General features: G+C 42.9%; 2 protein-coding genes across 6 annotated transcripts; one reads left to right on the top strand and one right to left on the bottom strand.

The window, feature by feature from the left end:
- Positions 1 to 63,072: 63,072 nt before the first annotated feature.
- Positions 63,073 to 121,649, bottom strand: SLC38A6 (solute carrier family 38 member 6). Of its 4 annotated transcripts, XM_075926358.1 has the most exons (16): positions 121,439 to 121,645; positions 119,764 to 119,894; positions 116,962 to 117,035; positions 109,774 to 109,826; positions 104,712 to 104,751; positions 85,907 to 85,985; positions 80,673 to 80,755; positions 80,143 to 80,201; positions 76,746 to 76,811; positions 76,458 to 76,511; positions 75,441 to 75,520; positions 74,374 to 74,474; positions 67,810 to 67,934; positions 66,808 to 66,952; positions 66,583 to 66,677; positions 63,073 to 63,384 (listed from the first exon to the last, which is right to left on the bottom strand). In XM_075926358.1, the coding sequence occupies exons 1-16, from the start codon at positions 121,556 to 121,558 to the stop codon at positions 63,298 to 63,300; spliced, it is 1,392 nt and encodes a 463-aa protein (XP_075782473.1). In that variant the 5' UTR covers positions 121,559 to 121,645; the 3' UTR covers positions 63,073 to 63,297. The 4 variants fall into 4 exon arrangements, with proteins under 4 accessions (XP_075782473.1, XP_075782476.1, XP_075782474.1 ...); XM_075926361.1 differs by lacking the exon at positions 66,808 to 66,952 and having other exon boundaries at positions 121,439 to 121,649; XM_075926359.1 differs by lacking the exon at positions 76,746 to 76,811 and having other exon boundaries at positions 121,439 to 121,648.
- Positions 121,650 to 121,714: 65 nt separating this feature from the next.
- On the top strand, positions 121,715 to 138,327 carry TRMT5 (tRNA methyltransferase 5). Of its 2 annotated transcripts, none has more exons than XM_075926357.1 (5): positions 121,715 to 121,792; positions 128,735 to 129,390; positions 130,508 to 130,632; positions 133,662 to 134,316; positions 134,857 to 138,327. In XM_075926357.1, exons 1-5 carry the CDS (start codon positions 121,788 to 121,790, stop codon positions 134,943 to 134,945), a joined length of 1,530 nt encoding a protein of 509 aa, XP_075782472.1. In that variant the 5' UTR covers positions 121,715 to 121,787; the 3' UTR covers positions 134,946 to 138,327. The 2 variants fall into 2 exon arrangements, with proteins under 2 accessions (XP_075782472.1, XP_006110831.2); XM_006110769.4 differs by lacking the exon at positions 121,715 to 121,792 and adding an exon at positions 121,799 to 122,566.
- The last annotated feature ends 5,852 nt before the right edge of the window (positions 138,328 to 144,179 follow it).

The raw sequence follows: 144,179 nt of genomic DNA, 5'->3' as shown, positions 1-144,179 counted from the left end.
GGGTGATTTTGGGAAAATTACGCCCCTTCTCCGTGCCTCAGTTTCCCCATGTGCAAAATCGAAATAATGATACTACCCTCCCTTTGTAAAATGCTTTGAGATTTACTAATGAAAAGGACTATAGAAGTGTTACGTATTTTTAGAACTCCTGATTGACTTCAGTGCAATTGAGAAGAGAATCAGGCACTTATATTTTTACCTAAAACCAGTTTTCTCTCAGTGCCAGAAGAAATACTCTTGTACTTGCCAATAAGTCTATCCTATTGCACAGTAATGTAATACGCTCCATTACACCCTCCGGTTACGGAGGGAAATACAGCTGAAAAAGCAATGGAAAATCTAACTGCTGAGGGAGCTTTTTTATTCCTGATATCTATGAAGTTCCCCAAGTTTGGCAAGCTTGCGAGCCCAGTAAACTTAATGGAGAGGGAAAATCTCTCATGTACAATTGCTAATTTGGAGCTCACAAAACCCAGATAAATCAAAAGAGGATGCATCGAAGACTGGGACATTTGTTTTGTGAATGTTTTATTATTTACTTAAATGGTAATAGAGAGGTAGCCGTGTTAGTCTGATCTTGCTAAAACAAAAGGAAAAACTATGTAGCACTTTAAAGACTAAAGACTATTAAACTATCTTGTTAGTCTTTAAAGTGCTACATAGTTTTTCCTTTTATTTACTTACAGTTCCTCTTGCTTCCAATTTTGATTACTAGGACTTTAGTACATTATGTATAGAAGAAAGAATAAACACTTTAATCACATGAGTTATTTTGGATGCATTCCATATTCCTCTTCTATTCCTGTGTGATAGCACTTTCTTCTTCAGTTTTTTTACACATTTCCCTTACATTATCTGTTTATGGGTTTTATACTGATATGCATCTCTGTGTGCTTTCCAAGTAAACTTGCTAGATGCCATTAATGATTTGCTTCTTGGAGCAGCTAGTTCTGGAAGCCACAAGTCCTGGAAATGCAATTCTTGATTTAGTCCTAAGTGGTGCACAGGATCTGATCCAAGATCATATCCTGAACATAGCTGAACCACTAGGTAATCGTGACCATAATGGAATTACATTTAATGTTTGCATAGGGAGGAAACCAGAGAAACCCATCTCAGTAGCATCTAACTTCAAAAAGAGGAACTATAGAAGAATGAAGAAGCAACCTAAGTGGGGGGGAGGGGAAATCACAAGAGAGGAATGCCTGAAAGCTGCATGGAAACTTTTTAAAAACACCATAGAGGCTCAAACTCAATCCAAAGCCAAAATGTCACCATAGCTAAACAACTTTGTAAAAGGCTACGACTAGACTGCAGACTTCTTGCACAAGAAGCTTTTTGCAGAAGAGATCTTCTGCAAAAACTTCTTGTGCAAGAGCGCATCCACACTGTAAAAGTGCATCGGAAAAGTGATGCACTTTTGCACAAGAGAGCGTCCAGACTGCATGTACACTCTCTCGCAAGAAAGATCTGATTGATATTAACAGAATGATCACCAGGGCACCCGTGCTTCTTTCGATAGGCTGTTTTTGCACAAACCTCCCCCTCCATTTCCCATCCACACACACCATTTTGCGCAAGAGTTCTTGCACAAAAAGGCTTATTCCTCATTGAAAGAGGAATACCTATACCGCAAAAACCCCTCTCTTCTTCTGATTTACTGTAAATTTACTTGTGCAAAAACGCACTTGCAGTATGACGCTCCATGAATTTTTGCACAAAAGTGGCTGTTTTTGTGCAAAAACTCTGCCAGTCTAGACATAGCTAAACAGACATTAAAGATAAAAAAGACATTCTTTAAAAATTGGAATTCAAATCCTACTAAGAACAACTAAGGAACAGGAACTCTGACAAGTCAGGTATAAAAGTATATTTAGGCAGGACAAACTTTTTTTTTTAATTTTAAGAGCAGCTAGCAAAGGACATAAAACGGGGGGGGGGGGGGGGGGCGGGGGGGAGGAGACACATCAGAAGCAGGAAGCCTCACAAACTACCACTGAGGCCACTGAATGATGGAGGTGCTAAAGAAGCACTCAAGAAAGACAAGGCCATTGCAGAGAAGCTAAATTAATTCTTTGCATCTGTCTTCACTGCTGAGGATGAGAAAGATTCCCACAGCTGAGCTATTCTTTGTAGGTGACAAATCTGAAGAAAGGCCCCAGACAGAATGAGGTGTTAACAGATTTGGCCTTGGAACGAACTGATTAACGAACAGTAATAAATCACCAAAGGCTCTGAGGTAAAATAAGCTTATTAAAGGAAAAGAGGAAAAGTCCCCTTATGGATCAATAACTGGTTAAAAGCCAGTCATTCATCTGAAGTGGGTTGCACCCACAAAAGTTCACGATACCATCTACATGTTTTGTTAGTCTCTAGGGGTGTGTCTACACAGCAAAGTTATTTGGGAATAACTATGTGAGCATCTACAGAGCAATTCCGTTATTTTGAAATAATTTGGAAATAACAGACAACTTATTCCGACTTCTGTAAACCTCATTCTACTAAGAACAACACCTATTCCGAAATAGCTATTTCGGAATAAGGCATGTGAAGATGCTCCACTTCTGCTATTTTGAAATAGAATGGTGCTAAGTATTCCTCCTGGATCAAGATAGCATGTCTAGATCAGGGAAGCCTGCCTCGGATTAATTTTGAGGCTTCCCTGCAGTGTAGACGTGCTGTTTTGAAATAAGCTATTTCTGAATAACTATTCTGGAATGGCTTATTCTAAAATAACTGTGCAGTGCAGACGTACCCTAAGGTGCTGCAAGACTATTTGTTGTTTTTTAAGTATTTCCAGTTACAGACTAACACAGCTATCCCTATGAAACTGCTTAAAAGACAGAAAACAAAGGGTAGGAATAAAGAATCCATTTTCACGGTAGAGAGAGGTAAATAGTGGAATCCACCAAGGATCTGTATTGGGACCAGTGCTGTTCAACACACTCTTGAATGATCTGAAAAAAGGAATGAAAACTGTGGTGGCAAAATTTGCAGACAGTATAAAATTACTCACAATAGAGAAGTCCAGCACTGACTAGGAAGAAGTACAGAAGAATCTCATGGGGCAAGGTGACTGGACAACAAAATGCCAGATCAAATTCAGTGCTGATAAATGGAAAGTAAGACACATTGAGAAATGTAATTACAATTGTACATACAAAATAATGGTGTCTAAATTAGCTGTTACCAATTTAGGGTTGCCAGGTGTCCAGTACTGTACCGGACAGTCCGGTATTTGCGCGCTCTGTCCCATAAAAAAAAATCAGAAAATACCGGGCATGTGCAATGTCTGGTGTTTTCTGATTTTTCTGGCTGTGCACCGGACGGAAGCCTGGCGTGGGTGGGGGACTGGCTGGGAGTCCCAGCTAGGAAGTGGGGCCACGATTGCCGCCAGGAGCCCTCAGTCGGTTGAGCGTGAGGAGGAGGTGAAGCCTCCTCCTCGCTCATGCATCGCCGGGAGCCTGCGCGGGACAGGGAGCAAGTGCCTGGGTCAGTCCCGCTCCCCGCTGGCCAAGTTGCTCAACTCCCCCCTCTCCCGACCAGCTGGTTCTCCCTCACTTCCCCTCCTGATCTTCCCGGGCCAGACCCCCTGCACCCTTCCCAGCTTTGCTTCCCGCCAGCCCATTCCTCTTCCTGATCTCCCCCAGCCAGCGCCGCAGCACCTCTCCCTGCCCCAGCCAGCTCTGCTTCCCGGCCCCCCCTTCCTCCCGGCCAACCCTGCAGCCCCCGACCTCCCCCCCAGCTCTGCTTCCTGCTGGCCTGTTCCTCTTCCTGATCTCCCCAGCCAGCTCTGCTTCCCTCCCCCTCTTCTTCCCGGCCACCCTCATGGCCCCCGATCACCCCCAGCTGTGCTTTCCACCGCCCCTTACTCCCAGCCAGCCCCGCCCCCTCCCGGCCGGTCCCCCTCTCCCAATATCCCGCGGCCAGCCCTGTTCTGCCCAACCCTCCCCCTCCACGACTAGCCCTGCTTCCCGTTGGCCCCCCCTTCTCCTCCCCCTCTCCCTCCCCCCGGTTAGCTGTTTCCAGGTCCCCCGCTTCCCAGCCAGCACTGCTCCCTTCCTGGCCTTCCCCCCCCCCTCCATGAAGCGTGTCCGGGGTTTGTTTGTTTTTTAAAACTGAGTACCTGGTAACCCCTAGCAGTGAACCAGGTCTTTGGTGTGGTTTTTTTTTTTTTTTTTGGGTCAACAACTTTGGTCCACCCCCCCCCCCCCCCCGCTTTTTTTTCCCCCTTAAACAAAATTTTTTCCTGGTTTTTTTTGGGGGGGGGGAGAGGGATGGGAGGCTCAGTATTTTTGTTTCGGCCATCTGGCAACCCTAGTTACCATTCCTGGAGTCATTCTGTGAAATCAATTGCTCAATGAGCAGCAGTAGCCAAAAAAAGCTAACAAACTTAGGAACTATCTTCTTCTCTGTCCTTTTTCTAAAATATGCCACTATATAAGCCATGGTACACACACACTTGAATATCGTGGTGAGTGCTGGTTGCCTCATCTAAAAAAAAAATTAGAATTTTTAGTAGTAGAAAGGGACAAAAAAAATGATGAGAGGTATGGAACAGCTTCCATATGAGGAGCCACGCAGCTGCGTCCGTGTGCTGGGACTAGACGCAGGGCCCCGGTGCTATTTTTAGTACAGGCAGTCCCCGACTTACGCGGATCCGACTTATGTCGGATCCGCACTTACGAACGGGGCTTTTCTTGCCCCGGAGCTCACGGGCGGCGGGTCGCCACCTGTGTCCTCCAGGGCGAGAAAAGCTTCTCCTGGTCCCCCTGGTCTGCTGGGGGGGGGGGGGTCCAGCAAAGCCTCTGGACCCCCTCAGCAGACCAGGGACACCCGAGCAAAGCCGCCGCCTGGGTGGCTTTGCTCGTTTGCCCGGGAGCAAAGCCGCCCAGGCAGCGGGACCCCCGCCGCATGGGCGGCTTTGCTCCTGTCCCTCTGGTCTGCTGGGGGGGGTCCAGAAAAGCTGCTGGACCCCACCAGCAGACCAGGGGGACCTGAGCAAAGCCGCTGCCTGGGCGGCTTTGCTCCCGGGCAAACGAGCAAAGCAGCCCAGGTGGCGGCTTTGCTCGGGTGTCCCTGGTCTACTGGGGGGGTCCAGCGGCTTTGCTGGACCCCCCCAGCAGACCAGGGGGACAGGAGCAAAGCCGCCTAGGTGGCGGGGGTCCCGCCGCCTGGGCTGCTTTGCTCTGGTCTCCCTGGTCTGCTGGGTGGGGAGGGGGCGCAGCTAGTGTGCCCCCCCACCCCAGCAGATCAGGCTTTTGTTGCAGGACGCCTCGGGTAGAGCAGCTGGGGTGCTGCCGGGTTGGTCCTGTGGGAACCTACCGGGCAGCGCCCCAGCTGTTCTGACCCAGGCTCCAGATTCAGCAGCTGTTGAAACTGATCAGGCTGATTCCAGGAAGCTGGGGGCAGAGCAACTCTGCCTCCGGCTTCCTGTAGTCAGCCCCTGGTCAGTTTCAGTGGCAGCAGCTGAATCTGGAGCCAGTTCCGACTTACATACAGATTCAACTTAAGAACAAACCTATAGTCCCTATCTTGTACGTAACCCGGGGACTGCCTGTACTGTGGCCCCAGCCCCAGAAGCTGCCATGGAGCCTCAGCGCCAGCTCTTCGCAAGGAGGGACTGCGTGGTAGGCGGCTGCCCTGCATGCCAGGATTGGAGCTGGGTCATAGTGCAGCTGCTCTTGGGCCGGGCCAGGATACTAAAAATAGTAATGTGGCCCTGGCTCCAGTCCTGGCAGGCAGGGCAGCCACCCAACATGCGGCCCAGCCCTGGGAGCAGCTGGGGTTGTGTGGTGGCTTCTGGGGCCAGGACTGTGGTCCCAACTCTGGCCCCAGCACATGGAGCAACTGCCCACCATGCTGCCCTGCCCTGGCACCAGGGGCCTAATGGAGGTTGAGGGTGCAGGTGTTAGGATGGCAGAAGGTGAGGGAAGGGGTAGGGGGAGAGCTAAGGTCAATGTGGGGGTGAGGAGAGGAGGAGGCCAGGGCAGGAGAAGAAAGAGGGAAGGTACCAAGGGGCAGGGTGGAGAAGAGACAAATACCAGAGGGCCAAGAGAAGACAATGAGGGGAAAGGGTTGGGGGGGAGGGAAGGTGTCAGTGGGGGTGACAGAAAAGGGAGAGGACAGGAGGTGAGAGAGGAAAGGGGAGGACTAGAGGGGGCAAGAGAAAGGGAGAGAGGAGGATGGGGAGGAGTGGGTGCTGGGAGAAGAGGTGTCGAAAGGGGGGTGGCTGTGAGGAAGGCAGGGGATGGAGCAAGTCATGTGTGAGGGTGCAGAGGGGTGTGAGGAGAACTGGGCAGAGGGTGGTGAGGGGATGGGCACCAGGGAGGAAGAGGGCAAGGGGGGCAGGTGTTGGGAGGGCGGGGCAGTGAGGGAAGGGTAGGCACCAGGAGAATGTAAGGGGTAACGGAAGGTGCAGGTGCCAGGGAGATTGTGGGGGTGAAGCAGAAGGGCAGACACATGAAAGGTAGTGGAGGAGAGGGACAGGCACCAGAGGGCAGAGGCAGGGCAGGTGGGTAGAGGGAGGTGGTAGGAGAGGGGATGGGGAGGGGTAGCTACAGATGATCAGAGTGGGGCTAGAGGAGGGGTGGGCACAGGGGGAAGGGAAGGGTGGGTGCAGGGATCAGAGAGAACAGGAAAGGGAGCAGGTCCCAGGAGGGCTGAGGAGAGTAAGAAAGGGCAGGCGCCAGGACAGCAGACGAGGGTGAGGGATGGAGGGGCAGCAGCAGGCACCAGGGAAGCAGATGGGGAGAGGGGAAGATGGGAGACATGGCAGCAGAGAGGTTTATATTATAAGATATTTGCTAATAACTTGGGTGCCCTGGTGGCACACATCCGAAGAAGCTCACATGACCTCAGTATTGGTGCACAAGTCAAAACTCACTCTGCTCAGGGATGGAATATCTTAGAGGGCACACGGTCTGCTGCTCAGACTTCCAGTCCTTTTTCCACTTCTGGTCCCAGCCAGAAACCCATCTGCTCAAGCCCTGCAGGTCTCCTTTTAACTGAGCCCCTTCACTCTGATTGGCAGCTTCTCTGTAGCCCCTCTAGGCAGGCCTGGAGGCCCTACCTTCACTACCCCTTTTCTGGGAAAGAGTGGGGCAGAACCACAAGGCCTCCAGCAGGGGGCTTCTCAAAAGGCACAAGACAAAGTCAACCTGTGGGTCTCTGTTGCCTTTGGATATTATGAAGACCAACAATATAATGGAGTTTAAAAAAAGACAAGGTCATGGAGCGGTGTAGCCAGACAGGAACCCCCTTGTAACATCCATTTTTGCTTGCCTGGAGCATGCAGGGCACACAGAACAGAAGGCCCAGGCTGCTGTGACCATGAATGGCTGTAAACAGAGATACGCCAATTGCTGACCAAGAGGCTGCCAAGGAGTGTCCTTGACTTAACCCATATTGATACGAACACACATCCATCCGCGGGGGGAGGAATCTCTCGCCCAGTAAAAAAATGTCTAGTACTCACAATTTAGTTCTCTCTTGCAAGTGTAAATTAACTTGAAACTTGCTTGTAAGAACTGGCGCCACAAAACGGACCAGTACAATTTGGCCTCTTAGATAAGAAAGAGGATACAGGCCCCCAGGGGTATATAGATGGGTCCAGCAGCACATTTTCTCTGAGTGTCAATCTACCATCTATCTGCTGGTCGGGTTAGGTGTTTGATCTCCCGAGGTTCCAAGGGGACGCCCACCTCGTATTTGTCTTTCCTAGGAATTGAGAGACCGGCCCTGGCCTGACACGCTGGAGTCGAGAGGCACAGAAAGGGGTAAAAATTGTACCTGGATGTGGTCCTTTGTTTAAATATATATATACATAGTGTTAGAGCTCTTTAAAGATTAAGCTGTCACTTGGTACCATTATTTCTATTTTCTATCTTTACCTTTTTCCTGTGATCATTTTTAAGACCTATATATATATATTTGCTAGCATTTAAGAAATAGAGCAATAGCCACTGTAACCATATGCTTTTATAAGTCTTTAATAAACCTGTAACTGTTTAAGCTTTAACCTGACTCTTTCAGTTGCTGTAATAGAACCAAGCACAATTTAAAAGAACTTCAGCCGGTCATAAAAGGACAGACATAGGGAGAGCTTGGGCGTTTGGATCTGTGTCACTCCCAGGAGACAAGATCCGTTGGGGCACCTTTTCAGCCTTTCCTAGGCTGCCCGCTGCGAAGGAACCCCTGTGTTCTAGCAGCTAAAATCTAAGGTGTATTTTAAGCTCTTCCTATATAACGGGGCGTCTGTTGGCCTGCTGGCCACCCTCTGCGATGGGACCCCGGTCCTAGCAGTAAAGACACAGATGTTAAACCTTTTCTCGGAAACATACACACACACACTGCCCTGACCGTCGGCTGACAAGCGGTTAGCCAAGATGGTCAAGGATGTAATCTCATTTCTACAGCTCCCTGTATCTGGCTGCCTGAAGCTATGTCTGGACAACAGTGGATGGATCACTTGATAATTGTCCTATTCATTCCCTCTAAAGCATCTGACACCAGCCACCACTGGAAGAGAGGAAATTGAGGTAGATGGACCATTGGCCATACTGGGTTAGACTATTCTTATGTAATGATCTTATGGTTTTTGTAAAACTAATAGCAATAATGAAATCCCTATTATCATTAGTCCACCCAGTAACATCACTTCATCTTCACATGCTCGGCAGAAGACTTTCAGATCACACTGAAAATGAATATGCTCCATATAGCCACAAATAGCTCTGGATCCAAACTAGAAGGGAATTCAGCTCAAATCTAAATTCCTTAGTTCAACATATTATAGCTAAGGGCAGCCATGGATTTCACATATGAGTCCAAACTTAGAGACGGGATTTCTGATCTGAATACAAAGTTCTGGGATGTTCACGTGGTAGATTATAAGCCTTCAGAAAAATCTTTGCAAATGTGTTCCAAAGCACAATGCTCCTCCAGCAAATCTAATCTTACTGCACTGATGCACGACTGGTCTATTTCAAACCTAACCTTTTACCTCTGTACATTAGGATGATACCCCCCTGTGACAAAGTGATTGATAGTTTCATTCCTCATCTAGTGAGATGTTTGTCCTCTGATGAATGGGAGGGGGACTTTCCTTTTCTGGACATCCCAGCCATTCAGTTAATTTACTTGCCTGTAAGGATTAAAACCATAGCCAGTTGCTCCTATAGATTCTCAAGGAATGCAAGGGAAGCAGGAAGTGAATTTGCAGGAAGCCAGAAGAGCCAATGGAAACAGGGTGTGGGTTTTTGAATGGGAAGCAATGACCTTCCTGTTCCAGTCTTTCATGTGACCAGAGCAGAGATGGGAGACATGAATTGAGCCAGGAAGCAGGGTATGGAGTATCCAGCAACATCCATGCCTTGGGAGGGACTAAATCTTGGAACAACAGATATGAGAGTAGAACAGGGTATGTTGAGTCAGGTTATTTTTTTTATTTTTGGGTTTGTTGGACTTCTCTATGCAGAGCATATGTAACTGCTCTCTTACCCTGTAACTCTCCAAACTGAATTACCAGGTAAACAATTCTCTGTGTTTTAACCTTTCTTTTTTCAGTTCCTCCGTAATACCCAGCAACCAACTAATGTTCACTAAGTGTGTGTTCTTTGTTTTGTAAATAAAAATCACCTTTTTAAGACTATTATTTGATTTCTGTTTCCTAGAAGGCAGGAGGTTCTATGTGCACATGCTTAAGATTGCCAAACCAGCTATTAAGAAAAATTAAAGTGTTTTTTTGTCAAGTTCTCTCCAGAGAGATGGTTAAAGAGCTTGATGGAACCCACAGGAAGAAATTCCCAAATGCCCCTTCCTGGGTTCAAAAAGGGGGGGGGGTTGCATTTGGGTGGTGGCATGGATATCAGTCCAAGGCCAGGGTATCTGTGACCTTGTGGAGATTTTAAACAAAAGCCTTTAGTGGCACGGTATTTTAAAGTCTCTTGTAGGCCTCCACCTTCAGCATACGAAGTACCAGCATGGGAAACAGCCTTGACAGTCCACATCCCATATTCATCATTTTACTACCACTTAGACTCGATTTGCATCTCCACTCAAGAGAGGACCTGCTTGGAACAGCAGAGTGTGTTACAGGCAGATGAAGTGAGCCCAGCACTGGAATACCGATGGTTTTGCAGATGGATTAACGTTCACTGGCAAGATCGGGGAGGACAGTAGCACCTCGCACAGCAAGGAGCCATTCTGAGGAGAGTTTGCAAAGTGATGAGTATACATACATAGTGAGAGCTTACAATCTACTCAAAGACAGGGTCAGATAGGAAGGAGCAGTAAATCACTGGCCAAAAGTCACACTGCAGCTCACTGCAGGAGTTCACTGGACCACCTTGCCTCACCTGTGGCAGCTGGAAATCTAGACTGATGTCACTGGCAGAGGTGCATAGGGATGCCTGAATCTAATAGGAGCCAGGACATGACCTCGTCTCTTCAAACTAATGACTTGGGGGAGTTGTGTTTAATTCTAGCTAGATGTGTACCCTTCCTTTGAAATTTTCTCACAAGGCAAAACAACATTATGATCAAATCTCTTGGGAGTCTCCAAGTCTGCTGTGGGGATCTCTCTCTTTCTGGTAAAGTAGCACAAGTAAAATTCAGACAGCAGCTCATTCCTTCCTCTGAAATCTGCTATTGACCAATACATGAGTGTAAACTCATAATGATGGCCATTTCTCACTTTTTATTTGGGCCCAGGCTGTGCCGTCAAAAATGATTAAGTAAAAGCAAGTCTGTCAATCAGAATGAATTTAGAGGAGTAAAAAGCATCTGAAAAAGTCAGTCCTATACTGCACCTACCATTGTCAAATCCTCACTCTATTACTGGTTCTTATCTGCCATCGCACCTTCAAATGTAAAAGGTGTGTCTAATATTAGCCAGGAAATGTCTTGGTAAAGACCTGGACTTTTTCAGCTAATCAGCATTAATAACTTTGTATGTCTGAAGACAGCCCATAGGAAATGCAGGCTGACTCATCTACCAAGTAATTAGACAAGCTCCTTGAGAAAGTGCAGGTGGCTGTACCACAAGGCACATTAGCCAAGGTGTAGAATATGCTTCTGACCAGAGGGCAGATAATAGCAGCAATAATTTCCTCTGGTGATATAATAAGAAAGAGCAGTATTCAACAGACATGGCATCTGGGTGGGACTGGAAACTCAAGCAGCATTTTTGGACTCACTTTAAAGAGCTCTATAATTCACAGAAATCATTGGTTTATTTTACACCCTCACAAATTACTGAAATCACACTCAAAATTCCAAAAGAAACAGCAGATATTGAAGGATATTTGGTCTTTACGACACACGTCATCCCACGGGCTGTATCCCATGGGATTTTTTCCTGCAAAGGCTAGCTGTATATCATTTTTATGTATCCGAAGAACTGTTGTAACGCAATGTGAACCTATGAACGGGATAAAGTTACATATTCTCCATTGATTTTCCATTGTATCCATTATCTTTAATGCTAGAATGTAGGTTAGTGCTAGTGGCCGGAAGCGTCTTCACCTCTGCGCTGACATGTGCTTTTGGAAACCAATACCCTGGTGGCATATAAAATCAGTTGTTCGTTGTCAGGAGATGGATTTTTCCAGCGTGCCAGCTCAATGGGGGAAGTGGGTGGTGCAGCACCCACCCTCAAGAGCATATTTTTGTGCAGGAATATTTTGGCCTTCGAAAGGGTTCAAAAAAGGGCAACTAAAATGATGAGGGGTTTGGAATGGGTCCCATATAAGGAGAGGTTAAAGCGACTGGGACTTTTCAGTTTAGAAAAGAGGAGACTGAGGGGGGATATGATAGAGGTCTATAAAATCATGCGTGGTGCGGAGAGGGCCAATAAAGAAAAGTTATTTATTAGTTCCCTAAATAGAAGAACTAGAGGACACCAAATGAAATTAATGGGTAGCAGGTTTAAAACGAATAAAAGAAAGTTCTTCTTCACACAGCGTGTAGTCAACCTGTGGAACTCCTTGCCAGAGGAGGCTGTGAAGGCTAGGACTATAATAGAGTTTAAAGAGAAGCTAGATAATTTCAGGGAGGTTAGGTCCATAAAAGGCTATTAGCCAGGGGATAAAATGGTGTCCTTGGCCTCTGTTTGTCAGAGGCTGGAGAGGGATGGCAGGAGACAAATCGCTTGATCATTGTCTTCGGTCCACCCTCTCTGGGGCACCTGGTGCTGGCCACTGTCGGCAGACAGGATACTGGGCTAGAAGGACCTTTGGTCTGACCCAGTACGGCTGTTCTTATCTTCTTATGTAGGAAAGACAGAGAAGCCAAACGAGTAAACCAAGGGAAAGTAGTAAAAGGACGGAGAAGAGATGGAATAGGAAGTAAAGAAAAAGAGAAGAAGGGAGCTGGAAGTAAGTGACGGTGCACAGAATGAGTGGAGGAAGAGGAATTCTATAAGATCGGGGTTCTCAAACTTCACCGAACCACAATCCTCCTCTGACAACAAAATTTACTTCACAACCCCAGGAAGGGCGGGGGAGGAGTCAGGTTTGTCCCTAGAAAGGTGTGGGGCCTGGGGCAATCTCCCCTCAGTGCCCCAGGTTCCCTGGAGCCAGGGTGCTCACCCCCACGGAGAAGCAGAGTGCAGCAGGCCAGAAGGGCAGCACAGCGGGGCAGAATGGAGCAGTCTGCCAGGCCACTCCAGATCCTGCTGCTGTGGGGAGTGTGTGGGGGAGGAGATGACCCCTGCAGGGTCCCCCCACGCCAGGCCCTCCAGCTCCAGGTAATCCCCAGTCTATCGAATAGTCTATCGAACGGTTGAGGCAGCTACTGCAGGGCTCCCAAAAGCACAGGGCTTGGGGTGGCCACCCCAAACATCTTATAGGAGGTGGGGACCAAAGTCTGATCCTGCCTCGGGTCCCACCGCTTTGGGTGGGTGGACTAAAGCACAGGCCTCTCTTCTATGCTCTGGCCAGGAGGGTCAAAAGCTGACGCTCAAGGGCTTCAGCTCCAGGCAAGGGGCCTGCAACTTCAGTTCTGCTGCCCAGGGCTGAGGCCCCCTTGGCTTTTGGTTGTGCCCTGGGCAGTGGTCCCAGCAAGTCTAAGCCAGGCCTGCTGACCCCAATTCAAAGAGGGTTACGACCCACACTGAGAACCACCGATATAAGGGACGCAAAGGGGGAAGTGCAGGAATGTGGGGCGTGCTGTGGCACTCGCAGGTTTTGAGACCACCATTCCAGACACTTGCCCCATGCCCCTGCCAACCAGGGTCCCGGCTGCCAGCTCACCACAAGCCCAGGGGTCCCTCCCAGCCACGGGCCCCAGTTCTAGGGTGCATGGAGGGGGAAACTTAGCACCCCCGTTCCAGAAACTGTTTCAGTGCCACAAAGGTAATGAAGAGAAGTAGGCAGTGCAGGAGAGTGAGGGGGGATTTGATAGCAGCCTTCAACTTCCTGAAGGGAGGTTCCAAAGAGGATGGAGAGAGGCTGTTCTCAGTAGTGAAAAGATGACAGAACAAGAAGCAATGGTCTCAAGTTACAGTGGGGGGGAGGCCTAGGTTGGATTTTAGGAAAAACTATTTCACTAGGAGGGTGGTGAAGCACTGGAATGGGTTCCCTAGAGAGGTCGTGGAATCTCCATCCTTAGAGGTTTTTAAGTCTCGGCTTGACAAACCCCTGGCTGGGTTGATTTAATTGGGGTTGGTCCTGCTTTGGGCAGGGGGCTGGACTTGATGACCTCCTGAGGTCTCTTCCAGCTCTATGATTCTAGGAGGACACAGAGAGAAGGAAGAGAAGAGACTTATGGCCTGGGGCTGAAACTGATATAAAGCAACCAAGTTTAATGCTCTTCCATCTACACTGGTTTTTAATGCAGTTGTCCCAGCTAGCCTAGATGGGCCCAAACATGTTAGAACAAGGTTTAAACAGATTCCTACCTGGCTTTGCAAATCACATTTTAAAGCCATCCCCCCCAAACGTATTAAAATAGAATAAATATTGAAGATCACTGGGTTTCAGCACTACATAAGATCCAATGTTGCCCACAACTAGTCCTGTGCATTTCAGGCACTGGCCCTAAAATATTGACAGGAGTTCTTTATACTGCTTTCTAACTCCTGAACTACTGCAAGAAATTACTTGTAATCTCACCCCCATATTAAATCTGTGTCCTAGGACTGAGTGATGAAGTTTTTATTAGGACAAGTTTTTTATTTATCCATAAGAAAGAGCCAGAGCATTTACTCGGGCAAATGGTTCTGTGGAAGCCAATAGGATTAAGTAGCCATTCATCCATGTGAGTAAGAGGGTCACGGTCTGGTTAAAAGAGAAAAAAAATCCCCACATTAACTGCAAAAATTGACTGTAATCTTAACTAGGGAGTCACCAATATCTGTCTCCACAATTTATTTTTATGTAAAAAATTCTTTTGAAGGACAGGTGACCCGTTCATCTTTTCTGACCTCTACTGCTTTCAATATGGGTTGTTGACATCTATGGCTAATTCATGATCTCTGAGTCTGAGCTGTGACCAACGCAAAACAGATTACACAGCCCTGATGAGCTCTATTAATACACTGCACTGACCTCACCAGCTATGTGCAGTTATTCCAAAACAGCAAATCCAGAATAATTCTGTCTGAATAATTCCTTGTAGGAATACCCTTCTGTGTGCCCTAGTCTGCACTTTGACATATTCTAGTTTAGTTTAATCAATTTCAATTCAACTGGAACAATGCACGGATAGTCCAGAATAAGGGTCATGTAGCGGGCCCCTCCCGCCTACTCTCTCAAGTCCAAGGCCCTCCAGCCTGAGTCCAAAACACTGTCTGGGGTTGTAGCAGGGACGCGCCCCAGGTAGGGGGACCTGGGCCCACCCTACTCCACCGAGTCCCGGCCCAGGGCCCTGTGAGCGACCGGGGAGCGGGTCACTCCCTTGGCGGGGCAATCTGGCCGAAAAGTGCCAAGGTTCTCTGGGCGGGAGAGGAGGCTCCCGCTCCTGCCTTGGGCCACTTCCTACCCGGTCCCCTGGGGTTCCTTCCCCTGTACTCGCCCAACTTGCTGTGACCTCCGGGCCGGCGTCTCCTCAGCAGGCAGTCCCTGGGTCGCACCCGCTCACCTCCGCGCCCCCTCCGGCCTCTCCTGGAGTCTCGGGCAACTGCTGGGCAGGAGCTCCCTTCGCAGGTCCTTCTCCTCCGGCTGACCTCCCAGACTGAGTCCTTCCCCAGGCTTTTATAGTGGAGCTACAGCCTGGGCATGCTCGGTAGGGCTGTGGGGGAGGGGCCTCTGCAGCCAGGTAACCCTGGCTGGGCCCTCTGGGTTCAGTGCAGGGCAGCCTCACCCCGTCACAGGTCCACACATGGAGTTATTCAGGAATTGCTCCTGAGCTTTACACTCACATCCTACATTTATCCAAATTAATTTTTGAGCCTAGTTAAACCCCAGGGTCTCTACTATCACCAAGCATGTGTGTAGCGATAACTGCAGCTAAAAGATAAAGGATAGATTTTTCTTCAATTGATTGACTAGGTAAAGAATAAAAATGTCAGAAGGTATTGAATAAGACTTGGGACTATAAAGTTTTGCAACTAGTGCAAGAAAAGCTGCTGTCCTAATCCCAGTATTAACATTTTGATATTTTTGCATATGCTGAAAACCTCAGTGCCACATCCAAAGCTGCTCTTGTTAGTCTTTAAAGTGCTGCATAGTCCTGTCTTTTTTTTTTAGCAAGACCAGACTAACATGGCTACATCTCTATTACTCTCTCTCTCAGTCTGGCCCACGAAAGCTCATCATCTAATAAACCATCTTGTTAGTCTTTAAAGTGCTACATAGTCCTGCATTTTTCTCAGAGTCTGTGTTTGCTTCACAGCGGGAATCCTTTTCTCATTTAAACAGTCAATTAAAACCTACTCTGGCACTTAGCACATGACATCAAGTTGCAGTACTGAGCTGCCTTCCACAGTGTGAATTTAATTTGACAAAAGGGCAACTAATAAAGATCTTGGAAGGCTGGTTAAAGTTAATTAAAGCTTTTTCTTACTCTTGGTTTAAAGGTACACTTCCCCGTGGCGTGCGAGCTCACTGCTATTTTTTTTAAAGCTACATGGTGTCCTTCGATCAGAAAATTGTGCATCACATTCTGGCAAGCTAGATTTGAAGTCTCATGGTCAAGGGTCATGACAGGCTTTGATGCTTTTCCTAGAAGTGGCTGGAAAGAGAAACTTTTCACCCCGGTCACATAAAAAAGAGTACAAGGGAACTAGTTTCATTCAGCCAGACTTCCCCTTCTCCTGGGGAAGAGAACAGAATTCTGAAAGGTGGACTACGCTTCTGTCACACTGAACAACCGATTGCTTTAACGAAATAGGACCAATGTGTAGTTCCAGATGGGTTTTTATAAGCAGAAGAGGAGGTTCTTCTCTCTTCCAGGCTTCATTAAGCCAATGCTGACTCATGTAGTAAGTATTTAAGCATGCTGAAGGAAAGTCATGTTAAACACTTCTACCGCTCACAGTGCTGTTCCCTGCACAGCCATACTGCTTTGCCACCAGCAAACCTCCACCTCTTTACCACTACATTGTCAAGCATCTTCCGTCTTTTTCACAAATGCATTAAAAAAGAAAGTGCAAATTACAAGGGTTACCATGCACAAGATTAATAAATATAATACTAATGGTCACCCTTGGAAATACCCCTCAAGCCTTCTACATGAACCACACACACAAAATCTACTTCTCTAGTTGTACAGTTCTTTTAGGGCTCGCTCAAAGGTTAAATATCTCCTGTTGTAGGTGTCCCTGTATAAATCAGTTAAAATATATGACCACACATGAGCATACATTAGAAATGACATGCTTTATGCTTTCTCCAGTTCTATACAGACAAAAGCAGACCGACGCACCTTAAAGCCATTGTCTCTTCATATGTCTGATGGAGATGCCATAGCTATGAAACAGTCCTCCTGCCATCCTGAGATGCATTCTCCCACTGCTAGGAAGAGGATAGCCACAGAGAACTTCTTGTGCCTTCCCCTGGTCCATAGCTCACTGAAATCTATCAATGGGAAGGTCTCCACTGGCTTCACTGGGACTTGGATTAAGCCTTGTGAGTTTCAACCGGTATAAAACTAATCGCCCGAGTCAATCCCCACCCCCTCCACTGCATCTACAGAGGGTGTTTCCAGAGGGTACTGACCAAGAGGAGGAGGCATGGAGGGACTCCACCAAAGGTGACTGGACTCTCAGCTTTGCTGTTCCACCTGCTCAAGTCCACAGGGAGGCTGGGGTAGGGCAAGCTTGGAGGATTGCACAGCCACTAGCATGGATAAATCCCTCGGGGCAGGGAAGTACATGGGCTGTGGGAGCTACTGCAGAACCAAATGTTGCAGTGTTGGCTAAAGAACGGCTTGCTGTGCACAACCTGGTCCATGGGGTTATGTGCCATGCCCAGGAATTGACCCCACTTTTTGGGAGAGGAGTGTGTATGTGAGAGAACCTAGATTCCCCTAGGTATTGCCTTGTGTGGACAGGAATACAGAATTTAGAGGCCCGAGCTGAGCCACATGGAGGGTAACCAGATGTCCTGTTTTTAAAGGGACAGTGCCATATTTAAGGCCTCCTGCATGTGTCTCGACATTTTCTTAAAGCTGGGCAAATTGTCCCTTATTTTCTGCCTCCTCCCTCATCAGCATTGGCAGGCGGATATCAAAGTATCTTTCTGTCTGTGAGCATTTGTTTGACTGTGCGTTTTGCAGTTTGAAAAGAGCAGCAGTTTGACAGTGTGAATTGGGAGTGCTTTGTTCCAGGTGGTCCTTCGGGGGCTGATTGGATTAGAGGCAAGGCTTTGAGACAGGTCTAACCAGCAGCCTTATAAAAAGGTAGCCAGAGCAAATGCAGTGAACAGCCAACAGGGGAGTTTGCCTGGGAGTTCACCTTGCGGGGAGGGTCTTTTCCTTGCATTTTGTTTCTCTTCTGTCCTTCAAAGGAGCTTTAAAAACATCTGAGAAATTTCTCAGAAGGAAGACAGGTATGGATAGTAACAGATCTGCTTATGCCGTGTTTGTCTTCCTCCTGGAAGATAGTGCAGATGAAATCCCTTCTAAGTGCAAACTGGTCACCCTTTGGAAGAAAAAATTAGAGGACTTCAGACCCAAGTATAAAACCTCCGTTCCATCAGAGAAGATGAAAATTTCCTCAATAGGAGGCAGCATTTAATACTGCAGGCACAGCAGGCTGAAGAACCAGCGAGGGCAGTACAGAACAAGGAAGGGAACTGGCAGCATGTAACCACCAGGAGAAAACTGCCAACTCAGGTATCCCCCATTCCTGTAGAGATAAGTAACCACTTTTAGGCTCTCTCCATAGGCACTATTGTGGAGAATGCTTTGGCAGGGACCTTTCAGGGAAGAGATCAGAAGGAGACCCCATCTACCGGAAGGCATGGGATGCATAGTCCCAGGGATGGCGGTTCCATGACCACCACCCCTAAAAGAAGAAGACGGGTGGTGGTGGTCAGGGACTCCTTCCTAAGATGAATGGAGTGATCCATCTGCTGTCCAGACCTGGAATCTTGAAAAGCATGCTGCTTACCAGGAGCTAGAATTCAGGATGTGACAGAGTGTCTTCCAAAACTGATCAAACCTTTGGATTGCTGCCCCTTCCTACTTCTCCAGGTAGGAACTAACGATACGGCCAAGAATGACCTTCAGTGGGTTACAGCAAATTATGTAGCACTGGGTAGAAGGATGAAGGAATTTGAAGTGCAAGTAGTGTTCTCGTCCATCCTCCCTGTTGAAGGAAAAGGTCCAAGTAGGAATTGTGGAATCACGGAAGTAAATACATGGTTGTGCAGGTGTTGTCAGAGAGAGGGCATTGGTTTCTTCGACCATGGGACTCTGTTTCGGGCACAAGGATTGCTAGGAAGAGATGGGATCCACCTAACCAAGAGAGGAAAGAGCATCTTCATGGGCAAGCTTGCAAACCTAATGAGGAGGGCTTTAAACTAGGTTCATTGGGGGATGGTGACCTAAGCCCCGAGGTAAGTGGGGAAGTAGGATACCAAGAAGAAACACAAGGAGGAAGGAGCAACAAAGGAGGACCCCTGATTCGAATGGAGAAGGTAGGGCAATCAACTAGTTATCTAAGCTGTTTGTACACAGATGCAAGAAGCCTGGGAAACAAACCGGAAGAATTAGAAGCCCTGGCCCAGTCAAAGAACTACAATTTGATTGGAATAACAGAGACTTGGTGGGATGACTCACATGACTGGAGCACTGTCATGGAAGGGTATAAACTGTTCCAGAAAAACAGGCGGGGGAGAAAAGGAGTAGTTGCACTGTATATAAGAGAGCAGTATGACTGCACAGAGCTCCAGTATATAGAGGGAGAAAAGCCTATCGAGAGTCTTTGGATTAAGTTTAGAGGTAGGAGCAACAGGAGTGATGTTGTGGTTTGTGTCTGCTATAGACCACCAGATCAGGTGGATGAGGTAGACAAAGCTTTCTTCAGACAACTAAGAGAAACTTCCAGATCATAGGCCCTGATTCTCACAGGGGACTTTAATCACCCTGACATCTGTTGGGAAACCAATACAGCAGTGCACGGACAATCCAGGAAGTTTTTGGAGAACGTTGGGGATAACTTCATGGTACAAGTGCTGAATGAACCGACATGGGGCCCTCCACAGCTGTAGCTCACAAACAGGGAGGAACAAGTAGGGGAAGTAGATATGGATGGCAACTTGGGCAGCAGTGATCACGAGATGGTAAATTTCAGGATCCTGACAGAAGGAAGACTAGCACAGCAAAATACACACCTTGGACTTCAGAAAAGCAGACTTTGATTCCCTCAGAGAACTGATGGGAAGGATTCCCTGGGAAACTTACATGAAGGGGAAAGGCATCCAGGAGAGCTGGTAGTATTGTAAAGAAACCTTATTGAAGGCACAGGAAAAAAACATCCTAATTCACAGTAAGAAAAGCAAATATGGTAGGGAACCAGCTTGGCTTACCAGGGAAATTCTTGGTGAGTTTAAATACAAAAAGGAAGCTTATAAGAAGTGGAAACTTGGACAGATGACTAGGGAGCAGTATAAATATATTGCTCAAGAATGCAGGGGAGTAATCAGGAAGGTGACAGCACAACTGGAATTGCAGCTAACAAGGGATGTGAAGGGTAACAAGAAAGGATTCCCCTTGGTGGGGAAAGAACAAGTTAGGAACTATTTAGAAAACCTAAATATAAACAAATCCATGGGCCTGGATTAAATGCATCCGAGGGTACTGAGGAAGTTGGCAAATGTCATTGCCAACTGGTTGTTCTCAGTAGTGGCGGATAGCAGAACAAGGAGCAATGGTCTCAAGTTACAGTGGGAGAGGTCTAGGTTGGATATTAAGAAAAATTATTTCACTAGGAGGGTGGTGAAGCACTGGAATGGGTTACCTAGGGAGATGGTGGAATCTCCATTCCTCGAGCTTTTTAAATCTCGGCTTGACAAAGCCCTGGCTGGGTTGATTTAGTTGGGATTGGTCCTGCTTTGGGCAGGGGGCTAGACTTGATGACCTCCTGAGGTCTCTTCTAGTTCTATGATTCTACAGGCATGTTAGCAATAAGAGGGTGATCAGAGAGAGTGTGGGGCCCTTACTGGATGAGGGGAGGTAACTTAGTGACAGATGATGTGGGAAAAGCTAAAGTACTCAATGCTTTCTTTGCCTCTGTCTTCACAGACAAGGTCAGCTCCCAGACTACTGCACTAGGCAACACAGTATGGGAGGAGGTGGACAGCCCTTGGTGGAGAAAGAACAGGTTAAGAAATATTTAGAAAAGCCAGACATACACAATCCATGAGTCCGGATTTAATGCATCCAAGGGTACTGAGGAAGTTGGCAAATATCATTGCAGAGCCTTTGGCCATTTTCTTTGAAAACTCGTGGCGATCAGGAAAGGACCTGAATGATTGGAACAAGGCAAATGTAGTGCCCATCTTTAAAAAAGGGAAGAACAATAACCCAAGGAACTACAGACCGATCAGTCTTACCTCAGTCCCCGGAAAAACCATGGAGGGGATCTTCAAGGAATCCATTTTGAAACATTTGGAAGAGGGGAAAGTGATCAGGAATAGTCAACATGGATTCACCAAGGGCAAGTCATGTCTGACCAATCTGATTAGCTTCTATGATGAGGTAAGTAGCTCTGTCGACATGGGAAAGTTAGTGGATGTGATATAGCTTGACTTTAGCAGAGCTTTTGATACAGTCTCCCACAATATTCTTGCCAGTAAATTAAGAAAGTATGGATTGGATAAATGGACTGTAAGGTATATAGAAAGCTGTCTAGATTATTGGGCCCAATGTGAAACGAGGCATAAAGGAGTGGTCGACAAAGGCTTCCCTTGTCGACCGATCCGCATCTTGACTCACACGCTGTGCCGATGATCAGCTGAGCCATCAGTGTGGCAGCCATTTTTATTTTAATGAAGCGGGGGATATTTAAATCCCAGCTTCACTGACTATGTCAGGTAGTCTAATTTACATGCCTCTGATGACAGAGGCATGTAGTCTAGAAATACCCAAAGTGATCCGGGCCTTTGTCATTCTTTGAGAGGGCCTGCTTTTAGGTTGCCACCTGCTAGCAACAGTATTTATTGTTTTATTTAACATCTCTGTGTGTATGTGGTGAACATAATGTGAAGAGTTGGGTGCTGCTTTATCAATACTTCAATCATAATAAACAATGTGTTATTTCCTTAAATATTTCCCCTCTGCCGTACTTTAAGTCACATGGCTTTCAGGTCTGCACACCCCATAACTCCAAGTCACTGCATCATGGGAAGTCTAGTCTTTACAACAATGGGTCCCGTCGGGAAATCTTTATTCATGCAAGTAGTTTAACTCACAGGAATATGCCTATTTATTTCAGATTTGCATAATCAGGCCCTTTAATTGATGGCACGTTAACATCTTGTTGCGTCTGAAAAGAGGGTGCTTGACAAAGATGTCATAGCTTTTCAGGAGTGCATAGGACAGCATCAGAGCAATGGAGAGATCTCAATTTTCTTGTTTATGAGTTCAGGCTACGGAGCTAACAGACACCAAAAGAAAAAGCTTAACACTTATAAATCTTACGGCATAAACTAAATTGATTCATGGCTCAAGTGAAACGTCCAAGTTCTTGACATTCAGGAGAGCAAATTTTTAAAATATGGTTAGTTGCTCTGGCTGGAAACAGTAACCCACTGGCTACACACTCAGAAGGTTTAAGCAGCAAGTGGCAGGAGAAGATTTACGTGTTCTTGTGAGCAAACTAAGTAAGGGTAGGAAAACTTGACCTGACAGTTTTGAGACATGCCTGACATAAATAACCAATTGATCTGGATGGCTAACAAAGCCATTAGCAGGCGTGGAGTGCCTGCTGTGATTCAGGCACCACATAAAATACTGGAGGTGCCAGCAAAATGGATGTGGCTGGCAACTGACTAGCACGATCATCTCCCCAAAGAAATGCTCAGGAGGGATATAGAAAAATGCTGTCTCTTTCATCTCAGTCATCTCATATTGCAGCCAGGGTTGAGGATTATGCAGGACTGTTCTGTCACAGACAAAACCAAAATAAAACGACTACCTTGCTCCTGGGCAGTAAATCAATTGGAGGAGTGAAAGTATTTCAAAATTAAATAGAAGACCCTGTCTTGACACTTGCAGACAATGAGACCTGTGTGCTGTAAATCACCAGAGCTATGCAACCGAGAGCGGTAGTCTTCATCCAGAAAGGGCTCTCGCACTCTCTATTTTGCTTTGTTTCCTGAAGAAGAATGGCAGTTATCATGTGGGGATCTGACATCTCTTATCACAGGTTGTCAGGTAAAGGGGATCAAAGTTACATTTAATTATCAGATTATGGGTCATTTTAACCCCTCCCCCTCTTCCTTTAATTAAAAAAGAAAGATTGCAATGGATGTAATTTGAGTCCTTCATTGTCACTGATGCATCCCTGCAGCCTTCCCCAAATTCACAGGCATTTTTCTTGGGTTAAATTTGGTTACCCTACTTATTCCTTTTAGATGGACTTTCCCATCTTCATGGAGAGGGACACAGAAGCATGAGTAAGAATCCACTGAAGCTGCATACTGAACCTGGGAAATAGGTTTATCTATTTATGGAGAAAGATAGTCACTGTCTTAAGTAGAAAAACTCCAGTGACAGAAAACAGCAGGCCAACCACCCCATTGCCCTGCACCTTGTGTATTAATTTGTATCAGGTTTCTAAAACAGAACATGGTGAGCACCATTAGAAGGCTCACAAACTTCTTAAAGGGTTTACCATCCTGTTCCTATACAGAACAAGAATACACATTATGTATGTGACTATGTCCAGGTTTCATTGTTTTAGTCTAGGGGTGGGGAACCACTGGATTGGCAGCTGGACGCAGTTCAGAATTAGCCTCTGATGCGCCATCCGATGGTTTGTTTACCGGAGCGTCTTCAGGCACAGCCACTCACAGCTGCCAGTGGCTATGGTTCACCATTCCCAGCCAATGGAAGCTGCAGGAAGTGGTGACCCAGGCCCCCACCACTTCCTGCTGCTCCCATTGGCTGGGAATGGCAAACCATAGCCACTGGCAGCTGTGAATGGGCATGCCTGTGGAAGCTCAGGTAAGCAAAACGACTTATGGCCCACCAGTGGCTAACTCCGACAAACCACTTATAGCCCGCAGCCATCTCCACCTCGTAATCCATAGGATGTTCTGCTGTTCCAGCAACTTCCTCTGTGCAGCCTAAAATTAGGGATGTAAGTGACTAATCAACTAGTCAACTATCCGATAAGCAAAAGATTAAAGAAAAGATTTGGAATGATTAAAGAAGAAACTGGGATATTTTAGCTAGGGATGTTAAAATTAGATTAACCAACTAATTGAATAGTCAATGGAATTTGTATCGACTATTCGATTAGTTGATGAGGGTGCATCTGCTTTGAAATGTAGCAACAGGCAGGCAGAAATTCCACTGACTATTCAATAATTTTAACATCCCTACCTAAAACATACCATCATCTAATAAACCATCTTGTTAGTCTTTAAAGTGCTACATAGTCCTGCATTTTACTAAAACATACCAGTTTCTCCTTTAATCAATCCAAATCTTTTCTTACTAACTACAAGATATGTTTCTGAAAAGGATACCACTTTGAATAGCATTTGCTCTATGTTTGTAGGACACGTAGCCCAGTGGAGTGAGTGTTCACAATGATTAGCAGTGTTTGGAGTGAAGACACTATAAAAAACTAGGAGTCAATATTGCTGATGCTTGAGTGCCTCTTGATAAACTAATTCACAACGCTAAAGGCCCATGTAACAGGGCATGGTGGGTGGATCATGTATGCACATCCCAGTGTTTCAGCCAATGGCCTCTTTTTAATTGGGAGTTGTAATAGCAGAACACATCATTAAGTGCAATCATATGACCTATAGGAAACCATGTACATGACTTCCTGCCACTGGGGCAGCAGCAGAGAGAAGAGACGCAGGGTCAGTATGGATTTTTTCACAGTAGCCAGGGAAGTGTGTCCGCTGGGAAAGCCACAGTGGTTTAATATTTATCACTTTGAATTTATTGGCTCGTCTTGTTGAAACCTCATTTGAAAATTAAGTCAGCCCTGAGAAAAGGCTTCTGGACCAGAGGGTGTTGGGAGCTTTATTTGATATTCCTTATCTAGTGAGTCCATGCACTGAATTACAGCCCAATTCTTATTTGCACTAAAATGCCTTTATACCAGTCTGGCTGCGACAAGGAACTCTCATCTAACAAAGGATCAGGCCCTATAATGCTGGGAAAAAATTGTCCACCCTGAAAAAAGAAAGGCAAAGTCACTTCTGAACTGGAACCAGCAACACCGGCATATTTTTAATTTTTTTTTTTTAAAGAAATGCACCTTTGTCTTTTGTATAAGCATTTTGTTACTCTAAAAAAAAAAAGTACCCCCCAAAAAGCCCTGGTTTTTGTGAAAAAAGATCATTTTAATACTCATGGACATTCCATACATTTTTATAAATACCCATGGGCATATGGAGACACAGCATGTTGAAATGCATTTAAAATAAATACTGAGGTTATCACGTATTACATGATGAACATTAAAATAACCAGCTATATATAACCCCACAAGAAAGCCAGATCCAACCTTCAGAATATATTTATTTTGAAGGTCAACTGGAATGGGTTTGCATATGTGAAAAAAACTCCACTGTCCACAGTCCCAAAGCAAGAATAGAGTTCATATATGGCTTTAAAAATCACAACTAAATGCATTTTAAATTAAACAAATGAAACTATTTTACATACCTGTCAAGATTTTAATTAGGATTTCCGTGTTGCTCCTACAGCAGCTGATGGAAACTCCACCACTCAGTGCACTGAGGTATCTGGCTGCTTGGGAACCATCTGCTCTTGATCCATGATAGGCTTTTCAGCTCACCTTTAATCACTGCATACCCAACAAGCAGAAGAGTGGAAAGGTCAAGGAGTTAAGTGTTTAAGATTTGGATTACATTTAGGATGGGAAACCAGAGTTGAGGTTTGAGGCCAAGCCAAGATTAGGGTTTAGATTGAAATTCAATCGGGACATCACTGTGGTGAAAATCATGCGAGATTAGCAGTTCTGTGATTTCCCTTGAATCTTGGCAGTACTAGTGAGATTTCTAATCCTTGGTCCCACCTGTATCAGTTCTGGGAAAATTAACACCTGGTAGTTTTGAATAGAACCAGGAACAAAATAGCAGCTTTGGAACAAGGGTCTTGAACATGGAGTCCTCCTCCTAGCCCTTACATTTGCTAGGGAGTTCAGATGTGCAAATCCAGTTCATCCTATCTCTAAGACTAACAAACAAGTAAAACAAAGAATTCACAGATTTCAAAGCCAGAAGGGACCATTATGATCATCTGAGCAGCAGAAAACAGGCTCTAGATAGAAAGCAACAGCAAAGGCAGACCAACAGAGAAAGAGAGGTACAAACAAGTCCAGTTGCACCTTAAATATTCACCATTTTATTTTGGCAGAAAGCTTTCAAGTTTTGCAGAACCAGACTAGCACTGCTACCTCTGAAACAAAGGGAGCTGTCAATGGGGAAGCGGCAGGATTTGTTCTCTTTTAGCTGATTTGGGAAGTTATTGTACACAACTCTCCAAACCAACAGTGATACACTCACACGAATAACCCCTTCTATGTCACTTATCAAACTGGGCTCCTGTTACAAAGTGTTTATTCCAATTTGGAATTGTATTTAGCACAGGTTACAAAGTAAAACTCTCTCCCCACAAAATCTCTATAGTGTGGCTTCACCTTTCACTTTTATCTCCAGTGCAGCCCAGCTAGGTGGGTTTTCTGCTCCTTGTAGGATGCTCTTCGTGCATCTGTTTAATATGTGGAGTTGCATCAAGTGTCAGAAGGATGCTTGTGAAATCACTAGATTCAATGGCAAAGCTCTAACTTTAGGGTGTCCTTCAGCCATGGGAAGGAATGGGCCCTTAAACAATGCAGCAAAGAAAGCTGCTTGGTGTAACTTTACAGCACGTGAAGACTTCAAGCACAATCAGAAGGCATCAGGAAACTACTTTTAATTAGCCCTGCTTTGTTTTAATTCTGCTGATGAAAAATAAATTTAAAAAATTCATTCTGTCAACAGCTCTATCTATAGCATAATCCTTACATGAACTAATCTGTCAGACTTGACTCCTCTAGCAAAACATGTTATAAACCTGATTCTCAGCTGTGTGAATCAATCATCCATTTCCAGAACACATTGGTCAACATCCCTGGAACCTAATATATTTTTATTACACCAGGAAAGCAGGCAGCAGAGCACCAGGTTATGAAGCATTTGTCTATTAACTGTGCAGTTTCATGGGGACTGTTCCCTGCTCCCAAGGCTACATTCCTGACCTGGAAAAAAGCAATCAATCAAATCTCAATCTTCCTAATAGGGAGATTATATGCAGCGTGTGTTGATATTTAAGGAATTAGGTAAGCAAAAGGGATCCACAGCATGAAGCTGGATTTTGAATAGATAGTCTTAGCAGCTGTGGTTGGGAGAAAACTAAAGTAAAGGAAGACAGTGATATAAATGAACAGGCATACACAAAAGTTACTTGCAGAAACACACATGCATAGCCATACAAGATGCATCCTCACAAGTAGTATTTATCTGATATTTTTAAAGGCATTTGCTGTCTGCTAAGATCCCTATCAGCAGCATGTTGGGCATTGGAAGATTGCAGCAAATGTTAAATTCCTACCCTTCCAAAAACCAGTGGTAATAGCTAGCATCTACATAGTGTACTTCTGTAGCCCCATTACTCAAGTTTGAGAACCTCACAATCTTTAATAGACTAATCCTCACAAGTATCTTGTGAGGTAGAGAAGAGCTATTATCCATATTTTATAGACGGGGCACAAAGTGCCAGGAGTTTAAATGAAATGCCCAAGGTTACACAGGAAATTTGAGACAGAACAAGGAACTGCACATCCGATTCCTGAGCAACAGAGCAGACCCAATCTCCACTCTTCCATCCTTCCCTCCTATAGTATCACTGCAGACACACATCTGAGAGAAAGTAGAACCTGAAAGAAGAATGTGCAGAAGTTGTTTGAAAACTGAGAATTAAACATTATCAATAAAAGGTCCCAATACAATTTATCAGAAGACAGGAAACCACACTTATAAGAAGCTACTAAAAATGCACCATTGATTGCAGACACATACATTTTGATACATGCATCTGCAGTTGGGTTCTCAAACTGGGTGATCATTCATGGAAAACTGTGGTTAGAGGTGCAGTTTATGCATTTTGCATGTGCAGAATTCTGACTGTTCATATGGGACCTCTGCCAATGTTGTAGGCACAATTAAGGAGTTCCACTGACAATTAAAACCAACATCTGTTTTTCCCAATGAGTCCTTAGGTTAGCAAACTGGCATCATACAAAAGAAGAGAACCAAGTGCTGGGCTAAGGAAGATAGTAGCTAGCCAACTGAACAGGAGTTCCTACTACATGGATGTAGCTAAAAGGGCTATAGCAATCCTTGAAGGTAGGAAGGCAGGAATATCAAATAGCATTGAGCCCTCAGCATACAGGCACATTGGGACCATAACTGTGTGCAGGGCTGGTGTCCACACTTCAAAAAGGGTGCTCAAAAGTGGAGTAAAGGGCTCAGAAAAGAATTACAACAATGCTTTGAGATCTAGAAAACATTCCTTATAGCTAACGGCTTCAGAAGCTCATTCTATGTAGTTTAAAGGTGACTTGATTGGAGTCTATAATATTTACATGGAGAACAGATTTCTGATAGGCAGATTTTTATCTAGCAGAAAAAAATGCATAATAAGATCCAATGATTGGAAGGTAGACAAATTCAGAAAAAATGAGGGGCGAAGGGGCCATTTTTTTAAAACACTGAGGTAATTAACCATTGAAACAGCTTACCTAGGGCTGTGGTGGATTCTCCATCTCTTTAGGTCTCTAAGTCCAGGCTCTATGCCTTTTAGAAAGTTATGCTATCGCTCAAACAGAAGATCTGGGCTTGATGCAGGAATCTCTGATTGAAGTTCTGTGGCCTGTTATGCAGGTCAGACTACATGATGACAATGGCTTACAGCCCAAAAACAGGCTGAGGTGCATCTGAGGAACAAATGTATATTCAGTTACAGGTCATTTAAAAATGAAAGACGTCAGATAAAGCTAGTCAAGAACAACAGGTGCACTTGGGTAGATTAGCTACTGAGCCAAAAGGGCCAGGGGGGGCCTGGTCAATTGAGGGGCCTTGGCCAAATCCATACCCGAACCCACTCTGCCCATCTGCCACTCCTGTTGGGAAGCAGGGAAAGCCCCAGCCCCAACCTTGCTCCCAGGCAGGAGCCCTAAGGTAGGGGGCAGAGTGTGTCTGCAGTCAGAAGGGATGGGGAGTGGCTTCTACATACTCTGGCCCACAAAAGCTTAATCCACCGCTGCAGGTGCAAACAAATCTAAGCCACACAGAAAGAGAACAATTATAACGGGCAGGGACTAAACTTTGTTTTTGATGTTGCCTGACAGAGAAAACAAGGTAGATAAATAGGGAATTCTATGCATAATAATTGCTTCAAGGCCAAATGATCTTATCTCCCTGTTTTGTTTCCTGGCTCACGCTAATGAGCTTCAAAAAGTTGTTTAGGGCTATTGTAATATAAAGCTCCAGAATTGTATGTTCGTGACAACTCAAAATACCTCAGAACAAGACTGCTACGTCAGCTGTAAGATGGCCATATTCACACTTTAGGAAAATTAATTTGAAACCTGTAGGGAAGTACCATTGCTTTGTGTTTTGAAGGACTCTCTTCAGATAAAAATCACCCATAAAAATGAGCATCAGTAACAGCACTTTTCACTACCTTCTTCTATTCTAGCAAGAGCTAGAATGGCAGTTAGAGCTAAGGATGCCCAAAGGAATTCCATTATCCTCCCTTGATTTCAATAATTCCTAACTATTTAGAAAGTCTTGCCTTAGAGCTGAACTGTTTCAATCCTGGTCTTTTTGTGAGGGTGAACATTTCTGTAAAGGTTGGGTAAAAACAATTCTACCAGTTTTGAGGGGGGGGGGAGAGAGAGAGATAGACAAAGAGAAGTATTTCCCTCCCCCATCATAAAGACTTTTTTCTGACCTTTTTATTGCTATGTCTAAAGTGTCTAGGACTGGAAAGCTGGAACTAGATAAGGAGACAGACCCTGCTGAGATGCACAGCTTTGAGAATTTTCTGGTTGAGTTATGAAGCTTTGAAAAAAAAAAGTGGATTTTGCATACTTTTTTTATAACATCAGGATTTTTTTTTACCATCAGTCTTCAAGTATTCAGAAGGAAAGCAAGCAGCCTGGATTGGCATTCATTGTAATTTGACATGATAGGTGATATGACACATCAATCACCTCTTCTAAATGCCTATACAACTCCTTAGTTGACTCGTTGAGCAAGGCATGCAATGGCGGAGAAAGAGCTGTACAGGAGAATTAGAGCCTAATCCAAAACTTTTTGAAGTTCACAGAGATTCTGAATGCACATGTTGCTTGAGACAAAAAATACCCCAGCCTTGCAGGGTCAGATCAATGGTTCCTCTACCCCTGTATTGTGTCTTCTAACAACGACCAGTGCGAGATGTTTCAGCAGCAATGAACACAATGGGCAATTTCTAGTGATCTTTCCCCTGTCGTCCAGTCTCAGTTTCTTGCAGTTCTAGGACAGCTGGAGTATAGAGTTGCATCCTTGATCATCTTGACTAATAACCAATGATGGACCTTTGCTCCATGAATTTGGACATGACATTAAAGTTTCCAAATTATGGAGTTTCTTGTTTCTTTTGAAAATACCTAGAAAATTCCAAAAAAAACCCAACCCAAACCAGACACTACACCAGGAACATTTAAGTTGTCTTTGATGCATTCAGACGTGAAGATTTATTGGTGTTAAAACAAAATCACATGTGCAACCAGACTTGTGTGGGATTTCTACATTTAGTAGATCTTATAATTCAATGTGAGAATCAAGAAGGGACCATCTGTATTGAAAATGAAAAAAGATTCCAACTAAGAAGCAAAGCAAGATTCTCCTGGATGGTTAGTCAGAGGGCAATCTTTTGTCATACTGTCGCATCCCCACATTACAGACTCTGGAATGTTTGTGACACCAAACCCCCTGCAAGGAATGAAAAGCTGCCAACGGGGTTCACTATCACACAAAGAAAACAAGGCACATGTTACTAGAGAGTTAGATAATTTTGGAGCACTGAATAAAGTCCAGGGTGAAGAATGGAAATCCATTTCCAATATCTGAAGCTAGCTGCTGCTGAAGGATTGCTCAGGCATATGTACTATGAAATCAGCCTTTAGAAAGTCATCTACTGGTCATCTTTGATACATTTAAAAAGTACTGCCCCGAGCCACTGAGCATCACATAGAGAAGGAACTTACATATTGTTCCTCAGTCAGAAGAAATGCATATGCACTACCAAGTTAAAAATAAAGGAGAGAGGCTTTGCATTTAGTCTATTCATATGCTCATTATCTTATTTATTCAAGGACCAGTTGTCATTTTCCAGACTGTATGCATCACGTCACATGCATGCACAAGCTGAGAACATCTACAACTTTTATTTTGGCATGTGCCACAATGAAAACTGAAATATAAATTAACAGTATTGCCAAACCCGTGAACTCAAAAATACGGACTAAGGACTCCAAAAAGAATGGAATTTGTTTTAGAACACTGAGGATTTACAAAATAATGTATCTCGAGTTAGATTGCCTTTTTGCTTTTGCCTCGTTCATACTCATTCACATTTAAAAGCATTACTATACAACCATAACGACCTAGAAACTTACCATTTAGTAAGTTTATTTTTAATGAAACCTGAGATTTTGGTGTGTTTACATGTACTCAGACCCTCTAAGAATAAAACCCACCAAATATTGCCAGACTCATAATAAAGAAGTCACCAGATCTGGGATCTCTGGAATGTGGTGCAATGTTGCACTGTAGAGCCAGATTTCAATTTTGGATGTAGAGAGGTTTTGTGGGGGTGATTTCTGTAGTTCACTTTCTGAAAACTAAAATAATTTATGCACATTATCCAGCGGTCAGATTTCTTTCAGTATTGGACTATCATGATGTACCAGTATAGAATGGTTTATAAGACTTTTAATATTAGAGGATTAAAAATACTAGTAATAAGAGAAATCAGATGCAAGTAGCACTTCTAACAGTGAATGCTCACATCCATGTGGGGGACACATCTTTTACTGGAACCTCTCCTATATCTTGTCACTTAGACTACACCACATCAGCTGCCAAGTGGTGGTAACAAGGGTGAAAGGCCAGTGGTTATAATGGCAGTAAAGCCTTTCCCATCATACCTTTGCTAGCAGTTGTGGAAAAAGCAAAAGTGGTGCAGTGGAGGGAGAGTTCTTGAAAAAACTATTAAACAAGGTTCTAGTGATGTTGAATGCCAAGAGTCTAAGGCAAGGAGTGAGAAAAGAGAAAAGAGAAAAGAATTGAAGGAAAAGTAGCAGAGGAAAGAATGCAATTACAGCAAGCTATACTTTTTTTAAAAATGTTGCCTACATATTTTAAGGCCACCTGAAAACACAAATCTAGTAGGCTTCTACAGATAATGACGTAATTTCAAGGAAGTTAACACACACATTCAGAATAATTATAGTAATTGGGCCTATAGCTATTGGAAGGCAAAACCAAAACCAAACAAATGAATGAGCACGTTAACTTGGGTTTTTGATCTCATGAGAACACCATAGAACAAATGCAGAGATAAGTAATTAGTTTAGGATTACATAAGCCCCATTCATTTACCAGGAAAGGGCAAAGGGATCATTTACTATGCAATTACAACGCTTGCACATGGTTCTGTCTCCATGGGACAAGGTAAAGTGGAGATTCTGAATGGTCCAAGTCAAAATGGGACTCTGAATAGCTCCGCGCCTGTCCCTCAGGGGCATGTTTTTATACTAGAATCTTAGGCAAGGAGTTGAACTCCTTCCCCCACCATGCTCATCTATTAACAAATGAGATTCTTTGGAAACTCATTTTCTCAGCCTATACTATTGAAAGCACCAAAAAGGAAGCTAAAAAACCCAAATACCATGTCACCCCTGGGTCTTTATTTGCCTTGGCATCAAGAGATGATCAGCTAATGTTTTGAAATATGTGTACTAGGGGATCATACCAGTCATTACCTAACATAAGAATGTCAATACTGAGTCAGATCAATGGTCCATATAGCCCAGTATTGTGTTTTCCAAATGCGGCCAATGCCAGATGCTTCAGAGGGAGTGAATAAATCAGGGCAGTTTAGAGGATGCTTGTAGCAGTGAGAGGATTGGGGACATCTCTGACAGCTAAAAGCTTGGACCTGCAGACCGACTGCATTACAGCCACAAAGGGCACCTTGATGGCTGGTTTGAATGTGTGTGAATTTCATGCTTGAGAGAAGCGTTTGACTTACAACATTATAGAGCTATCCACAGAAGAGGCATAGAACTTATGATGGCGATGTGAGCTCCTAATACCGTCCATTCAGGTGTCTAAAATGAGATCCAGATGAACCAGCCCTAACCATGAAAGTTAGTTTGGTTTCCATACTCATTAAGACTTCAGTCTCTATCCTGAAGAAGTCAACCACCAGGAAGACCGTTTCGGTTTTGGTGCAAGTCATTTGGACTCTACAAAATGATTTGAAATAAAACTCCTTTCATGTAGACTCTGAGCAGCGCTCGTGAATTGATTTTTGGCCACTCCCAAGCCACACTGGGTTTGAACTGTCAAATGACAGGTAAAAATCTTCAGACCCTATTCTTAATTCCCTGAGCCCTTTAGGGATTAGAGATCGGAGCCATACTCTCTGTTATCCAAATAATAACTTGGAGAATTGCCAACATGTTGGTCAGGTACTAAGGGAGAGGGGTCAGCCATGTTATTTGGGTGGCTTTGCTTTTTGAGAAAAGAATGATCACTGGAAAAGCTACATGCTAACTTTTGACTTATGAGAGCCGTGTGTGTGTGTGTGTGTGTGTGTTGGGGGAGGAGGGTGGTTATCTTCCAGTCATCTATATATGCACACTGTAGGCAAGGAAGAACACAATGGTTTGGAAAGAGATCTGGTAGCATCCATGTTTTTGGAATATTCCCCATTATGAATCCTTTGTGGTTAAAGCATACATATGTACTGAGAATGAAATTAGGCACATTTCAATGGAAATTTCGTATATTGTAAGAATTTTATTATATGATCACGGTTTATTGCACAACACTTGTGATTTTAGTGTGTAGTTCTTTGCTTAGCCATAAGGAGCCCAGAAGTCACATAATAAAATGAAAGTGTCAAATCTAATCGTAATATTTGGCATTTCCTTTGGTGAGTGAATGTCTCCCACCATGAACACACTGTTAACTATGGCTCAGATTTGGGTAGAAGCAATCTAAACTTGATCATATGACTCTGCAAAGTACCTCAATCCATACTCTGTCTTGCCCAGGAGCAGAATGACCATTACACTGTATCACAGCAGCTTTCAAATGGGCCATAGTGTCCTTTAATGGGTGTGCAATATGTGTTATGGCAATTTGTGAGACAAGTCATATGGCAGTCATACGGAAGGACAAACATCTTGCAAGTATTTGTGGGGAGGTGCAAGGGGAGTGGAGGCACAAATTCCTGATCTATTTTTGTACCCAGAGTATCCTTTTGTTTTGTCACCTTTACTACCAGCAAGATCCACAGTCCAAGTAAACATAGCGCTATATAATCTCAGAGGAGTGGCTGTGTTAGTCTGTAACTTTAGAAACGAGTAGTTCTGTGGCACCTCAGAGACTAACCAGAATATACCCACAAAAGTTCATGATTCTATGTATTTTGGGTAGTCTCTAAGGTGCCACAGGACCTCTGTTGTTTTTATATAAACAACGAGAAGTCCTGTGGCACCTTATAGACTAACAGATTTATTGGCGCATAAGCTTTCGTGGGCAAAGACTCACTTCGTCAGATGCAGATGTTATTTTTACAGTGCTATATAGTTCTAGTAGACAAATGTATATAAATCAGAAGGCAGCTTTTAAGTGTATAAATATCATCTCAAAGCCAAGTGGCAGAGCAATATTCTGCTGGGAGGAGAGGGCAGTGAAATGTGAGATCAGCAGGTGGATGGAAGTTCTGCATAGGTGGCATTCTCTGGAGGGAGTGCACATACAAATCACAACTGAAAAAAACCTATTAGATCATCTTCTCTGGATTAGAAACATTGCCTTTTCCATCTTCCCAAGTGCTCTATCTGGCTCCGTTTGAAATTACTCCTGAGGGGCTTCCAACTATTTCCCATGGGGAGATTAGGAGTTATCGTTAAGACTCTTCCTGAACTCAGTCCTCGATTTTCTCTCATTGATATATTGGTACTTCTTGAACCACTGGGAACAATCGCTCCCCTGAACATACATGCCATTCACATCCTCACAGATGGTTATCACAGCCCTGTTGCCATGCTATAAATGTGTCTTTTAATCTTTCGTCAGTTAATTTCTCCAGCCCCCCGAATCATCTCTTCTGAAACCTCCTTTGGCTGACGAGAGGAGCTATGCTAAGAAAATAGAGCATGCCACATACATTCATTTTGTTAGAGTCTGTGCCCCCCGCAAGGGAGATGAGCATGGGAGATCCCATCAAGCACCCCCAAAAGAAACAAGTGGATTAGTAGCTCTGGTTTTTTTTATACTTCTCCCTCCTTCCCTCCACTGCAGGCCTTCCTGCACACTGCACTTTCATTCATCTTTCAAGAATTTAAGATGACTTGGCAGGACAGGAAGCATCTATAAATAAACCAGGGTGCACATTTTATTGAACAAACTCCAGCTGATTATGAGCAAATATCCACTTACCTCAAATATGATTTTCATCTAAGTGGCAAGTCAGTTGATCTCTTTCTTTGCATCACAATGAGGATTACAGAGATGCCATCAGCACTACTTTTTTCCTACCCTACTGGGTACTAAAAATGTATTCTAGGAACCTTTAAGAGCAGGGGAGTAAAACAAAGGAATACATATTCAGACAACAGAACTACATATTCTATGTTTCAACCTTTTTCATAGGGGATGGGAGCAGAGGGAGTAGTTTTTGGTCATATTAAGCTCCAAGATCTAGTTACTCAGCAGTTCCAGATTCAGATATAGCACTCCAGATTTGCTTTACATTTTTCCAGTCGCCCAGACTTACTGCAGTTCTGATTTTGAAAAGCTACTATGGAGGTTTTACATTAGCTAAAAATTATTAGCGGATATAAGTAGTCTCAAAAATATTTAGTTTGAATCAAAAGCTATTGGCCTGAATGAAAAATGCTGGATCTCTCCCTTCCATTACATTTAATATTTAATCCAGTGTTTTAAAAAAAAAATCGTAAGTAGGCTAAGGTTTAATTTATATAGCGCATATCCTACATATAACATACAAACTGCAAAGTTACCTTCTAATACAGACCTGGGCAAAATATGGCCCACCGACCACATCTGGCCCACCAAGCCTCCAGATCTGGCCCATGGAGGCAGTGGGGAGCCCCAGACAGGCATCCTTGCGTGCCCTGCGTGCCCCTCAGAAATACAGCTGTGGAGCGCTTTCTCTTTTGAGTCTGTAGGGGAAGGGAGGGAGATTCAGATGCTGCTCCTGCCTGCAGCACAATCCCATTGGCCGGTTTCTGGACAGACACTGGCCAATGGGAGCTGCCTGTTTGAATAACAGGAAGCCACAAAGCACAACCCTCATGTTCACTCACTTGAGTACATGGCCGAGCAGGCAGAAACATTTTAAGCGCTGCAAGCCCTTAGTTTGGCAGCCAGAAAGGCTAGTACGTCTTCTGGTGAGAACCTGACTCTGGCACCTCAGACCCTCCCTTCCCCAATCCTCTGCCCCACACACCTGCCTCGCTACTCCACATGCACCCATAGGGTATGTCTACACTACAAAGTTAATTCGAACTAACAGCCGTTAGTTCAAATTAACTTTCATAGCGTCTATACATGCAATCCGCTAGTTTGAACTTAATTCGAACCAGCGGAGCACTTAATTCGAACTAGGTAAACCTCATTCTATGAGGACTAACGCCTAGTTCGAATTAAGTAGTTCGAATTAAGGGCTGTGTAGCCACTTAATTTGAACTAGTTGGAGGCTAGCCCTTCCCAGCTTGCCCTGGTGGCCACTCTGGGCACAACCAGGGAAACTCTTCTGCCCCTCGCCCGGCCCCGGAGCCCTTAAAGGGGCATGGTCTGGCAACAGTGCTTGTGCCAGTTGCAAGCCTGCCAGCACCCAGCCAGCAGACCCTGCACCTGGCACGGCATGAGACAGCCACCCGCTGCCACCTAGCCCTCCGCCTCTTCCCAGGACCAGGCTGGCGGCTCACAGGAGCCTGCCCGGAGCTGCAAAAGGTGGGCATCTGCCTGGTCTAGTGCAGAGATCATGGACCTCATCGAGGTTTGGGGGGAGTCCTCCAATGGCCACAATCTCCGCACTAGCCACAGGAACATGGCCATCTACAGCCGCATGGCTGACAGCCTGGCCACCAGAGGACACATGCAGACCCGGGAGCAGGTCCGCTGCAAGATCAAGAACCTACAGCAGGCCTACTCCAGGGCATCCCAGCCAGTGGCCAACCTGGAGGCCCTGGACCACATTTTGGGGGCTCATGCAGTGCATGCCCCCCGGGTGGTGATTGACCCCGGAGCAGAGGAACCCGTCATAGACATGGAGGAGGAGGAGGATGCCGAGAGCCAGGAGCCTGCTCAGGACCCAGGACCCCCAAGGCACTCCACAGAGCACATCGGCTGTGTCGTCCGAGGCCGGGGAGGGCTCCACATGTGAGTGCCATCATGCTCCCCTTATGTGTATGGGGGGTGTGGGAGGAGAGGGAACCCAGGGACCTTGCACCTGGGCCTTGTCCACCATGGAGCAGCAGCTGGGAGTCATGCAGGGGTCCTGGCCCATTCTCCACACGCCGAACTTGCCTTGCAGAGGGGGGCTGGGTTTCACCCACCATGTCCCCAGGGAGAACTGACCACTGCTCTTGTTTCACCACAGCCGCAGCACCTGGGACTGCAGGGTGCACCACCCTGCCTGCAACAGCCACCCGCACCCGGGCCAGCAGGTGCACCCGCAACCTGGAGGACTACCAGCGGCGGCACCTGCTGGAGCGGCTACTGGAGCTCTCTTCTGCACCCAACCTCTATCCCAGACACCATGTCTCCTCCATTAATACCATGGAAGAGTGTGGCCCTCGACCACTTTCCAAAATTTTGGGAGTGCCCCCCCCCATCAACAATTATTGCCCACCCGTTCTAATATGACCTAACACTGCTATTTCATTGTGCCTAGTGCTTCTTGTTGAATTGCACATGGTCTTACTCACCATGGATCTTCTCAAGTCTCAACATGGGTAAATCTTCTCATGTCCTCATCACATATTAGATGTTGTTCTAGAACCATGCTCAAGTGATGGCTCTTTCCCTCAGTGTGAAGCATGTCTAGCTGAATGGAAGGCTGTACCCGGAGCAGATGAGTTTTGGTCTAATGAACTGGAAAAGGGAATGGGGACTACTGGAGTAGGGCAATAAACACAGTGACTGTTACATGCTGCTCATAAAGTACTGGCTATTAAAACATGTTCCAAAGCCTTAGACAGCTAAGTGAGTGGCTGCAGTTAGATGATCTGAGTATTTGTGATGTGCAGGGATTTTCCTACTAGGAAGCATAAGGGAATACAGGTGAAATTGATGTAACTGTGTCTAGCTTAGGTAAAACAGGCAAATTTTTATATATCTGGATATAAGCCCTATTGACCTCAGTGGTCTGTTGGGTGGGCTTCCTCCAGCTCATGGCCTCCACTGGCTCACTGAAAGTCACATGAGGTGTCAGAATTATAGTATTCCTCCTGCCTAGAGAGGTCATTATGATGCAAATGCTGATTAGATTACAATCGAAGTATTTTGTGGGATCATCAATTTCATTAATTTTTTTAAAATCAAGAATGATCCAAGTATTTGTTTAGACAGTATCATTTGGACTTTGATGTTACATTTTAAATTAACCAAACACAAACACAAGTCCAAATAAAACACTTCAGCCTTATTGACATGAATCACTTCAATAAGGTTGTGTCTAGATTTCCAAAACAATTATTTTCAGAATTTTTGTTTCATGTGAATTTTGACTTTTTATTTTCTGATTCACTAGGAAAGGAAATTTCATGGGGAACATCTAAACTACATTCCTCTTTCAAAAGGGGAATATAAATGAAGCAAATCGAAAGTGCAAATGAAGCGTGGATTTAAATATCCTTCACTTCATTTGCATATTCACATCCGAGTGCTTTCAAAAAAGGGTTTTTCAAAAGTGAAAGCGCCGATTAGATGAGGGGGAAAAAACCCTTTTTCGAAAGAACCTGTACTCCTCATTTTTTCAGGAGCACGAGTTCTTTCCAAAAAGGGTTTTTTTTTTTCCTGAAAGAACCCCATCTAGACTGTGCAGGATATTTAAATCCATACTTCATTTGCACTTTCAATTTGCTTCATTTATATTCCTCTTTCGAAAGAGGAATGTAGTCTAGAGATAGCCATGATGTCAGAATTCCCCATGGAATGAAAATTACAAGTGTTGACTGACCAATACCATAGAAAAAAAAAATATAGGGCTAGATTCTTCAGTGTGCCCAGGCTGTTTTCCTTCATTTGGGCAAAAAGTGTAGCTGGGTTCAAAAACAGATGAGAGAACTCCACTGAGGATAGGTCCATCAATAGCTATTAGGCACAAGAGTCCAGGATACAGACCTGTTTTCTGTATGTCCCTAAACTTCTCCAACTGCCAGAAGATGCAACTGGACAATGGGATGGATTATTTGCAATTGCCTTTCTCACTGCCTCTGAAGTGTCTGGAACTGGCCTCTGTCGGACGATAGAACAGCAGGCTAGATGGATTATTTAGTCTGACACAGTGTGGCTATTTTTAAGGCAGCTCTAAAGTCAGCATTACAGGCCTCGTGCCTGGGGAAATCCTTGGATTGCACAGAGGCACTATAGCAGATCTAACACAGCACTGTTGCCCACATCCCTCATGCTGGGCACCTGATTGAGGCATCTCTGTGTTCTGCCAATTTTAGGTGCAGAATTGCCCCCCCCCCCCCGGAGCCATAGGACTGCTCTATTTTGTGTCAGCTGCCTGAGATTGTTCTAGTATATGCCAGGGACTGGCCTCCCAAACAGAAGGCCACAGCCTTGCAACCTTCTTTAAACCCCCTCATCCCGAGCTCCAGCTCACTTGGCTGCAGTTCAGGATCTTGACGGTGACTAGTATTTCTAAATAAGTGACAATTGCCACACTTTAAAATAAACCTGCCAACGTTCTGCTAATTGTATCCCACAAGCTGAAGATGCCAGTTGCTACAAGTCTGGGAGCTTGACAAATGATCTTTGCACTTTCAGTGCTAGCTTGTGATACAGAGCACTCAATGTGATAGAAGCTAGCAGGTGGTGGCAAGAGGATAAAGGTTACAAAGGTTAAAAAAAAATCGCCACACACACCTAAGTAATTTGGGTGCTTACATCCCACTTACTTTCAGTAAGACAAACGTCTAAGTGCCTAAGGGCTAGATTTTCCCCTGTTGGCCAGGCAAAGTCAGTCTTGTTTGGATTCAGGTTGCTGCACGTCACGGTCGTGCACAGCAGCTCTGATCTTAAATGGGTCTTGGAGGTGAGTTCTTCCAGGTCTTTCCTCCTCCTGCCTGTTACTTCTTTTCCTTTCTGCTGGTCTCCTTGGACCTCAGTTTATATAGTGAAACACGAATCCTACTTAGCTATAGCGTAACCAATTATTTTACTAAAATGTTACTAAACAATTGTAACATACTATAACAATTACCTAACCAATCATACCCCACCACCTTAGTAGACTTACACCCTTATACAAGCAGACAAACAATTAAAAACCAGACATATCTCACACATACAATAGGAAAGTGAAGACCATAATAACAGAATGAGGATTCCACAACCCCTGCTATTGATAAGGAGTTTCTTGCCAAACAAGATGCCAAACTAAGTTTTCTTTACCCATCTTGAGACTTGTTACTTTATCTGGTGATAGTGGGTGCCATTAGGACAGAGTCTCCTTCTGAACAGCCTAGTATTACCCTATTGTAATGCAATACAGATGGAATGGGAGTATGTGACTTCCTGCTTTACAGCTAATGGCTGCTGCTCTTTCAGTCTGGCTGCAGATGAAGGCCTAGGCTTTAGGTCTTCCAATTATGGCTACAGACCTTCCAGAAAAAAGCCGCATCCTTACATATTAAGAAATTATCTTGGCCACTTTTGAAAGTTACACCTTCAAAGTTTTTGACCTTGAGCCATTGTTGCCAGTCTCCGGTTTATTTTGACAGTGTAGCCATTTAACCAATCATTTGAAACTCTGCAACTCCAAATCACGTTTTGCTCTACCCAGTTCTCGTGTCTAAACAGTCTGTTCAAATCATGCAACTACAGTAACTGTACAAGTTCTGTACATCCTGTAAAATGCTGCACACATGCAATCCCAATTGTCTTCAATGGGAGCTAAGGTCACAGCCTCCGGCAGGACTGGGCCTCTCCAAGCGCAAGGCTCAAGAAAAGGGAAAATGAACACTGAATTAACAAGGTCTGACATTATATTAAAACATAAGTGGGTTGATTCAGAATTTTAGACATTCCTAGTTATGCAAAAATCAGCATGGTCCCACCAGAAAATAGAACAAGATTTTAAAAGCCCACACGTTCTTTTAATAGCACACTAAAGGAGGGATAAGGAATTTGCATGAAAGACAAAATTAAATATTTGTTAGCCATTTCAGAACTGACTCTCATTCCCCTCTCTGTATTAAAGATCCTTCAAACAAACCTTTCTAAAAGCCTGATCAAATTCCCCCCAGGTCAACAGAGACAACAGCTTCAATTGGAATGGAAGCACAGCTGAAATGCATCCTTGCATGGAAAATAAAATAAACGCCTTCAAAGGCCCCATTCGGTAGCACACTTAGGGCACATCTGCACAGCAGGGCAAAAGCCGAATTAAGCTACGCAATTTGTGCTACATCAATTGCATAGCTTAAGTTGAAATAGCTTATTTCGGCTTTGGGTGCTGTCTACACAGCAGGAAGTCCAAGTTAGAGCATTCTTCCTTCCACTTCCCTTACTCCTTGTAAAATGAGGGTTACAGGAATCGCAGTGAGAAGTCCTCCAGCTTGACTATTTCAAAATTATGTTGAAATAACTGCTTGCTGTGTAGATGCGGACTATGTTATTTCCACAGCATGTATGTATGGGCTTTGCAGATTCAGAGTCAAAATATGGATGTAAACTGAACTCCTTTATTGTGAAACAAAACAGCAGACTATGCTAAAGACAACAGTTTAAAATTTTTATTTTTCATCATTAACTAAGGTACATTTCAAACAGACGGTTTCACCCTGTCTCTCTTTAGGCCTCTTAAAATAAACTCCCTCCCACCCCCAACACAATGCTTGGAAATGTCTGCCAATTACATTCAAAGGAAAGGATGAGTTGAGATGAAGTTTGACAAACAGCTTTTCCCTGCATTTAGTGAGGGGAATTACCGGACTAAAAATTAAATATTGGTTTCCAGAATATTCAAAGATACAAAAATCCAGGTTTGGGGGAATTAATTTTTGTGGGAAACATCATTCTTTTTTTATAGCTGTCCATCAAATGGAGCAATTAGCTCAGAGACATGACAAGTGTTTTCTACCATCATTCGGCTTCCAACTACAGGCATTCTGTCCACTCTAGTAACCTCCTTAAAGAGGACATGCTTAGGGTGCAGATGGTTTAAAACAAAATAATTTGTACACAACAGTGGAAAATATGTCAGGAAATACCAAGAGAAAATAGTTCCATTTTAATGACCCTCAGAGTTGAACAGCGGTGTTATGAAGAGCATCAACACGGCCAGATCAGAAGAGACCAGTCACATATCTAGCCTCTGACATTGGCCAAGAGGAATGACTGCCCTTGCAACCTTATCATAGCTAGCATAGCAGCAAGTTCTATACTTATTCAGCACTATCTCTAACCTGCTAAGCTAAGCAAAGTACCACAATATTCTGCAGCACTAAGTTCTATGATAATCAATTGGGTCTATTACCTCTCTTTCAGTGATTGCCTATATCAAATTAACCATTTATACAATGTATTGACCAATAAATAATGAAGGGTAGAGCAGATAGCGAAGGATCTCACTGCAACAAGCACACTATATACATAAAATGAAAAAATGGTCTCTGCTCTGCTCTGAAGAGCTTACAATCTAACCTGGCACACCAGAGAGTAAGAGGATGAATTACAGAAGATGCAACAGTTGGCGGATTCTCTCAGCAGATTCTTCCACAATCACAGGTGGTTGATTTTGCCTGGATATGATGAACAACATTTTCCAAAAGTGTGGCATTCCCCAAATCAACCTCTCTGTCACAGAAAGCAATAGAAGATGCCTCCAGAATCATAGTCCGGGATCCCTTGTGTGCATGTTCCTCCTCCCCTAAATGGGCCATCTATTATATGTATTCCCACCATTTCCACTAATCCACAAGTCACTTGCTAACCTGATTACTCTTGAAAATTTGTTTGTAACACTGGGCTTTGGTTCAGAAGTTGTAGCAAGCCCACAATTCCCAGCACCTTTGAAATGTAGACCCTGATTCAGAACAGGCTCTCAAAAACAGACACACGCCCATGTAGATGAACACTTTGTCCTCAGTTTCTCTATCTGTAAAATGGGGATAATTTGTATGCCTCATGAGGCTCTGGGGGACTTAGTTAATTACTTAGCTTTCCACCTGGGTGTTTAATCAATGTGCTCTGAAGAGGACTCCTTTTAGCCAATTTTGCCAAGATCCAATTCTGTTATTAAAATCCATGCCCACTCCCCCACTGACTGCAATAAAGTAGGATCAGGATCACTAGCAGAAGGGCTGTGGATGGGGAGGAAACCTCCCCTTGCTACATGCTTCCCATTAGCATTAATATGAATTCTGTGCATGCCTGTCACAAAGCAAAGCCCCAAACACTCAGACCAGAGTTATAAGAAAAGCCCAATGGCTCACCATGAAATGACTTCCCTTTGGATCCTATTAATATCTAATGATTGACAATTAAACATTTACACATAAGAGGAAAGGCAGTATGTGTGTGTACCATTTCCTGGAATTAGTCTAAGCACATTTAAAACATGCACATTAATGTCAAATGCATTATTTTCCGCAGAGCCTCTGCCTGGTTTCCCCGTTGTACCCAAACATGGGTACAACAATATACCTATAGACACAAATATTAGCATTTGGATCAAATTTTGAGCTATGCCAAACACTAGTACTTAAGCCTGCAGTTACAAATATGGGTACTAATAAAGAATGCAGTTGTGACTTTTGTGAGTTAAAAAGAGGCGCTGGTGAAAACTATAATCATAATTTGCACCAATGAAAGGGTGGTCAGGCTTTTAAAAATGTTGGTCTGAGGACTGGGTAAGCTTTTATGTCTGGAGGGGAGGGGGAAGGGTATAGGTCAGCAGCTAAATGGCATGAATTCAGGCTCTGTCCCTTTTAAAAAGAATGGAAGCTGTGCATTTAAATCCCCAGCTACAAGACTAAACACATAACCTTCAGTAGTCCCCTGAGCCATAATTGGAAGCAGCCATAAAACACATAAGCTACCTAAATTCTGCCTAGAGAGGGATCCACAGCCATGTTCCACAAACGCAGCTGGAAATGCTATGTTAAACATCTATCCAAAGACCCACTTGTGAAATAAAGCACCAGAGCGCAACCTTAGGAGGTGAGAACAGGGCCTCAGATTTTTCGTGTTCCTTGATTCCTGCCCTATATTGAGCTAATGTCTTAATAACCAGTGCGCCAAATCTCTTCCTCATACTTGTGTGAAAATGCCATTAATATCAACAGTAAGTACATGAGCGTACAGAGAACAGATCTCCAAGAACACAACACTATTCTAGTAGATGGAGCTATAATACCATGCTTCCTCTCACTGCATTCCTACAAAGCCAGCAATCTTTAGCAACCACCCAACTTGCGAACTCTTGTGGCTACAGCTCTGATTCTCTAGATGACATATGATGCTGTAATTTCCCCCCCAGTCTCCAGAAAACCAGCCTGATTAGCCACTACTCAAGATTCCCATTCATTTTACAAACTTAGTGCCTTGGATTACATCATGCCACAAAACTGAAATGCAAGTCAGACGGTTAAGGCATTAATGATAGTGCTGTGAAGACTCAACAATGCAAAGCTTCCCAAAACGAACTGTCTTGACCTCTGCCATACTGACAATCAGTGTGACATCATGTGCAAAGGAAATTTAAATTTAAACCAGGTGCAGAGAGCTGCCTGGCGTCTCACGGCTGCTGTGCAAACCACTAACATGCAAGGAGCTATGCTGAAATAGCAAAACAGAGGCAAGAAAAATGCCAAGCAGAGACAGGACCCATTTAGTAATAAAAACAGGTAACAACAGTTGTTGAGGTAAAGACACAAACTCTGCCATAGCCCTGCTCAGAAAAAGTACAGGGGCTTGATCTTATGCTGTCCAAAACCAACGCTGGCTCACAGCAAAGGAAAGTTTATTAATACATGCATAGCAAATCATGGATACTAACACTCATGAATGTGAGCAGGTTTTTATTTACACAGACACTATAATTATTCCAGAAACAAGACGGTGAAGATTTTCCAATCATAAATCCTGATGTCCAAAGACTCAGAAACTTGGGACTTTCCAAGTGTATCAGGTTAAAACCTGGCACACAAGTTATTAGACGGAATTATAATTCATACAGCACCAAGTGTAAGCATGGTGTTTTATAGACTAATAAAAGACACGGTTCCTGTCCCAAGCAGTTTATAATCTACTAGAGGATTTACCTGCCATTGCTCGGGTCCTTAACTGAAATAATCCGTGTTTTTCTTCATTTAAATCTGTGGGGTGGGGCTAGGGGATCAGTATGCAGGATGCTCCAGGGAGAGAGGACAACCCCAGCCAATTGCACCACAGCAGCTTGGGGCCAGCTACAGCACGCACAGCCAGGGGAGAGGTGCATGTCCCCCAGCTGGGGGACAAACTCTCTCAAATATATAGCAGATAGCCATTCCTTTCTCCACCCCTGCTTCCCCAATGGTGTTATAGCTGTCCCAATCTCCATCTCTGACCCCTTGTGGTCCCCCTCTGGTCATTATACAGTATAACTGTCCTTTCCCCTTCCATGAGAAACAATCGCTTTCCAGGCACATCCCATTGTCCTGGCACAAATGAATTCTGACCTTGAGTTAAGTTAGGAGAAGAGGAAGCTGCATTGGTGGTTCTAGCTCTTACTGTTTAGGAGTTCTTGAACAGACCTAGACAAACTCTCTCGAATGTAATGTAATGACTCAAACCGACTTCTTTTAAAAATAGAGCAGGGGAAGGGGTCAGTTGATTTACTCTAGTCTTTACCCCACCACCACATCTTGCCCTTTCTGACAGAGCAGACCATATGGAGCACTTACTCCAGTTCTGCCACTGACTCCTTCTGACCTACCACATCTCCTGCAGAAGCAATCCTGGTGTAAGCCTGCTTCCATCTTGCCGGTATTTGTGCTGCTTTGCTCCGCCTAGTGATCCCACTTTGTATAGTATAAATAGCACGCTTCCTATGGATTAAACTGCCTTTGACATTTTCAAGTTGCATGAACAACCTTCTCCAGTGTGAATGGCAGAGAGCATAATTCAAGAAGAAAAACAAATGAACTCTTCTCCTTTATTGTCCTGCAGGTAAACAGTTCCTCTAGAAGCAGTTAACAGCCCACTGAACATAGTCTCATGCTCATTACCAACCACATTGTATCCATGAGTGGCAGATTAGATCATGTAAGGAGACCTCTTGTTCACCTACCAGAGTAAGCACCAGAACCAAGTACAAGGGGATGTTTACAGGGGGAAACGCGAAGGAAACCAGTAATTTTTAGAGGTTTTTAGAGGTTGGAATGATGTGGAGGTTGATAGAATACTAGAACTGGAAGGGACCTTGAGAGGTCATCGAGTCCAGTCCCCTGGTCACACAGCAGGAACAATCACTGTCTAGACCATACCTGATGTCTGTCTAACGTGCTCTTAAATATCTTCTGAGATGAAGATTCCACAACCTCCCTAAGCAATTTATTCCAGTGTTTAACCACCCTGATAGTTAGGAAGTTCTTCTTAATGTCCAACCTAAACCTCCCTTGCTGCAGTTTAAGCCCATTGCTTCTTGTTCCATCCCCAGAGGCCAAGGAGAACAATTTTTCCTCCCTCCTTGTGACACCCTTTTAGATACTTGAAATCTGCTATCATGTCCCCTCTCAGTCGTCTCCTTTCTAAACTAAACAAGCCCAATTATTTCAGTCTTCCCTCATAGCTCATGTTCTCTAGACTTTTAATCATTCTGGTTGCTCTTCTCTGGACCCTCTCCAGGAGCAGTGAGAAAGAAGATACTTTAAAATGCATTCAAGTTCAACCACTACCATTCTTCAAAAGAAAAAGCATAGTATCATAAAACTGTTAGATGACTCTTCTAATAGACTGAGTTGATGCTATTGACAACACTAGATTAAGTTTAGGAAGTAAAATGAGATAATACAAAATTTAGTTTGGCACAAATCATTCTAAAACAAAGTAAACAGTCAAATGAGTCATGCAAATGTTATTCTTTATTGTCTGTTTCTTTGGAACAAGTCCATGACTGTCATACAGGAAGCTTGAGGAGATGAGGAATCAATCTGTTGTATGAACACACAAGTTAAACGTTATACAAAAATAATTTCACATTAAATATAAGCAGGGCTCAACAAATACAGTAATGCAATCTACTCGCCCGTGGCGAGTAGATTGCAACCCGGAAGAGCCGGGTTCGGATGGCGAATGGGGCTCACTGCAGTTCGGCGAGCCCTGAATATAAGTATTCCCATACCAGATTGATCACTATTAACATAGAAAACAAAAAAATACACATGATCGATCGATGAGATGTCACTACATCCCCTGTAGTCAAAGGTGAAGATACTAAGTACTGTACCAAGAATATACCACATGTCATCTGAAGGTTCTAGCGATATCTACATTCAAACAGCTTAAAGAACAAAGGCAGCTATTGACTACAGAAAATGTATTCAAAACATAAAAGCAGTTTCTGATGTTTGTTAGTCAAACTTTTCCCAATTATTGATGTTACAAAAGTTAGTGGTGCACCACTGTAAAAAAAAAAAAAAAAAAAAAATGTTGAAGGAAAGTGTTCCATAACTTTACCAGTTGTAGCAATAGGAGCTTGGTTTGCCAGACCAATCAGCAAAGCCAATGCAGACAAACTATGTGAAAGGGTTGCAAAACACCAAGACTTGAGACTATATCAAGATGTAGAAAATCTTATAAGCCAGTCACTATCAAAGCTAATTTTAAAAGTACTTATAAGCCTGTGAATGCTAGAAACACAATACAGTTTATGCAAAGTAACACGTCTGCTACATCATACTTCATATTTAAGGAAAAGATACCATACACGATCAACTGGAGGCTAACATTAAATTTGTTGTACTTGTTAACAATGAAGTTGATACTGGTCCCAAACAAGAATGGAAAATGCTCACTATTTTTTCCTATAAGAAAATCAACTGATTGGTTAAAAGCATGTGGTATAATAGTTAAACATTCAGCAGCTGAAAAAATGAAGGACTCTCATCATACTCAAAAAAATTGCATATATGGCTCATGAATGCTCTGATACAAAAGAGGCACACGTATTAAGTCTTATGCTACATTATCTTCATGGAAGTCATCAGCCACACTCCCAGGTAAATATTACCTTGGATCTTACCCAAAATACCACACTGTCAGCCAATCCTTTACATAAAGGATAAAGCATGAGGTTTATTATAAAGAAAAAAATAAAGAACAAGAAGTTATTAAATGGTAAAGTAATAAAATACATACAGAAACTTAGAAGACCATATATCAGGTTCTTAGCAATATTGCTGGGTTTGCTGGACTAAAAGTCCCTCTGGAACATTGCTTGGTTCAGACCTTCAGTTTGTAGCAAAATTTCTCCAGATGTAAGAAGCAGGAATGAAGACAGAAACAGAGATTATGCAATTGCCCTTAACATTTTTTTTTTTGCCATGTGGCTTGCACTTCCTGTGTCCTTAACACAAGATTTACAGCACATAGCATGGAAAAGCCTTACAGTTCTGTCCATAAGCATGCCCCCGCATACTTCACTGAGTCATAAGGTGTAGTCCCTGGCCTTTCAATGTGTTTACTGTACCCTTAGTGGGCTATGAAACAGGCCAGGCCAATCTGTCTGAGGATGTCGTCCAGAAACACAGCACAAGTTTGGAAATATAGATATACAATACATATCTATAACTCATAATATAAAGGTGATGTAAACATGGAAACAAGATCATCATACTTGGCAAATTACCACATTTTCACAGATACTTGACACAGTGTATCTGGTCAGATTCCTTGCAACTTTAGACTATACAAATTGCAACAATATCATAAATTGTCCCACCTTATTTCATTGTGTCATAAAAGCTTTGCTCAGAAAAGGGTAACCCTAATCTCTCCAACATAGCCTCTGCAGTGTATCTGAATTTCAGTACCAATAAATACAATAGAACAAACAAGCAATCAATTTGCAAACACCTAAAAGATAATAATGTGATAAATAACAGTCAACACGGGTGTGTCAAGAACAAATCCTATTAAACCAACCAGATAGCTTTTTTTGACAGAGTAGCAAGCCTTGTGAACACAGAGGAAGCAGTAGATGTGCTATATCTTGACTTTAGTAAGGCTTTTGATACAATCTTGCATTACCTCAAAGAAACTAGGGAAACATAGCCAAGATAGATTTACTATACGGGGTTGTTTGCGTGCGTGTATGCATAACTGGTTAGAAAACTGTTCCTACTCCTAGAAGACTAGTTATCAGTGTTCACAGTAAAGCTGAAAAGGCACACTGAGGAAAGTCGTGCAGGGATTGGTCCCGGGCCCAGGTCTACGCAATATCTTCATCAATGATTTAGATAATGGCATCTAGAGCACACAAAGTTTGTGGATGGTACCAGGCAGGGAGGAGTTGCAAGTGCTTTGGAGGACAGGATTAAAAATCAAAATGACCTGAAAAAATGGTCTGAAGTAAGTAGGACGACATTCAGTAAGGAGAAATGCAAAGTATTTCACTTAGGAAGGATCAACCAACTACACATATACAAAAAGGGAAAGGAATGCCTAAGAAGGGATCCTGCTGAAAGGGATTGGGGTTATAGTAGATCACAAGCTAAATAGTACTCAACAGTGCAATGCTGTTGCAAAAAACACAAAAAAACAAAAACAAAAAAACCCAAAGGATGTACTAGAAGGAGTGTTGTAAGCAAGACACAAGAAGTAATTGTTCAGCCCTACTCTGCCCTGATATGGCCTTAATTATAATATTGTGTCCAGTTACAGGCTCCACATTCAGAAAAGATGTGGACAAATTGGAGAAAGTTCAAGGGAGAGCTGCAACAATGATTTATACCTAGAAAACATGACCTATGAAGAAAGATTGAAAGAATTGGATTTGTTTAATATGGAGAAAACTAAGGGGGAAATAACAGTTTTCAAGCACATAAAAGGTTGTTACAGGGAGGAGGGTGAAAAATTATTATTGACCTTCAAAGATATGATAAGAAGAAATTCAATTAAGTTGCAGCAAGGGAGACTTAGGATGAACATTAGGAAAAAATTCCTGTCATGGTAGTTAAACACTAGCATAAATTGCTTAAGGAGATTGCAGAATCTCCATTTTTGGAGGTTTTTAAGACCAGATTTAGGATGTCAGGGATGATCTAGAATAATACTCTGCCTCGCCTTGAGCACAGAGGACTGTGCTAGAAGACCTCTCAAGGTCCCTTCTCATCCTACAATTATCTAATCTACTCAACTAGCACTAATATGAACCGCAGAATCTTCAAAAAACATTTTAAAAAGCCATAATTTTAATGTCTTCATTATACTTTATTTCTCCCAGTAAAAGTCCAAACAGACTGTCTTGGAAAAAATTCAAGATGCTCTGGGACTGAAGTTCAAATCAGACCTAACTGGGAATATATGCTGGCTTTCTCATGAACAATCCTTGGCTTAAAATTCCTACAACCATTGTTATTGGCACTCAAAAGCACCTAACAAAATGAGGCTGATGGACTACTTTTGCTACTGTGCTCAGAGGAAAAACTGCCTCTCTTTCTCTTGTAATTCTACTATTTTTTAGTTTATTAAACAATATCTTCCAGGCATCTGCTACCAAAAAAATAGTCAATCTTTGTTCAGCAGTACACTTGGATCTGAGAGATATTCATTGAAAATATATTGGAAGAAGCAGGGAATTTAAGTACAGAGATTGACTAATGAAGGCACTTATATTGCATCCTTAAGAATGCTCATTAAGCCAGCTGAAAAAGTACACACACTTTATTCTTACAAATCCAGTGACTTCTAGGTTCTATTAATTCTCTACATACCTCTTATTGAGACCTGTCTTATAAAACACTGAATGCTGAGTGAAGTGAGGCAGTACCATTTGATCAGGAAAGAATAGAGAATTGGACACAAAGTTGAATGCCATATGACAGCGTTTCCCAAACTATGGGCCAAGGCCCATTACCAGGCCGTGGGAAAAAAATATGGGCCTCGGAGTGGCTGCTGGGAGTGGAGTGGGGCGGGGTGGACTGGGAGGAGGTGTGTGTGTGGGGGAAACCGGCCACCAGGAAGCAGGGTTGGGGGCAGTGGAGTTCCGGGGGCGGCTGGCCAACGGAAGCAGGGTTGGGGGCAGCAGGGATGTCCGGCGGAGATCAGGGCGGGCGGCGGAAACAAGACTGGGTGGGGGAGATCGGGAGTAGGAGCATGGGAGAACCAGCCTCCGGAAGCAGGGCTGGATGGGGGCAGCGGGGCTGGCCAGGGGAGTTCGGACGGAGAAGCTGGCGGAGGGGAGGGTGGGGAGAAGCGAAGCAGCCGGCGGGAAGTGGGACTGACCCGGGCACATGTAGACCCAGGCACACGAGTGAGTCCAGCCCCTGAGATTCCATTTTGCCCCTCCCCATACTCTTCCTCCACTAGTTGTGAACACTCACACAGCATGAGCACCTCTACCAGCCAGGCAGTTCGCAGCTAAGGACTGATACACCTAATAATAATAAAACGTACCTAATTCGAAAATACCAGACATTTTATATGTCCCGTATTTTCTCAATTTGTTTCCTGGACAGAACCCTCAAATACCGGACTGTCTGGTACAAAACTGGACACCTGGCAACCTACGCCTCCTTGCACCCTCACTCCTAGCCAGCTACCCAATCCCCAATCTGCTCCTGCTCTCTCCTCCTGGAGTGCCAATGCGGCGCCAGGTCCCCCAAGCGCTGGCCCAGGCTGGACAGAGGATGCAGCCGGGTGAAATAGTGAAAATTTATTCATTTTTAATATGCGTTTATATTTTTGGGCTGCAAAAAACAGTACTGAAAAAAAAAAACGGGTTCCAACTGAAGTAAAAGGTTTGGGAAACCCTGGTCTAGCCTGCTTTCTATCCATCTTACAGTCCATTTATCCAATCCATATTCCCTTAACTTGGCAGCAAGAATACTGTGGGTGATCGTATCAAAAGCTTTGCTAAAGCTGGCACTGGGGGCTTTGGGAGGACCAGAAACAACTTATTTGAATATTCATCATTTGCTTAATGAATATGCAAATATGTTACAAGTTCTCCAAAAAGCTCGTGAATGGATTTACTGGTTCCTGTGTCAAAAAGTTTGGGAACCCCTGCCATATAACAAATGAATGAAGATTTGACCCCAACTTTTTTTAATCATTATTAGTGGCTCACTCCAATCTTTGTTATTTCCTGAGATAAAAGTACTATGAAGTGACTGGAAGTGGCAAGAGATGACAATAGCCACAGTTCAGCATTTTTTCCATCATTGAATAGGAATTTGAGATCTGAAAGACATCGCCTTCTGCCTGACCATGTGACTGAACTAATGAGCATATGGATAGAAGGACTGGAAATACCACACACACCAGAAACCAATGCTCTGCCATTTTTTCTGCATGACTCTGCACCTAGTCTGAAATAATATAGCTTAAACTCTTAATGGAGTATTAAACTTCACAAACTAGTTTTAGCCACTGAAACCTTAGCTATTCTGCAATAACTAGCAATGTTAAAAAAAGATCATATACCATGGTAGTAAGATATTTACCTATATTGCAGTGTAAAGTGTGTATTTTAAAAGGGATACAATAACAAATATGGCATTGGTTCATGTGTTTTCAAACAGTTCCCTAGTTGAATTCTTCAAAATTAAATCTAGCCCTTTCAGGAGAGCAGAGTATTAAATGTAATGGTGGGCACAACATTTTTTTTCCCAAGAAAAAGAAAACTCTGCAGATCTTGCCAGGATTTTGCAAGCTTTCCAATTCACCCAGTTAAGTGTTCAATGTTAACTTAATATGCACTTTAAATTACCATAATTAGGTCTTGCAAATATTACTAGCTATGACAATACAAGAGCAGGGCAAAGTACTATGTGAAAAAAATCGCTACAAACATCGCCCTGATTGTGATTAATATTCTTGTAGATTACTAGGGCCCTAACAAAAAAATCCACAAGTAAACAATGTGACTAATCCAAAGGTCATTCAGATAAATAGAAAGATGCTTGCTGATGTCAAAGGATCTTTGGATCAGGCCACATACAAAACCAAAAATTGCTATCGTCACATTTACCCAAGGTAGTTGGGCAACATCTATCCAAGGTTTAGGTTATTACACTGCTCACTGAAATTTTTGAGCAGCTGAACATTTAGTGAAAGGGGAAAGTTAAGTACCACCATGGGAAGAAAAGACAGGCAATATTTATCAGGAGTAAAACATGGAAATAATTGCAAGAGGTATCAAAGGGCAAGATTGAGAGCCTCCATCATGTTTGCTTGTTCTAGGCTTCCAGAGTCATCCAATCCCTTGATTAAAGTAGGCAGGAAACACAAACTTTCTCCAAACAGTTTGGTTCAGTTCAAAACTACAAAGTAAACTTTCGTGAGGTAGATAATGTTCGTTCACAAAGATATGAGAAACATGCTACTGAAACTACTATGGTCAGATCCTGAGCCGTTGATTAGGGCACTTTGCTCCACCAGCGCAGCACATAGAGTCTACTGTGGATACAGACCAAAGTAAGAATTATCTTTGACTTGGGAGAACCCTAGGTTGGCAGAATGGTCTGTACCCATTTTTGCAGTTGGAAGCAGAAGCAATCCTGGTTGGCCCTCTTCTGGTTCAGGATTAGAGCTGACAATCAGAGCCAGCAATCAGAGCCATCTTTACATCCAGCCTCCCTCGACTGCACAACTGACAATTGTGTCAGTTGAGTTTACTTCAAATCCAAGTTGCAAAATACAACTGAATTGAATATATGTTATTTCAGAGCATTTCGCTATTGTGTCTTATTCAGCATTTCAGATGTAAAAATAAATAGTACATCAAATTAACAGACATACCACATCTGGAAATGAAGACGTTTCTAACTCTAAATCTGACTACTCCAGTCGGAGGCCTAATTTCTTAACTTTATATAGATTTAATTTCTGTGGCGTTTCAATTTCCTTAAAAGATAAAAATCTATAGATTTTAAGGATATTCTTTATAACAGAGAAATTAAAAAAAAACAACACACAAAACTGATCATCACTGCTATCCCTGTTTCAGCTCCTTCAGTGCGAGCAATGCTGGCTATGGGCTGCCAATACCATTTTCAGCACTGTGTGGCTTAGGTCTCATAGGAAGTCCAACTGGTGCTGAAAATGGTTTTCACATCTCCTGTTAAACATAACGAGAGCGTAGGAAACATGCAAGAGTTTAGCAATATGAGGTGAAATTCTGGTCCTGTTTGAGAAGTGTCCTTTTAACTCCAATAGTACCAGGATTTCACTCTGAGTCAGATTCTTCTCCAACTTACACCAGTGTAAAATGTAGGCACTCTAGTTCAATCATAAATTATTGGGCTAGATACCAGAATCACTGAATGAAATTGTATAATCTGCATTATGCAGATCAAGCTAGATGAATGTGTTACGTCCTGGCTATAATATTTATAAGACTCTCCTCATTGGACACAGAGTTGGGGGAGGTATAACCCCTCCCCCCCCCCCGCCTCTCAATACTATGAATAATCATATTAGATGATCAATATCCAAAAATAGGCATTTATAATGGAAATACTGAAGATCTTGGGTGCAAAAGAGGCGGTTACTCACTATGAACAGTAACTGACTTTCCTGGAGATGAGCATCCCTGTGGATGTTCCACAGCAGGTGTTGGTGCATCCCAGTGCTGTTGACTGGAGTCTTCACAGCAGTATCCAGGACACCACACATAGGACCCTGAGAAAGGGCATAGTGCTTGGCAAAATGTCTGGTCAGAAGCCCAGGTGGCAGCTGTACATATGTCCGCAATGAGGACCTTATAAATATAGGCCACTGACGTGGTCACTGCTCTAGGGGAACGAGCCCATAGTGAGATATACCGAATGAGTTGATTGTGCTCGTAACAATGGGATGCAGTCCAAAATCCAGTGGGGAAGTCTCTGGGATGAGATGGCTTTACCCTTGCTGTATTCCACTATTGAGACAATCAATTGTGGTGAAGATCTAAAGGGTCTCCCATTCTGTGTATGTAAAAGGATAATGCCCTATGAACATTCAGTGTGTGCATTTTTGCTTCAAATTGATTAGCATGGGGTTTGGGAAAAAATACAGTGAGGTGAACAGTTTGGTTTACATGAAAGGAAGACCGTATCTTTGGTAGGAATTTCAGGCATACAGAGGGTTACTTTGTCCTTAAAAAAAGTGGTATGTGGAGGGGCCTCCATTACTGCTGCCATTTCTCCTACATATGACGCCAAGGTGATGGCAACCAAAAAGACGGCCTTCATTGATAGCTACAGTAGAGACCTTTACCTTGCACTTTTTGTTGTTGCTTCTGGTGAACAGGCCATGGGCTCAAAGGGTCATTTGGGTAAGAGCATTGAGCACGTAGGTCCCAGGGTTCTGGAATGGAGCTATATTGGATTACAGGGCCTATAGCCCCTTGAGGAATCATTTTGTCACTGGGTGTGCAAATATAGTGGTGTCATCAATTTTGGTGTGGAAGGTCGTAATCACCACCTGGTGGATCCTAATGGAACTCATTAACAGATGAGAATGCTTCAAGTGTAGGAGGTATTCGAAGAGGGAAGGCAAAGATATCACCTCAGGTATAATGTTTCTTCCTGTGCCTCAATGAACAAAGCATTTCCATTTGTGAGTGTTATGTTTTCCGAATGGACTTGGCCCTGCCACGCAGAAACATCTGAACTGCTTCCAAGCACTGTAGCTCTAGATCAGATAACCATCCAGGTACCAGACCTTTAGGTGAACCATGGATAGATTGGGATGTAGTGTTTGGAGCGCTGGCTAGGATAGCAGTTTGAAGGTCTGCAGTAGGTGATTGGGAGAAAGATAGCTATTGTGCTGATGAAGGGGTACCAGGGCTGTCTGGACCAAGAAGGGGCTATGAGGAAGATCCTTGCTTTGTCCCTTCTTATTTTGTGGATGGTTTTGTTGAGGAGCAGTATGGAAGGAAAGGCATAAAGTAACTCGGGGTCCCAGTTGATTATTAGGGCATCTCCCAGGGATCCCGTGCCTATGCCCACTCTGGAGCAGAAGAGACTGCACTTTTTGTTGTTGCTTCTGGTGAACAGATCTATCATGGGATGACTCACTAATGGAAACTTACTGATAGTATGCGATTGTTCATCTGCCACTTGTGCTCTTGAGGTAAAGCTCTGCTGAGAATGTTGGCAGTGGTGTTGAGAATGGATGTGAGGTAGCAGGAACTTATGGTGATTCTGTGCTTGAGGCACCAGTTCCAGAGAGTAATAACCACCATGCAAAGGGAATGAGCACTACCCTGTCTGTTTATATAAAACATGCATGCCATACTGTCATAAACCCTGATATGTTTGACAACCTGTGTCGGAAGAAAATGAGCACAAGCATATCTGATAGCACTGAGCTCTAGCACATTTAGGTGAAGGGACCTTTCTGTGGTAAACCAAAGGCCTGCCTTGTTTGGTATGTCAGAGGTACTCCCCATCCCATGAGGTAGGAGTCTGTGGTGAGGGTTACGGAAGGTTCTGGAATCATGAAGGAAATCTCTGTGCTTAGATTTGTGGTGTTTGTCCACTAAAGTTGTGTGCCCTTGACTGTTGGGTGGGTGGGGAAAATGGAAAGAGTCTTGGTCAACAGGTACATGTTTGGTGTACTGTCCTGAGAAAGCTCTGGAGGCAACACATGAAAAGGCGTGCATTTGGTACCATGGGATTATATGATGCCATGTGCCCTAGGGGCTGTCAGCAGTCGGGGGCTGCGGGTTGAGGTGTGACCTGTAGTTTGGTGACTTGGTCTTTGATTCTTTGAAATCTGTTGACTGGAAAAGAAGCAATGGCTGGTTTTGCATTTAGTCGTGTGCCTATAAATTGTATCGATTGCGACTTCTTGATTCAACAGAAGATTGTGAGAGTGGTCCCTGAAGAGGCATGGGTTGGGTGATTGTGTGGTGTATCCTAACCAAACTGTTTGCGGAACCCATTTATCTGATATTATAGATTGCCAATTGTTATAGACTGGCAACAAATGATGGTTCAATGGCTTGTGTGGAAATGGTGACCCTGGAGAGGGGATTGAGTATATTTTCAGGTCCTCGAGAGGCGCATCAAATCCGATTGTTTTGTTGGGCTGTCTGGCTTACCGAGTTAGTTTGCGTGCATCTATGCTGAGGTCTATTACGGCTACACAGTTATTGTTTTTGGTCTTGCGTTTTATGTTGTTAAGTGTAATGTGGCTACCTCAGCCTAGGGTATGGTTGATATCTGTACGGTCCTCTCCTAGGTGCAGGTGTGTATCCCCAAAGACCGGAAACCTTCATAGTATGAAGAACCGCATTGGTCTTGGCTAAGTACAGCTTTTCACTCTTGAATAGGGGGTCTTATATCATGGACTGTATCTTGAGGGGTAAGGCTGCAGAGTTGAACCACAAAGCTGGTCTCAGTACTACTGCGGTGGCTGTGGATCTTGTAGCTGAATCTGCAGCATCAAGAGCTGCTTGCAAGGGTGTTCATGAGATTGTATGTCCTTCAGCAATCGCTGCCTTAAATTGTTGCTTTTTTTGCCTCTGGGATATCCTCAATAAAAGTGTTGAATTTTAAATAGTAGTTATAGTCATATTGACTGAGATATTCTCCATAGTTTGCTACTCTGAATTGTAGAGTCGCTGAAGTATAATTTTTTCTCCCAAACAAGTGCAGTCTCTGAGGCTATATCTAAACTACAAGTGTCTTTCAAAAGAGGCTTTTTCGAAAGTGAGCGTCTAGATTGCAACCACTTCTTTTGAAAAAGTGAGCCGCTTTTTTGAAAGAGAGCACCCAGGCAGTCTGGATGCTCTCTTTTGAAAATGTTTGCATTAAAGAATGCCTTTTTTTTCCCAAAAGAGCACTTTCGAAAAAAGGTGTTCTTCCTCCTAAAATGAGGTTTACCACGGCTGAAAAAGACTGCCGCATTTTTTCAATTTAATTTCAAAAGAACGCGGTGGCAGTCTAGACGCAGGGGAATTTTTTTTCGAAAAAAAGGCCACTTTTTTTGGAGAAAGAAAAAACAAAAAAACCCGCCCACACACATACCCTGTAGTCTAGACACACCATTACCATCCCGATCAGAAAAAGTGGAGTGGGATTGCTGATGCTTATTTCTCTGGTGAGCTGCCTCCACTACCAGAGAGTTAGGAGGAGGAGAGTTAGGACTAAAGAGAAATTTGGAGCCTTTACAATTGTGGTGTCCAACTCAACCAACCAAATAGCCACATGTGGCTAGTGGCTAATGTGTTCGACACCATGGCCTTAGGAGGAATGTATGTTTCCTATCCACCCATTTACGTGTGGGTGGGATGGTAGCTGGCGTCCGCCAGATAGTCTTGGCAGGGTCCATTATTGCCAGGTTAATAGGCAGTGCAATTTTCACTCACTGCGTGCCTTGAAGGAGGTTAAGTAAGCTCATGCTGGCTCCCTGTGACTCCCTCTAGTCTATGGCAATATTGAGGTCAGCTGCTACTCTTTTTAAAAGGTCTTGGAAGGTAGTGAAGTCATCCACCACAGTTGGAGGTGCTGCCATGACTGCCTCATCAGGGGAAAATGAGGAATTAGTATCTGGGGATGTATATGGCCCTGCTCGTGGAGACTGTGGGTCCTGAACCTTCTCTTCTTGTCGCTGCAGTGATGGAGATTGCGGTGGCAGAGAGGCAGTGGGTTGTATGGCACACTGCTTACTGTGTGTCCATTTGTAGGTGTAAGCCCATGGTCTCTAGTATTGCCAATGCCCATGTATGGCACAAGTGGTGGCATCCACAGATGTGGGGCCTATTGTGGAATATTCCTACCTGATGGGAATCTCAAACTGCTGGGAGCAGATCAGGCATGGAATCCTCTGTACTGAGACAATTGAGGTGAGAAAGTTATGGCCACCTTGTCATAATCGCCAGATAACTCTGTAGGCAACATATGGTGTCTTGGTGCTGTTGTGCCAGTGTAGTGTTGGTTCTGAGAAAGGGTGAGTTGAAGGTCAAGGAGACAAGTCCCTCTGATGTAAGTATCTCAGTGCTGGAGAGGATGGTGCCATAGTTGCCTGCATCATAGTTGGTGCCGATTATGACAGCTGCATCCCATGCTGTCATGGTTCTGGCACCAAGTGATGGATCTAGAGTGCTGGCATCCAGTGTGGGCAGTTGTCAGGTGCCATATGTGTAGCCCTCTGTACCAAGGTGGCAGCATCATGTGTGCTTGGTGCTGTATTTGCTATTGTAGTCTGTGAGGCAGGCATATTCAAACCTGTGGCCTCAGCACAGAGTCTATCCGAACTGTGCCTATTGCTAGAGCTCCCAGTGCCAAAGACGCCCGGAGCATCATATCATAGAACACTAGAACTGGAAGGGACCTTGAAAGGTCATCAAGTCTAATCCCCTGCCCTCATGGCAGGACCCAGTACTGTCTAGACCATCCCAGATATCTAACCTGCTCTTAAATATCTCCAGAGATGGAGATTCCACAACCTCCCTAGGTTCCACAACCTCCCTTATTCTAGTGTTTAACGATCCTGACAGTTAGAAAGCTTTTCCTAATGTCCAACCTAAATCTCCCTTGCTGCAGTTTAAGACCATTGCTTCTTGTCCTATCATCAGAGGCCAAGGAGAACAATTTTTCTCTCTCCTCCTTATGACACCCTTTTAGACACTTGAAAACCGCTATCATGTCCCCTCTCAATCTTCTCCTTTCAAAACTAAACCAGCCCAATTCTTTCAGCCTTCCTTCACAGGTCATGTTCTCTAGACCTTTAACCATTCTTGTTGCTCTTCTCTGCACCTTCTCCAATTTCTCCACATCTTCCTTGAAATGTGGTGCCCAGAACTGGACACATACTCCAATTGAGGCCTAATCAGTGTAGAGTAGAGCGGAAGAATGACTTCTCATGTCTTGCTTACAACATTCCAGTTAATGCATCCCAGAATCATGTTTATTTTTTTCCTCAACAGTGTCACACTGTTGACTCATATTTAGCTTGTGGTCCACTAGGACCCCTACATCCCTTCCTGCAGTACTTCTTCCTAGACACTTGCTTCCCCTTCTGTATGCGTGAAACTGATTGTTCCTTCCTAAGTGGAGTATTTTGCATTTGTCCTTATTAAACTTCATCAGACCATTTCTCCAGCTTGTCCAGATCATTTTGAATTATGATTCTATCCTCTAAAGCAGTTGCAACTCCTCCCAGCTTGATGTCATCTGCAAATGTAATAAGCACACTCTCTATGTCAATATTGAATATATTGAACAGAACTGGTCCGAAACCAGACCCCTGCGGAACCCCATTTCCAGCAGGATTGTGAACTATTAATAACTATTCTTAGTTATCCATCCAGTTATGTACCCACCTTATAGTAGCCCCATCTAAGTTGTATTTGCCTAGTTTATTGATAAGAAGGTCAAGCGAGACCGTATCAAATGCCTTGCTAAAGTCTAGGTATACCACATCCATCGCTTCTCCCTTCTCCACATGACTCGCTATCTTATCTAAGAAAGCTATCAGATTGGTTTGACATGATTTGTTCTTTACAAATTCATGCTGGCTGTTCCCTATCACCTTAATTTCTTCTAGTTGTTTGCAGATGAATTCTTTAATTACTTGCTCCATTATCTTTCCTGGCACAGAAGTTAAACTGACTGGTCTATAGTTTCCTGAGTTGTTCTTATTTCCCTTTCTATAGATGGGCACTATATTTGCCCTTTTCCAGTCTTCTGGAATCTCTCCTGTCTTCCATGATTTTTCAGAGATGATAGCTAAAGACTCAGATACCTCCTCTATCAGCCCCTTGAATATTCTAGGATGCATTTCATCAGGCCTGGGTGATTTGAAGACATCTAACTTTTCTAAATAATTTTAACTTGTTCTTTTTTTATTTTATCTTCTAAACCTACCCCCTTTCCACTAGTGTTAGGTATCCCATCACCATCAAACTTCTTGGTGAAAACTGAAACAAAGAAGTCATTAAGCACCTTTGCCATTTTCAAGTTTCCTGTTATTGTTTCTCCCACTTCACTGAGCAATGGGTCTACCTGTCCTTGGTCTTCCTCTTGGTTCTAATATATTTGCAGAACATGTTCTTGTCACCCTTTATGGCTCTAGCTCGATTTAGCTTGTTTGGTGTCTTTGCTTTTCTAATCTTGCCCCTACATACCTGTGTTGTTTGCTTACATTCATCTTTTGTAATTTGACTCCTTTTATACAACTCCTTTTTTATTTTTAAATCATGCAATATCTCCTGGTTGATGCAAGGTGGTCTCCTGCCATATTTTCTATCTTTCCTACTCAGTAGAATAGTTTGCTTTTTGGCCTTTAACTAATGTTCCTTTAAAAAACTGCAAACGCTCTTCAGTTATTTTTCTTCTTAGTCTTGCTTCCCATGGGACCTTACCTACCAGCTCTCCGAGTTTACCAAAATCTGCCTTCCTGAAATCCACTGTCTCTATTTTGCTGTTCTTCCTTCTACCATTCCTATGTTCTAAGGCATGGTGTACCAATTCAGCCACTGGTGCCGATTTCATTGTCGAGCACCGTTTCAGGGATGGAACCTTATGTGGCACCGAGGAGGTGCATTTCTTGGATGGTTTCTTCCTTTTACTGATCTGGAGAATTTCAGCCACCTCAGTGCCCGGGTCACAGACTGGATGTTGCGATTTTTTTAGTATGATTAAATTTAGACGCAGGTCTGTGTCTCGGCAGGTTTGCACCTTCAGTTTGGAGCAATGAAGGCAAACTTGCAGGACAGGAGATTCCCCCAAACATCTGATGCACTTAAGAGTGCCCGTCCGATAGGAGCATAGCGTTGTTGCAGATGGTGTAGCAATTGACTCCTGATGAGCCAGTCATTGTTAACTCAATCTAACGAAGTCCAATAGTAATGTGAAACTCCAAAGAAAAAAAAATGTGAAGGGAAAGAGAACTTGGATCAAACAGAAACGTTACTAGGGAAACATGAAGAACAAACTACTCATCTATCTGAATCTATCAAAAGTAAGTGAAGAGCACTGTTGAACTCTGTCTTAAGCTGAGGATGATCAGAAGGAACTGAGGGGTGGAGGAGCCACACGTACGTGATTTCAGCATGCTGGATCCAGGAGGCCAGAGCACCTTGCATACGCGGCCCACTAGAGGCTGTTGTAAAGACTCTGGTCAACAGCACTGGGACATACCCATACCCACAGGGATATTTCTCAAAGAAGAATGAAAGTGTTTGCTAATGTTGACTAAATATATATCAAATGTCCTAGAAAATAAAAAGGCAGTGTTTGATAGATTGGATTCCAAGATGGCCTAAATATACTGACGTATAAACTATGCATGATTTGAAGTGCTATTTCAAACTGAGGAACATGTTAGCAGAGGGAGAAATCTTCCTATCTTCAAGGTTCAATATGGGGGTGGTAAAATTTTACAAGCTATTTTAATGAAAGTGATGCAAATCCTTTTATAACTGCTATTATGCAACTTCCCATATTATGAATGGCACATGTTTTTGTAAAATCTGTCCCTCTCATGGGAAAACAGCTGAATCCAAATTAGAACACAGGGAACTAGCCCTGTTCAGCTCTAGGTCCCATGGCAGGTTCAGATGCAGATCTCTGACTCTTAAAATCTGAAAACCTTAATTAAAGTATTTTTGCACTGTAATCACACTACATAAATGTCTTCTTGTAAAGTGACCTCTTCTCCTGGGTCACATTAAGTCACTTTAAGTCTAATATATTTGTAGAATGGAAAAGTTTAATTGTACAAGAAGTCAATCAGTCAAAGAAACAGACATGAGTGTAAAATAACAAAATCTTTCATACACAGTTTTATACATTGCTCTCGAAGGGTTTCTTCTTGATGATGTCCAACATTTTGTCAAGATCCTGCAATATGTTTCTGGAGGTCTTAGTTTGCATTGTCATTCTTAAGTCCAGCTCAAGAAGTAATGGAAGGGATTTTATTGATTACCGGTAACCCAATTGAAAATGATTAAGCCTAAACTTACAAGACCAACAAATATGCCAAAAATAAATAATGAAAAAGCCTGTGAAGAGAAGAACAAACAGTGAATACTGAACAGCAGAAAACAATACATACTTCTGAGAACTGCTGTTTATTAAGACCCTATGAAAAAGGAAATTCTACTTCTACTGCAATGACAGGCTTTAATAGCATATTTTTAAACAATCTGCTATGTTTAAAATAACCAAGTATTTAAACACAGCTGCTCTTTCCAGCACAAGCGAAATAGCACTCAGAAAGATGTTCTTCTATGAACACTACGCTAAGCCTGCTTTGGGAATGATCTCCCAAGAATTTCCTTTCAAAGTTGGTTTTGGGTGACAACACTATCTACTTGGGAAGTGTGTAGACGCACATTTAATTAACTTCCTGGAAAGGAATTAATTCCATTTAATCTCATGCACACGGGGGCTTAAAACAAATTAAGAAATAGAATTTGAGCTTTACTGAAAAGACAGTTCTAGTTAAATGCATTCTAAACACTGCTAGACCAGCCAGCGGAGACAGAGACAGGCCTTTTGAAAATCATGTTTAGAATCAGTGTTCTATTTTCAACAGCATTAAAGCTGTTGTAACAGTAACCAGGTTACTGATTTATAGCCAACTTAGAGCATAACATCCGCAATCTACACAACCCTACTTCCAAGCCCCAGCTACTGAAGACTTTAAACTATATGTGGGTGTCAATACTAGACTTCCATTAAGATTTCCTATTGTTGCTAGTCCTAGTGCAACCAACCCTATGGAGGAGATGATGAGGGGAGATAAAAGTAGTGGGAACATCAGCGGAGATGATCTGATGTCATTTTAACCATTGTGTTCTCTAACTTTGCTCAGCTGAGATGGTGGTTAAAATGACAGTTGTTATAGTCATAGGCAGCTGCATGTTGTTCGTATTAGAACTCCCCCACTGGCTACCAGTGGTAGTCCTGTAGCTGTTGTATCAACAGAGGGAATGCTGGGGGAAAGCGGACTTGTGCCAAGAAAGGTTTATTAGGTAAAAGCTCATAAACCATATTTGTGTTGAACACTGTTTAACTGGACAGCATGGAGAAGGCCAAACTATATGAGGGTACGTCTACACTACAGCGCTAGTTCGAACTAACTTAGTTCGAATTAGTTAATTCGAACTAAGCTAGTTCGAACTAACGCATCTAGAACTAAAAACTAGTTCGAACTAGCGTTTTGCTAGTTCGAACTAGCAAGTCCACATTGAGTGGACTCTGAACAGGGCTTAAGGATGGCCGGAAGCAGTGCCGGCAGGGCATAAAAGGAGGACTTAGAGCATGGAGATGCTGTCTCAGGCTAGCCGAGGGCTGCGCTTAAAGGGTCCCGACCCCCACCCCGGACACACAGTTCTAAGGGGTGCCCCGCTTGCAAAGAAGTTCTGGCTTGGCCCTGAGTGCCCACACTGGGCACATCACACCACTCGGCCATCAGCCCGGCTGCACTTGCCGCAGGCTGCCATCTGGGGAGAGGGAGTAATTGGGGGGCTGCAGGAGAGCTTCCACCCCCAGAAGCCCGCAGAGCCAGCCCAGTCCTCCCCATCGGGGGCTCGTACCCCATTCCTCCCTCACCTCCTTCCACTTACCCTTCCTTAGCCCCCCTTCTTATTGATGTACAAAATAAAGATAACGTTTCTTCCAACATTGACTCTGTCTTTATTGAAAAAAAACTGGGGGAGACTGGGAAAAGGAGGTGGGAGAGGGGAAGAGAAAGGCTGGGAGAGGGGAGGGCAACTAACATGATCAGGGGTTGGGAACAGGTCCCAGATGAAGAAAGGCTACAGAGACCGGGACTGTTCAGCTTAGAAAAGAGGAGACAGAGGGGGGACAGGATAGAGGTCTCTAAAAGCAGGGGTTGGGTGGAGAGGGTGCATTCAGAAAAGTTCTTCCTGAGTTCCCATAAAGAAGGACTAGAGGACACCAAAGGAAAGGAATGGGTAGCAGGCTTGAAACTAGTAAGAGAAAGTTGTTGTTCTTCCCAAAGCAAATAGTTAACCTGTGGAACTCCTTGCTGCAGGAGGCTGTGAAGGCTACAACTAGAACAGAGTTTAAAGGGAAGTGAGATAAAGTCATGGAGGTTGGGTCCATGGAGTCCTATTAGCCAGAGGGTAGGAGTGGTGTCCCTGCCCAAAGTTTGTGGAAGGCTGGAGAGGGATGGCACGAGACAAATGGCTTGGTCATTGTCTTCGGTCCATCCCCTCCAGGGTCCCTAGGGTTGGCCGCTGTTGGCAGACAGGCTACTGGGCTAGATGGACCTTTGGTCTGACCCAGGACGGCCATTGTAAGCTCAGGGCTCAGTGTCGGGGGTCTCAGTGGACCCCCTTGATTTTCATGCACACCTGCTCCTGGGTGGCCAGGCTGGCAGCTCTCCTGCCCTAGACGGCCACTTTCCTGTGCCTAGTGCGGAGATCGTGGACGAGGTCCACGATGTCCGCACTAGCCCAGGAAGGTGCCCGCCTCTTGCGGTCCAGGGCAAGCTCCCGGGAGCCGCCAGCCTGGTCCCGGCAAGAGGGGGTGGGCTGGGGGGCATCGGGTGGGTGGCTCTGTGCCGTGCCAGGTGCAGGGTCTGCTAGCTGGGTGCTGGCAGGCTTGCACCTGGCACGGGCACCGTAGCCAGCCCGTGCCCCTTTAAGGAGTCCGGGGCCGGGAGGGGGGCATAGAGTTTCCCTGGTGTTGGCCAGAGTGGCCACCAGGGAAACCTGGGGAGGGCTAGCCTCCCACTAGTTCGAACTAAAGGGCTACACAGCCCTTAGTTCGAACTAGCTAGTTCGAAGTAGGCGTTAGTCCTCGTAAAATGAGGTTTACCTAGTTCGAACTAAGCGCTCCGCTAGTTCGATTCAAATTCGAACTAGCGGAGCGCTAGTGTAGCACCTATTAAAGTTAGTTCGAACTAACGTCCGTTAGTTCGAACTAACTTTGTAGTGTAGACATACCCTGAGAATCACATTTAAGGACAGATGGATTAAAGTCCCAGATCTGGACTTTGGGGAAATTTGGATTCTAATCAGTATTCCACAGCTCAAGTTCGTCAAAGAGATGGGCTACATTAGTTTCAAGTGTACCACAGAACTGAAATAGAACTTAGCAGGAAGACAAACTCCACCCTATTATTGCAGGCTTCAGGCTACTGAAAAGGAGTGGAGTGCAAGAGGCAAAAACATATTCTGTAATATAATAAAATGTATGTAACAAAAACACATGGAAAAATAGCATACCCCAAGCTTCTGTCGTGATACAAAGTCCTCCCTGCTAAGTTTAAGATAAAACAGTCCAGGATACACAAAGAGCAAACACGTAGATGTGGTAGAACCTTTACAAGATAGAAAAATTTTAGTTGTAGTAAGACAGAAATATACATAAATATACTACGTGTTCTTTTTGGAAAAGAATCCCTTAATCCCCAAAAGAACAAAAAACCCTTAAAAAAACCCACCACTTACCAACTAATCCAAACACATTTCTAATGTCAGGCACATACAATGCAAACAACACAATGATTGCATTGAGTGCTAAAGTGACAAGGATATGGCAAATCCATGAGGTGGGAAGATGTGAGAAAAATAGCATCATTACAGCCTTCCTTGCCTATATAATGAAAGGGGGAAAAAATCAAACAGGCACACAACTTTATTCCAAAAGGCTTATTATTATTTCCATTTTGATTAAGTATACATCAGGTTTTACTTGGAAAAGACCATTTGAAATGGAAAACATTTATTGACCCCATCCAACAAAAGCCAAAAATAAAGTGTTCACATATAAATGCCATAGGAGATATGACACATATACTTTATAAGACTTTGAAGAACAAAAAATATTATTGCAGAATTGTGCGCACACAAATAATTAATATATGTAACTAGCTTCTTATGAAGAGCATATGTATGTGGTAGCTGGATATACTTTGATGTTAATATTTGCTAATGGATACATTCATTCAGAGAAGCACAGCATTATCCTGAAAATGAAATGAAGTTCTGCACATAAATCCCCCACAAACTGACAGAACTGTCCCCTAAATTTTATAGCCACATGTTAAGTATTGCTTTAAACTATGTGAAGACAAAGCTACATCAAAATTTTGTTAAATCACTAACAGCAAGTATTTTTGCTGACTTCAATTTTCCTCTTCATACTGTCTTTGGAAAACAGAATTTAAGACAAAAAACAAACCAAATAAACTGTAGAATTACTTTATTCTCTAAATTAAAAACAATGCTGTGGGATAGTTTAAATCTAAGATCAGTCTCAAAAAGCACAAATTAGCTTAGTGGTTAGTTATTTTGGCGTTTTCAAGGAACATATGCAAGTATGAGGTCTTTGATCAAGTGCTTGACAAATGAGTAAGATACACAAGGCTAGATAGAGCAGTCTGCAAACAATTATTACTACTATACTATGAATCTGCTATGAAAAGCATCAAAACTTTTAGGAATACTTACAGGGAAATGGATTAGAGGCACTGTCAAAATCACAGCAAACAACATGCCTAGTCTTACAGTCATGATGATGATATCATGTGGCAGATACCTGGTGTAACCTTGCAGTAATTCTGAATCCACTTTGTCTGAAAACCAAGAAATTGAATATATCATAAATCAAAGGGAATTCGGAAACGGAACAAATATATCTCACCTACAGATTGATTCTCAAAGTTTCCATTTGGAGCAGCTACTAGGCTGTTTTGTGCCCACAGCAGAATGGCGGCTGTGTGAGTACAAATTTCTTTCTGCCTCTAATGAAGCCAATAATAAACATATATAATACATGTTTGAGACACAAAGCTAGAGAAACCTGGCCAAACCTAGAGAAACTTCCACTGCAGAATCATGAAACCTAGCTATGTATAAGTGAGAAAACAAATATGGAGAAGAAAGGACTAAATGAGAGGGATACTTAGGCTTTGCAGACAGACTGTATTACTTGGCTAATCTACAAGCAAGGAAACACTGTGCTAGTCTCATTTGTGATTTCATTTGTCAGCTGGGTTTAACTACTGTAATCAACAAGCTGTAAAGACAGAGAAGAAAAAGACTGAAGAAAACCCCCATAACTTTAAAGATGTATATGATATACAGTATAGGAAGCCTGGAAGCTATGATATTGCTACTGGCAATCAGATAAGATATTAATTCTACCAGTAGTGATTGGTGAAGGAGTGGAAAGATGCCAACATTGTGGCTCTGCAGATTCTTTCATCTCTGCCCACAAATTTGTTGACAATGTTGTAGCATGAGGATAGATTCCCGTAAGAAGAGCTTTCAGATTGGAGTTGCACATTCCTTATTAAATACTGAGTCCAATCTAACACTATACTTTCTGACGGCTTATTATCCTCTTTGTGTCTACTCTAAACACTAAGGAGTGCTTTTGAAAGTCTCAGCTGTTATAAGACATAAAGGGAATACAGATAACCTCTGTCAGATAGGACAGTAACATCCTAATGAGCCTGAAAGGACTAACAAATATCAGGGATGAATTCTGGGAAGTTCTTGAAAATGACTAAGGCCTTGTCTACACTAACCTCCACCATCAACCTAACATATGTCGTTTCAGCTATGCAAATGGCGTAGATGAAGTCGATGTACTTATCGCAGCATCTTGCATGCAGTAAGGTCGGCGGGAGTGCTCTCCTATTGACACCAGCTACTCTTCTGGTCTTGGGGGGGAGGGGGGAGGGGACTACCAGTATCAATGGGAGAGCACTCTGAGATAGATTTATTGTATCTTAACAGATGTGATAAATCGACAGCCGGCGGATCGATTACTGCAGCGTTGATCCCTGGCATAGTGGAGATAAACCCTAAGAAAAAGCTAAAGAAAAATTCCAGAATAGAGCCTTTAGATCCATGTACCCTTTTATTTGATGCAACATATGTCAGAAACAGAATTTAAATAACAGGTAAGAAATACTAAAAAGCCTTAGTCAAAGACTAGCATGTGGGTCTAGTGACAGGTTTCGGAGTATGCCACAGCCCCAATGGACTTGTGCTCTGGAAGTTCACCAAAAGCATTCCACAAAGCCCACCAGGCAACTTCTGTTGTCCCCAGAAAGTCAGGTTCTCTCTTACTGCACTATGAATGAAGAGGATATTTCAGGAGTATGCTAGAAAATCTGGGATATGGGTGGTTAGACTAAGGCCTGAATAATACAGTATAGAAGCTGGAGTCCACAGTTGCAACCATGGGTTCAACAATTCCCAATCTGGGATTACGAAGAGTATAGATGCTCCAGTGCTTCATTTATAAAGGTCAACTAAATGCACGTTCTACTAATCCTGCAGTTACAATGTTAGGCTAAGACCAAATGAAAAACTATCCAGACCAGGGCTTTATCAGAATCTTCTCCAATTTATTTTTTTATTTTACAATAGTAATAATCCATAGGGAATAAATGACAATTTACCATCTCAGATTCCGAGCAGCAAAGGGAAGCTGCTTCATTTAAAAGACCTGGTCCTGCTATGGCATGATCCTGGAGAACAGATTTGCTAATGGATACCTCCAATTTGATGAATAAAAATCACAGGAGTTAGAAGTAACTAGAACCATTTTTGCTAGCTGTTTAGTCTTCCTGATCATTTGTCTGAACACAGGGCGAAAGGGTGGAATTCAGTAAACCAAAGTACAAAGTACCAACTGTGTGGCTCTATATCTCAAACAGAAAAGTATGAGATAATTTCTGGTTGAACTGGTGGTAAATTTGCTCAGAAGCAAACTCTTTCTATTGAGCCAATTAACATTACATGGTCAGCTTTCCATTCACATGAGGTATAATGTGATTTGGAAGGTAAAATTTCACCATTTGGGAAAGTAGCTGCAGCATTTCTAATTTCAAAGAGGAATTCTTGACCATTCCTCGACTGACATTTGAGATTGAGATTTGTTTGTTTGACATGCAAGTGACCTGATGTTGTGGCAAAAGGCTAGTGTCAACTTAAAATCATGAGTAGCACAATAATTTAAAAGAAAACAAGATAGAAGCAACATAAAAGACCAGCTGAGAGAACTTTAATTCCCTCGACAGTAATGAGGGTGCCTCTCTAACCTCCACCATCATTTAAAGAGTGAGATTAGTTTTTGCAAAAAAGTCACACCTGGGATGGCAAGTATTATGTTCCAGTCTCTTACTGCACAAGCATAACTCCTACCTTTGGTTCTAAAAGTGGAAAACAACAAGTACTTGAAAAACAAACCAAGAACTGCAACTTTCACTTTTGTTTCCATGTCTTTTGCCCTTTCATCCTGACCATGATTTAAAACAAAATAAAACAAAAACAAAAACAAATACACCTTTTCCCTACAAAATACCCACTACTCTAATTTATAACAGATTTATATTACTGTAGGTTATGCTCCTATCAAAAAGTCTTGGCCACACTGATTTACAGATCTACAACAGAGTCAACATCCTTCCAAAATGGATATAGAAGAAACATCTCTTCTCAAAGTTCTTTTTTGCTTTTCAGTTGGTTTTTTATTGTTAAGTTTTCTAGGAATGGCATTTATGACAAGTGGATGGATAGGTGAGGCAGGGATTCACTGGTACAATGTAATTAGCCGTCTTGGCTAAAGATAGTGAAAGACAGAAGATAATGTAGCCTGCAATGAGGAAAAACATATCCTCTGCAAAGAAACCATTTAATTAATGTACATTGGACCATCAGGACTGAAAGGAAAGGAAAAGAAAAGAGAGACAACCAAGTAAAGGTTAAGAGCTGTAGTCAAGGCAGGGCAAGGTTCAAATGAGGTATGCTGCATATGAGACCAGGAACATGGTCTCCAGAACATGACCTCAGTGCTCTTTCCTCCCTTCCCCTCTTGCTGGGGCCTCATCCGGAAACAGAATGGTCAGGAATCCTGCCTAAGAATCAGCTTCAGTGATCTTCTGCAATGGCACTCCACACCCACATTCTCCTGCAGGCTGTTTGTTCCAACTTTCTCCCGTGTGGGAAGAGCCAGCGGTGGAACGAGACCACATTGGACTGACCAATCTGATAGGGTGCTACGCAGCAAAGAGAAGTTAGGCTGTGCTTTATCATTTGAGGAGAAGCCCACATGACTTACATGCTCCATCATTGTCACATCCAGTTGGCTAGAAAGCAAGCAAGCAAAGGGAATAGAAGAAGGGGAACCAGGGAATAGAAGAAGCGGGGGGAGGGGAGAGAAAAAGGCTAATTTGCAGGAATGCAGTAAAAGTCGGGTTACAAAGTTGGCAGATGAGTCCTACACAAGCAGCAAAGGCATTGAGGTAGGGACAGCTAGTCACTGATAACAGGGATTCATTGTACCTACAACAGAAATATAGTCATGCTCTGAAGAAGCAGCATGATTTTTGCAAGAACTCAAAATAATTTCCCTTGCAGATCAGAAATTATTTGGTAAGAGTCAACAGGACTAATGCTGTGCCATACTGTACCAAGCCCATAGACATTCTAAACAGATAACACAAAAAGAGCCAAGGGTTCTCTTGAGGGCATTTTCCTCCTACTGTCTGACAGTTATATTTAATCTCTGTCAGTCAAAGTAACAAATGTTAACTTCATGAGAGGAGTGCGTCATAAGAAGCAATTTGGAAGAAGAATCCTCATGCAGGTAAGTAATGCATTTTGGTGACCATATTTGTATAATGCTACCATACTGTAGAGGGCAATTGATCCAGATTGCTGCTAGATGGAAACTTGAGAGAGAATCCAACTTTGGCATGCATGATCTATGAACAAAGCACACAAGTGGTATGAAAATAAAACCGATAGATGTAGAGCAGAACAACTTTCTCTTGGAAAGATATAACACTGCAAACACTGTCACACCATTGACAAATCCGATGAATGCAAAGTAGCTTCTATCTACATTTCACAGGAAAACTAAACTACTATATTAAATGGACACTCACCAATGTCTGGCAATGTTATGATAGACCTTTAAAAAAAGAAAGCCACTGTGTAGTTAAGAGTTCTGAAATCTAAGTATTGGGAAGAAGCAAGTCTACCAGAAAGACTATTAAGTCAACTATATTTAAGCCCCAGTTCAAGAACTGCATTGTCAACTGTATAGTTATTAAATTGCTGCTTCAGCATATTGCCATGCAAAATCTACAGCAAAGCAGAATTAAAGGAGTCTGCTGAACACATAAGATATAAATTTGTATGTACAAAAACTAATTGGAAATCCTCGTTTTTGGCTTAAATACAAACATTCACCAACAAAACAGAAATATCACCCTCCCCCCCCCCCCACTTAAATCAGCAAAGGACTTGTAAAGCAGTATCTCTCAACCTTTTTTTTATATAAAGTATCCCTTTAAAAAAAATTGTAAGTATCCCCAGTACCTACAGTTTTTGGACACACAATTTTTTTCCCTACCATTGCAACACATTTGTTTAAACAACTTAATCGTAGCCAGGCGGGTGATGACATTTTTGGGTGTAAAAAGTACAAAAATAACAAAGCACTGTAAAACTTTAAACATAAATTCAGTTTTCTCCAAATTTCAGTTGTATTGATGTACCCCCCCTCCCCCAGACTTCTCTCAAGTACCCCTAAGGGTACTCATACCATTGGTTGAGAAACACTGCTGTAAAGGGATCTTCAACAGAATGTATACCTTGTTCCCCATGACCACATAATTAATGCTCTACACATCACTTCGTGTTTGTGCCTACTTTGGGTTTGCTTTTCTGTTGCACATAGCAGCAGTGTTGTGTTTTTTCCTTTGAGTGTTTGTTTAGCCTTTTGTTTTGGTTTCATTAACTACACAGATTTCTATTCAAATAAATCCATACAAGAAATCTACAGGTCATCATGGGCTGTGTCCAGAATGCTCTTGCCAATGCTCTGGTGGGGTGTAAAGATGACTACAACCCACCTTTACACCTCTGCGCTCCTAGGGCCATCCTACTATTGGCTCAGTCCTTGGTATAAGGCAGCATTTCTCAAAGTGGTCCAGAGACCCACTCAGAGAGCTGCTAACTGGCTGCTACCGTTTATTTGTTTTCTGGCTCTGCAGCCATGGAGCCTCACAGCTCCAATTGGTTCCAGTTTACCTTTTGCAGCTGAAGGGAGCCACGAGAAGCAGCAGCCCTGTCCATGATGCTTACCACGGCTGCCCTTGGCGCAAATGGCAAACTGGAGCCAATTGGAGCTGTGAGGCTCCGTGGCTGTGCAGACAATAAACAAATAAACGGTAGCGGCCAGTTAGTAGTTCTCTCAGAGTAGGTCCCAAACCACTTTGAGAAAACACTGGTAAAAGGCACAATATGATCAGTGATGAATGTTGTGCTACAGGTGCACTGGGTGGACTAGATGGTAATTAGTAGGTCAAGCTTCTCTAACACAGTGATTGCTAAAATATGGGTCCTGACCCAGTACTGGGTGGCAGGATGTGGGGTACTGGGTCGGCAGCTGACACGGAGCCTCCTGCCCAGCTTGTCAGTAGCTGCCGAGGAACTGGGATATAATGCAATATTTATGAAAATGCTAATAAGGTAATTACTGGGTCACTGGCATAAATTTTTCCCAACTGGGTCACAAGAAAAAAAAAAGTTTGAAAATCACTGCTCCAATGAAGGCATGATCTTAGAAGATATTACAGTAATCTCAATTAAGAAATTGAATGGTATACTTGGATAGCATTTAAAGCCCCAATCTTGCAAAGAAATACATACATGCTTAACTTACACACTGGGTAACCATACTGAAGTCAATTTTAACAAAGCTAGGAACATCTCTATATAATCACAGGACTGGTGTTTACGTGGCTTGACTATTTCATATGTGGAACAAAGACCTTATTTTAAATGCCCAAATATTTTATTCCTTAGCATATATTCTGTAGTAGGCTTTATATATGTGCAAATAGAATGGAATTATTTAGCATACAACTAAATGAAAAATAAATCTTCAGGAGAAGGCAGAAACAGTACATGTACTATGCAGTATATGAGAAGATAGAACATTCTTTATTTTTATCTTGACCTCTAAAGAATTGTGAAAAACATACTTACCATAAAAAGTAAGATACCCAAACAAGGCAGACACAAAATAGATTAGGAAACTCAGACCAATTCCTGTGTTGGTTACATTCTGCATTCTGCTTTTTGATGGGCTAAAATGCAAAAACCGCAAGTAATTATTTTTTAATGTATGGTTTGAAATGTTGAACATGGCAGTTCATCTTTAAAATGATCTTGCAATTTACATTTTACACAGAAGGAACCCTGTGTTTTATCACCACCCAATACTTCATTGGTCCTTGTTTTTGCAGATTTCAAAGCACTTTACAAATGAAGACAAGGATCATTACTGCTATTTTACAGACACGGAAACTGAGGCACACAGAGATGACCCTCCCCCACCCCCGGTTATGATTTGCCCATGATGACATAAGTCAATGGTAGAGCCAGGAATAGAACCTAGTCCAATCCCCTATAAACCGAGCCACAGCAATTTGGCCAAATGCAGGCTCTCTAGATGCAGTTTAAAAAAAAAAAAAAAAAAGAGAATCAGCTGGTAAATGTCTATGGATTTTATTTTTCCAGTAGACAATGAAAACATTTACTAGTTTCTCTGCTACAAATATAATCTGAAGCTATGTCTACACTACAAGCTAGACACATGATTTCCCTGCTTGTTTACACCTCTTGCAGTAGCTTGATGAGAGTGAGTGCAAATATAAATAGTACTAAACTGTGGTAGCATGTACAGCAGAGGTAGGGTAAGCTATACTAAGTACAAACCTGCCTGAAAACAGTGGGTACATATTTGGCAGGGCATAGCTCAGCTGTGCCTCTGCTGACAGTGCCCATGTAATCATTGTTACATTATAATTCATACTCGCTAGCTCTCATTAAGTAACCATGATTATGTGCATATGAACAGGGGAATAAATGCACAGCTTGTAGTATAGAGACAGTCTAAGAAGCAAATGTCACTACCTAACAATATATAAAGGATACATCCTTGGCATTGGTCAACAGCACTAAGCTGAATATGGAACAGATTTTCTGAGAACTTTGGCTGAAGAAGAAAAACACTCATTATATTTTAACATTACTTGCTTTCCATATGTTACCTTTGGAGCTCACAGTAAATGGGCAATACTGATGTATGGCAGAGAAATGAGAAGGCCATGGTTGGGATGGCATAAGCACTCTAAAAAAAAAAAAAGAGGGGGAGGAAAAGAAAAAAAAAATCTCACATTATAAACAGCTGTAAATAAATGTGAGTGAACTCAAAATTCTACTTCAATGGCCTCAATCCAATGTCTCAAATCAACAGGATTTTTTTTTAGGACAAATGATTCTTGATAATCTCCACATGACAGAATGGTGGTCCCCCCCTTATTTTTTCCATGCAACTGTGCCATTTCAGTGAAGAACTCCTGGATATCAGCCAATGGTCATATTTAAGGCTAATCTTCCACTCACAGTGGAGGGTATAGACTATAAGACTCTTTCTGGATATCGAAAAGTACCAAATTCTACTCCCCTTACTCATGCAAGTACTTCCACTTTAGCTCCTAAGCTTACTCCTGTATGTAAGATGAGCATGATTTGGCACATAGAATCAGTAAAAATATTATAAATCGGTCGATTATATAATATGAAACTTACTAAATTGTAAGTACAGCTTTCTGTAACATACAACATTATTGTCAAATGATTGACTCCTTTAACCCTACCCTGACCTTTTAGTTAAAAAACAAACAAACAAAACTACCAACAGTGTTTGTGTGTCTTAAAAATTGGTTACAGCATTCAGAAAACTGAAAGATCTTTTACAAAAAAAAAAAAAAAAAAAAAAAAAAAGGCAGCTCCTTCAAATGAAGTCTGAAGGCTGTACTATAATCAAAGGTGTATTAGTAAAACTGTCAGAGGTGTGAGGTTTTCTGCACAACTAACAGCTAGAAACTTTTTTTAAATGAAAGCTGAGACCCTGGAGAACAGCTGAGGGGCATATTTGGGTATCTCTAACTTACAGCTATTCCTTCAGAAAACACTGGTTTTATGCCCTAAGAAAGGAAAATGTATGGACATTAAACACACCAAAACCTCCACACACCACACCTGTCAAAGATACAGCACATTACCTCCTTAGAAAAATGAAAGAGCTTTGCTTTACATTCCTGAGTAGAATTGGAAATCTGTGCAAGAATACACAAAATGAGGAAAATGACATTCTGAATGACTGTTTACAAACATTAAATCACAGTTGCAAGTTAATAAAATAATGCTGATTAAAGAGTAGCAATATTATATAAATGGAAAGAAAAAGTCTTTATCAATTTTTTTATTATAAAATATTACTAACAAATAATTTGATATAGAGAAAGAATTACTTATATTACTAAAGATCTGCAAAATAGCATGCGTGTTACCTGTAAGATCTCTATAGGGCTGTTTAATGTCAGTGGACAAGGAATGGACCACTTTTTTATTACAATCTGTAAAGAAGAGTATTTAATATTTTTAAGGCTGAGGTAGTATACGTAACTAGAATTTGAGTATACTGGTAAACACAGTAATACAGGCCACTGCATCAATTGCAAACAACTTGCTTGTCTATTGGAGAGTTGAGCAAGGAAGTTGAACAGGATTTGATAGAAAATGCTGTCAACTCCATTCCACCCTGCCAATTAATTACTAGTTTAGATATTATAGGCTGCCTTAAAGGAGTCATGGCTGGAGTCTAGGTCAAACATGGCAATGGCTCAAATGTGGCTGGAATTACAAGGCAAAAATAGGGAAAAGGAAAAAAAAAGCCAAGTCTCTAATAGTTGAATGCTATAGGGAATTTTACCCACACTAATGGTTAAGAGTCCCATGTGGCAGGACTGAAAATTAGTAGGAAATTAAGGGAAAAAATATGACACTTTCCCTCTCAGGAGTCAATTTATTTATATTACAATCAGTCATGAAACTTACTAAATTATGATTGTACTGTCCCTGCTACTGCATTTGTGGGCTCTGCAAATGTGGGCTCTGCCCACATTTCCCATTCTAGTTTACAAAGAAATTCTGCCTTCTAAAATTAGTTATGACTTGCTCCAGGCTTTAAACCTGAAATAATAAGTGGTCACATTCAAGATAAAGACAAAATGAAACAGAGAGGCCCTTTTATTTCAGAGTATCTACCAATTATCAGTACAAACATGCAAGAGAGACAATGTAGATGAAAATATCTTTTATTGGACCAACTTCAGTTGATAAGTGTGTGTTTTTGTGCTTACACAGCTCTTCTGGATGCACATATATGAACACGTGGCATTCTTAAGAAAGCAATGACTAGCTGTCCCCCTCTCATGCAGGATCCCCGGTGGGGGTGGGGGGAAGTGTGACCACAGGTATTAGTGGGTACATGGCTATCCACGCCACCTTGCAACACAGGCACAAAAAGCTACTCCGAAGCAATAACACAGATCTTAAATTATGCATCTTAGAAGCTTTTAAAACATTTTTCCATCAGCTGAATTCAAAGCACTTTACAAATGCCGGTGAATTTCATTATATCCACTGTACATGACTTCACTAAGGTACAGAGAGGTGATGAGACATGCTCAAGGTCACACAACAGGACAAAGATCTAGGAACAGAACCCAGTTCAATGCCCTACACACTAGAGGTGTGGTGCCCAAATTTACTCTGCCTCCTTACCATTCATGAAATCTGTCCACGTCCCCCCCACCTGCCTCCATTACAACACAATTGGCTCAGCAGAGGAGCTGGGACTAACTGTTAAGAAGGGGATGCCACTCCCTCCTCACCACCACTCCATGGGGTCTGGTCCAAGCCAACTTATGTACCACCCAAATGTTCTTCCATGCATGCCTCGGGCGCTTTCCCCAGTTTGGAAACTACTGCACTAGACCGTGTTGCTTAAACAAGACATGAGCAATATATGGTACCTATCCCTGCAGCAGAGAGTATTAAATTTGTGCTCACAAGCAAAAGCTGAAGGAGACCGTATGTACATGAAGTCAATTGTACATATAAAAACAAGGGTATTACTTCCAATGACTTGTTCAGGTTTCTTCTGCAACAAACTGAAGTACAGCTGTCATGACAGACATTAACACTGTGCAAACTATAACATGTATTTTAATAGTACCTATCGCCTGCTTCAAAGTACTGGAGTTAACTATGAAAACTAAATTGCATTTCATACAGCATCCAGATTTCCAGTGTAGCAGTTTAAAGGAAAAGAATACTGTTAGGCAAAAAGTGTAAGGTGTTTTTTTTTTTTTTAAACATACATAAAGGCATATGGCCTCACTTACATTGCTTTGTAGTTCCTAATTTATCAAGTACTAACTAAGGCAGAAATATGCAATTTTTACAGCTTCACAAAAACCCTTTGCATCCCTGAAATGCGTTCAGTTTTGTAGCAACACATACACATTCTGAGCCTGGAACCAAAATGCTTTCTGCCTCTGCCACATGCATTTGTGAATCTTGCTTACAATTGATGTTCATCTTGTATGGCATTATGCATATATTTCTTCTTTAACCAACATTTATTTTGGTTTCTTTTCAGATCTTTTCATTCACTATGACGACTTCTTTCTGAAATTTGCACGTCCTTTTAAATGGAAAAAGGTTACAGAGTGCACTTTAAAAATCATTGCAACCTACCTTTGCCCCAGAGCTAACCAACAACTTTTGAGGGTGGTAAGTTTTTTTTGTTTTGTTTTAAATATATTTTAGAGAGGAGGTCAAACACTGAACTAGTAATGGAAACTCCTTGTCAGACTTGTTAACTACGGAGAGGCTATTGTTTCTCCATAATATCAAGCTACAGAAGATTACCTCCCAACCTCCCATAAGAGCATTTCAGTTCTTGACAGATCCCCTAAGGAGCTGTTTTGGACAGCTTTGAAGTTTGGTTTTATCGCATGGTTCAGTTCCTAATGGGTTTCCTTGCTCTTCTGAATGGCATGTTCTTTAGACTTATTTTCCACAATGTTTATCCTTTTATACAATAAGTCTGTCATGCAAGTCAATGCAAGCCAGAGTAAAGCAGAAGACATTTTGCCATGCTTCTAAATAGGACTCGTTTACATTCCTTGTTGTACCTACTAAATATTATATTTGTGCATTAGCAACTGTATGTTCTCTCCAGTAAAAAGCAATGCAATGCTAAGGCACAACACTCTTCCCAGGGCTGCATAATAGATCTCAGCCCTAATATTTGGTTCTGTTTCCTTTACAATAGAGGAATATCAGCATCAAAAATCACTCAAATGGCTCAGGGGAAAGAAGTTTTCCTTTCAGTTGCAAATAAGGTGTTTGATGCATTAAAGTCAATTGCCTAAGTTCTAGTCCTCTTGGATTCTTTTTGAGCAATTTCACTTTGAACTGTCTCATTTCATTCTACATGTAAATTTAATTTATACTTGTAATATGACATTTTCTTCCTGTGCTAGTTACAGTAATAGTTAGAAGCTAAGAAAATAGAATTCCATTCCACAAGTAGGAAAATGAGGTATACATGCCAGCTTTCACTGCAGTGTCAGCAAAACAAAAATATTGTTACCATTTACCAGACCAAAACAATTATTTTAAACCTTTTCACATGTTTTAAAGTTCATACATATTTTCATACCTCTTCAGCCAAACAAACTTATCCTGTCCAAAAAAGTGCATGCCAGGACACAGAGAAAACTCTTAATTTTACAGAAAACTTTAAAAAAAGAAAAAAAAAAGATTTATAAAACATTTAAACAAACAATAAGAAAAATGTTATCTAGATAAGCTGTGCACTGATTTTTAACTTACCACAAGAGCAAAGTACACCATAAAGAAAAATGATAAACTACTTGTATAGCCAAGAAAGCCTGTAAAATAATAGTAAAAATAAAAGGCAATTTATAAGAAAATTGATCCTAATGTACAGCTAAAGCTTTACATTTTAGGCATGTTTTCTATTATAGTGCTTGGTATCTGGGGCTTAAGACTCAGAATAACAACATTCCAACTGCCTGTCACAGATCATTTATGTAGTTTTGTAGGGCAGAATTAGAACTGGCTTACCACTAATGGCATGCTGTAAGTAAATGCAGCTCTTTAATGTTCTGCTGTAAAGATTTTATTTTAGTATGGCAGACAAAATACTATTGCAACCCAAGTAATAGGTTAACTAGGCAGGCCTGGAAGGCAGAACATGCTACAATAATTTAAATAGTCCCCACCATCACCAACCCCCTGCCAGTTAAAATAAATAAATAACCCATTAAGGTTTTTTAAGTCCTCAGTTGTAATTGCTTCTAAAATAGCATAATACTATCTTCTTTCCTTAAATTACTTACCAATTTTTGGAAGAAGTGCAAGAGGAAAAACAATGCAGACCGAAGTAATCAGTAACAGCACTCTGCCATCAAGATACCATGACCTATTGGAAAAGTTAATTATAAATTTCACAAAGTTCAAAGGCTCTAAAGCATACATATACTACTTTACTTAACACTGATCTTGGACAAAAATACGACTTCTAATTCAGCATCGGTTGTTCATCATGCTTGCTCTAAGAATTTGTATTTTAAAGATAGACAGAGAGAGACAGAGAAATGGAGTTCTCCAGCAGAATACAGGAATAACCAACTCTGGACAGTTTTCTGTTAGACCAGCGGGTCTCAAACTATTTGGGTTCCAGAACCCTATTCATGCCTAAAAATGTATGCGGAGCCCCAGCGGTCCACTGATTGTATGTGTTGTATCTATCAGTGTTTCCAGTTTGTCAGCCTCGCAGAGCCCCTGGAGATGTCTCGCAGAGCAGAGTTTGAGAAACACTGTGTTAGACAAATACTTGCATTTAGATTGGTGGAAGAGGCCTGAGTTAGGTACCTATGAACTGAATATTGAATATCCGTGCAGTATGAAAAAGTCTGAGCTCAAATGAAGTAGTTGATCACACAGCACTGGGATTTCTAGGGATATTATTAAATGTCAATATCTGCACACTCTGCCCACTGCACTTTGATTAACTACTGCTCTCAACCACTCATCCATATGACCAAAACAAAAGTGGCCATCTCAGCTTCCCACTTTGCCTTACCCTGTTACTCCCACATGGCCTTGGCTCATCTCCACTTCCAAGATGCCCAATATGGACAGCTACACTGAAGCATATTTAATTTTTTTTATTTAAAAATTATTATAAGATCCTAACTTTTCTCTTCTGCCCAAGTTTCAGTAAAAGACATGCTGAGGGGTATAGACAGAAGAGAAAACATCTGTATCCATCATATTCAGTTTTCAAATAATGTTTAAGATAAATTGACATTTTCTTGCGTGAAAAGTAGCCAGTCATTCCCTAAGTGCATTGATACAAGAAAAGGAGAAATATGAGTGAAACAGCATCTCCTCAGTAATGTGCATAAATAGCTTTGAACAAATATACAATGCTGTACAGAAATCAAAATTCATCTAAAAAAATTAGAGAGTCCCTTCTCCAAAGAATCTAAAGAACAGAGGGACATACTGCTACTGAAAACAGTAACATGGAGTGCTCCCTGATAACCTGGTAATAAACACATATCCTTGACTGATAAATATCTTGTACATCAGCCTTCAGGTTTATTACCTATAAACACCCTAAGTCTCTGAGAGTTTGTGTAGTCCAGGAGATGATTAGCACCTCATACATAGGCAGTACACTCAAGACATCATTTACAAAACAAAAAAACAAAAAAACCCATAGATAGTACTTTTTCCTGTGAAACTTAGATTATCTTTGAAAAATGTGGATTGTCACTTATGTGGACAAATAGCTACCATTTTTTAAAAAGTGTTATATATAAGGAGGAAAAAACCTAGAGTCCATAAGCGGACATCATTATGGCCAATCGGAAGTCATACCGTACGTGCAAGTCAAATGACCATTTTGCTATGTACTGAAAACTTTTGTAGAAACATTATATTAGACCTTTTTTTAAAGTCTTGTTGCCTAGATGTTCTACAGTTACTTTCTAATGAAACTTTTCTATTTGCAGCCCTTAGAAGTTGTGTCAGTTAATGCCAGCCAGTCTAGACAACAGTAGAACATTAACAGTAATAGCAGCAGCCATATTGGATAAATATAGGGCTCGTTTTCTCACTGTTTACAATTTGCCCCTTGTATTTGCTTTAAAATATTGTATTTACTCAATACCTTAAAGGTCGCTGAAAGTGTGCCCCAATTCACATGCTGTTTTAATTCACAGTTTGTCAATTTGTTTCCCATAACATGGCTGAGAAACTTTAAAAGTAACGGAGGAGGTAAGTAAATGGACCATAAATGATGCACTAAGTGAGGGTAAGCTGAAACACCTCAATTGCAGTACGTGTGTGGCATCTTCACTTTAAAATACATGACAGTCTAGAACAGTCAATAGATTACAGCGCTGATAACCATTAAATTAAGAGAACAAAACGCTTTTGGTTAGCATACATTAATCAATACTATTATGTTTGGAAAATGCATTGATGGAAAAAATAAATAAGATACCATATAAAATATAGCAAATATAAATCACAATAAAGGAAGTTTACCAAAAGATTCATAAACCATTTTAGTTTGAAATATGGAAGTTATTGTTAATAAAAAAAAAATATAACAATGGAACATCAGTTATCAAACAAGAACCCGGTTTTCCCACACAGTACTATAATTTAAAAACATTAGCTCTCAAAATGAAAGTTTTTAGATTTCCTATAAAACTGGTTTGACCTGTAACTTTACTCCTCTATGATAAAAATGTTCCAAGTATGAAATATGGAGTTTAAGTTTTTAGCTGTACTGCAAATGTTTTGGCAAGCAGATGTTCTCCCCCCCCTCCAATATTTTAACTAAAAACAGACATTTATAAATTGATTTAATTTCATTCCCAAATAGAACAGGACAAGACCATCATATGTTCTAAATTAGGCTCTTACTCTCAGTCCATATCAGTTATACAACACACAGGCAAGACAACTTAATTGCATCAATCATATCCTCCTGACAGGGTCATTAAATGTTAACTGAGAGCTCACAAATTACAACATTTTGACGCAGTCTGTGTTTTAAAACTACGTTCATGTCATCTTCAAAAAATATATATGGAGTTCTTGTTATTCAGACTGATTGAACCATTTCCATTTACAATTAACAAGTGTGTATACTGTATTTTTTCTTTTAAATACATAAAATAGGCATTAAGACACATTGCAAACTGTGGTCCTAAGCCTGGAAACACTTACACATGTGTTTAACTTTATCTACAGAAAATGTTACATGCATGCATATATCCTAAATACATTGCACATAGAACTTAGGCATGCAAATAAAACAACTTTTTCACAGACAATATGTGAATTTGATAAACTAATTGAAGTTTAAGATAAACCATGCACCATAATGAAAGCATATCAGATCCCATATTGACCTAACAGAAATAAAACTGTCACGTAACCACATCTGGAAACAAATTTCCTACTATAATTAGTTAAATCAGCCATCCAATATTTATGTCCCTTGCATATTTAAGGCTACCTTTAAGTATGATATTCAATTACATATTTTGGGTGCTTAATTATTTCCTACAATTTTATAAAATTAGCTACCAAAGAGGTAAATACTAAGGCTGCAACAAATGGACAAAAGGAAAAAAATATTAAAGTTTGTGCTCCCTCAGGGCAATTAAGGCTGCTGTATGGGGCTTTAAATAAATTTTAAAAAGCTAAAATATCAAAATACAAAATGAAGTCAACAGACTTCGTACATGCAGAAAAAAGTCACAGTTCTGTGTATACAGTTCGATTATGGCTATAATCAGTCATTTCAAAATATATATTTTTAGATGAAACAAATTATGGGAGTTGGACCATGTCCACAGAAGTCAGTGGAAAAAGACTCCCCATTGACTTCCAATTTAAAGGGATCCGACCAAAGCACCCTTCAAGGTGTTTCAGGTAAGATACATATTCTAGTAGTGCTCATTTTGAACATATGAATTCTTTACTCAACAACCAGCAAAGGTTGGTGGAGTTATCATCAGGCAGAAATGCTGGCACATTAAGAAGTGCACCTCTTTCTTCTAGACTGTAAGGTCTTCTGACAGGGACTGTGTCACGAAGTACGCTTGTAAAGAGCCTAGCGGAATGGGATCCCCATTTCTCATTGGGGCCTCTGGCGTCTACTGTATGCCAATAAACTATGAAAAAGTAATTAAAAGTTGCTATAATCCGTATTACAAATTTTTGTTAGAAAGAGTCAACTCTGCACGAACACAACCATTATTTAAAAGTACAGTAAAATCAACAGAAGTCAGGTTATATAGCTTCACTAAAATAAAGAATTTTTTCTCAACTCTTACCCAATCAACACAATTTGCTTAATGTCACAGTGTTCAGAGAGAGCTTAAAATATCAGGTTGAAGGTGGAAGATGATATTAAAGACAACTATTATATCTACTTTTCAATCTTATGGCAATATTTACCAAATTAAAAAGCACATACAAAACACAATCATTTTACACAGAACTTTAACAGATTAACAACCTCTATTATTTTGAAAAAAAGATCACTACAGACCACTTCTTATCAAACAGAAAAAATTAAAATAAGCAAAAATAACTTTTTTTTAAATTAAGTACCACAACATTTACGTACCATATCTGTACTGCTCACATACACAGTCTTTTTTGGTCAGAGTTTTTTATACTGAGCTTCAGTTCAGGGAAAAATGTTATTCAGATAAAAGACTCCAAAAAACCCAAAGGTTGCAAAGCAATCTAAAGCATATTGTCACAAATAGTGGTAGCATTGCAACAACCCAAAGAAGATACTTATGTAACATTTCTCTTAGCTAGGACAGATAGTTTTCTTGTAATGAATCTGGTTCAGATCTAAAGTGCATTGCTTGCTACATTACAATTATATAGGTATACTTGCGAAGCATAATTTCTTTAAGGAAGCCACGATGAGGAATTATAAACTATGTTGGAAAACTTGGCAGGTTTCTCAAGACAAGTCAAGTTACTGAGCAAGAGACAACAAAAATATTTAAATATGGATGCCTGCTGGGTTCTGTATTGTGGTTTAACAATATGCAAAGTGGTAATACAACAGCAGCTTAAAAGTTTTGGTTTTTTCTGCCGTCTCCTTTCAAGCTCAGTTCTCACGAGATTCTTGCTCTCTATTGTAAAACAGTATTTTGGGGGGGATGGAGTTTTGACTTCAAAGGCTGCAAAAAAACAAAAACAAAAAAAACCCCAACTCCCCCAACACCCCTCAGAAATTACAGGCCTAATTTCCTACTTGGGATTAACGCCACTAAAATCAATGGAATTAAAGCAACGTGAAATTTATGAGAGAAGAGAAGCGGGCTCTGTTTTTGTGTGTGATGAAGAACTCTTAAATATGCTAAAAGACTTCTGTGTTCTAAGAACTCCTGTAAATTACTAATTTTTTTAATGTGTGAAATCAAAGGGAAATGTTGGTATATATACTTTGCAACAGAGCTCAAGGACTTCTACCCAACTTGCTTTTGTCCATTATATGTTTGAAACATTTTTCTCTTACCCGCTGTCATTTCCACTTATGAATCCTGCAATTGCACCAGGCAGTTCAGATTTAACAATTAAAAGATAAGATGACATAGCTGTGAATAGAAGTGGAACAGATTTAGTATTGGAATACTAGCATCTCAAGTAATTACAATTAGCATGGCTTAACCAGAATAGTTGGAATGCAACATCCCATCTAGTTATTAGACTCAGTGGCACCACAGACAAAATTAATGCTTTTTTCATACACTTCCTTAAAAAATATCTGCAAATCCACATGTATTACACCCAAGTTAGCTGGAGCAGCAGTTTTGAAATAAGGAACATTTTATAGGATACTGGAGAAAAACCCATACTCCCCTTCCCCCCCCCCCAACAAAGAGGAATTTCTTGCTAAGCTTTCTTCATTAAACTTGATCTACAACTGGTAGCTGCAGCATGGTCTTTTCTTTTTTAATAAATAAAAAATATCTGTAGGTAACTAAATTATTACAACAAAACATAAGAATTTATATTTTAAAAATATTTAAAACTAGCTTTGATTTTTCTTCCTAAGTCCATCAATTCACATTGCAACAATGTAGGCAAATACAGGATTGATAAATTTTTTACAATATAAAATTACATTTTTTCTAGTAATGAATTATATATTATGATAAATGTGTAATTAACTAGACCTTTAAATTTATGGCCACTAGGAATGTCATGGGAACAGAGACAGAACTTGGTTCCTCCTGCTTAAAAAGGCCAGGACACTTGACAGTCAAAGAAGAATCTCCATTAAATTGTCAGCAGCATAGGAACTATGACACACAATTAAGAACATATGATTCTGTTTAGATGAGGGCAATGAAAAAGACAAACATACAGTTAAACATTACTCTGTAAAAAGCCCTTGGAGGGTAAACAAGAATACTTACAACTTTCTTCACCATTACTCAATATATTATTACCACCTCATCTGCCATCCTCTTCCTTTCAAAGAGGCTAATTCTCATGTTACTATGTCTTTTCTATCTGAAAAGGTTTACAAATAGTTCCAAGACCAACAGAAAATTACTCAGTGATTTGTTCAGTTTTACGGTAGCTTAAAAGACAAACTTAAATCTACCATGAAGTTACCCTTCCACTCTTTTGAACTGAATGGTTTTAAGTATTTGCTGAAAAAGCTATTCATATTTTTTAAAATCTGAAAAAACATTTGCTGTATTTAATAAGATTAAAATTTTACTTAGATATATGCAATTATTTTAGGGGTTTTTAAAAATAACTGAAGACTTAAGATGAAACTAAACTCAGCACATTTATGAAAGCCGATTTTAAGATGACATGCAATAAAAAAAATAAAATAGACTGTTTCAATCTTTAAAAGTTAGTAATCACAGAAGCTGAAGTACTGAAACAGTTAACAGTAAATTCTGAAGAGAAGGAATGTGGTCTCTATAAAAAAAGTGAAATGTATTAATACAAAGTGACATGTACCTACAGCAAGGTTAAATTAAAAACAGTTGCTAGGTCACTAAAATAAGGAAATATTCACTTCTTTGTATTAAAAAGCTCTAGAACTGTTTTGCTCTGTTGACTCTCAGCTGTTGATAAGGTGTGGTGAGAAATTTTATTTCATGTCACCAATTGTATTCTTTTCTTAACGGAATAAGATGGTATGTGCTATACGTATACTTGAACGTAATATTTAAAATATTAGTATTACCATAGGAAGAGGACAAAGAATTGAATTTTCTGATTCTGATCTACAGATACATGCATACATTAAGGCAGATTTTTTAAAACCCCTGAAGTAAAGAAATGGTAAGTTCCTTTATATTACAATTCAGCATTAATTGTCCAATAGTCTCTCTCTCACCTGTATTATGCAATTCATTCATATACACACAGATATGAAGTCTCAGACACTTATCTGCTTCAAAAAGATATTTTAAATTATAATTTCTATTGCAACTTCAGATCTAGAAAGCTTCAGATTAATGTCAAGTTTTGATTTCCTGCTGATACTGATGTCACTCTTTCCATGCATTTCTATTAGCCTCTAGCTAATCATTTGATTGCTTATCCATTGTTGTGTACTTATCGCTTACCCTTGGTTGTGTGCTTAGTTTGTTTTTCAAATTGGTGTATTATTTCATTGAATTACACTCTGAAGAATGGAGCTAATTGTGCAACCAGAAACTTGCATATGCCAAACACTTGTATGCATCATTCTTACTGTCTGTATGCATACACAATCTAATATACTAATAAATAATCTTATAAACTACTTTAGTTCTGTTCCCTAATTTATGTTCTCTTTCCCTTCTTTCTTTCTCTAGGATATGAAGCAAATCAATGCTGAATATATTAAGTATATTTATACCCTGAAGGTTATATAAGATATGAATCTCTTTTGGCAATTCATGAATAAACAGCACTGCACAAGATAGCATGCTTTGTTCATTGTTTAAAGGGTTTAACTCCAGCTTCTTTTTTATTTAAAAAAATACAGTTACATATTTCACAGGAATAACAGCATTTTGTTGAGGTTGGGAAAATCCAAAGATACAAATAAAAAGAAATAAATCTGGTATTTTTATTTAAATTAAACACGAGTTTTTTAAATGAACACACTTAAAATCATGTAAATTAAATACTAAAAAATAATATTAAACAGGACACGTATTCTGCCAATATTTAAAGAAGGTTGAACTACTGAACTGCTAGAAGTTACTGGATAGGCATTTATTCAAGTACAGCCTAAACTAGCTTTTGACAGCAGTAGCTTCTTCATTTTAGTTTATTCAACTAGCTAGGTACCATGGCTAGTTCGTTCAAAGTTAAGAAAACAACTGGAACTTGAGGGGGGAAAAAAAAAGCAGGAAAGCTTGTTTTCCTCTTCAAATCTAGGAATAAAAATTAGATGTCAAGAGGTTGAGATCTTTTACTTCTAAAATCTTGAAGGGCAAAGTGACCAGAATCAATCTGATTCATTAACTACAGACAAAACATAATTAAATGTGTTTTAAATGCAAAACATGTTTTGATAAACTTTTGATACGGAAAAAAGTGTGCGCCCATCACTCAAAGGAGTCCTACATAATACAAAATAAAATGCTGATGTTGTAAATTTAATTGCATTCAAACCATGCTTGACAAATGACAAATAAAAAATGAATCTAGTAAATAAGAAATGCATTATTCACCATATGAAGAAATATAAGTTAAGCTATATAATTGCTTAAATAAATAGGAACAGTGTATCCTGATCAGCAAAACACATAGCAAGTTTAAATTAGTTTTGCAAATCAACATATTTAGAAGTTATCAAATAATCAAAATCAACCTTTAAGAAAATAAAAAGTACAAATGCAAAATACAATTAAGACCAATGATTAAAGTCAGCAAGGAGGAAATTATTTACATCACGATAAAAAATTGTGATTTAAATTGCTTTGATTTAACACATTTTGCTTTAATACATTAAACAATATAGGAAAAAAATAATAATGGATCCTGGGAAAAATACAAAATAAAGTTACTTTAAAAAAAATGTGAAACTAAAATGCAAAAGCTTCTCACTGAGAAGGGATGTAGAATTAAATTAAAACCTAACCTTATTTTCCAGTAAGTGCAAAAGTAAACTACAACACCCACTAGTTCTCTCCTACTTTTATTAGTGAAGAAAAGAAGAGATTCAAACCAGGTATCTTTGGCTACCAACTAATTATTTTTATGTGATTTCACTAATGGCAGATGCAACCATAAAAAACTTAGCTTATACTGTAAAACTTAAATGCTACCCTACCCTGGAGGGAAATTAGTATATAAAGTCATTTCTCCTGAGGGGCACGGATGAGCTAGTCATGAAACTGAGCTATTCTATGGCACATATAAAACTTAGGATTTAATATTTTGTGTTATGTGGGTGAGTATTAAAACACTACATTGAAAACAGACACTTGAGGAGGGTCTAAATAATTATCTATTACATACCAAAAAAATAAAAACAAATAAAAGAACATAAAGGTTGCAAATCAAGCACTCAAAAAATTAGTAAGTGCCAGAAAAGTAGTTCCCTATGCAAACTGAGTTCAGCCTCTTACATATATGAATTACTAGAAGCTTTACCCGGCACTGTCCAGGTCCTTCAGGGCAGGGGGCTGGAGGCAGGGGTGAGTGCAGGAGTCAGGGGGCTCAGGGCAGGGGGTTCCCATCCAGTGGGACTTGCTCTCCCCAGACCTCCTCAGCCACAAGGGGCCTTCTGTGTCCCTGGCCTCGATGCTGCAGCCAACGGCTGGGCATTGGGGAGGTTTGGGGCGAGGGGGCTACTTTGGCAGGCAAGATGGCAGAGCCCAAGTCCTGATGGTCATTCTCTTGGTGGTGCGGCTGCCCCCAGGACTCTCTGCACAGTATAGATCTCCCTGGCAGGCTCGCTGCACCCAGTGGCCACTCTCAGTAATGCATCCTTCCTCTCTTGTTATGGAAAACAATCCCATGTGTAGCACTTCCCATTTTCTGGGCACAACCAAAGCCTGACCTGGATTTAAGTTAGGATCAGAGAAAGAGGCACACCAAATTTGCCTCTTATAGTTTAGGAGGACTTCTTGAACAAACCGACTCACAGATGGACAGACAGAAATGCATTTCTAAAAATACATGAGATGACATTCTGGGCCAGAATCATATAGGCAGTATGAGGCAGAGCCAATGAGTCTTCAACTTTTCCCAATCTCGTGCCTTAAATACAAAAGAATGTCTGTTCTCCCTTTGCTTACCCTCTGCTTCATTCACTGTCCATCATGTGCACAGAATGATGCAAGGGTCTGGTGGAACATGTGATGATGGAACAAGAGACTAACATACTGTGAATGTACAAAGAGGCTGAACTACCCTTGCAGAGGCAACCTGAATTAGGGCATTTCCTAAAGCTTTATTTTGCAGCCTTACTGTTCCTTTAATTTCACTTTTTGTACATAATTACTAAGGAATTGGTTGATCAAGAATAACTAGCCAGAACTGAGCTTTATAACAATTGGACTTATGGGAATTTTGTAATGCAATATTTTGTCAAGGAGAAAAATAATAATTCTTACCACCTTATCAGCCAATAGCTGTCCTCAGAGCAACAAGTGACAATACTTATCAACATGCAGAACTTTTTAGCACATGGTGAAATGCTGGCTAGTTTGCAGGATCTCATCTATAGCCTTAGGCTACTTTGCCCCCAAAGTTCTTCACTATGTAGCTGGGGGCATCACGACAGGTTAATACTAAATATATTAAATGAAAGAATTAGTCAGCATTTATGTACTGTGCACTTACATTGTTTGGCACTCACCATATGAACCCAAATTTATCTGGGAGAGAGAGAAATTGAGAAAAAAGTCCCAAACACTGCACTATAGGTTGGACCTCCTTGGTCTGGCACCCTCAGGACCTGAGCTGTCTTGAAGCAAGGACTTTGCCGGACATGGGGAGGTCAGTGCCACTAAAGCTGGCCTGGCATGGGCTTCCCACCCTATGCCCGTATGCTGCCCCAAAGTATCCTGGAGTTCCTGGCTGCGACAGCCTGGCTGCTGCTGGCCATGGTGCCACACGGTGTTCCCCAGGGTTCCCGGGCTGGGGCCATCAGCCACCACCAGCCCCACTGCCTCCTGGAGCTCCACAGCCAGGACCACCCAGTCACCTCACCCTGCTGCTAGGGCTGGCCCCACTACCACTGGGAACTCCCTGGAGGTTCTGTAGCTGGGGCAGCTCTCCTCTGCCAGCCCCGCTTCAGCTGGGGGTTCTGTGGCTGGGGCTGCCCAATCTGGCCCCGCTGCCATCAGGGGTACCCCGAGGTGCCCATTTGGGACTGCTCAGTTGCCACCAGCCCTGCTGCAGCAGGGGGTGGGAGAGTCCTTGCCAGGCCTCCTGCCACCGGAAGCCCCTGGCCCAGCTGGCGCCAGGGGTTTCTCAGCTGGGGGAAGAGGAAGAACAGCTCTCACGGCCGTCGCCTGGTCCAGCCGCTGCTAGCCCAGGCAGGGCTCCTGCAGGACCATGGATGTTGACGGACCAGAGAATCCTGGATTTGGGAGGTTCAACCTGGGATGTTCTTCTCAGGTAGCCTAACCTCGAGCCACCTCACTGGCTTTGCTTTTTGGTTACCAAAATGCTCTATTCAGTTTCTTATCATCCTACCCACAAACAAGGGATTTGCTGCCAAAGTCTAAACTAGTGACTTGGAACTGCGAGGATGTGCACTTATACCCAAAAGGAACTGTGTCTGGTTCCTTCTGGCCCAGGCACCCCCCGACCTGCACATCCTCCCAGTTCCTTCCTTATACAGGTGGTCCCCGAGTTACGAACGCATGACTTATGACCGTTGGTCCTTATGACCAACCTGCCATTAAACGCATTACAGCCGGTCCCCGCGTGATGAACGCAATCCGCGCTTATGAACAGCGTGGTCACATTTAAATGAAAGGGGTCCGACTTACGAACAGATCGAGTTACGACCAAGTGTTTGGAACGTAACTCGTTCGTAAGTCGGGGACTATCTGTACTTGGATTGGTGATGCACCCTTTCCAAGCATGGAAAGAATGAACCTTATTCTCTTTGGCTTCTTGTTCTCATACAATCAATCAGTTTATGCTCCAATAAATCTGTAAGTGTATAAGGTGCCACAGGACTCCTTGTCGCTTTTGCAATTATTACTCCCTCCTGTATCCCAAACCCCTCATCCCCAGCCTGAGCCCTCATACTCCTGCACGCCAACCTTCTGCAACAGCCCTGTGCCTCCTCCCACACTCAGAACCCCTTGGCACCACTCCCTGCCACATGAATTCTGAGAGACATCTTGTTGGTGCACATAACATCACTTCCATGTCACACATCACCTCCACATTGGTGGACATAAGAAAATTTATTCCTGCTCAGGGGGGGGTAGGAAAAATTAGAGGAAACACATGACTCCATTTTAGTGGGGTTACCGGTGCTTGTGTTCGCTTGGTTGGGGCCATCGGCCAAAGCTAGAGCACTGCTGCCCAAGGCTGAAGCTGAAAGCCTGGGTGGTGGGGCTCAGGCGCCATCTTAAACCCTGAGTGGCAGGGCTCAGGTTAAAGGCTCCCCACCTAGGGCTGAAAACCTTATGCTTTAGCTGTGCCTCTCTCCCCCCCCCCCCCCCCCCGGTCTGGAGTGGCAAGGCTTGGTCTGCAGCTTCAGCCTCCCCCCGCCCTGGGGTCACAGTGCAAAGAAGTGCGAGAACCCCTGTTCTAAGGCATCCAGCTCATGTATTATCTATGCATAAAAATATACAAAGTCTTGCAGGCTTTGGGAGAAGGCTCCTGCACTCAATATTTATGAAAACAACGTATTTCTTTCAGCAGCATCTACAAATCACGAGTTGAATGGACTGGTTTTAAAACAGTAGTCAAACCCACAGATTTAGCGCTTGTCTGCATGAGGTATGAGTATAATCTGCTGTAAGTTACACCAATAGAACTTTCTGCATTGGTTCTCCCATTCCAGTATGCATACATTTTCCTGGTTTAGTTTATGTCATTTTGGAAGCAATTGAAATAAAGCTGCAAACAGTCACTCCAATTCTAGAATAAGAGTATTACAGTCAGACCAAGCTAATTGGAAACATTTCTTATATGGACAAGCCCTAAATGTATGTAATCAGTGGATAGATTTAAGACTTTTAAGAAAAATAATTCTTAATACTATGTCAAAAATTCCATAACTACAGTTACTACATTATAAAAATACTGTATAATTGGTCTTAATGGCTGTCAATTGTAAATTTAGTATGACAACTGACAAACCTGTCCTTATCCAAAGAAGCCTAATACTGGAAATTTTCAGTTTAAAATAAAGCTAATAAACTCTCAAGTCAAACAAACTGCACTGTGCAATCCAGTTTATTAAAAAAAAACAGGATTAGATTTTCTGCATTTGAGGAGTCCAATAATTTCTTAAAGAATTAACCAATTCAGGTTTTAGCAAAGAGTTGTAACTATGTCTGCCCTTCCCAGGGGGCGGCGGAAGAAGGATAAAGAAGAGGTGTTAATTTATTCCAAATAGGCTGCTAGATTATGTACTCTGAAGGGAGAGAAAAGGATGTATTTGCTGATTTTCTCAATATATTTACCATATTTAAATTCCTCAGTACTAGCATTTTTTAAAAACAAGACAAAATTCTATTTACAATAACATTTTGTAATTAAGTGACTAATGAACTCTGAACAGAATAAAAGATAGCCATTTTTTCTAATATGCAAGTTATCTTGGTGATAGGAAACAATTGAAGTTTGAGTAATTTAATTCTACAGTGTAAAATATGCCACGAGTTTTGGTATAAGCAAGAAAATGCTGTAGTTTTATGTACAAATTTATGCACAAGATTGCACTGTGAACAAAGTCCTCACTGAATCTATAAGTATATTTAAATCAACCTTATACACGTTATAAATGCCTTCTTCCCTAATTTAGGCTCCCGCCAATTCTTCCTCCTCCTTAATTGTAATAAATGCAAAATCATATAAAAACTAAAAAAGGCCCTTTCCTTCAGCATAACCAGCCCAAGACTGCAAATTAGCAACACAAACAAACAATAAATCCCATCTGTGATAGGGATCGGGGATTGCAATTATTCCCCATGAATGAGGAATTCCTTTGTACACTGAATAAAAACTTGTTAGTGCTGTGCTCTGACTGGCCAGCAGGTGGCGTTGAGAGCCCATTGCTCAAGGAACACACTCCACTTCCCCCCCCCCCCCACCCCAAATGTCTCTTATGCAGATTCTTTCCTAGATACAGGTCTTTTTAAACTTAAGAAAACAGACGGCCAAATACAGACTATTTTAATTGCAAAAAATCCCCAAACCAAAATAAAACAGAATTCTAATCTTCACTAAAGCATTTAACAATTTAAATTTTCTACAGCTGAGTGTCTTCAAGTGTTATCCATTTTGTTGATCATATTAACAGACCATAAAATGTAACTCGCAAAAAATGTAAATGTTTGCGCTATCTGTAAAAAGTCTGCTCAAAATGTGTGGTACGCAAGCAAAACCACCACTATTACTGGGCTTTCCTTTTCCATTACCCTTTAGCGTTTATCAATATGTCCTTGCTTTTAGTTTAGAATCTTTGAAAAAAATCTTTTTCCAGTCAGAGGAAATAATTGTGCACCTTTTGAGAGCCAGCATGATTGGAAACCATTATAAACAAACTAATCTTCGTTAAACACTAGAATTTGCTACCTCCTTGTAAAGTGAAATTTTGCTTTCATATATATTTGATTTGGGAAACTCAGTTGCACTGAATTGTAATTACTGTTCATTTGGCAACAAACAAAAGCAGACAGGTAACCCACACTGATCTTTTAACAAAAATAATTCTCCTCTGCACATCAGCCTATTGTTGTAGCAAAAAAAAAAAAAATCCCTGTGGAGACCATCTATGTTCATTTGAAGTATTTAATTCCAGCTGCTACTGAATACAGTATTATTCAATTAATGTGCTCAAAATCTGCAATTTGTGCATCAAAACTTCCAGGTCCCATGTGACCAGTCATATCTTCCTCTAGCAATGATTTTCAGCTAATGCCAGTCTTTAGCATGGAGAGATATGGTTATAAAACTCAGTCCACATAATTCCTGCCTATGACCTCAATGCTGATTTTTTGTTAGTGTTGGCAACAGATTGTGAAATACTCTTGTGCAATTCTTTATTATGCGTGTCTCCATTTTCCACAAATCTTGCTAAAATAATTCACCCTCAAACTTCATTCATTATATATGCTGTCATAGCCATACTGATACATATACACACATTTTATTGCAGGAGAGGATTTTAACTGGAAGGTATTTTTTAAACATGAACTCTGAGAGTTTTTCCTTGGGGAAGAATTCTCTCTCACTGTCCCACCCTCTTCCATGGAGTTGCTGCCCACAAACCTGGCAGCTCCTTCAGGATCCAGGGAACCATAGGATGTGGAATCCTGGCTGTAGCCCATTACACCCCACCCACTGTTACACCACCCCACTATTCCATCGGAGCTTCAATAGCAGGGTCTTCCTCAAGATTTGGATACTTCTGAAAAGGGAACTTCGATGCAGCCTTTTAAAACTGATGTTTTAAAATGTCAAATATGATTTTAACCTAAATCAAACACATTTTTCATTTAAAAATTACAATTATAACATTACTATACTCGTCCAAAAATCATTTCAATTGAATTAAAAAAAAATCCAAACTGAAGTTTCAAAGTCATCCCACTGACTCTGAAAAAAATCACTGACTAAACACTTCAAACCAGAATATTCTGAAGACCTAATATGCTGAATATGCTTTTTGACAGTAGTAGATTATTCTGCAGGTGCAGAGATATTTTCTTCATTTCAGTTTATCCCACATCCCACATCCCACTAATTCAGTTCAACAACTAGCCCATTCAAAGTTGAGAAACTAGTTGGTAGTTGAAAAAGCAGGAAAGCTTATTTTCCTCTTCCAATCTAACAGTAAAAACGAAGTGTAATAGGCAATTTAACAGTCCTAAAATCATAAGGGTCATGGTGACCAGAAACAATCAGTTCACTCCATTAACTACAGATACAACTTCATTTGTTTAATAAATCACACATGCAAAACATGTTTTAATTAATTTTTATATGGCCAGCACATGGAATTTTATTTAATGTGTTAATGATTCTGTAGATTTTTACTGAATTTCAATTTTCATCCAAATGCTGCTTGACACCAATCATGAGTAAAAATATTAATCTAGAAAATAAGAAACGTATCTCAATATATATAAAAAAAGTAGAACTGAGGGGCAGGGCCACTGCTCACTACGCTCGCCAACCCCCATCTATGCAGGAAGGGAAGCCCAACTCTCCCACAGCTGCCGGGGAGGCAAGGGCCAGGGGTCACGCCAGACCCAGCATCTCAGCTCCCCCTAACTGTGCTAGCCCTGGCCTCTCACACCCTCTACCTTCTGGTCACAGCCAGCCCTGGCCTCTCAGCCCCTCCACCGGGGCCACGCTAGCCCCGGCCTCTCAACCTTCCCATTCCCAGCAATAGCCAGCCCTGGCCCTCTCCCACCGCCTCAGCCCCCTCATTCCCTCACCAGCCACAGACAGCAATGACCCACCCCCAGCCTCTTGATCCCCCCATCTCCCCTCCCTGATGACAGCCAGCCCAGGCCTCCTCTCCAGCCTCTCACCCTCCCATTCCTTCCCCGCCCCCAGCTGCAGCCAGTCTTGGCCTCCCTTCAGCCGCTGGAGGAGGGCTGGGGCTGAGCCAGTGCCTGGAGCTTCAACCTGGAACCCTTCCCCCTCCACCTTTTGCAAGATTTGAACTATATTCCGGTAATAAACCACGTTGATGGATTAGAGGATAAGACTGTATGGAGTCCTTCAATTCCTCGGAGAGGCGCGCAAGCCAAATGCGGCGCGGAGCCTCACTGTTTTCTCCTCTCCCCCGCTCGAAGCCGACACTGGTGCGCTAATCTTGCGGGAGAACAGAGGTGGGTTCCAGGCTGGAGCTCCAGGCAGGTGGCAGCCCAAGCAGCCAGAGGCTGCTGTTCCCTGGTGGGTCCCAGAGCATGGAGGCCCCCAGCTCCGCAAGGAGCCATTGCTGCTGGCCCATGGCCCTCCACCAGGGGAGCTGGGGGCCAGCAGGGAGCCCCAAGTGCCCCCCAAATGGGGGAGAGGTGATCTGAGCCATGACCGCCTCTTCCCCTTAAGGGACTCTGTTATGGCTGGGGGGCAAGATGACGCAGAATGACGTGATGACGCAGGAGAAGTTATTTTTAATATAGAGAGATAAATGATTATGTAATTGCTTAAATAATATGTTTAAAATAGTAAATCCTCCTGCTTACCAAAAAAGTATCACATTGTACTGCAGAAGGGCTAGTCATCTCCTAAGTGTCCCCTCATGGCCAGCGTTACATCTGTGGCACTGTCAACGTCCTCTCCTGGGTAACTGAAGGACTCCATATAGTCTTATCCTCTAATCCATCAACATGGCTTATTACCAGAATATAGTTCAAAATATTCCACAGTAAAATACCAAACACATAATTAATCACTGCAGTGCAATCATTAAATCCTGACACCCCATTGTCCCTCAATGCCACATATACCACATCCTGGCACTTTTGGGTCCACCTGGCCTCTTTGCCAGTCCTCTTCTTTCCCTTTGCCAGGACAGTAATCACAGCCCTTCTAACTGGAGTGCAACTCTGGCCCTTGCACTGTTCTCTTAGGTTTAGTCTTTCAGTGCCGAAACATCAGCCTTGGCTCCAGATTGGAAACAGGAGGCACCTGCTGCCTTCAGCCCTTGCTCTCTGGCTTGATGAGGTCAGCCAGCAAACCTTGCTGTTCTCCTTGCTTCCAGCCTTCTCCCAGGAACCACAGTCAGTCTCCCAGCTCTGGCAGCTTTCATTTGCCCCAATCCCAGCTGGCTCATGTCTGTGCTCTAAGGCAGTTCTCTCTCACTAGGTCACTGTGTCACTCTCTTCTCTAGCACTCAGATGACTTCTTTTAAGCTCAGCTGAAGCGAGCTGAGGCAGCACAGTACCGGCCCTGCTCCTCTTGAAAGGCCAGCATCACTGTGTGACATACACTAGCTAATGAGAATGAACCATTCTTTTTGAAGAATAACTAAAGTATAAATGCAGGACAAGATTAAAATGAATTATGTAAATCAAGATTTCCTGCTTGCTTACTCAAATTAAAAAAAATAAAATCTGATTTAAATCAACCTACCCTGTTCTGAAAAAATATATAGCCTGGTTCTATGGTAATGATCTTCCTTAGGGCAACATGATTTCACTGTAACTGAAGCTGAATCACAGGGAAACAATTCTGTGTTTCTAATCTGCCTTTTTTCAGATGCTCTGTAACATCTGGAAACCAAGAATGTTTTACCAAGAATGTCTTTTTGTTTTATCTTGTTAATAAAATCACCTTTTTTAAAACTATGTTCTGATTTCTGAGTCCTACAAGGCAGAAGGGTCTGTGTACACATGCCTGAGACTGAGAGATCACCTACTAGAAATTAATTTGTTTTCAAGCTCTCTCCTGAGGGAGGTAAAAGAGCTTGGGATACCTGACAGGAAGGAATTCCCAAGTGAGTCTTCCTGGGTTTGGAAAGGATTTTGCACTTGGATTGTGGCAACATACCACCCAAAGTCAGGGAATCTGTGACTTTGAGGAGTTTTTAAGCAGGAGTCTGTAGAGGCAAGGTATTTTAAATATCTCTTGCAGGCCCTCTAGCTTCTGCACTTTAAGTGCCAGAGTGGGGAAAAGCCTGTACAGGTAGGTCTTGATAAATATTTTCTTTGTTTTATTACTCATTTTTGAAGTTTATATTACCCAAGTAAAAACTACTGTAAAAATGTTTAGGTTGTCGCTTTTTGTTTAAATAAGTGCAATTTAAATGTGGCTACATCAAAATGAACAGAGTACAAAAGTTAACAGCTTACCGTATATACTCGAGTATAAGTCGACCCGAATATAAGCCGAGGCACCTAATTTTACCCCAAAAAACTGGGAAAAAGTATTGACTCGAGTATAAGCCTAGGGTAGGAAATGAGGCAGCTACTGGTAAATGTAAAAAATGAAGATAGATACCAATAAAATTACATGAATATTTATTTCAAAGAAAAACAATAACCTAGCTCTGTAAGGGGAAAAGGGGGTCAACAAAAACAATATGGTCCTGCAGGCACAGCCACAGCTCAGCCCCCGCAGCCCCCACGTTCCGGCCCCCTCGCCTGCCGAGCCCCCTCTAAACGAGCCAGCGGGGGGGGGGGGGGGGCTGTGCGAGACCCGGGCCAGGCGTCGATGGGCCAATGAGCCAGCGGGGGGGGAGGCTCCGCGCGGGGGGGGGGGGGGGGGGGCGGATCCAGGCTCCCTGCCCGCCCGCCCTCGGTTCGTGACCCACCGGAGCCTCCCGGGCAGTGGCGCTGGCCCTGGGCGCAGCAGAGCTCCCACCGCCTGGCGGTTACCGCCGCTCCCTGGGCCCGGCAGCTGCATTGATGCGCACCTGGAATGGGGCCTCCCTGTAGCCGGGAGACCGGGGCCGCCGCTGCCGCCGGGGGGTTTGCAGTTGTTCCCGGCGCCCTGGGCGTACCTGCCCGCCCAGCCCTGCCCGCTGCCTGACAGCGCCCCGCCGGGGGGCCGCGCCCCGCCCCGCGGCCCCGGCAGCCTGCCCGGGAGCGCTCGGGGGCCCGGCTCCGCTCCGTTCCGCGGCCGGGAGCGCCTCCGCGGCCGGACTCTTAACGGGAAGTCGGAAGGGTCTGAGCGGGGAAGCGGTAGGTGAAGGGGCGGCCGGGGAGCGAGGGGACAGGGGGGCTGAGAGGGTCAAGAGGGCAGGGGCCGGAAGGGCCAGGAGGGCAGGGGCTGGGGGGCCGGAGCTCCGGGCTCACGCATCTAGACCCGGCCGGCGGCAGAGACGCGCTGAGCCCGCCCGCGAGCAGGAGGCTGACTCGAGTATAAGCCGAGGGGGGCATTTTTCAGCACAAAAACTGTGCTGAAAAACTCGGCTTATACTCGAGTATATACGGTATTCGTTTCAGAAGCTTTTTAAAGCTTGCAAAACTAAAAGTAACTGGCATATTTTAATCACTGCTCTATACAGGTTCTCAGCAATTTTTGGTTTTTAAATGGACTGTTTAATTGGCTCTACCTGGGTAAACAGCACACATCACTAAGACTTATAAATGTGGAAAAAAGAAAATTAGTTTAAATGTTGATTTATTCATCACAATAACCATAGAAGAATTGAATAATCATGTTGTGACGGGGTGTACCGGCCCTGCACCCGAGCGGAGGAGGTGTCTGCAGAGTGGAGCCAACCAGCTTCTCCCCACTGGTTCTATTGCACATGCTCCTGCCACGCTCTGGGAGCTTTAAATGCCGGTGGCACTGAAAGAGAGGGAAGAGAAAGCGAAGGCAGAGCAGGGCTGGCTGGAGGAACACCATCAGCCAGGGCAGGAGACGGGGGTCTCCCAGCTTCCCCATGACCCGGCATGCCAGAAACACTCAACCCCACAGATCCCCAGGCACAAGGACAAGGGGCAGCATGTCCCTCCCCAGGGGCTTCCCCCTCGGCGGGAAGACTAAGGAGGCTCCAGACACCAAGGGAGTCGAGCAACGACGAGCACAGAGACGTAGCCGCCGTTGGACTGGACACAGCAAGGTAGGCACAGCACGGGTAGGAAGTGGCCCACGGGGGGATAAGGAGTCCCGAGAGGTTGACGCGTTTCAGAGGATTGCCCCCATCAACCAGGTAGCGGTGGCTGCCCCTACCTTTAGGGCCCTGGGCCGGGACCCAGAGGAGCGGGAGGGCCCGGGGCCCTCTACCCCCACTCACGAAAGGGCCCGAGGGCCCCGTAGGGCTAGAAAGAGGCACCCAAGAATGGAGCCTGACAGGGAATCATTGAGTGGGAAACTAGAACCGGACAGATTATAGGGCTGGACTGTGAACCCTGGGTGCAGGCCATAACTGGCCAAAGGTGAAGGTGATTAGTCCTGGAACTGTGGGAGGCGGACTGGGACCAGACTTGAATTGGAAGTGGTATTGGCACGCCCGTAAGAGAAGGAACCTCGGGAGGGGCCATTGGTTGCCCTGATTCCCGTGTAGCTCTCTCTGAAGGGCTAGAGAAAAACTAGGATCCGCTCACCGACGGAACGCCCCTTCACCGCAGGGTGTGTTGGGGTGACCGCTGCCTGACATGTTTAAAAATGTAGGAGTGACAAATCCCAAGCACTATCCTTAACTTTTAATTTCCTGGCTTCTGATGACTTCTCTCTCAACTTTTAAAATGACTATTAAGAAGATTTTTTTAAGGCTGATTAATCCACATTTGAGTTACTATTTCTTTTCTTACAGCTGTTTGTAAAAAATACATGTACAAGTTTTTCTTTTGTCAATGCTTCTTTAACACAGTAGTAAAGTCAGCATCCCAATATAAACAAACCAATAGGTGTGTATAATAAAGTTATTAAAAATAGTAAGTTTGCTTTCAACTCTGCAAGATTTTTTAATTTTGGTTTTAAAAAAAATATAACCATGAGAAAATGGCACTCTCAAAAATGATGAAAAAAACCCAAAATCCAGAACACTGAACGCATTTTTTTAAACGTGGTTATTTAACTTTTGTTTTAAGTCTCCATTTCAACTGAGGGTAAATCAATTCCATAAATTCTGGTTACTCTTAGAAATGATGAGACCACACTAAAAACAATACCGCACCTACATTCTGACAGCGCCAATAATCTTCTTTGTAAGGAGATTTTATATTATACAATATTCCCAGTTCCGATGATGGAAGAGGTAAATGGAGAACATTTTATTTCTAACTATAGTCTGAAATTTACAGCATTGACACAGCTTGGAAGAGTACTGAAGGGTCATGACCTCACTGGATCCACAGAAACAAGGGAGGAGGGACGCCAAAGAAAGAGCTGAAACAAAGAATTCTGTATTGGTCAAGTCTTGAGGCATCCCTTAAGAACAAACTAAACTCAGTGTCCTGATCCATCTCACTGACAAACCCACGGGAGGGGACCAAAAAGAAAAGAAAAGATCCTGAACATTGTCTCATGAAGGGTCAAGATCTGTTAGATACTAGGAGAGTCAAATGCAATGATGGCTCCTGACACTGAATGGCTTCAGTACCTCTCACCTTTCCTACTTCCAAAGAACCATACTACCATTGGTTGGGTCCCTTTGATACAGCAGAAATAGAAGTTACTGGGTAGAGAGGATTCTTAAAGAGTAAAAATAAAGCTCCCAGCTGTATTAACGTGTACACGTCCTCGAGTATGGAGATAAGGGCAACAACAGATCCCTACTCTTCTCATGCCCAATAACAACATTCCTTTTGTGCAGAGCATCCACAGAATACCAGGAGATAGAGGAAGTGCCATGGAGGCTGCACTCCCCATACCCACCTCACTTAGGGTGCATCTACACAGCAGGGCTTAACTCAAAACAAGCTACGCAAATTGAGCTACGTCAATTGTGTAACTTATTTCAAAATAGCTTATTTTTAAATTGGGAGCATTTACACAGCACTTATTTCAAAATAGAGCACTTTCTCTCCAACTTCCCTTACCCCTCATACAGCTTGACAGTATTTTGACATTATTTCGAAATAACTGCCTGCTGTGTAGATACGGACTAAGTTATTTTGAAATCATGTTGCTGTGTAGACGTATCCTCAGACAGAGCAGAATGCCTCTTTATGCTCATGGGGATGCTTTTGGTTTAGCAAGACTATACAGATTCAATTAAGGATAAGAAAAAATTGTGAAATGGGTTAATTTATGCAAATAAGTGAAATGTCCAAGGGCCAGAAATACCTGTACCACTCTCCTAACACAACAGATCTTCACACTGAAATCCTGAGAACCAAAATCCAGAGGATTTGAAAAGTGACAGGCATTCTTAAATATTTGAAAATGTTTTTCGGTCATGAAAGCTGCTCCTTGAATTCACCTGTTAAACAGAAATGAAATTATTTACAGGACACATCCAGGTCCCTGGCAAAGAAGTCCTTTGCAGATAATGGAATAAGTAGTTTGATAATATCCAGTGTGCAACAGCTTGGGGCATTCAGCATGACTAATCTGAGTTTTACTAAAAGTGACACACAGAGAAGGTTATGAACTGTTATGGGGATGTAATAAAACTCAAATTTCCTTTGACCACACAGCCTGCCTTGTACTAGATCAGAGTCACCTGAACCTTCACTATGTAGCCCATCTTTGTCTTATAGCATTTATTTAGTGGTCCAGTCAAATAGGAAAGGAAAAGTTAAGATCTGTTCATAGCTACAGAACATCCTCTAAAACCAGCATGAATAAATAATCCTTAGACTTTGGAATTAATGTGTTCACTCCTGTCTGGAATTAATTCCAGGATTTTTATAGCCATTTAAATTAAGTCATTTCCATTGCTAGAGCTTTTAGTAAAGGCAGGACAATCATAAAAGCAGTCACATGATCTACTTTTAGGTCCATTTTGCAATAAGTCCAGGTACTCTGCTAATCACTGCTTTCTCTTTCTAGACAGAAACTAGAATGCTGTTTCTCTTACTCATTATAACAACTGTCTACATCCTTTTCCCTAATCTTTTTATTTTGTTTTCAGCATATTTCTTGCTTTCATCCAGGAGAAACAACCCAGTTTAAACCTCAGTATTCAACAGGAGTCAGTCTTTTCTTAATTCTGTCTTTCAAATCTATCTTCCTTTGGACTCTATTCTTAGCATTTCTGTGTGTACTCCTACTTAATTCATATGCTGGTTGTCAATTGGGATTTAAATGTTTATAATTATGTAACTGATCATTTTTATTTCAAGACAGTGTTATTTTATTAGGAAATATACCAAGAAAGTCAAAGAAGAATTAAATAGATACACTACACAGATGACAACTGATTTGTATGAAAAATAGACCACATTATGAAGGATAGCTGACACAACACAATCTCAAATTAACCAAAAAAGGAGAAAAACTATCATTAAGCTAGCTAGCATACACAAAATTCTGTTGTTCAGTAAACAGAAGTCACTAAAACAACATTAAAGGTCAACCTTTTATGCCTGCATTCCTCATGTCGTGTAGGAATTGGAGAGAATATAATATGACAAAGTGTACCTGCTGTGGCACTTGGACAAAAGTTCTCATAAACCTTGCCTTTAACTTTCCTCTTATTGTCATTCTCTCGCACGGATACAAATTTTACCAAAATATAGCCTTTTTTAAAATAAAAAGGACACAAACACCACCCCCCACTATTATTTGCACATGACATTTCTTACCTCCAATGTTCTGAATTATTATCGTACTTGCCACAAGAACCTATAAAACAATTACTTTTTTTAGAAAAGGGCAAGGAAAATTAAAAACAAAATTTAAGACTGTATCAGTCAAATTCCATACCTATTATCTTAAACCAAATGTACAATTGAAAATTAGTACTGAAAGGAAGGACATTTGCTGTTAAGTGACTAGTCTGTATTACATTTGTTTTCATGCTATAATAGCAAAAAAATCTTCACCAGAATACTGCATTTTCATTTTGAGATGCAGAACAAAGGTAGTTATAAATGAAGTGTGCCCTTTAGACAGCTTATACTTATATCATTCAGAGGGCATATGAGTGTATTCTAATAATTTTCTTAGAGCTTCACTGCATCTGTCATTCACCACTGAAGAGACAATCAAATAGATTTACATGTACTACATCTCAGCCTCCTGAGAAACTACGAATATCTGATAATGAACCTTGAATTTAATTCTCTTTAGAATATTAAAAATGTACTCTTAAATCAGAGATTTTTTTAAATTAAACTTTCTGGTTGTTTGTAGGACCAGTGCTGAGAAAGAAGTGTATCAGTCCAGAAAGCACTGAACTGATCCAAGTGTATCTAGCCTTTCGTAGGCATCTAGGCTTGAGAAGACCTTAAAATGCATCATCTATGAGGCTAGCATGCCATCTTGCTATATATACGAAAATCGGTTTGATTACATTATTTTGGTTTATATTAGTTCAATATACCTGGCTGTAACACAGGGAACCTACAGGCCTGTATTCTGTATGATTAGCTAGAACAAGATACCTTAATTGTTTGTAACCTTTGGCATAGAAACATTTTCTACCAGTTACCCTTTTGACTTTGGAAAACTGAATGGAGAACTGAAGGTGTTTACCAGAATTCTGCAACACACCTGTTCCAGGGTACACTGCAAGAACATGGAAGTAACAGTTTGGGCCAAAGACAACCATTTTGAGAATGAGATAATATTCATAAATGTTAATATGTTAGAACAAGCTACTCTATAGAGTAAATGTACCCTAATATTTATCTGGATGAGGAAATAAGATTTGGACATGGGCACTGTCCCATGCTAGGACCTATAACAGGGCAAACTCCCATATTGAGGAATCTTTCTCTTAGTTACCGATCATCAGGTTCTCTTCTGTTAAGCTATCAGCTCAGCTTCTGCACTATACCTTACTTACGCAACACCCAAGCTTGATCTCTACCATTCTGAGATTGAGGAACCTGGACCAAACTCACTGGATGTGCCCGAGATGAGGTTAGTCCTCTGTTTCCAATCACCAGGTCCCCCATAAAGGGTATGAGTATGCTACTTTAAGTAGATTTTGTAAAAGGGATGTTACTATCAGAAATTATAGAAGTGTACTATTTCTTTGTGGTTCTGTAATTTGATTACTCTCTCATTTATTTTAATAACTATCTTAATAATTTGACTTTGTCCTCAGCGTGGATGTCCTTGCTGCACACCTCAAGAATCCGGACAAGGTACTGAACTCTCTACATTCTCTAATTCAGTAGCAGGATTTTGGGACAAGATAACGTCTTCTGGTCACAACATTGGGAAGCTTATAATAAAATCAACCAACCTATAAAATCAGGTTAACAAATTACTTTCCTGTGATTACTATCTTGTTTTCTTTCTAGTTCAATTCCAACATATAACTGTGGACCAAGATGGTAGGTACTTATTTTGTGGGCACAAAGTTAGTAAATAAATAACAATCAGCATTTGAATATTACAATGTTGGGTACAATGGGAAAAGAACAGAGGATGCTGAAAACCTGGATCAATTTTTGCACGTCATTCCAAAGCTGGGATTCCAATCTTTCAGATAGTTGTAATGTGTTGCAAAATAGCAGCTATTAAAATCATGGCAGAATGGAAATTGAGAAAAAAAAGCAAGATGAATATGACATTTCTAAGAAATGTGAGGCCTCGTCATTTGCCAAGACCGGAAAGAAATGTTGAAAAGCTGGTAATTTTAGCTGTCTGGCAGCATTACACAGCATAAACCACTCTTTTCTGGTTCTGATTGCTTGTGGTTAACAGATTTAGAATGGCTATGATAAAAAAAAACCTATTTCATATTTTGTTAAACATCAAGATTTATTACTAATTGAGGTAACCTGATCTAAGCTTAGTTTTGGTCAATAACTACTGAAACTCACCTACACTAGAGTCATTATTCACTAATTAATGCTACTGGAAGTTGTACACAAGGGAACCAACAGCCTCCGCAGGCTCCTGGGCAAGGTGGGAGGCTCCAGCACAAAAATCCTGAAAGGGGTGAGGCCTCAGGCGAAAGAGGCGGGGTCAGGAGCAGCCAGCTCTCCACAATGCTCGGAATGCACTGCCAAAGTAGGTGTGGTGACTGGGAGCCAGGGGACACTTTGAATCGCCAGGTTTTGGGGCAACTACTCCCGCCCTCCATCCCATCAGCAGACCAGGCTGCACACGCCTAATGGGCCAGATGTTAATCTCATTTACACCAACTGAATCAGAGATCAGAATCTGGCCAGTAAAGCAGAAAAGACTTCTGCCTTGTGCTTTTTTTTTTTTTTCTTCCTTCTTCAAAGAAATTGTTTTAAAAGGCAAACTTGTATTAACTCTGTTTGGTAGTTCTCACACAACCTAAAACACAGACCATAAGAATGATAATGGAGAACGTGTGATGTCCAATAGACTTCCCTCTCAAAAAGGAGATCCACTACCATTCTTTCCCTACTGTGACAGGGTATTCATCCCCAAAATGCAGAGTAAGTTAGGACAGAGAGGTCAATTAAGCTTATATGCCGCACCTGGAAGAGAGCTAGAGATCGACAAAACCAAATGAAGTAATAGTTCAGTTGGGAAGGAGCAAGTTGGGCCTGTTTAAAGAAATGAAGCTGAAAACAAAAGGGAACTAAAGAGGAAGTACCTAGTTGGCAGCCACTCCCTGAGGAACAGGAGGAAGTATTCTACAGTCACACCCCTCCTCCCCCCTATAAGCGAAACAGGAGTCAGTGCTGGGGAGAGCCGGCTTAAAAGCTGGTACCCCATAGCACCGTCTCCAGGGTGCCGCCACAAACAGGGGCTGGTGCCAGAGCAGATAGGACCTAGTAGCCCCAGCTTACTCTGATTGCTGTGCCTCTGCATGTAAATGTAGTAAGAACCTGGCAGCTCTTATTACATTTAAAGTGCAGAACTGCAGCATGGGTGGCTTCAGGAGCTGGCATGAGCCGGGACTGCTCGTTCCAGCTCAAGCTGGCTCCTGGAGTTACCCCCGCTGCAGTTCTACAGAGCAGTCCTATCGACTATACGATTAACCTGATAACTGCATTTTAACATCCTTATTCACATCTGTGAAAAATGTGTCACGGACAGTGAAATAAGCCCTTCTCCATGAAATCTTATCTTCCCTCTTCTACTAAGTGGGACCCGAGACAGGGGGCTCCTAACTGCAAGTTTCAGCTGGGCTCAGGAAGGAGTGCACTTGTCCTTTTCTTGCATAGCTGCTCTTGCTGGGGGGGGGGGGGGGGAAGGGGTAAGAGGGGGTGGGGAGAAAATCAGATCCACCCCAGAGTATCTCTCCCTGCTGCAAGAAACTCCAGCCCCAGAGGTTCCTGCAGCTGGAGGAGATATGCAGAGGTGGGTCCAATATCTCCCTGCTGCTGGAAATGCCTCAGCCAAGAGGTTCCTAGATAAAAACCCTTGCTGAACTGGCGAGGACAGTGCATGCGGTGATGGGTGGGGATCAGACTAACAGTCGGGTTCTTTTTGTGGGACTTCCACAGTTACAACACTTATATTTCAGATGTAAACAACTGAAAATATGAAACTGGCCAATTTTAAAAACCTTCTGGCTTTAAAAATTGATAAAAATGGACTATGAATTTGATAGGGCCCTATGTAGAGACATTTGGGCTCAGACTCAAACTGAGTGAGGGTCTTGGAGCCTGGGCTCTAGCCCAAGCCCAAACATCTACACTACTATTTTTAACAGGCTTGCAAGCTTGAGTCAGCTGACCACGGCTCTGAGACTCACTGCCAAAGGGGTGTGCTGTGTAGACATTCCAAAAGTTCTCAGAGTTGAAGGACCACAGTGACTCATTCTGAGGCATCTGTAAACAGACTGTGGTAATACTGTGCAGAATTTTAGTGTCCTATAAAAACCATGCGAAATGGAGTACTGGGCTGACTATGTGGTAGCACAAACTAACATACTAACAGTGGTTTTCAAACTCTGCCTCCCCCCATGTCTGATTTGAAGAAAACTGTTGATGCCTGCAACCCAACATAATCTGACTTGAGTGTGGGTTGAGGAGGAGAGCATGTAGGAGGGCGTTCTGGCTTTTTTTTGGGAGGGGGTGTCAAGGCTGGGGCAGGAGGGGCTTACCTTGAGTAGCTCCAGGACAGAAGTGCAGTAGGTGTGCTAAGGCAGGCTTCCAGCCTCTCCTGGCACCCAGATCATGCTGCAGCCCGGAAACAGCCAGCAGCAGGTTCCCAGCCTTAGTGTTCAGGGCAGGGGCAGTACTAAGAGCTCTGTGCACTCTCTCTCCTCACCCCCACCTAACAGCCAGGCCTGCTGCTGATGCCTGGGACACAACGTAGTCTGCTATGCCAGGACAGGCAGGTAGACTGCCTTAGCACCCCCACTGATCACCTGATCACCCTGCAGCAATAAGACCCAGTGCCTGACATTCCATGACCCTATACTGGGTCATGACACAAAGTTTGAAAACCACTGCTGTAGTAAATACTATCTGTATCAAACTAATATAGGGACTGGAAAGTCACAACATTTTCCTTCAAGATTTGTATTTAAACAGAATACACCACCATAAATTAAAGTTATCTATTTTAAGGCTAATTAAACTTTTGGCCTACATAGTTTAGAATGGAAAACTGGGAAGTATTATTAAAAAGACCCCATATGATTTGTACAATGTTAGGATTTTGTTATGCTACACAGCCATTTCTTAAATAGGAATGATGCGATTAAACTATTTATCAGAACTACAAAATAAAACAGACATGGGTAATATAAACAGAAGTTACCTTCCCAGGGGATCCAAATGCAAAGAGGCCAAGGTCTTCATACGAAGTGACAGCTGTTGAAAACAAAAGTATTTCCAACTTCATATTCACTTATGAATATTTGGGTGCGTTACTTACACTGACAAAACTAAAACTGTATTTTTAATTCTCATTTATAATAAAGCTTTGGGATATAACAATTGATATACACACAATTACCTGTATGCTCAATAGAAATTTATACTGCAGTAGTTTTACATTAATCATGATTACAAATACATGGATAACATCACATACTCCTTAAGATTCTTGCAGATTATACTGAGACTAAACATTTCTGAACAATATTCATTAAACAAGTTATTTAATTTCAGTCTCATAAATCTTTCAAGAAACACAAGCCCCAGTGCCACTTCTGTAAGCGTGAATACCTCCCGCTCCCACTGGTTCCAGGAAGAGCTAAAGATGCACGATACTTTGCAAGGTCAGGCCCTAAAAAACGCTCGCTACAGATCTTTACATATAATGTAACATGCACTCATGCTCAGCTTCAAAAAGTAATCCCCTGGCCTAAACCACCATAATAAGTAATCCAAGATTTCCAATTTATATATATGCTAGTAACTTAAAAAGAGATCATTCAGAATGGAAAATTGTTGGTCAGTCCACATGTAAATTATGCTAAAAAATGCTAACCCTTTCTTCTGGTCCACATTAATGCAGGACATGGCTGATATTCAAACTGGTGTAAGTATTTTAGCTGGCAAATCGGTCTTAAACACATGATTTTATTTTCATAAATTCTTATACTCTTTCTTCTGACTTAGACCCTTTGTAGTGTGCTTTACCATCTCTTCCCATGTCACAACTTATTTTGGCCCTACTCCTGCAAGATGATCTGTCAGGATAACCCCCACAAGCCAAAATCCTCTGAAGTCAACACAATCAATATCACATGGGAGAAAGTATTAGTTGGCATCAATCAGGTTGCAGGACTGGTGCTTCAGACTAAACTCCTCAAGAAAGAGTCAGTTATTTGTCTGCAAAGTTGCACACACAGTAATAATTACTGGAGCACAGATAAATAACACAGAACTTAATCATCTTGTAGGCCTTTTGCAAGTCCACATTCCTGACTAGTGCCATCATCAATACCTTGTGCAAAACCAAAATGGGCCAGAGTCTGCTGTATTATGTCAGTATAAACCTGGAGTAACTCTGTATTTACACTAGAATTTCAGTCCTCTAAATAGTGGGGCAATTACTCTCAATTTTTCAAAACTTTTTAGATTTAGAAAGCAAAATAGACTTGGTTTAAAAAGACATGGTAACTTAGCAAAATCATGATTTCTGAAACACATTGTAACACAATGGAAACCCAGTTGAATCCTTTGAGGTGAAACTGTCAATTACTATACCAGCAGCACTGATGGCTGCACACCTGACATATAAAAACGTAGCAGCAACAGCTCACAATAGTGCCATCAGTAATCTTAACCTTCTGTTCCTGCAAAATAATTCCAGTTCCGTTAGTGAGATATAGCCAACTGTGCTAATTAATAGCAAGCACTAATGAACTGATATAACTGAAGACTGAACAGCTCAACACACAGCTTGGGCATACACAACAATGTTTATCTGCTAAGCCATTTGACCGCTATTTGTAATTAGAGTCAGTCACTGTTACAGATCCGTAGTATTTGTGTAATTAAAAAAAGATTAGAAGCACATCTCCAATAACACTATGACTAACATTTGTGCTTAATATATCAGTGTTACTTTAAAATGGAACTAATAGAGAAGCTTCCTCTGCAAATAGCTACATGGCTTTTCTTTTTACACTCATTTTTCATGGTGACTTGGTGTCACCTCAATGGACAGTTTATAAATATTTTCAAGGTACCATAAAAGTATAACCCTAACTCATTCTTTAGAATTAACCACTGCAATTCCTTCTTACCCAACCTCAGTCACACATTAGCTCATTCTTGTAGGTTTGTTGACAAATGCTGATTGGCTGCATCTTTAACATTCAATGTCCTGTTTTGAAGAATACCTCATGTATAAAGAACAATATACGTCACACAGAGACAGACATAGTAAATCAAACTTGTGGACTTTCAGCCGTACTAGGTTGCAACTGAAGTCCAGCAATGTTCTGAAAACAGAATTATCATGGTTTTTACAGGAATCATTGACCAAAACTATATTAAGTGCCATCATCTAAAAACATTAAAAGCCTATAAGTTTCAATTCAGGAATTTTAATACAGTTTTATGCAGCAGTACTTCACTGAATACTTGTGGTTCTAGTTTAGCCTGGTAATGAGCTAACTGAAGAGTAATTATTATTTGGAAAGGTGTTCTTTCAAAGCATGTGAAAAAAATTGATCCAATCACTTTACGGTCATTGCCTCCTCATACTTGTAAGTTATTAGTATATAAAATAATACTTCCCAGAAGATCATTACCTTATGGATAATGTCTTAGATACCTAGAATATAAAGAGCGTTAACTTTGAGAGCTTAAACCAAGTGAAAAGTTCCTTTGCTGTAAAATAGCTTTTTTTCCATTTCTCCCCTTTACCCTGTCCTTTTACTTTCATTTGCACTAAGTTGTCTACGAAGACTATAAATAAAATCAACGTGAAACCACCACTATTTAGGACAGGAGTTTTCAAACTTTGGGTCAAGGCTTGTCAGGTAAACCTCTGGCAGGACGCAAGATGCTTTGGTTACCTGAGCACCTGACGGCATTGTCTCTCTCAGCTCTTGGCGGCTGTAGCTCACTATTCCCAGCCAAATGTGAGCTGCGGTAAGTGGTGGCCTGCAACACTTTGCCGTTCCCAGACAAATGAAGCTGAGGGAAGTGTTACAGGCCACCACTTACCGCAGTGGCCTGTAACACATTTGGCTGGGAACAGCAACCTGTGGTCACCAGGTTCTGAGAGAGGTGATGCCTGTGGACACTCAGATAAACAAATATATCATGGCCCACTAACAGCTTAACCTGACAAGCCATGACCCAAAGTTTGAAAAACCCTGATTTAGGAGGTATACAATATGAATATGCTATGTTTTTAATCCCATTTTACAGATGTGAAGAGATTAAATATCTTCCCCAAAATCAGATATATTCTGTTTTATCTATCCCTTTCTTAATGATTCCCAACATTCTGTTTACTTTGTTGCCTGCAGCTGCACATTCAGTGGATATTTTCAGAGAAATATCCACAATGACTCCAAGGTCTCTTTCTTCAGTGGTAACAGCTAATTTAGACCCCAGCGCTTGATATGCACAGTTGGGATTAGGCTTTCCAATGTGCACCATTTATCAACTTGAAATTTCATCTGCCATTCTGTTGCCTAGTCACCCAGTTTTGCATGATCCTTTTGTACCTCTTCACAGTCTATCTGTGATTTAACTATCTTGAGTAGTTTTGTATTATCTACAAATTGCCATTTTGTGTTTTATCCCTTTTCCAAGATCATTTTGAAATGTGTTAATAGGACTAGTCCAGAAAAAACATGTGGGGAAACCACCAGTGACCCTTCTCCAGTCTGAAAACTGACCATTTATTCCTACTCTCTGCTTCCTATCTTTTAACCAGTTACTAGTCCATGAGAGAACCTTCCCACTTATGCCAGGGCAGCTAACTTTAATTAAGAGCCTTTGGTGAGGGCCCTGTCAAAGTCTTTCTGTAAATCAATGTACACTATTATCCACATGTTTGCTGACCTCCTAAAAAAATTCTAGTTGATAGGTGAGGCATGATTTCCTTTTAGAAACACCATGTTAACCCTTTCCCAACAAATTATGCTAATCTATATGCCTGACAATACTATTCTTTACTATAGTTTGGTACTGAAGTCAAGCTAACCAGCCTGTAATTGATGGGATCACCGCTAGAAAACTTTTTAAAAACTGATATCATATTAGCTATCTTCCAGTCATTTCATAGAGAAGCTGATTCAAAGGATAGGTTACAGCAGTGTCTCTCAACTTTTTTTTTACAAAGTATCTCTTTAAAAAAAAAATTATAAGTACCCCCAGTATCTATAGTTTTCGGACAATTTTTTTTCTACCATTGCAACACATTTGTTTAAACAACTTAATCGTAGCCAGGTAGGCGATGAAATGTTTGGGTGTAAAAAGTACAAAAATAATAAAGCGCTGTAAAACTTAAAACAAAAATTCAGTTTTATCCAAATTTCAGATGTGTTGACATACCCCCCCAGACTTCTCTCGAGTACCCCAAGGGTACTCGTACCACTGGCTGAGAAACACTGGGTTACAGACTATGGTAGTTCTGGAATTTCACCCAAGTGTTTTGAAGGAACTCAAATGTAAATGTCCTCTGGTCTTCCTGGCGACATGACTGTTTAGTTTATCAATTTGTTCAAAAACCTCTTCTAATGACACCTCAATCTGGGACAGTTCCTCAGATTTGTCACCTAAAAAGAATGGCTTAAGTTTGAGATCTGCCTTCCCTAATCAGCTCTGAAAACAGATGCAAAGAATTCATTTAGTTTCTCTGCAATGGCTTTTTCATCCTAAAATGCTCCATGAGCATCTCAATTGTCCAGTGACCCCACTGATTGTTTAGCAGCTTTCCGGCTTCGGAGGCACTTAAAATTACTATTACTTTTTGAGTCTTTGGCTAGCTGTTCTTCAAACGTTTTCTGGCCTTCCTAATTATATTTTTATATTTCATTTGGCGGAAATTATGCTACTATTTTCCTCACTAGGATTCAACTGATGCTTTTTAAAGGATACCTTTTAGCCTCTCATTGATTCTTTTGTTGTTTAGCCATGGTGGTACTTTTTTGGGTGTTTTTTTTTCTCCCATTTGGGGTATACATTTAAGTTGAGCCTCTATTATAGGGTCTTTAAAAATTTTCCATGCAGCTTGCAGGGATTTCACTTCAGTTACACAGAAATTAAAAAGTACAGTGCCAAATCTCTCATTTTTGTATAGTTCCCCATTCTGAAATTAAATGGTACAGTGTTGGGGTGCTACAGTGTTTTTCCTGCCACAGAATATTAATTTTATATTATGGTCACTATTACCAAGCGTCCAATTATATTAACCTCTTGGAACACATCCTGTCCTCTACTTAGAACTAAATCTAGAATTACCTCTCCCTCTCTGGGTTCCAGAACTAGCAGCTTCAAGAAGCAGTCATTTAAGGTTTAGGAAACTTTATACCTGCATCCTGTCCTGAAGTGACACCTATCCAGTCAATATGGGGATAGTTGCAATTTCCCACTGAATTTTTTATGTTAATAACCTCTCTAATTTTCCTGAGCATTTCACTATCACCAACCTGACCAAATGGTCAATAATATATTCCTACTGTTACATTTGTATTAAAGCACACAATTACTATCCATGAAGATTTTAAGATACAGTTTGGTTCATTTAAGATTTTTTTTACTTCATTTGATTTTACGCTTTCTTCCAGCACGACCTGTTCTGTCCTTCCAACATATTTTGTGCCTTGGTATTACTACGTCCCAGTGATTATTCTCATTCCACAATGTTTCTGTGATGCCTATAATATCAATATCCGTATTCAATATGAGGTGTTCTAGTTCATCCATCTTATTATTTAGACTCCTAGCACTAGTATATAGGCACTTTAAAAACTTGGCAGATGACAGGTAAAAAGTGATATTATATGAATTAACTGAATTGTAATATTTTTCATTTGGCTTTTTCTCATTAGATGCTACCTGTGTTTTATTATTTTCCTTCCTCTCCTCCTTACTAGGACAGAGAATGTCCGTTAATAGATCCACCCCTTAGGGATGTCTCTGTCTACCACAATATTGGGAATAGAACCTATGTCTGCAGTGCCTTATTCACTGCATGGATACCTTCTATGAGAAATGATAAATATTCTATATTAAAAGATTGTGGTACTGCAGGCCATTAGAGAGAAAAAGGTAGCCACCATCTAGTCCAGAAGCATCAAGCAGCCATTGTACCTTATATGAAAGTATCCCTAATCTATACTGATTTTTTTAAGTGTGCATACAGGAGATTAATCAGTAGATGAAAATGGAAACAGCAGCTTCCACATGGAATCAAGAAATAGTCAGCTGAGTGACCAAAGCTAGCTATGGAAAACAAAGCTTTCTGCTAGCATGAAACCACCCTTAAAGTGAGGAAAGCAGATGGTGTGGTAATGACAAGATGGATGATAGAGACAGAGGCCATGTTATACCAGAACACCTCCATGTAATAGAATTTAAGGAACTGGCATCTTAAGGTTTCAACCAGAGTTTTAAAAACGCATGAGTTAAATCAGTAGGTGGTAACAGATTAGATATTGTACAGAATAAAGACTCCAAAGCAAACATTCCTGTTAATACTAAGGGTCTAGGATCAGAAGTCACATCACAATCAAGTAGTATTAGATGATCTCTAAAATAGAAAAGGTATATAAAAAGCAAGGGAAAGGATAATGGTCAAATCAATGTACCAGGACTAAAAAGGTATCTATTAAAGTGAAAGTGAAGGTGCTAATTTAGGGCTTGCTGCTACTCTTATAACTTCAAAGAAAGAAGCAGTATCTTGGAGTGCATATATGTAAATAAATACAATGCCTGAATCCAGAAGGTATGAAAACAGTCTTTGAATCCAAAAGGTATGAAAACCCCAGAGCCCGGGGTTGAGTATTCAAGCCCTGCCTACTTCTGGAGAGATGGAGCTGGCATCCTTTGAAGGTAGGGCTTTGGGATGCTGGTGATAACTGAGCACGAAGCTAGTGATGGCTGAGGGTTGGAGTCCCACCCATCCTGGAGGTCAGCCACCACCAGCCTCCCAAGGGATAGAACTGGCACCCTTGGAATACAGGCAGGATAAGGGGGCCAAGGGATGGAGGTAAACCAGATATTTGCCATTTTTCCTACATCTCTGCAAAATTACTGGAGTTCAGAAATCATTCTGTGCACACCTCCAGTTGCAAAAAAGTTTCAGTCACAAAGTTTCAGAAGTAGGACAATGCTTCAAATTCACACTAATGGATGAGTTATATAACAAAATAAGACAAATCTTTATTTGGCCTTTTCAAAATCTTACAGCACTAGTGAAAGATATAGCATATTTAGATACTATTAATTCAAAAAATTAGAAGGTCACACCTTTGAAATATAGATATGAGAAACTATAGACTATTGTTCTACACATATTATTTTCACTTACCAGTCTGAATGCACAAACTGAGCAGCAGAAATACAGAATAAGAAGCAAGGCTGGCAACAATCAGCAGCAAGATACTAAAATATAAAATGTTCAAGTATAAGGAATTTCTTAAAGTAAATACATGTTCTCTTTTTAAAGCTGATTTATTATTGCACAAGAAAAAATCATCATGAGACAGAACTTCCTCATTTTATGGCTCACATCTGCTGACCAAAGTTCATATGGTCACTGACTTATCTGCTGTTTGCTATGTTCCACTACACTTCACATTTTTATGTGCTAGACTTCAAGTCATCACAGATTATGTAGGCAAAATAGTGATAGAAATGTAGCCGTGTTAGTCTGGTGTAGCTGAAACAAAATACAGGACTCTGTAGCACTTTAAAGACTAACAAGATGGTTTATTAGATGATGAGCTTTCGTGGGCCAGACCAACTTCCTCAGATCAAATAGTGGAAGAAAATAACCAACTGCCCCCCCGCCCCCGGCATCGCCCTTCTGTTCTGAAATTTGATTTGTCCTTTTCATATGTGTTCATTTTTTTAATTGTACCCTTTGGTATACAGGCAGTCCCCGGGTTACGTACAAGATAGGGACTGTAGGTTTGTTCTTAAGTTGAATCTGTATGTAAGTCGGAACTGGCGTCCAGATTCAGCCGCTGCTGAAACTGACCGCCAGTTCCGACTTACATACAGAATCAACTTAAGAACCCCAAGCGTCCCCAAGTCAGCTGCTGCTGAACCTGATCAGCGGCTATTCCAGGAAGCCCGGGGCAGAGCAACTCTGCCTCAGGCTTCCTGTAGTCAGCACTGGTCAGTTTCAGCAGCAGCTGACTTGGGGACGCCTGGGGCAGAGCAGCTTGGGTGCTGCTGGGTTGCTCCAGTAGCGCCGCTCGGGCGCTACTGGACCAACGCAGCAGCACCCCAGCTGCTCTGCCCCAGGTGTCCTGATTCAGCCGCTGCTGAAACTGACCAGCAGCGGCTGAATCAGGACGCCTGGGGCAGAGCAGCTGGGGTGCTGCCGGGTTGGTCCAGTAGCGCCCAGAGCGGCGCTGCGGGACCAACCGGCAGCGCCCCAGCTGCTCTGCCACAGGCGTCTGGAGAAAAGCCTAGTCTGCTGGGGGGGAGGGGGGCATACTAGCTGCGCCCCCCCCCCCCCCCCCAGGAGACCAGGAAGACGCGGGCGGCGGACCGAGATGCACCGCGGTCCGCCGCCTGGGTCCTCCGCGGCTTTGCTCCCTGTCTCCCTGGTCTGCTGGTCTCCAGCAGACCAGGGAGACGGGGAGCAAAGCCACTGAGGACACCGGCAGCGGGACAGCCGCGGCGCGTCTGGGCTGCTCCGCTGCCGGCTTCCCCCGAGGCTTTGCAAAGCCTTTGCAAAGCTTTGCAAAGCCGCGGAGAAGCCGGCAGGGGGGCAGGCCAGGCGCGGGCTGCTCCGCTGCCCGAGCCCCTCCGCGGCTTTGCTCCGCGTCTTCCTGGTCTGCAGACCAGGGAGACGCAGAGCAGCTTTTCTCGCCCCGGAGTACACGGGCAGCGGGACCACGAGGTCCCGCAGTCCGTGTCCTCCGGGGCGAGAAAAGCCGCGTTCGTAACTGCAGATCCGACATAAGTCGGATCCGCGTAAGTTGGTGACTGCTTGTATATGGTTGTGACTATTTTCTTCCACTATTTGATCTGAGGAAGTGGGTCTGGCCCACGAAAGCTCTTCATCTAATAAACCATCTTGTTAGTCTTTAAAGTGCTACATAGTCCTGTATTTTATGTAGGCAAAAGAACTGCATGTCAACAATTTTATAACCACAATTGGAACATAACCACTAGGAACTGCAATTTTACCACAAGTCTCTCTACATATATTAAAGTAAACTTAGTCCTTACAGAAGGTGTCAGAATGAATGGTATTTCAGTTTCCATTTACCCACAGAATAAGTACAGACCAAAGACCAGAAATACAGGCTTCGCCACACTGATCAGTAGATAGGCATCGGCCCTATCCTGGGCATCCCAATTCAGTAGCTAAATGAAATAATGATTCTGTGAAATAAACATCTATCCACTAGGAACTGGATTGATTCCAACAAATTAGTGGTAATATAACATGACTTCTGGTCAGTACCTTCACAGGTCAGATTTGTATGAATAACCTAGAAGTGAAAGGGTCCACAGCCTTAATGCCAAAAATCCAAGCCAACCAATCCTCGTACAGTGTAATATTTTTTCATACCAAAAAAAACAAAAACAAAAAACTCAGTTCAATTCTTGCTCCCCACTTTTTAAGAAAACAGATTATGCACAATAAAAGATAATTTTAGTATATGAAACTAAAAACTAGGGATGCCAATGAGTTGTCAACTAGACGATTAACTGATAAGTCTAGGCACATTGGTTAATCTGTCGACTACTTGCACACACACCCTTTCTGTATCAGAGGCAGCACGGCGGGGGGAAGCAGGAGCTGGTGCTGGGAGGGAGACAGTTTAAAAGCCGGTTCCCCCTAACACTGGCTCCACAGTGCAGCTTTTCCCTGTTTCCCCAGTGCTGCTGCCTCTATCAGAGGCAGTGGGGGGAGGGAAGGGGTAAAGGGAGGCTGTCGCGAAGCAGCCCCTGTCTGCGGGGGGTCTGAGCTTTCCGCAGACATAAGTTGTTCTGCATCTCCCAGGCTTGCCATTGGCAGAGGCTGCTCTGTGGAAGACAGAGCACTCTCTGTCCACAAGGAGCTCGGACCCCTCCCGTGGACAGGGGCTAACAGATAAGAATTCACTATTCTATTACTTGATATCTAACATCCCTACTAAAAACTTACCTAAATCCAATGATCCCTGTGTTGGCCATAGCATATGATAAGCCAAGTATTCCGCTTCCCATGATTGCATTCATTAAATTAAATACTGAGAAACCAAAGGAAACACCTGAAGATGCATGATTCGGAGCTCTCTGAAAATACAAAAAACAAATACAATTAGTGTGAGGGTTTTGTTTTGTTTTGTTTTATTTTGGGGAGACCAAAGAAATTTCAGCCACTTCTACCTCTCTCCATGAGCAGACCCTAATAAAACCCTAAAAGCAAAACTTTAAAAAAAAGTACAGCTTGGTAATAGACCCCAAATATAGTAGTTCTCCAAACTACAGTGATTTAGATTAGAATGAATGTGGTTAACGCTGTTTGTTAAAGGCAGCTTTGATACCTATTGGTAGGCAGGAGGAAGGTAAAGGAACAGGCAACACTAGGGAGAGTTGAATGCTTTCAATAAAGTATCAAACTTCTCAGAAAAAAGTGTCCTCACCTTAAAGACCTGCACTATTCTGTATGCCTGCATCTATGCTCATTTCTTCTTACTTCACTTGATATCTTTGCTATATGCCCCACTTTATATCCTTGTCATTTTTCTACCACCTTCTCCAGATATTATTTTATAAGTTATCCTTTGTGTTCTCCATTCTTTAAAATATCCTCAAAGTACACTTTGAAGCCTTTCAAAAACAAATCCTCCAGTATTCCTACTCAATGACCACATCACATATCATTTGTCTGACCCTGCCTATTTCTCTCCTGTTGGGATGGAGACTGTCCTCTTATTTGCCTTCTAGGGCACCACGCCACAATAATACTAATAAAAACAGCAACAAAAAATGTCAGCTCAGCAATTCGCACCCATGTCCCCCCACATTATCATCAGGGCTACTTGCCCCTGCTGGCTTAAGGAGTTTGGTGATCCCAGTCAAACGAACAATTGCTTCACATCACAAACAACTCACCCCACCACGACTGGCCCTAATCTACTATCTTGGGATGGAAGGATCAAGTAAAAAAGATGAGGCTTGGAGAATGGTCTATATCAGTGTTCACCAACCAGTAGATCGGGATCTACCAGTAGATCTTGGAGCCTCTGATAGGTGATCCTGACTGGTTTGGCTGGGAGGCTATCAAGTGCCAGCACTTCAGCTACCCTCCCCACACTGCCCTGCTGCTCCTGTCCAGACCCTCAGAGCTGCCCTCTGGGAGCCTCCTGCTTGTTGCGCAGGTTGGGGGAGACAGAGGCCAGGGGTGCTGATGTCACTCTGACTCCCTCCTCTGTATCCCATCTTCCCAGAGTGAGGAGGGCAGGGTTTTCGCAAAGGGGTGGGGCAGGGGTATTTGGGTTTGAGGTAGATCCTGAAGTGACTTAAATTCAAAAAGTGATCTTGTGCTTAAAAAGGTTGGAGACCCCTGGTCTATATCCTCCCATCCCCAGTAGCCCCCCAAACCTCAAGCTAGAAAACCTGCGTGGGGGATGAACGGGGGGAGGACCAGTCCTGGGATAAAAAGTCTGCCCCCTACATCCTAGCTCCTCTCCGAGTCGTCTCCCCTAGTGCCTGGCGCCTCTCTCTGCCCTCCCCACTCTGAGGCCTCCCGCCCAGCTCCCCTCCCTCAGCTCCAGCCACAGCCCCTCTCCCCCCATCTGTCCTCCCCCCCCCCCGCTCAGCCCCCCCTCACACACACTGCCCGGCGGCGCTGGGGGCAGCAAAGGGGCGGCCTCCTCCTGCTCCCCATCCGGCTGGCGGGCGGACAGGTACCAGCCCCGCCCGCAGTTGATGCTCCCGGCTTCGGGCTGCTGCATGGTGCCCCGAGCCCGCCAAGTCCCCCGTCCCGAGCCCTCGCTCTCGGGGGAAGGAGGTGGGCGGAGCCTCAGGCCAGACGGGAGCCGTCCTATTGGCCCGGCCGGGGGAGACGGCGCGGCCTGATGCCGTCACTCGCAGCCCTCCCCGTGTGCCGGTCTCCGGTTGATTACGTAACGACGAAGTGAGACGGGAGTGTGGAGCCGGCGCGCGCGCGGCTGGTGCTCCGTTATGAGGTGAGCGGCGGTTGGGCCCTGGGTACCTGAGGGGACTGGGCAGCGCGGGAAGGGGCGGATTCTGCGCCGCTCTGGGACTCGCCCCCCACTCAGCGCCGCTTAGTCAGGAGGCTGCGGCGATGTGAAACCGCCGAGCTCATGGGGGAGGGGACCGGAGCCGACCGAAGGGAACCAGCCCGAACTCTTGGTGGGGAGGGGACCGAGCCGGAGCCGAGCTCCGCTAGGGCCTGGCAGCGCAGCCTCTCCACGGGGGGTTCAACGTTGGGGCCGGTGCCCGGCTGCGGCCAGAGCTCCAGAGAGACGCCGAGGGGAAAGGCCGCGGTCTCCATAAATCACCTGCCTCGCCAGCGCCGCAGGGAGGATCTCACCAGCTTCTTGAGGCAGGGGCTTGTCCCTCCCTGTCAGCCTGGACGCTGAAGGTGCATTGGGGAGGGTCCTCTCTTTTTTTCCCTTAGCTCCCGGGGCAGGCTCGCACGCGCCAGGAGAAGGCTGCAGCGACGAGTGCAAACCCAGACGGGGATGTTTAGTGGCTTTAAAACGTTTCCAGTGGAATCAGATTCGTCTTTCGGTCCAGATTTGACCTCCCCGTGTTCCTCTACAACAAAGTGGACCCACGAATCCGAAAAACTGGGTCAAATTCAGAAAGGGACACACAATGCAATCATCTATACTGAATCATAAGGGGGGACTAAGGCCTCGTCCACTTAAAAATCAAATTGACATAACTACTGATGCTCAGGACTGTGGGAAACTTACATGCCCTGAGGTCTGTAGGTAGGTTGACCTAATTACTGGCATTGATGCATGTAGGGCTCCGGAAAAATGATTCCAACCTGCTCTCAGCAGGCCAGGCCTGACTGGAGCATAGTGCTGTGGGGTGGGGCACTACCAGAGCAGCCACAGCCCACACAATGCACCATGAGCATAGACGCTTCAGTCCTGCCAGAGCAGCCCTTGTTCATGGAGGGCCCGGCCTGCCCAAGCAGAATGCTACATACAGGCAGGGATGTTCCAGCTTGGTTAACTGGTTACACACTGTTTAACTGGTCAACTGATTTAAACGGGGTTTGACATCCCTATAAAGAACAATCAGATGAATTCAATCATTTTCATAGTGGCAACAAGTGTAGATTATGGAGGAAAGGAATTGGTGATTGTTCCTTGGTATATAAGGGAGACAATCACAGAGCTACATTCTTCAACTCTTGCAGCTTTTAAATACATTTCAAGGCAAACCTTTTAGGATTGAATTACTTGTAGAGCATGCAGTTGAAGTAGGCTCCCCAGGAGAGGGGCTAGCAGCTCCTGCTGGCACTGCTCCCAAGGAGACAGCTGTCACTCTGTGCTGCGGGCTCTGCACAATAAAGTTATACTTCAGAACCCACAACGAACCCAGCGTCTGACTGACAGCTTTGCTTCTGGGGAGCCAGCTTCACTGTAGACTCCGCAGTATAATGCTTATATATAAAGCTTTATATGGCAGAGCCCACAACATGGCTACGTCTACATTGGTAGCTTCTTGCGCAAGAACTCTTTTGCGGAAGAGTTCTTGTGCAAAAACTCTTCCAGAAGAGAGCGTCTACACTGGCATGTGCTTTTGTGCAAGAGCATCCATGCCAGTGTAGACGCTCTCTTGCGCAAGAAAGCTCTGATGGCCATTTTAACCATATGGCTTTCTTGCACAAGAAATTCATGTTGCCTGTCTATACTGGCCTCTTGCTCAAGAACAGTTGCGCAAAAGGGCTTATTCCTGAGCGGGAGCGTCAGAGTTCTGATGCAAGAAGCCCTGATTTCATACATTAGAACGTCAGTTTACTTGCTCAAGAACACGTGGCCAGTGTAGATAGGCAGCAACTTTTTGCGCAAGAGCAGTCGCTTTTGCGCAAGATCGCGCCAGTGTAGACACAGCCCATGTGTAACTGCTAGGATTTGTAGCAGTTACATAGTTACATTTTTAAATGATTTTTTACATCCCTAAAGGGGACTACAGAAAGCATAAGTGATTGTATTCTGCACTACATGAGAGAGGAAAAGATAGCTTTACAGAAAACCTTTAAAAAGTCAGTTATTCCACAATAATGTTGCCAAATGGAGTTCCATTATCCAGACTGAATCTGAAATTGTGAATTCATCCAATGATGAGGGGTAGCCATATTAACTGAGTAAGCTGAGAGCATCCACTGCCCTCAGTAAGCTTTCCAAGAGCATTACATATCAGGTTTTCTACAAAAGGGGCAGTTAGATGGGGCAAGGTGAGGAATAAAACAAGAAAACTTTATATGACCCCAGGTTTGTTTTCATGGTTTTGGGTGACACTTGGAAAGTCATCCACTTCCACCATCCTAAATTAACTCTTTGTACAGCTGGCCATGGTAGCAGTTGGTGTATCGAGGCTGGGAGGCAAAGGCACCAATGCCTACTGGACAAGGCTTTCTTTGTTGCTGTACAATACTCAAGTTAGGCTCTGAGAGCATATGCACTCACTAATGGGCATCCAGTTTGAACATTGGTGAGCTTTTGAGTGAAAAGGGGGCGGGAAATAAAGAGAAGTAAAAGATGCTCTGGAGAAGGAAAAGAGATAGCAGCTGCATCAGGGCAAGATACGAGGGTGCACAGAGAGGTGGATAGTTTTTTTATTACCCTCCCCCAAAAATCAGTGGCTTCTGATTTAAGATCATTCATAAATCTTACATTTAAACAGCTATCTGTTGCCATGGGTGGACTTACACAACAAGAAACAGCACATGGATACTAAAGTGAGTATCATAAACCTGGATAGAACTAGTGTTGAGAGAGCTTTAATTTTTCCTCTTGTAAAACCAATGTTTAAAGACACCATAATAGAGGCCCAACTTAAATGTATACCCCAATTTTTTTTAAAAAAAGAGAGCGCGAGAGAACCAAAGAAGTGCCACCATGGCTTAACAACCAAGTAAAAGAAGCAGTGAGATAAAAAGAAGTTAAATCCTAGTGAGGAGAATAGAAAGGAGCATAAACTCTGTCAAATTAGGTATCAAAATATAATAAGAAAAGCCCAAAAGGAGTTTGAAGAAAAGCTAGTCAAAAATTAAAAAGTAATAGCAAAGGCTATGTCTACATTGGTGCTATCTTGCGCAAAAGCAACTGCTTTTGCCAAAAACTTGCTGCCTGTCTACACTGGCCATGAGTTCTTGCGCAGGTATACTGACGTTCTAATGTGTGAAATCAAGGCTTCTTGCACAAGAACTCTGATGCTCCCGCTCAGGAATAAGCCCTCTTGCGCAACTGATCTTGCGCAAGAGGCCAGTATAGATAGGCAACGTGAATTTCTTCCGCAAGAAAGCCCTATGATTAAAATGGCCATCAGAGCTTTCTTGCGCAAGAGAGCGTCTACATTGGCATAGATGCTCTTGCGCAAAAGCACATCTCTTGCGCAAACGCACATGCTAATGTAAACGCTCTCTTCTGGAAGAGTTTTTGCACAAGAACTCTTCCGCAAAAGAGTTCTTGCGCAAGATCATGCCAGTGTAGATATAGCCAAAATGTTTAAGTACATCAGAAGCAGGAAGCCTGCTAAAAGGCCAGTGGGATCCTTAGATGATCGAGATTGTAAAGGAGCACTCAAAAGACAAAAGTCATTGCAGAGAAACTAAATGAATCCTTTGCTTCAAGTCTTCATGGCTGAAGATGTTAGATTCCCAAAGCCAAGCCATTCTTTTTAGGTGACAAATCTGAGGAATTGATCCAGATTGATGTGTCATTAGAGGAGGTTTTGGAACAAATTGATAAACTTAACAGTCACAAGTCACTGGGACCAGATGGCATTCACCCAAGACTTCTGAAAGAACTCAGATGTGAAGTTGCGGAAGTATTAACTGTGGTTTGTAACTTATCCTTTAAATCAGCTTTTGTGCCTAATGACTGGAAGATAGCTAACATGACACTAATATTTAAAAAGGACTCTAGAGGTTGATCCTGGCAATTACGGACTGGTAAGTCTTATGTCAGTACCGGGCAAATTAGTTGAAACTATACTAAAGAATAAAATTGTCAGACACACAGATCAACATAATTTGTTGGGGGACAGTCAATATGGTTTCTGTAAAGGAAAATTATGCCTTACTCATCTACTAGGGCCGTGGTCACCAACCAGTAGATCGCGATCTACCGGTAGATCTCAGGGGCTCTAAGAGTAGCTCTTGAGCCCTCTCTGAACTGCGTGCCTGCGCAATACATTTACATTAGATTTCCTCATTTGAGGAGCAGCTACTCACCGAGCAACAGCACAGGTGAGTAGCTGTGAGGAATGGTGGGAGGTCGGGAGGGCTGAAAAACACCAGCAAGCTGACTGTGGCTTTCAGCTGATCGGCGGCTTCTCCTCTGCGTCTGCCCGTGTGGTGCACCCTGGCTGAGTGCCATGGCCAGCTGGCCGGGCAGCCGCTTCTCTTCCCTCCAGCCCGGCTGCCCTGCACTCAGCCCAGGGAGGCTGCGTCTAGCTCCAGCTGTGCTGGAGCAAGCTTCCCAGGCTGAGCGCAGGACCACAGATGCCCATCAGATGAACTGTATACAACTAGCAATCTCAGACTACAACCCAGATTTCAAGACACTGGCAGATACTGTTCAGTCACAGGTGTCACACTGAGACTTTGTTATTGGAAGAAAAAATATATAATTATCAATACTTGATTTTAGATTTACAAAATAGCAGAGAACAAAATGTATAATTGTAAATGCTTCATTTGACATTTAAATAGCATGAATTAAAAAGACCATTTATTTCATAACTATAAACATGTGATTTTAATTTAATATATTGTATAATTTAAAAATAAATGTTTAACAGTATATAAGGGCTGGGGATAGCAAGTGATGGACAGGAGAATAGAGAGGGCATGGCTTCAAGGAAGGGGCGGGGCTTCAAGGAAGGGGCGAGGCGGTAGATCTTCACCTGTTCTGAGACTTAAAAAGTGATCTTAGCTGTAAAAAGGTTGGAGACCACTGTACTAAGGTATGTCTAGTCTGCACGATTATTTTGGGATACCAGAGGTATTCCAAAATAGCTATCCCTTATCTACACAAGCTGCCTGTTATTTCAAAATATTTTTCTAAATAACGGGCATGCTATTTGCCATCCCAGTGAACCTTGTTGCACAAGGGTAAGGGATGGCTCAAAATAGCACGCTATTTCGAAATTGGCACTGTGTAGACGTGCCAAATTTCAAAATAAGCTATTTCAAACCAGATTCGAGATAAGATATGCAATTTGCTTAGTGCAAATTGTGTATCTTATTTCGAGGTTAGGGTGCTGTGTAGATGCACCCCTGTAGTTCTTTGAGGGGGTCCACAAACAAGGGGGATCCAGTGGATATAGTATACTTAGATTTCACTGGTCTACAATTTTTTAGAAGTCGTCTGCTTCAGAGATAAAATGTGCTATTTATTATGTATTTTGATGTGCTGAATTCAAATATGACAATTAAAACAACTGATTGGCTACTGTTTCCAAGATATTTAAGTTTTTACATTTTACGTCTATGTATATTGTGTAGATAGTAAAGTTTTAATCATAAATTGTAAACCTAGGTCTTTTCATGTGTTTATGGTTGCTTTACATGATAATATTTCATCTGTCCTGTTTATGTAACACTTTAAAAATCAGCAAAAGGGTTATATAAATAAAAATTATTATGAAACAAAAGGCAAAAAACTATTATGTACATAGTTTAGTCCTATTCAGTGTCTACTCGGCGCTTCTTGACTTGTCTCTTGTATTCATTAAATGGAGCATCTCTTGTCACTGTCTAGCAATAGTCTGCAAGCATTGATGGGCTCCATTTGCCCTGATAGCGTTTCTCCATTGTTGCAATGTCCTGGTGAAATCTCTCGCCGTGCTCGTCGCTCACTGCTCCACAGTTCAGTGGAAAAAAATCTAGATGAGAGTGCAAAAAATGTATCTTTAGTGACATGTTGCAACCAAGGCTTTTGTATGCCTTGAGGAGGTTTTCCACCAACAACCTGTAGTTGTCTGCCTTGTTGTTTTCGAGAAAATGTATTGCCACTAACTGGAAGGCTTTCCATGCCGTCTTTTCCTTGCCACGCAGTGCATGGTCAAATGCATCATCTTGAAGAAGTTCACGAATCTGAGGACCAACAAAGACACCTTCCTTTATCTTAGCTTCACTTAACCTTGGAAATTTTCCATGGAGGTACTTGAAAGCTGCTTGTGTTTTGTCCATGGCCTTGACAAAGTTCTTCATCAGACCCAGCTTGATGTGTAAGGGTGGTAACAAAATCTTCCTTGATTCAACAAGTGGTGGATGCTGAACACTTTTCCTCCCAGGCTCCAATGACTGTCGGAGTGGCCAATCTATCTTGAATTCATATCATGTATGACGCAATACCAGCTTCAGATTGCATCATTCATTGTTTTGCCTAAAAAGCAAGTACTGTCCAAACCCAGTCATAGATTTATTCATAGATCCAGTCAAAGATGCATTTTAGTCATTTCTGGTTTAAATTGAGATCCCTTCTCTTTATAACTCACTTATCCTCCGCCATTTGCAAGTCAGGGGTCATATATACTGACCCAATAGCATATCTTGAAAACTAGAGCCAATCAACAATTTTAAGCATCATTTTCGTTCTCAGTGACCCAGAATTAGTAAAGTTTGACTACATTTATTTCAGAAGCATTTTGGCTGTAGAGCAGTGTAACAAATACAGGTTACTTTTGTCTATAGGGTGATTGTCCACCATTGCATAAAGTTGGTTGAGATGTATTTTTTGGCCACGTACATGGTTAGAAATTTGCGGTTTAATGCTCTGTTTATGAACTGTATAAAATTGTTATGAATTACTTGATACAAACTATATTTTGTGAGAATTGCAAATCCATGTGATGTAGTAGGTTTTTTTAATGGCATGATTACATAACGTCTGTAAAAGAAATAATTTCCCTTCTAGGTTTTTATTTGGATTATATGGACATTCTGCTAAATTACTGAAATCAAAACTCTTCAGAGCAGCTGCATCAAATACATCATTTCCAGAAATTTGGTTACTTCTGGTACAGTATTTTGAAAGAATACCTGGATTTTTTGGGGTAGTTAAGAGAAACAGTTTCTTTACAATGCCTGAAATTCTAGAAAGTAAAGCTGATCCTGAACTTTTTTCACCTAATCCTGAAGTACGTGGAATGACAACACTCGACAGAGCAGCTTTCAGCAGAATAATTGTTGTTCCAGTTCTAAAAGTGAAAAAAGAAGTAATAAACAAATTAATGAAATCCCTCAGACATACAACACTGCAGCGCCCTGGTCTGAAGCGAGTGATTGATGATCCAAAAGATGAAGACAGTAGACTTGTTTTGTTGGATCCCCATAAAATAGCAGCAGAATATTCATTGGGAGAATCTGATCAAGAAGTATTAAAGCAATTTAATGTTGACCCTCAGGTGTCCAAGTATAACTTGGAACTGACTTATGACAATTTCAAGACTGAGGAAATCTTACGAGCAGTGCTTCCTGAAGGTCAAGATGTCACTTCTGGATTTAGCAGGATTGGCCATATAGCTCACTTGAATCTTAGAGATCATCAGCTAACCTACAAACACTTGATTGGTACGTACAACATTGATACTCAACAAATACCTTTGGGAGAAGTGTATAATTGGATAACTCATTTTTACAAGTGCCTGAGCTAGAGATTATTTTGCACTGGGAAAGCTATTGGGAGCCCATATTATTAAAGTTGTTTCTTATATTAACCATCCTTTTATTAAAAGTGAATGCTCAGGCTGCTTATGCATAGCTAACCTGAAGTTATTAATAGTTTATTGACCTCACTGAGCAGTGGGTCAGTCCCTTTGCATCTAGCAAATTTCAGGTTGGACCACTGAAGGCAACCCCTTTATGACAGGAGAGAACAAAATGAAAACTTTTAACATTTTATTGATACAGAACTATAGCCCACTGCTCTAGTCCACCGTGTGAACTGATGTTACTAGCTGACCTGGGTCCCAGTAGAATCACATTGATATGGGAGTTGAATTGGCCTCCTGAATGATGATGATTTATGGTGTGTGTTATGGCACTGCTGAAATATCCCAGTACACTACAGGTGAAATGACTTGCCCAGGGTCACATGGCAGGTCCATAGCAGAACTAGATCACCTGAGTTCACTGCCAGTGACCTTCCTACTAGAGCAGCAGTTGCTAAACTTTATTGGTTCACATGCCATCACTTTAAATGGTGAAGTGGCTGGAGGGAGCATCAAGCTCATATATTACAGATTGGGAACCTCTGCAGTAGACAGTACTCTTTGGCTGAAGAGCAAGAGCCTCACTGGGAATCTAACCATTTTTTTAAGCATAAAATATTTGCACTAGAAATTCCTTGTGATAGTGGCACTAATGGAAATAACTTATAGTATGCTGAAAAATTTCACATGCAAGTTATTCAATAGGTACTTTGCTCTTTTAAATGTATATCCTGCAGGCAGCTGCCACTGGGATGGCCGTCTCGGAGCGTTTCTGGTACTTCCCACCTGGTCAGCTGAGTGCACGCAGCCTCGTGTTGCTGGCAGCATGTCTTTCAAATGGTGCACATATGCCCATACCTTAATGCACATAACAAAATTTATTCTGCATGTGGATGGAAATAAGAGGGAACATTGCCTACAGGATTTAATGATTTAGCAACACTTAGTGGTTGAATATTTTCATTCCTTTCTTGCAGGTCAGGTTATAATTGACAAGAATCCAGGCATCACCTGTGCAGTAAATAAAATCAATATTATTGACAGTACTTACAGAAATTTTCAAATGGAAGTGCTAGCAGGAGAGGCCAATATGATAACAAAGGTAGAGTGTTTTTCTGTTTTCTCCTGGCATACCTCATCAGACACACAGAATGCAGTTGAAGTGAAAGAGTAGTTGTCCTATCCCAATATCTCAGTATTTATCAGTCCTATATGTGTTCCATGTTGCCCCATCTCCCATGAATGAAATCACAGCCATGTTTACAAGATCTTTATAAAGATATTACTTAGCATTATTTGTATAGCCTAGGTTTTAATCAGTCAGATAAAGCAGTGATGCTCAACTTTTTTTCATTCATGACCCCCCGGAGCTGGGAAAAATTTTCATTGAGCAAAAAAAAAAAATCCTTTCAGGAACATTTTGTTGCAGCCCCTTAAATTTAAAGCGCCAGTCCACGCCTCTACATGTACATTGGGGACCAAGCCAGGAAAAGAAAATATCAGCTGGCCCAGATCAAAGTGCAGCAGCTCCCCAGGAAGATTGCTGCAACCCCAAAGGGGGTCATGACCCACAGGTTGCACACCGCTGAGATAAAATATATTTGGTGCAAGAAAACAAGTGCTTTGGAATCACTTTGCATAGCATAGTGGCTGGAGCAGAGGACTGAGACTTGTGCTATGTCTACACTACGAGGAACGCATCCAGGGAACACGTCTGCTCTTCCACTTTTTTTTGCAGAAAGGCAGACGTACTCTTTCGGAAGCTCCGTCTTCCTCCTCCCACAAGGAAGAAGGGCTTTTCCGAAAGAGGAGGCTTTTCTGAAATTTGGCCCAGTGTAGACGGTTTATCAGTTAATCATCTAGTCAACTACTTGTTGACATCCTTCGTGTCTACCACTGACTGTATTATGTATGGAAGAGATTCTGTGCCTCAGTTTCCTCTTCTGTAACACTTTGTTTCATGGCCGTTGGATGAAAAGCATTATTTGTCTATACAGGCAGTCCCCGGGTTACGTACAAGATAGGGACTGTAGGTTTGTTCTTAAGTTGAATCTGTATGTAAGTCGGAACTGGCATCCAGATTCAGCCGCTGCTGAAACTGATGAGTTTCAACAGTGGCTGAATCTGGACGCCAGTTCTGACTTACATACAGATTCAACTTAAGAACCCCAGGCATCCCCAAGTCAGCTGCTGCTGAAACTGATCAGCGGCTGATTCCAGGAAGCCTGGGGCAGGGGCTTCCTGTAGTCAGCCACTGGTCAGTTTCAGCAGCGGCTGACTTGGGGACGCCTGGGGCAGAGCAGCTGGGGTGCTGCTGGGTTGGTCCAGTAGCGCCGCTGGACCAACCAGCAGCACCCAAGCTGCTCTGCCCCAGGCGTCCTGATTCAGCCGCTGCTGAAACTGACCAGCAGTGGCTGAATCAGGACGCCTGGGGCAGAGCAGCTGGGGTGCTGCCGGGTTGGTCCAGTAGCGCCCAGAGCGGCGCTACGGGACCAACCGGCAGCGCCCCAGCTGCTGTACCACAGGCGTCCGGAGCAAAGCCGCGGAGCACGCGGGCAGCGAGACAGCCCAGACGCGCCGTGGCTGTCCTGCTGCCCTCGGGCTCCCCGTCCCCCTGGTCTGCAGACCAGGGGGACGGGGAGCAAAGCAGAGCAAAGCCCCGGAGCACGCGGGCAGCGGACAGCCCAGACGCGTCTGGGCTGCCCGCGTGTTCCGCTGCTTTGCTTCCTCTCCCTGGTCTGCTGGAGACCAGGGAGAGGACCCCGTTCGTAACTGCGGATCCGACATAAGTCGGATCCGCGTAACTCGGTGACTGCCTGTACATACAAAGTACTATTTATTAAACTGGGCTGCTGAGGCTTAAACAAAGTGAAGGCAACAATTACTAATTTGGCACTTCCCTTTTTAAAATAAATGTTAATTTTAAATGTTTCTTCTGAAACTTAGCTAGCTTGGGCATGTAGAGCTGGCAAAACAGATAAAAGCATTTGGATCCAATCAACGGTCTGATTTCATTCAAGATTGCAAGGTGGCACTGAGATCTGGATGGAGAAGGTGTGAGGCTTCCTGGAGGTACTCAGGGTTGTAAGGCACTTTGCTGTCACCTGCCCTTAGCATGAAAGAACCTTGAATGTGCCTGCCATGGGTCAGCTCCCCAACTCCACTTTATAAGGATTAGGGATGCTAGATGTCATGTAACTGCCCCCCTTACCTTCCACACTGCTGTTGATACAGAGGCAGCAGTGCATGGAAGTTGAAGGGGGGTGGAAGTGTGTTTAGTAGACAAGATTAACTGATAAGCAAAGGCTTATCCGTTAATTGTGTAATTGACTACACATTGAGATCCCTAGTAAGTATATTGCTAAACACTATTTGTATAGCCTGGGTTTTAATCAGATTCAGATGATGGGGTCCTTCTGTCACAGAAGGTACAGGAGGTTTTTATACCACCACCCAACTTCAGTGATCATCACACTAGCATTGGTCCACCCCCAAAGGGCTTTAGGAAACTCAGACTTCTTTTTTTTTTTTTTTTTTTATGGGAGTCAAGTCACCATGACTATGCCACCTAAAGGCCAAATGCAGTATAGTTTTAGAGTTTGTAGAACTGGCTGCCACATAGCTGCATTTGATCCACCACTGCCATTATTTATATTTTCATCCTCTTATTTATTGTGAATTGTAGAATAAAGAGGATTTGAAGAATCTTTCTGAAATCAGCTACTAATAAAGCAACTATCAGCCAGAGAGAAAGTCCTTGAAGGACAAAGTCCTTTTTTTAAATGGTAATTTTAAGTTGTTGCTTTTCCTCCCCCTCCTGGTGATTTACACACTTGCCAGCTGCCTGGATTGACTGAATGAAATATTCCTTATATGGAATAAGGACCATTTAAAGGCCCCTTTATAAACAGAGCTGGTCTGGGAAGACCAGTTGGCATTGAATGTGTTTTCCAATTAATAGAATGCTTATTATATAAGTGCAAGATTCACTTGTCCCATCAGTAGCATTAATATAAATGTACATTATACTTTAGTAAAAGGTTTAATAAATTGGTTACTGTTTAAATATACATGTATGTCTGGTGGTATAAATACATGTGGTATAAATAAAATGTCTTGTACTTTTTTCAGACTAGAGAAAACTACATCACCTATGAATTTGACTTTTCTAAAGTCTATTGGAATTCCCGTCTTAGCACAGAACATGGCCGTATCATTGAACTTTTAAAGCCAGGTGATGTTTTGTTTGATGTCTTTGCCGGGGTTGGGCCTTTTGCAATCCCAGCAGCAAAGAAAAAGTGCAACGTATTTGCAAATGATCTCAACCCTGAATCCTACAAATGGCTTCTACACAACTGTAAATTAAATAAAGTGGATCAAAAAATAAAAAAGTTCAATATGGATGGTAGGGATTTTCTTCTGGGGCCAGTTAAAGAAGCGTTAACCAAGGAATTGTCACTTCTTACAAAAGAAAGGAAACACTCTCTGCACATAGTCATGAATTTGCCAGCTTTGGCTATAGAATTTCTAGATGTTTTTAAACATTTTTTAGATGGAAAGCCATGTAGTGCTGACCACCTTCCCACAGTGCACTGTTACAGCTTCTCAAAACATGATCATCCTGCCAAAGATGTTCAAGAACGGGCTGAAGCCTTTTTGGGAACTTCTTTAGAAGGACGCTGCTCTACTCATCTGGTGAGAAATGTTGCACCGAATAAGGAAATGATGTGCATCAGTTTTCAGATCCCAGCTGAAGTACTGTACAAGAATCAGTTTACTAATGAAGGTAAATTAAAGTCTCGTGCTAGAAACTTTAGGGTAATTCAACTGTATCCTTTGCCTCAAATTATGCTTGAGGAAAAATGATTGTGCATTTGATGGATTAAAAACTAGAATTCTCTGATTCATGAGGCTTTCTAATCTTTTTAAGTGATGCAATTCCAGTTTTAGCCTTAATTTAGATCCCTTCCTGCACTAACACCACCCAAACAGACCCCAGGCCTGTGTGAAGTCAGTTGTAGAATCAGAGCCTCTATATTTGGCAGGATCAGGTTCTATAAATTTTAATGGGGAAAACTTAATGTTCATGTAGAAACTCCTGTTGAATTCAGTAGTCAGGATTTAGTCCTAGTAAGGTAAATGGCTTTGATTCATCACATGCTTAACTTCTACCCTCCCTGCTGTTTGTTTAAAACCCTCCAGCTTTGACACTGGACTCTGCACAATTAATGTTAAGTGTCACAAGTTCTATGTGTATATGAGTGTAGACTGTCTTGTGTAGAAATTTTATTAACTGTTAATGTACCACTTTCTGAAACTGTTTCAGAGAATCCTGAGGAACCAGCCTCCAAACGCCTGCGCCCAAATGAAGACTCTCCTGAAGAAAAATTACCTAGTTTAAAAGACCCGTTATAATACAGTTTTGGTTATTTTGTGCAAGACGGCTAGGTGGGAAATCTACTCAAGTCATTGGAAGCAGAATGGAAATATCCACTTACACCAAGAAAATAGTTATCATGTATGAAGGTCTGGGGTTTTTTTTTTTTTTTTTTTTTCCTGTGATCACCTTGCTCCTGTACATTTTAATTCCAGGAATGGTAACCAGGCAGGATTTTTTTTTTATTGCAGAGAATATTAAACTTTTTATTTTCTCATGTTAAGTGTTAGTTCTGTGGTGTGTAAGATGTCCTTCGGAGTAGCGAAATGTCCAGTAATGGTATGATACCACAAAGAGATTGGGAAGGTTTCCAGATGTAGCTCTATTTTTGGCATTTGCAGTTTATGGCAACACTTTTATTGTAAATATTTTAGATTGGATATCAGGGCCCGTTCTGTGTTTGTAGTACATTTCAAAGGAGACTTGTATGTATGTTAGGAAAGGCCATCTGTATTTGTGCAAGCAGAACAGGGCTCTGAATGTGCAGATGGGTTTGGCATTTACAAGCACTGTATTTACACAAAGGGAGGAAAGTGCATGAACATATGAACAGCTCTTGGGTAAGCAAGACAACTTTTTGAAAATTTTTTGAGAATAAGGTACACACGTGTACTTCTGCCACTGTGGCGATAAATGGTATTACCACCAAACTGATTTAGCTAGGTTTTAGAGAACCCTGTGGGTATTGAAGCTTGAAACTCTGTTGCCTGCTAAGTGGCCATTAGTACCTAACACGAGGGCTACGTCTACACTGCAGGCTTCTTGTCCAAGAACTGTTTTGCAGAAGAGTTCTTGTGCAAAAGGTCTTCCACAAGAATGCGTCCAGGCTGCCATGTGCTTTTGTGCAAGAGTGTCCATGGCAGTGTGGATACTCTCTTGCACAAGAAAGCTCTGATGGCCATTTTAGCCATAGGGGTTTCTTGCACAAGAGATTCATGTTGCCTGTGTACACTGCCTTCTTTGGAAGAGCTCTTGCATAAGAGGGTTTATTTCTTGTGTGGAGAGGAATAACTCTTCTGGAAGAAGCCCTGTTTTCCGACGCTGTACTGTAAATTTACTTGCGCAAGAATGCATGTGCAGTGTAGATGCTCTGCAAGTTTTTGTGCAAGAATGGCTGTTCTTGCGCAAAAAGCCTGCAGTGTAGAAGTAGCCAAGGGGTTTAGATTTACATCAATGCAAACTTGTGACTTGGGCACTGAACTGGAATTCGTAAATCCCAAGGCCAGAACACCCCTCCCCCCCCCCCCCAAAAAAAATTCCTTTTGAAATCTAAATTTTAAAATTGGCAGTGATGGAGAATCTACCACAACCTTTGTTGAATTGCTCCTGTGGTTAATTGCTCTCAATATTCAAGATATGCCTCATTTCCAGTTTGAATTTGTCTCGTTTGTTTCATTTTCCTGGCACAACCAAGCACTGACCTTGCTTTCATTTAGGATAAGAGGAGGCTTCATACCAAATGTAGAAGTCCCAGCTCTCACCATTTAGGAGTTCTTGAAAAAATGGACTCGCAGACAAAAGGTCTCAGATGCACAAATCTCTAAGATATAGAATTGTAAATCTTAGCATGACTGCATTTGCATGTATTAGCAGATGGCTAAAGTGATACAACTCAACAAGTGGAAGGAATTATCTGGGGAACTGACATAAGTGCTCTAATGTCATCCTGTGTGAATTCAGATAAGTTCATGTTACTATGTTGGTACCCAGTACTGCCAATCTATAATACAATGCACAATTATGGAACTTGGCCCAACTGTCTGGTTTCTACCATCACTGCAGAAGCTCTTGTTTCATGCTGTTCCACAACCATGTCTCTCTCCTATACACTGTCTCTAGCAAGGCTGTCACTTTCTTGTGACACCAGTTCTGCTTTTCTCTCCCCTTCCAAAAAGCTGGCCAGCTGCTTTTTAAGATAAATCTGAAAACTTTGCATCATTTCTCCCTATTCTAGAAGTTCTAGTTGTATGCCTCACTCAAAACTGTTTTCATCTCTCCTTCCCCTCCTACACTAATTTTTAAACTGAATCCCAGGGAAGCAATTCTCTGTGCTTTTAATCTGCCTTATTTCAGTTGCTCTAACACTTAGCAACCAAGTATGCTTTACCAAATCGATCCTCTTTGTTTTGTTAATAATATCGCTTTTTTAAGACTATGATCTGATTCCGGTGTCTTAGAAGGCAGGAGGTTCTGTGTGCACATGCCTGAGATTGAAGATCATTTAGTAAGAAATTGCATTTTGTTTTCAAGCTCTCTCCTTAGGGAGGGTTAAGGAGCTTGGAGGTCCCCCACAAGAAGAAATTTCCAAGTACGTCTTCCTGGATTCTCAAGGGTTTTTTTATGTTTGGGTGGTGGCAGTGTACCACCCAAAGTCAGGGAAATCTGTGACCTTAGGAAGTTTTAAACAGAAGCCTTTAATGGAAGAGTATTTTAAAGTCTCTTGAGGGCCCCCCACCTTCTGCACTCAAAGTGCCAGAGTGGGGAACAGCCCTGACAAGTGCTCTAAATGCCCCAACAACTATGTAGATGAAACCAATCACTAAGCTTTCAAAGTCACATAGGAAAAAGGAAAGACAAAAACATCCATCACCTGTGGGTGAATAATTTTCACAGTGCTCTCTCCACTTCTCATCCTCAAAGAAAACCTGCACAACACTTTCAAAAGAAAAGCCTGGGAACTTAAATTAGTAGCTTTGCTAGACACTGTAGTTGTAGCTTATTACAGTAATCTGTAACACACTAACCTTTCTTGTCCTGTGACTTACAGGGATGTTAATGAACCTTGAATGGTTCACCTTGAATGGTTCACTAGAATGTGTGCTAACTTCTTATGCTACACTATCTGATAATTTATTTAGCTGTGACACCTTTCCTAGATCTGAAGAGCTTTGTGTAGCCTGAAATCTTGTGTGTGTCTGCAACAGAATTTGGTCCAATAAAACATCTCAGCCTTTCTGTCTTTTCTAAGATCCTGGCACTGACTACAACATTGCATATCTGGGAAAGGACATTCCAGAGGTTAATGTATAGGCCTGTGGTCCTACCCCCTCTGAAACTGTAATACTATGGCTCCACTAGAGAGCTTATGGTAGGGCAGCTGTGCCCCTTTAAGCTCTCTAGTGGTGCTGCTCTAAGCCAACAGGAGAGAGCTCTCCCTGGCTTAATTACTCCAGCCCCTGAAGTGGCAGTAGCTATGTTGGCAGGAGAAGCTCTTCTACCTCAGGTAAGTAAAAAACATGGAGACCTGAGAAAAGGATTATAATTTGGGGGAGTATGGCCAGTAATAGCAGGGATAAAGGAGAGACAACTGTCAGGGGGAATCAAATCAGTATCTCATACTAATATGAGATGTATGCTAGTTGTTTTATTTACTATGCCATAGTTGGCGTCATAGAAATTTGGTGGGATAATACACATCATTGGAATATTGGTATAGATGGGTACAGCTTGCTCAGGAAAGACAGGTGGGGGGAAAAAGGAAGGAGGTGTTGCCTTATCTCTATAAAAATGTTTCCTGTGTCATCTGCATTCACATAAGCAAAGTCCTACCCACTCAGCCTGGCCCTCCCCATTGGCCAGAGGCGGGAGCCAGGGCTGCTGCAGCCTCAATCCAGCCTTCCCCAGCGGCCAGAGGGAGAGCCAGAGCTGCCTTGGTCCAGCCCTCCCTAGCAGCCTTGGTTGGGGGAAGAGAAGACGGGAGAGCCAGGACTGGTGCAGCTCTTCTTAGCAGCTGGGGTGGGGACAAGCCTGAGCTGGGGCTGCTGCAGCCTCCACTTAGCCCTCCCCAGCAGTCAGGAGAGGGAGAGCCAGGGCTACCTACCACCAAACAGAAGGAGGTTGGTGAGTGTAGCGAGCAGGGGATACATATTAAAAATATACATGTGTACTGAGGCTGAGATGGAAATAGGAGGCAGCAGACCTGAAAGTCTCTGGGGGTATGTCTACACTACAAAGTTAGTTCGAACTAACGGACGTTAGTTCGAACTAACTTTCCTAGGCGCTACACTAGCGCTCCGTTAGTTCGAACTTAATTCGAACTAACGGAGCGCTTAGTTCGAACTAGGTAAACCTCATTTTACGAGGACTAACGCCTAGTTCGAACTAGCTAGTTCGAACTAAGGGCTGTGTAGCCCTTTAGTTCGAACTAGTGGGAGGCTAAGGCTTCCCAGGTTTCCCTGGTGGCCACTCTGGCCAACACCAGGGAAACTCTATTGCCCCCCTCCCGGCCCCGGAGCCCTTAAAGGGCCACGGGCTGGCTACTCACTTTGTGCCAGTTGCAAGGCTGCAAGCACCCGTGCCTGCACAGCCTGCACCTGCCACACAATGAGCCAGCCATCCGAGGGTTCCCAGCCCTCCACTGCTCCCCACGACCAGCCTGGCGGCTCCCGGGAGCCTGCCCGGGGGCGCAAAAGGCGGGCGCCCGCCTGGTCAAGTGCGGAGATCGTGGACCTCATCGAGGTTTGGGGGGAAGCCTCCAATGTCCACGATCTCCGCACTAGCCACCGGAACGCGGCCGTCTATGGACGCATGGCTGCCAGTCTGGCCGCCAGGGGCCACCAGCGCAGCCGGGAGCAGGTGCGCTGCAAAATTAAGGACTTGCGGCAGTCCTACTCCCGGGCCTGCCTGCCAGGGGCTGACCCGGAGGCCTGCCCCCACTTCCATGCCCTGGACCGCATCCTGGGGCCTCATGCCGTCCCTGCCCCCCGGGACGTGATTGACCCCGGGGCAGAGGGACCGCTCCTGGAGACGGAGGAGGAGGAGGAGGGCTCTGAGAGCCAGGAGCCTGCCGCCAGCCTTCCCAGGACCCGGGACCCCCGAGGCACCCCACAGAGCCGCTCGCCTGCATCATCAGAGGCCGGGGAGGCGTCCACCTGTGAGTACCCTCGTGTTCCCCTTATGTGTACGGGGGGCTTGGGCGAGAGGGAGCCCCGGGACCGTGCGCCTGGGCCTTGCCCACCACGGAGCAGCAGCTGGGGATCCTGCAGGGGCCCTGGCCTTGCAGAGGGGAGCTGGGTTTCACACACCTGGGCCCCTGGGGTAATTGACCGCTGGTCTTCTTGCACCACAGCTGCAGCACCGGGGCCTGCAGGGCGCACCACACCGCCTGCAGCAGCCGCCCGCGCCCGGGCAAGCAGGACAGCCAGGAACCAGGAGGACTACCAGAGGCGGCATCTCCGGTTCCTGGACCGACAGCTCCGTCTCCAGGACCACTGGGTCCAGGAGGACCTCAGGCTGCGCCAGAGGAGTCTGGAGGCCCTGGAGGAGCAGGGCCGTGCCCTGCGAGGCCACCTCCAGAGCCTGCTGGACCGCTTTCCATTTCCTCCTCCCCCTGCTCCCCCTCTTGCTCCCCCTGCTCCCCCTCTTTCTCCCCCTCTTGCTCCCCCTCTTGCTCCCCCTGCTCCCGCTCCTGCTTCCTCCACACCCCCTGTCCTCTCTGCCCCCCCCTCCACAACCATTCCCCACCGACGCCCCCGGACCCGCAGTGTGGCGAGACGGGAGAGGCAGCCGGACTCCCACCCCTGAGCTTTCCTTTCCCTTCCTCCCTTCCCTCCCCTCCCCTTCCAGCTCCCTTGTCCCAGGTTTCCCCCTCCCTTCTCCCACCTTCATTCCTCCCTCCCCCACCCCAGTTCTCTGAAATAAACAGACGTTTTTGTTTGAAAACCAGGTGTCTTTATTGTACAGTAGATAGGGAGGGGAAAGGGGAAGGGGGGGGTAGGGTGGAAGAAGGCCCCGGTGGGGCATGCAGGGAGAGGTCAGTCCTCCTCCTCCTCCACCTGGAAGCTCTCCCGCAGGGCTTCCCGGATCCGGATGGCCCCCCGCTGGGCTTCCCGGACGGCGGCGGTGCGGGGCTGACCGTAGTGTCCAGCCATGCGGTCAGCCTCAGCCATCCAGGCTGGCAAGAAAGCCTCCCCCTTCCGCTCACACAAATTGTGGAGCACACAACATGCCGCCACCACGGGAGGGATGTTGTGCTCGGCCAGGTCCAGACGGGTGAGGAGGCATCGAAAGCGGGCTTTCAGTCGCCCGAAGGCCCCCTCCACCACGATGCGGGCCCTGCTCAGCCTGTTATTGAAGGCCTGGCGGGAGGGATTGAGGTGCCCCGTGTAGGGCTTCATGAGCCACGGCTGCAGTGGGTAGGCGGCATCCCCCACCAGGCAGACGGGCATGTCCACGTCCCCGACCCTGATGTGGCGGTCGGGGAAGAAGGTCCCGTCCTGCAGCCGCTGGCACACGGAGGAGTTCCGGTACACCCGTGCGTCGTGTGCTTTGCCGGACCAGCCCACATTGATGTCCGTGAACTGTCCCCGGTGGTCACACACGGCCTGCAGGATGACGGAGAAGTACCCCTTTCTGTTGACGTACCGGGACGCCTGGTGTTCCGGGGCACGGATGGGGATGTGCGTCCCGTCGATGGCCCCCCCGCAGTTGGGGAAGCCGAGGGCGCCGAATCCCCGGATGACGGCGTCCGGGTCGGCGAGGCGGACCACCCTGCGGAGCAGCACCCGGTTGATGGCCTTGACCACCTGCGGAGAGAGACACAGCAAAGCGTCAATCAGTGGGGCGCCCGGGTGGCTGGGAGCGTGCGTGCCCTGGCAGTGCCCCGCGCCCCACTCCCGGAAGCAACCCCCCTGGCGGCGTGTAGTACGGCCGGGACAGCCCGACCTCTCCGGTGCGGGGCGCCTTCGCCTCCTCCCGCCCCCCCCTTTGTCCCTGGGGTGGCCCATCCCCTCCTCGCAGCCCCCCTCCCCCCCGGCTCGGTGGCCGACGAGCGCCGTACCTGCATGAGCACTGCTCCGACAGTGGATCTCCCCACGCCGAACTGGTTCCCGACGGATCGGTAGCTGTCCGGCGTGGAGAGCTTCCAGAGGGCGATGGCCACCCGCTTCTGGAGGGGGATGGCGGGCCTCATGCGAGTGTCCCTTCTTTGCAGGGCAGGGGCGAGCCACTCGCAGAGCTCCAGGAAGGTGTCCCTCCTCATCCTAAAGTTCTGGGTCCACTGTCGGTCGTCCCAGTGCTCCAGGACGATGCGGTCCCACCAGTCGCTGCTGGTGTCCAGACGCCAGATGCGGCGGGGCACGCCGGTGCCGGGGCGCCGCCGCGGCTCCTCCACGGCCCCCAGGACGGCCAGGCGGAGAGGCAGGGGGCTGACGTTCCCCAGGTGGTGCCAGGCAGCCTCGAGCCATTGGTGGCAGGCTTGCAGCAGCAAGTCCAGAACGTGCACCAGAAGGTGCAGGGCGAGCCGTGGCTCCATGTTGCCACCTGCGGCGGTCCCCCCCGAAGGGAAGCACCGACACAGACGGGCACAGAGACCGACGCTTTGCTGTCCCTCGGCGAGGTTGGCAAGCAAGCAGGGAAAGCTGAGAACCGGCTGTCCAGGGGGGTCCCTTTAAGCACGAGCCTCAGATAGCCTCAGACAGCAGCCACACAAAGCAACTGCTGACCTGATGCCCTGCCAGAACCGGTTTCAGCTGCCCTTAAATGCCCCCCTGCGTCCAATCAGTGTGGACGCGCTAGTTCGAACTAGCAAAACGCTAGTTCGAACTAGTTTTTAGTTCTAGATGCGCTAGTTCGAACTAGCTTAGTTCGAATTAACTAATTCGAACTAAGTTAGTTCGAACTAGCGCTGTAGTGTAGACGTACCCTGAGTAAGGATAAATAGATGTACTGCAGGCTACCTACCAGGAAGTAGTAGTTGAACAAGGCTTTTTTTAAACAACAAAATCATCCAAAGCACAGGACTTAGTAGTGATGGGGAACTTCAGCTTCCCAGACATACTGGATTGATGGTGATTGGATGCCTAAATAGTGAATGAATCTCAGTGAAAATGGAGTAAGATCGGAGGCTAAAATAAAGGAAAAAAAAGCACATTAAAAATTATTTAGACAATTAGATGTCTTCAAGTTACCCCAGAGCCTGATGAAATGATTCCTAGAATACTCAAGATGCTGAATGAGGATATCTGAGCCATTAGCAATTATCATTGAAAAGTCATGGAAGATGGGAGAGATTCCAGAAGACTGGAAAAGGGCAAATATAGTGCCCCTCTATAAAAAAAAAAAGAAAGAACAGCCCAAGGAAATACAGACTAGTCAACTTCTCTACTAATAAAAATAATAAAGCAAATAATTAAAGAATCAATGTGAAAACATCTAGAAGATAAGGTGATAAATAATAGTCTGCCTGGATTTGTCAAGAAAAAATCGTGTCAAATCAATCTGATAGCTTTGTTTGACAGGGTAGCAAAGCCTTGTGGATGGGGGAAAGCGGTAGATGTGACCCATATTGGTCAGACCAATTGGTCAAATACCATTTAGACCAGTATCCTGTCTTCCAACAGTGGCCAATGTCAAGAACCCCAGAGGGAATGACTAGAACAGGTAATTATTAAGTGATCAATGTCTTGTTGCTGATTACCAGCCCTGAAAAACAGGGTAGGGACTAAGGATGTTAAGGACTAGTTGCTTCCCTCCCCCACCTTGCTGCCTCTGTCTGGGCTCTGTGTGGCACTGCTGCTTTGAAACGCTGTCGGGAGCTCTCGTACATTTCAAAAGGAGGAATGTGGAAGTGCCTATCAACTAGTCGGTGGAAATTCCAACTACTCAACTAGTAAATTACTTGTTAGTTAACATCCTTAGTAGGGATACCATCTCTGCCCATCCTGGCTAATAGCCATTGATTGACCTATCCTCCATGATTTTTTTTTAACCCTATTGAAATCTTGGCCATCACAACATCCTTTTGTACAGAGTGAGAAAAAACCTCCAAACACTGAAAAGTCCCGGTCGTACTCTCCTCATATCATAACAGTTCCATATCCCTAATCATTTTGTTGCCCTTTTCTGAATCTTTTCCAATTGCAATATATCTTTTTTGAGATGTGACCACATCTGCACACATTATTCAAGATGTGGTCATACCATGGGTTTATAAAGAGGCAGTAAGCTATTTTCTGCTTTCTTATGTATTCCTTTCTTAGGGTATGTCTAGACTACATGCCTCTGCCAACAGAGGCATGTAAAATAGGCTACCCGACATAGTCAATGAAGCAGGGATTTAAATATCCCCGGTTTCGTTAAAATAAAAATGGCCGTCATGCTGTGCTGGCTCAGCTGATTGTCGGCACAGCACGTGAGTCAAGACGCAGATCGGTCAACAAGGGAAGCCTTTGTCAACTGCTCTGTTATGCCTCATGAAACAAGGTTTACAGGAG

This window comes from Pelodiscus sinensis, chromosome 4, assembly GCF_049634645.1.
Source record: "Pelodiscus sinensis isolate JC-2024 chromosome 4, ASM4963464v1, whole genome shotgun sequence".
NCBI classification, from domain to species: Eukaryota; Metazoa; Chordata; order Testudines; family Trionychidae; genus Pelodiscus; species Pelodiscus sinensis.
This window is presented reverse-complemented; position numbering and strand designations above follow the sequence as displayed.

What these genes read in the sequence shown, in the direction of transcription:
- SLC38A6 (XM_075926358.1), bottom strand. Translation starts at nt 121,558, where the DNA reads ATGCAGCAGCCCGAAGCCGGGAGCATCAACTGCGGGCGGGGCTGGTAC. An exon ending in TGGTGTACTTTGCTCTTGTG is followed by an intron (nt 76,812 to 80,142) that starts GTAAGTTAAAAA and finishes TCTTCTTTACAG; the next exon opens with ATTGTAATAAAAAAGTGGTC. An exon ending in TGGGTATCTTACTTTTTATG is followed by an intron (nt 67,935 to 74,373) that starts GTAAGTATGTTT and finishes CTTGGTTTTCAG; the next exon opens with ACAAAGTGGATTCAGAATTA.
- TRMT5 (XM_006110769.4), top strand. Translation starts at nt 122,448, where the DNA reads ATGCAATCATCTATACTGAATCATAAGGGGGGACTAAGGCCTCGTCCA. An exon ending in AGGCCAATATGATAACAAAG is followed by an intron (nt 130,633 to 133,661) that starts GTAGAGTGTTTT and finishes TACTTTTTTCAG; the next exon opens with ACTAGAGAAAACTACATCAC. An exon ending in GAATCAGTTTACTAATGAAG is followed by an intron (nt 134,317 to 134,856) that starts GTAAATTAAAGT and finishes AAACTGTTTCAG; the next exon opens with AGAATCCTGAGGAACCAGCC.